General features: G+C 44.1%; 1 protein-coding gene and 1 long non-coding RNA gene across 2 annotated transcripts in view; both read right to left on the bottom strand.

Annotated features, from left to right (window-relative positions):
* The window catches only part of LOC137096249 (uncharacterized), a 10,458-nt gene extending 7,938 nt beyond the window's left edge, over positions 1-2,520 (bottom strand). The window contains exon 1 of the long non-coding RNA XR_010909375.1: positions 2,485-2,520. This is a non-coding gene — a long non-coding RNA (uncharacterized lncRNA). The remainder of the gene's footprint in view (positions 1-2,484) is intronic.
* A 39,923-nt stretch (positions 2,521-42,443) lies between these two features.
* Positions 42,444-110,612, bottom strand: LOC132765865 (deleted in malignant brain tumors 1 protein-like). The gene is made up of 14 exons (XM_067463257.1): positions 110,273-110,612; positions 95,855-96,196; positions 93,946-94,251; positions 82,165-82,479; positions 80,373-80,678; positions 78,288-78,596; positions 76,332-76,637; positions 74,394-74,696; positions 67,260-67,565; positions 54,017-54,319; positions 51,993-52,298; positions 48,723-49,028; positions 45,008-45,310; positions 42,444-43,401 (listed from the first exon to the last, which is right to left on the bottom strand). The coding sequence occupies exons 1-14, from the start codon at positions 110,610-110,612 to the stop codon at positions 43,247-43,249; spliced, it is 4,206 nt and encodes a 1,401-aa protein (XP_067319358.1). The 3' UTR covers positions 42,444-43,246.
* Positions 110,613-141,644: the final 31,032 nt, after the last annotated feature.

Raw genomic sequence — 141,644 nt, 5'->3', positions numbered from 1 at the left:
TATGGCAATGTAGATGGGGCCTGAGATAAATTTCCCGACAATGCAGAATGCAAGACATGAAAGTTGATCTGTCTATTAGTGTTGGGGAATCTGAGCTGCTAGGCTCAAACATAACTCTAGTACTATGAGTAAACTTCATAACCAGCAGAGACTTATGTATGGTGAGCAGGGATAGCCTTCTAATCATCAGGATGGCTGAGGATTAAAGTGAAGTTGGTTAAGATGGTCCACCCCAGGAGACTGATGGATCCGGAGGGATTCCTGAGGAATCTTAGGGTTTTTCCTCCCATGGAACCTGGCGATCCTGTCGACGCCTTGGTGGATCTCTACAACAGGGAGATAACCAGGGCAATAGATATGATCGCTCCCGAACGCCCCATGGTCTTGTTGTGGCTCCAGTCCTTCCTGGAGGGTCGATCCCTGATGGTGAAGCTGGGAGATGCCTGCTCGGACCCCTGGCCTTTGACCTGTGGGGTCCCGCAAGGCTCTATTCTGTCTCCCATGCTTTTTAACATCTACATGAAACCACTGGGAGAGGTCATCCGGAGTTTTGGAGTTAGGTGCCATCTCTATGCAGATGACACACAACTCTATTACTCATTTCCACCTAATTCCAAGGAGGGCCCTCGAGTGCTGGACAAGTGCCTGGCCACTGTGGCTATCTAGATGAGGATGAACAAGCTGAAGATCAATCCCGACAAGACAGAGGTCCTCCTGGTCGATCGTAAACCGGATCGGGGTATAGGGTGGCAACCTGTGCTGGACGGGGTTACACTCCCCCTGAAGCACAGGTCCGCAGTCTGGGAATCCTCTTGGATTCATAACTTACGCTTGAGGCTCAGGCATCGGCGGTGTCCGGGAGGGCTTTTGCACAACTGAGACTCGTGCGCCAACTGTGACCGTACTTCGCAAAGGCTGATCTGGCCAGGATGGTCCATGCCTTGGTCACCTCTAGATTGGATTACTGTAATGCGCTCTATGTGGGGCTGCCCTTGAAAACGGCTCGGAAATTTCAGCTGGTCCAACGGGCGGCGGCCAGGATGTTAACTGGTGCTCCTTACAGAGAGAGGTCAACCCTCCTTTTTAAGGAGCTCCATTGGCTGCCGTTCATCTTCCAGGCCCAATTCAAGGTGCAGGTGCTTACCTACAAAGCCCTAACTGGTTTGGGACCTGCCTACCTGCGTGACCGCATCTCCGTTTATGAACCCATGTGTTCTCTTCGCTCATCCGGAGAGGCTCTGCTTGCGATCCCTCCTGCGTCGCAAGCACGTTTGATGGGGACGAGAGACAGGGCCTTTCCTGTGGTAGCCCCCCAACTTTGGAACACCCTCCCCAAAGACATCAGACAAGACCCTACATTGGCAGTCTTTAGGAAGAGTTTGGAGACCTGGCTGTTCCAATGTGCCTTTCCAGAATAGGAAACTCCAGCAATATGTCCCAGAAGCACTTTATCAGAGTTTTAAGATGGTCTGCACATTGCACTTACCCTAAAACCCTACATCCACCTGTCACACCCAGCACTTTTTAATCTGTACCCATTATATTTGGCCCGGCCCTAGTTTTATTGTGTTATGTTGTATTGTTTTTATTGTTTACTGCTATTATTTTAATGTTTGATTTGCTTTAAGTTCTGTGTTTTGTTATGCTGTTGTTTTATTGAGGCCTTGGCCTGTGTAAGCTGCATCGAGTCCTTCAGGAGATGCTAGCGGGGTACAAATAAAGATAATAATAATAATAATAATAATAATAATAATAATAATAATAATAATGTTCAGAAGATTTATTAAAGTAAAAAGAAATACATTCTTGATGGAAAAGTCTTGGAGCTCACTGACTTGCTAAATCTCATCTTCTAAAGAAGGTCAAAGGTAAAAAAAAAGTCCATACAGCTACATTTTGCCTACAGAGAGGCAAACTGCATCCTCACAGAGAGAAAGAAAAACAGAAGTAACAATGGTGGAGACCGCATGGCCTTCCGAGGGCCATTTAAACTTAGAAGGAAGTTCCCTCACAGAATCCCATGGCTACATCATCAAAGGGGAGGAGACAGTGGCTAGCAGTAAAAACAAAAGACAAAGCCCTTTAGGAAACATGCAGGCGAATGTGAGGGAAAGGATTCCCTGAGCTTGGTCCTACTCATTGAGGACTGGAAACATGATGGCACCAAGGCTTGTGCAGTCCAGGGATGAAACCCAACAATTAGAAAATATGAAATGGATAAACTGTAGGAACTGTACCCAATTAAAGATTGGGCGGCATAAGTTAAGGCACCGTCAGTCCTTGGAGTAAGAGAATGGAGCGGAGGAAACATGCCTTCCTCCGGATGGAAGTAAATGACCCAGATGGACAGGCAGAAGCAATTTAGCTTTTGGACTGTAATCCATTTCTATTCTGTTATTTTACTTTAGTAGGACAGAAGAGATGAATAACAAAAATATTTCATACTCCTGGTTTCAGATACAAATTTTAATGATAATGACTTACCTGTGCATATGACACCGGCCATATAAAAACCCGGATATACATCGAAATCATACTCCTCCCTTGGTCTTCCTTCACATTCACTGAGGGAGGTCTCTGTCCCATCACAGTGAAAACCATCAGGCCAGAAGGGAGCCGTTATTTCTCCATAAATTGGATAGTGTGGGGCAGGCAGGGCAGTTCCACAGCCAAGGTACCTGCACACCACCCTGGCTTCTTTATCACCCAAGTCTCTGGAATTTACCATTCTCCATTGGCCTTCGTGGAGGAGCTCAACTTTCCCAGCACAGCGATTATGGCCATCAGCTAATCTCAACACTGAGAAGGATGCAGAACAACAGTCATTATCAGGTTTTCGGGTGCAGGTAGGAACAAAAAGAATATTTACAAGAATTCAAAAAATAATTAAAAACCACGTTTGTTGACTATCCTGACAGTATTTTCAGTGCAAAAATACTATTTTTCTATGGAAAAGGCAGATTTCTATGCAGAAATAATATTTTCTGAGAACAATGTTAGGTGTACATTTATGGAGAACAAGTTCTGAGCTGTGAATAATCTTTGGAAGTAGGGAGAGACCAGTCAAAACTAATTTTGCCTTCAATTAAAGCACCCCCGACAGATGGCCACCCAGTGAGTCCTGCAAAACAGCCAGAGAAGGGGACTCCACTATGTTCCTCCACTTACTAACTTCAGCTCTTAAGAAAGAAGTGAGTGAAAATGTTTATCTGTAGAAGATGCCACAGAGTGTGGGGGAAGCTCCTTCTTTGGAGGCCTTTGAACAGATTCTGGATGGCCATGCTTTGTGCTTTTCCTGCATGGCAAGAGCTTGGACTAGATGACCCACGTGGTCTGCTCTGACTCTATCATTCAAAGTTATATTCCCTCAGTACCTTCTCAAAATGCACCCTTTCACCTTCAATTAGCATACTTTGTTCTCATTTCTACTGGGACAAGGGAGATGGGAGAGAATCAACCTCATCATGGATGGTCAGGAAAGGACCCTTTCCAAAATGTGAACATGGCTATCATGCCATCTCTTTGCTTACTCTTCTCCAGGCTAAGCATACCCAGCTCCTTCAGTGGCTCCTCATAGGGCTTGGTTTCCAGATATTAAACATTTTGGCTGTGCTTCTCTGGCCCTACTCTAGCTTATCAACATCATGCCTGAACTGTAATAAACTATTGGAAATTCCATAACCTATTGGAAATAACTGCACCATAACTGAACCATAACCTCATTGAAAATGTAAAAATGATGTCACATCCATTTGGCAAATGTGAATCTCCATGAACATGTGGAGACCACCTTTTGAAAACCACTAGTCAAGAAAAGCATCACCTTGTTAGAAGTCAACTGTTTGAACAAGTGATATTCCTAAGCATTCTTGTAATGGCACACAGGTAACTCAGCTGTTAAACTAAAGAACCACGTCTTTAAACTGCCAAGGATAAATACATGCCATATTTGGTTAGCAGAGGATGGTGGCTTCTTTGAAGTAGAATTTGCAATTGTCCAAAAGGTATACACTCCCTTAAAACCTCTTAGTAAAAATATGCACTCAAGAGACAAAACAAAATAGTTTTCTTTAAAAATAACACCTCAGGTTTACTAACAACGTTTTGTATATATTCAGCATACTAGTCCATAGTCCAATGTCTTCAGCATATAGATATAATCCAAACTGTATAACTGTGCTCACTGAAGTTTGAAAAGAGACAATCAGCACCCGCCTCCATTGAGGTCTAAAAGCATATTGTATAACAAACATGGAGTCTGAAGCCCCTTCCAAACCAAAGAGGTACAGTCAAACTGGCAAACCAAAATGTACATACAGTACAGGTTAACAATTATACACATTTACAAACAAACATCCTCAGAGGTTGTGAGGTCTGTTGGAAACTAGGAAAATTGGGTCTATATATCTGTGGAAAGTCCAGGGTGGGAGAAAGAATTCTTGTCTGTTGGAGCTAGATGGGAATGTTTCAACTGGCCACCTTGATTTGATGGCCTGACACTTTTTATGTGTGGCTTGTTACTGCCTGGGGGAATCCTTTGTTGAGGGTTGATTAGCTGTCCCTTACTGTTTCCTGTCTGGAGTTCCCCTATGTTTGAGTGTTATTCTCTATTTGCTGTTATAATTTTTTTTTTTTAATACTGGTAGCCAAATTTTGTTTTATGTTTTCTTCCTTTCTGTTGAAATTGACCAAGGCACCCCCACCCTCCAAACACACAACCTCAAAAGGCCTCAAGCAGAGGTGCCAACACACTGATACCTCAGCCACCAAAACAACCACAAAGCCTTAAAAAAACTACCTACCTTACAAACAAGAAATAACCACTCGGTTCTCTAGCACACTTCAAAAGGTCAGGTTTTTCCCAAGCACAGATTACCTCCGGCTTCCTCTTCAGCCTCTGGGTCTCTGCTACCGCTGTCCCTTCTCTGAAAGCTCAGATGATCTAGCTGATGCATGTGACTGAAAAATGGTAATTTAGAGGGTTGTTCTAATTCAGAATAATTTACTAATCGGGTAAAAGGGTGTATCTACTTCGCTTAGAACACAGGAAGTATTGTAGTACGAGTGCCTGGCCTCTGTGTCGATCTGGATGAGGAAGAACAAGCTGAAGATCAATCCCGACAGGACAGAGGTCCTCCTGGTCGATCGCAAACCTGACCGGGGTATAGGGTGGCTACCTGTGTTGGACGGGGTTACACTTCCCCTGAAGTCACAGGTCCGCAGTTTGGGAGTCCTCTTGGATTCATCACTTACACTTGAGGCTCAGGCATTGGCGGTGTCCGGGAGGGCTTTAGCACAATTGAGACTTGTGCACCAGCTGCGACCGTACCTCGCGAAGGCTGATCTGGCCGGGGTGGTCCATGCCTTGGTCACCTCTAGATTGGACTACTGTAATGCGCTCTACGTGGGGCTGCCCTTGAAAACGGCTCGGAAATTCCAACTGGTCCAACGGGCAGCAGCCAGGATGCTAACTGGGGCCCCTTACAGAGAGAGGTCAACCCTCCTGTTTAAGGAGCTCCACTGGCTGCCGTTTATTTTCTGAGCCCAATTTAAGGTGCAGGTGCTTACCTACAAAGCCCTAAACGGTTTGGGACCATCCTACCTGCGTGACCGCCTCTCCGTTTATGAACCCACGCGCTCTCTTCGTTCATCTGGAGAGGCCCTGCTCGTGATTCCACCTGCGTCGCAGGCGCATTTGGTGGTGACACGAGACAGGGCCTTTTCCGTGGTGGCCCCCCGATTCTGGAATATCCTCCCCAAAGATCTTAGACAGGCCACTACACTGGCAGTCTTTAGAAAGAACTTGAAGACCTGGCTGTTCCAATGTGCCTTTCCAGAATAGGAATCTCCAATAACAAGTCCCAGAAGCACTTTATTAGAACTAAGATTGTTGCACACCGCACACTGCACTTACCCTATAATCCTTACATATCACTTGTCACATCAGCACATTTAACCTTGTATCCATTACTCTGGCCTGGCCCAGTTTTATAGTGTCTTGATGTATTGTTTATTGCTTGTTGTTTAATGTGCTTTAACTGTTTTTAATTTGCTTTAGGTGTTGTATTGTTATGCTGTGTTTTGAGGACTTGGCCTTTGTAAGCCGCATCGAGTCCTTCGGGAGATGCTAGCGGGTTACAAATAAAGATAATAATAATAATAATAATAATAATAATAATAATAATACAGCCTGAACTTGAGGCTGATAGGTTCACTCATGGTTTAGAGAGAATTGTGGGATTTCCTGTGAGATTTCCAGGGGCACAAACTGATGAAAATTCAAGTAAGGGAAATGATGGTTTTCTCTGGAGCACATCTGACAGAGAAAGTATAAGGCTCCAAGGTCAGACAGGAGCCAAAAACTGCAATATTAGATAAGGAGTTGGTTGAAGAGTTAAGTGATACGGAAGGCTCCTGAGAAAAACACCTGGACCTATGGAGGTCAACAAAGGCCTTTGTTTACAGATTAGAACAGAAAATAGACAGCTCCAGAGTGTCTACGTGGGAAAGTTGAAGAGAGAATTTGTGGGAAATGAAATGATTTTATGGCTGCTTATTAATTAGCAAGTTGTTTTTCATAAGAATTAGTTCAGGCAATGTCCCCAAGAGCGGCAGAGACCCCCGCCTTCAAATTGGTCCGAACCGCAGCGGAGAGTTCCGCAGTTCCTGAGAGCCAAGTTTGGGAATAACTGATGAAATGTGCCCCAGCCGGCAGCTCAAAACTAGGACTGCACTCAGCCTTCTATTACTTTCCCCTAATCCTTACTTTGTAAGAAATCCTTAATAAAGATACTTGAGTTTTGCAACTTTAAAACTTTTCTGCTTGATACTTTGTGTCCTTTCCTTGCCTGAACCTTCTCTTTACATGAAATAAACCCTTTCTAGGCTCCGGAGCGCTGTGAGCCTGCCGGGGATGCCTTTCCGGCGTCCCTGGGACGCCGTATCTGCATCCGTCAAAACCGCGGATACCAAAACCGCCATTTTGGATCCCCGTATCCGCGAGAATTACAAAATGGCAGATCAGCTCCGTTTTAATTTTATATTTTTCTATAATCAATTCTAAGCCTAACTGCTATCTCGCTTTTCTCATTTTGGATCCCTACGCCCGGGAAATAATTGTTTTATTTCAAAGAATAAATTTTGACAGAAATCAGCTGATTGCCAAACTCCGCTGGCTCTGCACAAGCAGTCCATTTCTCTTCGTTGCCGTTCGTTCCTGCCTAGCCCCGCTGCCGGGGACTTGCTGCGAATGCCTCCAGGAGACCTTGGGAAGGAGGCCAGGCAGGAGACCCAGTCCTTGGGAGGGAGTTATGGTTCCCCAAGGACCGAACGATGGATCTTGTTGTAAATCAACTCAACGCCCATCTGCTGACTCCTATCGGGAGAAAAGACTCTCGGCGGCTTGATTTGGACTGCAAGCCACCTCCGTCTCCACGAACTTTCCCCAGGAACATGGGATTTCAAGTTCTTTTAATTAAAAAATCAACTATTTTAATAAAATTAATCAAGATGTGGGGTGGGAATGGGCTTTTCTTTTATGAACTTTGTATAAGAAAATAATGCATGATATGTCGTCTGTTTCCCGCCTTTCCCTTTGACTTTTGCCCCATAAAGAAGTGACCAAGGACTGTTGCAATGCTTGAGGGAGAATCCCTGCCTCTCTTGAAACTTCCTTTTAATTGACTCATCTGCATGGACAATAGCCATTTGAGATTTCCTTTTTCTCGGTCTCTGAGTTGGTCTGGCGGGATAAGGAAGTCTATTTGGATACGGACATTATGATTGATTTACAAAGGGCAGGGTTGATCCCCCTCGAGGTCCCCTGCCCTGATCCTGTTTGTTTCCCTCACCAAAACCCATCAAGGACAGGAAAGCCTTTGTTTTTGAAGATCGCATCTTGCCAGCCAAAACAAAGCCTCACATTCCAGCTGGCTGGCTATCTGTAATCCCATCATTTCCCCCCATTGTTCACGGTCGTCCCACCTTCTCTCTTCTGATTCATCCATCCTCGGAAGCGAGAGAAGCGCGCTGATTGGTCCTCCAGAGGCGGAGGAGCTTGCTGATTCGCCCAGAGCAGGGCGGGCCGCCAAGCCTCCTCCCAGCTGTTCGGGCTGTCAACCAATCAGCACGAAGCCGGGCGGGAAATTCAAAAGGTTTTGCTCTGTTTTCCCTATAAATATGCTTGTAAATTCTTTAGCGGTATGCTTGTAGAGGAAATATCCCTACACTTGCATCCAATTGCAGCTGAATCGCAAATAAAATACCTCGGTCGCTGAACTTCTTCCGCTTTGGTGAGGATTTATTATTTTTAATATTTTTATCACTGAAATTGGCTTCGCTGGCCTCACCAAGGTTCCAGGACTCGCTTTGGTGCGGTCTTCAGGGATCTCCTCGGCTGGGGAGACCCTCCTAAAAGCAGCTCGATATCAGCAACATGGTACAAGAGAGAAGGTAGGCCTGAGTTCTCTGGTTCTTGTTTCAAGACAAGGCTTGGTTATGCATTCAAGTGTCCTGGAAGCTTTCTATGTTCTTGTTTTCTATTATTGCTCAAGGTTTACTAAATATACCTTTGCTTGTGGACTTGTGCTATACTTGTGACTTTCTGGCTATTCCTGGACTATATTACCTTAGGATTCACATGAGACACTTGGATTACTGCCTGGCTATCATGAATTGCTGACCTTTTCTTGGATTATATGTCTTCTATCCATCTTCCTGATTTTTCTTATATTTTATTTGTTATTACAATAAACTGTTCACTTGTATTTTGGACTCTTGTGTGGTGCTGTGGTCATAGGCGTTTCAAGGCCTGGGGTGCAACAGAAAGCAGGTTTACAGCATTTAGGCCAAAATGGAAGGGGGAAAAAAATAGAAAGAATGGGAAATAATACTGACATCCTGGTATCTATGGAGAATCATTGAAGTTTTTTGATGGCCTCCTCTTGGGAATACTTTAATTGGCCCTTCCCACACTGGCATTTTCACATTACATATGACCTCATCATAAATTCCTGCGTTTTGGTGAATCTATGGGCTGCCGGAGAGATGTGTGGAAAAGCAGTCACTCCATGCATCACATCACACAAATTTGCTTACTTCTCATCCCATGGGGGGAAGCGTCGCCATCCAACTTGCCCTCATTGCTGTGAAGGCAACACAGGAAGACTCCCGTGTTGCCACCAAGACAGTGTGCGCTGCTTCCTCTCTTCTTTCAGTGTGGAACCTGGCCAGAAGTGCCTGTGTGCCATCTAATGGGCTCCATACTGAAAGTGGAGGGGAAGCAGCATATGGAGGACAAATAGGCTCATCTGATGAGGTGGATAGTCTTACACTGGACTTAATTCATCTATTCATTAAATCATTCATTGATTGAATTGATACCCTACCTTTCTCCTGAGATCAAACCAAAGGTCGCTTCAAATGATGCAACACAAGATTCAGACAGAGAAGAGTATTTTGTAAAAAGTCTTTTTGAAGGTACATTTGAGAGGGAGAGTGGAAGAATGTGTGTCTTTACCTGACCTTTCTATGGTTACTCCTTCATGACAATTACCTGCACATTCCACACCGGCATCATTCCTGTGGTCACAGGTGAGATTGAGGCTCTTCTCTTGAGGACATTCCTTCAAAAAGTTCTCTTTCCCTGTGCAGTTCACTTGATCCATCCAAATGGGACCAGACCCTTGGCCAAATCTCGCTCCAGTGGCTGCTCCTAGAGGGTCACCACAGCCTACTTCCTGGCACACCACACGGGCATCCTCTAAATCCCAGCCATTGTCACACACAGTTCCCCAACTCTTGTTATGGAACACCTCCACTCGACCAGAGCATGGAGTCGGACCATCGACCAACCTTACCTCTGATTAGGGAGAGATAAAATAATATTAATATTTATTATTCGCCTCTCCTTTCAGCTCAAGGCAGGGCACAACACAGTTAAATACCTCTATAAAATCATAAATTAAAACAGTTAAAATGAAACCATAAAAACATATATTAAAACATGCACATATTGAAACACCTGACACAAAAGTTAAAACACAGTGAACATAGAATGTGATTTAAAAGTCATAGTTAAAATTGATTGGGTAGGCAGGCTGGAAGAGATAGGTCTTCAGTTGTGTTTTCAAGTCCAACAGCTGATTTAGAACAGTCTAACTTAAATGCGTCAGGGTTTTATAAATAGGAAAACAACTGCCTATACTATCACTGCACAAGCTCATAATATTGCTGTTTCTTTTAGATAGATTATGCACTTAAATTGCAACCTCATTGTGTAAAACCTGGTGTGCAAATACAGGCCTAATAGACATGCAATCACACACCTACTGAAGGGTTAAGTAGATGGCAGCTATACTATCCATGCTGGCTGATCCAACTGAATTTGAGAAAAGCTGCTTATATGGTTGTACCCTGGATAAATCACTCAGGAAAACCCAAACACCACACCGGGATTTGGGTTTTCCCCGGAGTTCTGGCAGTGGTTCTCATGCAGAATTGGCTATGGATTTCCCTACATCCATTGCATGCTTTCTGGGTTCATGTGACCTGGGGACATGGTATGACTGCCCCTTTGTCCCTGTCAGTGTCACCTGCAAGAGCAATAGGGTGACCGATCACAGAAGATCTTTGGGGAAGAGAGAGGGTGGCCTTTCCCCTCTCTTCTCTCCCAGTCACATGACACAAAAAGAGAAAGAGGGACTGCCAAGCAACAGGTAGGTTCCCTATAGCTGGAGGATAGATATTTTTGTGTTAGAAGGGATTCCAGGGACCATTTAGTCCAACACCACTAAAGTACTCTAGAAAGATGGTCACCTTGCTGTTGAAAACCAGACCTCAAAATGATGAAACGTATAGTCCTCAACCTCATGGAGAGTAACTAGGGAGCTCACGTGGTCATCATTCCTAGTTTCAGAGTTCTGCCCATTAAGTCCCCTGGGATGTTGCATAAACACACCTCAGGGGATGATGACACCTTAGTTCACATAATCCCCTCACAAAGTCCTGGGAAGACACATGGGACATACATGGGTGGCTTTCAAAATAGTGCCTGGGTGTTTTCTTGTTATGACCTGATTTATTTGTGGGAATATTTGCTCATATCTGTTTAGCTAGCTGGTGCTCATTGTATTAACTGGAGCTGAAATACCAAAACCCTTATCAGTCCATTATCCCTTGCCCCAATACATTCCTTTCGGCTCGCACTTCTCTCCTGGGAGGATGACTAAATGGACACAAATTTTAAAATAATCCAATGAGTTTATTAAATTTCCCACCATGCCTGGGACCCAGGTCTCCCAGAGTCCTAGCCCAAGACTCAAACCACTATGCCACACTTCTTTCTGTTATCTTCCCCTAATCCCTTCTCTTTGGAACACAGATGCAGGTCAACAGCATCTGGAAGGGTGTAGTTGGAAACCTCAGTCACTGAAAAAAATGTCTTCAAGCTAATCATGGTTGATAAACTTACCTGAACACACAACGGAAGCCGTTTCCCCACTATCACAGTTATATCTCCCCACAGGACTTGCCAGGCACTGATGCAGAGAAGATTCTGTCCCTTTGCAATGGACGTCATCCAACCAAATGGGGCTGGTTCCACTCTCATTCCATGTTCTGCTTTGATCCATCCTGGCAGTTCCACATCCCATCTCTTGGCATACCACTGTGGCTTCCTCAACGCCCCATCCATCTCCACAAATCATGCCCCATTCACCATGATGGAGCAATTCTACTCTTCCGCTGCAATTATTTAGGCCGTCTGTCAGTCGGATCTCTGTTTGGTGCATGGGATCAGAGCCCAAGAGCTGCCCTATGTAAAGCATATGAGAGAAAGGATAAGCAGATGGAGTAGGCAGCTTTTAGCCCTCTCTACTTCTTGCATAACAAAGCCCTAGTAGTTGCCATTAATCTACTTGCGATTTTCAGGCATACACAAACACTTCCATTTCAAAACCTGAATAACCATGGACAAGAGCAAAAACAAAGGCGAACTATCTGGCCGACTCAGGCAAAGGCTCCTCTAGCTCAGCCAATATTGTTTTCTTTAAATATCTGCCATGGTTCTTTTGGCATGGTGGCTTCATTTGACAAAGCTAACAATGCTCATGACAAAAAAAATATCCTTGCACAAACTGTTCTGTCGTGCGCTGGGCCTGTAAAGAATTTCCTTTAGAACAGGACGTGCAACTTTTGCCCAGCGGGACCCAAAGAGAAGTTCTGAGAGGTTTTCCACCACAAATGATCTTTAGATGGCTTGTGAAGTATAACAAAGTCCTTTATTAATGAACAATCAAACAGAAACTTTTCTTGTCTTCAATAAAGTTAACCAAATGCTTCCAGGCTTTTATGCAACTGCTGGCTTCCTAATCTTGCCCACGAAAGACAGGCAACTGTCTTGAATAACTTCTTCTTTACTTTAAAGGAAAATCCCTTTTTAATTTCTCCCAGGCTGACTGTAATCTAACTCTTACTGATGTGGGCTTTGCTACCGGGTCGAACTGCATCTCGAAGCACCGAGTGGACCTTAGATATTCTCCAGCTGTGGTTCTTTGGTCTTCCAAACTGTTACCCTCCGAAATTCTTCAAAGCTTTAGGGCTGTTTCCCTGGCAATCTTTAGAATCTTTGGAGACTTTTAAGACTGTTCTCCCCCGGAAAGTCTTAAGGGTTGAAGCTTTTGTACAGGGGAAGCTTGCACACGTCCTGTACATTAGTTTTCCTTGATGAGACTAACTAAACAAAATGGCTCCCTTCCCAATTGCCCTGAGCAAGGGGCGGGACCAAAACTTAACGATGATGGACCTGTGGCCTATCCTATAACTGCAAACTTTAACAGGAGGAAAATGAAGTTGGAGCTCCTGGTACAGCCGTACCAGAACACACTCTCTGTTTTATGTCAATCCAGTATCCCCTTTCTTCCTCATTTTTCCATCCCAAGGGTTCTCAAACTTTTATTTATTTCAAATATTTGTACCCCGCCCTTTTTCAGCTATGGAGCTCTTTTAGAATCAAATGTTTTCTAGAAATGTTTATATGTTATAGTATATTTGGTATGCTACTTGTACTATATTGCATGCCCGGCCCTTCTATAGCCTGGTCACACCCACTGTACTACTTTGATGAGCATGATTTTGATTGGTTTCCAACATTGCTGTTTTATATTGGTATGTTTTGTTTGAATTGTGTTCTTATTTTATTGTTTATTTTATTGTGTTCTTGTTTTAATTATGTTTGGTTTTATTGATTTTTGTATTTGTGTCTTGTGGGCATTTTATTCCATATGTAAGCCATCCCGAGTATAATGTATATTAGCCATGGGCCAAGCCTGTGACAGATGGATGGAGAGTGTGTGAATTAATTCACACAGTGCAAAAGAAAAGGAAAGGAAAGGAAAGAAAGAAAGAACAATACAATATTCCAAATGAAGAACAATTTTAACCAACATAAAATTATCAGTATTTCTGTGAAAGACTCCAGGGGCCACCCAGTTTAACCCTTTCAGCCATGCAGGAAAAACATAATCAAAGCACTCCAACAGATGCTCACCCAGCCTTTGTAATAATACTACTAATACTACTAATACTACTAATACTACTACCAATAGCAAAACCCCCAGACTCCATTAAGTCCAAACCCTTATGCCATGCAGGAAAACCAAACACAATAAAAGCATCCCCTAAGTGGAGGGAGTGAAATAGGGTTTGGAAGCAAACAGAGCAGAGGGAGAGGGTTTGGGTGGCAAGGAAAAGAACCTGGACAGCCAGGGATAAGAGAAGGGTCTGCGCCCTGGAAGGACACTTCTGCCACTGTTGTTTGTGACAGCTCAAAAGTTTAATTTCCTTGCATTTCTCAGGAGGAAAAAGGAGGAGGCAGGAAGCTGCAGGTCACTATGCATGACCCCCACTATCACTCAGGGAGCTATAAGTGCTCAATGGAGCACAGTTTGAGAACCCCTGCTCTAGCTGAAAGGCTTTCTTTTTTTATCTGCATCAGCATTGGGAGGGTCGTCCAAGAAGGCTGGAGAAATACAGACTTTCAGGATTAGTTTGAAGAGGAATGTCTGCAATATACAATAAACTGTGCCATGGGTCTTGACTGGGAAATAATGAGATCCGATTGCAGCTGATCCTACTGTACCAAATGAACTGGACTACAACAGATAAGGTAAACAAGCAGCTGCATTCTGAATCCTTTCCTGCGTGCGGAGGAACAGCAAAAGAGGGAGAAAGGGGGGGAAAGAGATAAGCCTACTTCTCTATCTTAACCCAAGCATGTGAAAAAAAGCATAGATTTGGCCTCCCAATTAGAAAGGCTAAGATAAATGAAGATCATCGTTAGAAATCATCCCTCTATGCATTCAGGAAGAAGCGTTGCAGTAGTCCCTAGAAGATTCAAAATGTTTTTATTTACTTATGGAAGGCTTCACTGGCCCAACATTAAACTAGAAAATAATGTCTAGTCAAAACTTAAAGGTATGCCAAAATACACTGAACTACTCATCATTTTTGAGGTGTGAGAACCTATCTCTTTAATTTCCATCTTATTCTGCCCTGGGTATCCCATTTTCTCTTAAACGAGTCATGCCCAGGAACACATCAACTTCCTTGACCTTGCTTGTCACTCCAAAAGCTGTAGTCACCAAGTTCAGCTTTGGGAAAACTCCTGACTGGGAAGACCTTTCCTTTAAGGGGGGAGTCCCCTGAATAATAGCCCTCTACCACTGTGTTTACTGAGGGAAGGATGGAAGAAGAGCATGCCAATATACTTCATGAATTGTGAGGTCCAGAATTGGACACAGTCTTATTCTCGATGAGGTCGGAAGGAACAGAATAGAGTGGGACTTGTTCTTCCCTCAACGAGTCCAAATGTCTATACATAATATTACACTGAATGCCATGAGTGTCTAACCTTTAGAGCAATCGTTCTCAACCTGTGGGTTTCTGGGCGTACAACTCTCAGAAACCCCAGCCAGTTTACCAGCTGTTAGGATTTCTGGGAGCTGAAGGCCAAAACATCTGGGGACCCACAGGTTGAGAACCACTGATCTAGAAGTTCGTGTCTCTAGTTCATCTTCCAATTACAATGACATTTGGATTTCTGAAACATGCTCTATGTGGGGCTGTTTTGAAGGAGGTTTGGGAATGTCACCCAGCCCACAGATCACGTCCTCCCTTTTCTGCCTCTTCAGTGCCCTTCCTGGGTTTGGATGTACCAATATTTCTTCAGAAAAGATTGAGAAAGAAGTGATCACTTATCATTTGGGCTGTGAGGAGGAAGCAAGTGACCTCACTGATACAGTTCCTAAGCAATGCAGAAATGTGGAAGACATGAAAACCTTCACACTGATAGGAAGATTGTGACCTTTAAAATATATCATGGCCAGGAACATATCTATTTCCTTGGCTACATTTGTATGTGAAGTGTGGCCTTGCTTCTCATACTAAAAACTGTAGCCACCAAGTTCAGCTATCTGGGAAAGCTCCTCACCAGGAACACTTTTTCTATAAGAGGAGAGTCACTTGAAAGAGTAACCCTCAACTGCAGTCTTTGCTGAGGGAAGGACTGGAGAAGAGCATGCCAGGTTGGGTGTCCTGCTTGAAAACCACCCAACATTGTAGAACATTGTTGGCCACCACTAGCCTTTTAGAAAGGTAATGTGTGCCAGGAGAATGGAGAAGTGGGCATTCTTTCTTCAAGGAACTGTCATTTAGAGCAATAGATACAGAACAAACATGAAGGTATTAATGGCTTGGTGCAGAGATTGCCCAGTTGGGGCTACTTGAGGTAGACAGCAATCAAAGCTGTGGGGGCGCAGGGCTTTGAAGTCTATAAGCCAGGCATAGGTCTCTGAAAGCCAAACCAGAATATAGAAAGAGTGAATTTGCTTCTTGGAAAAAATATATTTTGTTTGAGATGAAGATCTGGGGTCAAGAGTTATAGATGACCCCAAGAGTTATAGATGGGAAATATATTTGATGTAACTACAGAAAGAGAGACAGCATGATCATGATAAAATGATAAAAACACAACCTAAATTAAAATTGTAGAACCGTCTTTGTAGATATTAATCATAAATAATTTAAGAAAATTTTAAATGTGAAATAATATGCTTGAAAATTCAGTTTAATTTCCATTGAAGAATAATTGGAAAAGAATATATGAAGACCAAGAGACAGTGTGAGAAGACAGAAGAAGATACAATTAGGGTATAATGAAGAGCAACACAAGTAAGTAAGTAAGCTTGGACCACAGCAGGTGTGGTGTGGTATTTGCTTCTCCTTTTGGTTTTGCTTTTGCTTTTGGTTCTCATTCCTTTGGCAGAAGACGATGACATGCTTTTTGGGCCTTAAAGACCTGAAGACCTGGTGGTTGTTTTTGTGGCTGCTGCTGAAAGAATTTAAGATCCATAATGATCAACTGCCCTGGGTATATCTTGTAAACTCTGAGCCATGGCTTTCTTGATTGAATCAATCCGTCTGTAGTGCAATCTCCCTCTTCCTTTGAAGTGGCAGAGAGAAGGTTTGAGGAAAAGAGACAAAAGAGAGATCCTGAGAGCTGAAAAGCACGGCCTTTATTCTCGGTTGGCACCAACCGGATATGGACCCTCCTGGTAAGCCAGGAAAGAAAGGTACAGAACAAAGGAAAGGCTTGGTTTATATACCTTTTGTAATAATTATTCATGCATCATATAGACATCACAATGTGCGTCACAAAATTCTACTTTTACATTGACTTCAATAGCATATTTTCAAACTCAACACCTTGTCAATCCTCATTAGCATTCTATCTAGAGAGTGGCTATTAATGAACACCAGCACCAGGATGTCTTCCGGACCTGATAGAGTGTCTTCATCCATCCTAAGATAATGTCTTTCTGAAACCTCTTAATGAACACTTCATTAGTCAATCCTACGATAAGGTGCCTGGTACCGCACCTTATCGGCCTCTTGAAATGCCAGGCCTCAAGACATTCCTTTCCTAGATGCTGGCGTTGCAGCTTTTAAGAAGTCAAGTGAAATGGCCATGTATACATGTTGTTGTTCATTCGTTCAGTCGTCTCCGACTCTTCGCGACCTCATGGACCAGCCCACGCCAGAGCTCCCTGTCGGCCGTTACCACCCCCAGCTCTCTCAAGGTCAGTCCAGTCACTTCAAGGATGCCATCCATCCATCTTGCCCTTGGTCGGCCCCTCTTCCTTTTGCCTTCCACTTTCCCCAGCATAATTGTCTTCTCTAGGCTTTCCTGTCTCCTCATGATGTGGCCAAAGTACTTCAGCTTTGTCTCTAGTATCTTTCCCTCCAGTGAGCAGTCGGGCTTTATTTCCTGGAGGATGGACTGGTTGGATCTTCTCGCAGTCCAAGGCACTCTCAGAACTTTCCTCCAACACCACAGTTCAAAAGCATCGATCTTCCTTCGCTCAGCCTTCCCTAAGGTCCAGCTCTCACATCCGTAGGTCACTACAGGGAATACCATGGCTTTGACTAGGCGGATCTTTGTTGCCAGTCTGATGTCTCTACTCTTTACTATTTTATCGAGATTGGACATTGCTCTCCTCCCAAGAAGTAAGCGTCTCCTGATTTCCTGGCCACAGTCTGCATCTGCAGTAATCTTTGCACCTAGAAATACAAAGTCTGTCACGGCCTCCACGGTTTCTCCCTCTATTTCCCAGTTGTCAATCATTCTTGTTGCCATAATCTTGGTTTTTTTGACGTTTAGCTGCAACCCGGCTTTTGCGCTTTCTTCTTTCACCTTGATTAGAAGGTTCCTCAGCTCCTTCTCGCTTTCGGCCATCAGAGTGGTGTCATCTGCATATCTGAGGTTGTTAATGTTTCTTCCAGCAATTTTCACCCCAGCTTTGCATTCATCCAGCCCCGCACATCGCATGATGTGTTCTGCATACAAGTTAAAGAGGTTGGGTGAGAGGATGCAGCCTTGCCGTACGCCTTTCCCAATCTTGAACCAGTCTGTTGTTCCGTGGTCAGTTCTGACTGTTGCTACTTGGTCCTTGTACAGATTCCTCAGGAGAGAGACAAGGTGGCTTGGTATGCCCATCCCACCAAGAACTTGCCACAATTTATTATGATCCACACAGTCAAAGGCTTTAGAATAGTCAATGAAGCAGAAGTAGATGTTTTTCTGAAACTCCCTGCTTTTCTCCATTATCCAGCGGATATTGGCAATTTGGTCTCTCGTTCCTCTACCTTTTCTAAACCCAGCCTGAACATCTGGCAACTCTTGCTCCATGTATTGCTGGAGTCTTCCTTGCAGGATCTTGAGCATTACCTTACTGGCATGAGAAATAAGGGCCACTGTACGGAAGTTGGAGCAGTCTTTCGCATTTCCCTTTTTTGGTATGGGGATATAAGTTGATTTTTTCCAGTCTGATGGCCATTCTTGTGTTTTCCATATTTGCTGGCAAATGGCATGCATCACCTTGACAGCATCATCTTTTAAGATTTTAAACAGTTCAGCTGGGATCCCGTCGTCTCCTGCTGCCTTGTTGTTAGCAATGCTTCTTAAGGCCCATTCCACCTCACTCCTCAGGATGTCTGGTTCTAATTCATTCACCACACCGTCAAAGCTATCCTCGATATTGTTATCCTTCCTATACAGATCTTCTGTATAGTCTCGCCACCTTCTCTTGATCTCTTCAGCTTCTGTTAGGTCCCTGCCATCTTTGTTTCTTATCATACCAATTTTTGCCTGAAATTTACCTCCAATGTTTCTAATTTTCTGGAAGAGGTCTCTTGTCCTTCCTATTCTGTTGTCTTCTTCCACTTCCATGCATTGCTTATTTAAAAATAGTTCCTTATCTCTTCTGGCTAACCTCTGGAATTGCGCATTTAACTGGGCATATCTCCCCTTTTCACTGTTTCCTTTTGCTTTCCTCCTTTCTTGGGCTACTTCCAGTGTCTCAGCAGACAACCAATTTGCCTTCTTGGTTTTCTTTTTCTTTGGGACGTACTTTGTTGCCGCCTCCTGAACAATGTCTCGGACTTCTGTCCATAGTTCTTCTGGGACTCTGTTTACTAAATCTAGTCCTTCAAATCTGTTCTTCACTTCCACTGTATATTCACTAGGAATGTTAGTGAGATCATATCTAACTGGTCTGTGTATTATCCCTGATCTCTTTAGTTTTATTCTAAATTGGGCAATAAGAAGTTCGTGATCTGAGCTACAGTCAGCCCCAGGTCTTGTTTTCACCGACTGGATGGATGTCCGCCACCTTTGGCTGCAAAGGATGTAGTCAATCTGATTTCGGTGTTGACTGTCTGGAGAGGTCCATGTGTAAAGCCGTCTTTTAGGTTGTTGGAAGAGAGTATTCGTTATACACAGCGAGTTTTCCTGGCAAAATTCTATCAGCCTGCGTCCCGCTTCATTTTGTTCTCCCAGACCATGCTTGCCTGTGATTCCAGTTGTCATTTGACTTCCCACCTTGGCATTCCAGTCTCCTGTAATGAAAATAATGTCTCTTTTTGGTGTATTATCCAGTAGGTCCTGCAGATCCCCATAGAACTGATCTACTTCTGCTTCTTCAGCAGCTGTGGTTGGGGCGTATATTTGGATCACTGTGATGTTGAAAGGCTTTCCTTGCACTCGAATTGAGATCATTCTGTCATTTTTTGGGTTGTATCCAAGCACCGCTTTAGCGAATTTCTTATTAATTATGAAGGCTACTCCATTTCTTCGATGTTCCTCTTGTCCGCAGTAGTAGATCTGGTGGTCATCTGATGTGAAGTGGCCCATTCCAGTCCATTTCAGTTCGCTGACCCCCAGAATGTCTATCTTTAGTCTTGACATCTCACCAATAACAACATCCAATTTGCCCTGGCTCATAGATCTTACATTCCAGGTTCCTATGGTGTGTTGATCTTTAGAGCATCGGATTCGTCGTTCACCTCCAGTACCGTCGGCCGCTAGCCTTCCTTTCGGCTTTGAGCTAGCTGCGTCATCACATCTGGGGCTAGTTGAACTTATCCTCTGCTCCTCCCCAGTAGCATTTTGGCCATCTTCCGACCTGGGAGTCCCATCTTCCAATGGCATACCGACATATCTCTGGTTGTACTGGTCCATTTAGTTTGTATACATACATTTCTCTTATATATTTTCTAACTCCTATTTCTAATATGGTTACATCAAATATATTTTCCAATATGTGTATTATGTATTTTCATCAAGCCTTCATCACCTTCACTACTCTGCACTTTACTACCAAATATTGCCATATTTTCCAATGAGTCACACTGGTCCAGGATATGTAATAAATGTAATCCTTGCAATTTAGTCCTCTTGGGGTCTAAGACCAATTTATTACTCTAAGGCAGACCTGTACAACCTGCAGTCCTGCAACCGTTTTGGCCTCCAACTCCCAGAATTCCTGGTCATTGAACATGCTAGCTAGAATTTCTGGCTGGTGGGGGGGGGGGGGAGGGGGCGTCGCTTGTGCAGGTCTGCTCTAAGACCTATTTATTGATGATTTTAGCAGCCTGTGTCTTGTTTCTGTAAGTTGCTTAGCTAATAACTGACAATCCTGTCAGCAAGCTTCCAGTGAACCCTGGCCAAGAAGGGATCCATCACAGGTGGCCATATTTGTACCCTCTGGATTCAGGGATGAGTGCCAGCACAGCTAAAGGAGTTTTTGTCATATATCTGATACAACAGGTTGCATTTTTTAATTTTGTTTTAGTTGTTAAGGTACAATCTGTTTTTATATGCTGGTTTGTCAATTTTTGTTATTATGGGTGTATTGTTATTGTGTTCAAGCATTGAATGTTTGCCTTTTATGGTTGGAATCTGTTCTGAGTCCCTCTGGGGAGATAGGGTGGAATATAAATAAAGTTTTGTTATTATATTTTATTGTTCTTTTGTAACACTTCACTCTCTGCTTCCTTCCCCACTTTGTCCACCATTTCCTCTTACCATACTCCTTTAGGAGGTGCACTTCCTCAAAATGAGGCATTGTGAAGAAGGTGACCCCAAGTCTTCCCCTGCCACCACCACAAAGAGACAGTTTGGGCAGGAGCTTGGGTAGAATTGCAGCTCTTCCTGTTTCCGCCTTTTGGCTAAAGATTATGAGACTCTTCTAGTGCTATCTTTGTCCCCTTCCATCACAAGAGAAGGTCAAAATAATTATTGGTTTTATTTATTTTCCTACCTTGCTCCTGATACAGGGACTTAAGAGATTAAGTGAAACTAAGGAACAAATGTATATGTATCTCCCAGAGGGAATCTGGAGCATGTGAAGCTGATGAAGTCAATCAACCCACCTGAACATATAACCCCTGCGGTTTCTTCATGGCTGCAGTGGTGTTCTCCCCATGGACTTGCTGGGCACTCACTGAGGGCGGATTCTGTCCCTCCACATCTGACATCATTGAGGCCAATGGGGACACTTCCATTTCCAAACTGTGCTTCATGTGTGGCAGAGACTGCAGATCCACAGCCCAGCTGGCGGCAGACAACCATGGCCTCCTCAATGCCCCAACTGTCGTCACAAACAGATGTCCACTGACCAGAAAGGAAGACTTCAACCCTTCCACTGCAGAAATTTGGACCTTCCTCCAGTTTGATCTCCATGTGGTCTGACGCTGCAATACTTGAGCCCATCACTACACATACAGGAAACAGAATGGCACAAAAATGCTTTAGCAGATGGCATCAGAACAATTTCTTCCCTGGGTTATCCTTTTTAAAAAGGCAGAAACACAGACAGGCACATTTTGTCACATGTGATGGTCTTGTAGAAAAGCAAACAAATATTGGAAGAATATACATGAGATAACACAGAAAATATTGAAGACAAGACTCCAGGTGAAACCAGAGTATTTTTTTATTGGGAATAACAGACATAAAAAGGGATAAAAATGAAGACATTTTGTTTAATTATTTTGCTACTGTAGCAGGAATAACATATGCAAAAATTTTTTGGAAGGCCACAGAAATCCCAACAAGAGAAAGAATATTATGAACATGGACAACTGAACACATAATCTGGAGAACTACCAAGGTGCCCTGAAAAAGGAAACATATTTAAAGAATATTTGATACAAGAAGAAATGAACATGTTAATTTGAACTCACAAAATAGTTTTATACTAAAAAGGTATTATATATACACATATAAGTTTAAGTGAGAGTGGACGCAAGGAAGAAGAAAGAAAAAGAAGAAGAAAAACCTTTACAACAAAATTATTGGAAGTCAAGAAACCTCTCTTTTTCTTTCCCTTTTTTGTCTTTTTTTAATTTCACACCCTTCTCCTCTCTATATTTTTATATATTTCAATCAAGGACACTTAATGGGCTTTTAATTTTTTTCAATAACTCAATCTTCTTGTCTTTCCTCTGACCTCAGTCTTCCCTATCTGGTGTTTTATTTTGATTTATCATGTAAAATAGATAATAATAAAGATTATAAAATTGCTTTTAAAAAAAGGCAGAAATATTGGTTTGCTCGAAATGCAGTTGCTGGATCTCATCAAGTTCCAATTAGTCCTGTCTGGTATGGAATGCTTTTGCTTTAACAATGTGTTTATTAAAAATTCAGTGTTTCTAATCACCCAAGTTCTGCATGAAAAACAATGGTGATGACAATATTCTGTGTGGCTCCTTTAAGAGTTGAGAGGAAAAGGAGCCTCGGACGGGGGGCGGGGGGGGGGGGGGCGGCGGGGGTGGGGAAAGTTATGGCTATGGCTGTGTGTGTGTGTGTGGGGGGGGGAGGTCCTATCCTAAAGCAAAACTGTACATTCAAGCAATTCAAAGTTTCAAAACAGCTTATGAAAACCTTTTTAAACTCCAACCCACACAGAGCATATAACAATGATGCCTCGCACACTGCCGGGGGGGGGGGGGGGGGTCACCAAAAACAGATTAGTTAATTTTGGGGTCCTTTTGGCACAATCTCATTCCTTAAACACGCCTCTCACACACACTTTCATCCAATGTTCCCATCCAAGTTTCTGTCTCCTCCCCAAGCGCTTCTTCTAAGTCTGAATTAAAATCAAAAGTCACAAAACACTTGTGTGTACTTATCTATCTTCTCTTCTTCTGGAGGAGGAGAAGTGGCTTTCCAGAGCATCTCTCGATCTCCGAAAGACCCGTCGCAAACTAGCCTCCAGCGGGAGCAAACCTTGCGAGCACGTCCCTGATGTCATGAGACTCCGCCTCTCGTCCCGCACCTTTCTCCGCCTCTTTCTCCGTGCCAGAGTGGTTTTTCCTTTGCTAGGGCAGCATTGCCAGCGTACTCTCTCAGTTGGCAGAATTCAACTGAGAGAGAACGCTGGCAATGCTGCCCTAGCAAAGGAAAAACCAGTGGTTTTCTTCTCTAGCACGGAGAAAGGGGCGGAGAAAGGGGTGGAGAGAGAGGCGCATTCTCATGACGTCAAGGACGTGCTCGCAAGGTTTGCTCCCGCTGGAGGCTAGTTTGCGGCGGCTCAAAGGTTCTTTCTTAGCCAAACTCTGCAGCCGGCATAACCAGATCCACCTTCCACATCTCAGGAACACAAAATCTCTCATACTCACGTCCTCCTTGCATCTTCTTCTTCCTTCTGGAGGCTTCTCTTGAGTGTTTGTAGTGATCCAAGCAGCCTTCATGCCCCGGTGGGTGGGGGAGGGGGGCAGGCCACCGATGAGTGTCCAGGCAGTGGGTGGTTGTTTTGGGGGTCTGACTGCTTACTCCGGGCAGGCTCCTCTTGGCCTGCCCCTCAAAGTAGGCTGGCACAAACCCCAAAGACCCCTTTAGCTCCTCCTGCACCACACTCCCAGGTTTCAACACCAAAAATGTAGGGGCATGGCCTCAAACCAGCACTCCAGATGAACTTTGCACAAGCTCAGGATTCCCCTTCAAGGTCTGGACAGGACAGATGGATTCTCCTCTTATCTACTTCTAAACTGATTTTCCCAACAGTCAGCTGCTAATTTTTTAAACACCTTTAATCACACTTCCAGCCAGTCCCAATTCCCTCTTAGACTCAACACATCCCCCCCCCCCCATTCATAATCTACAATACACTAATTCCAACACAGGATTTCAAAACTGTTCTTGATGGCTGAGATCATAAGTAATTTGAGGCAAGTCACAATTACTTTTCCTGCTTGGTGATACTTTCCACATAATTTCCAAATAATTTCCACATTTTCAGCGGATTCTCACAGGATATTTTCTGAGAAAATAGTATTGAGTTTTGTATCAAAGGGATTCTGGGTATTCAATTGTAAAAAGTTAGGCAAGATGTTTAAGAAACCCTTCTTGAAGACTCAAGAAGAATTAAATCAACAATATAAGAAAATAGCATGGTTTCAATACCGACAACAGAGAGAATATTATAACAAAGATAAAACAGTAGGCTTTGTAGATAAAGAATCCATAGGGGACAGACTCATATCAACTGAAAAGAAGATAAGTACCAAAATAGATAAGAAACCTCTGGAACGGAGACTGAACAAGTCAAAGAAAGTATGGTAAAATGGGCAAAAAATATTGACAGAACAATCATATTGGAAAAATGGGAGAAGATCTGGAAGCAAAAAATGAAATACACATATTCATATAACATGAAGGAAAATTGGTATAAAACAATGTACCAGTGCTACACAACACTGAAACATTATCCAAATACTACAAACATGCGAATAATAAATGCTGGAAATGTGAAAAACAAGAGGAGACATTTTACTACATGTGGTGGTCTTGCAAAAGAACAAAGGCGTACTGGAAAGCCACAAAGGAAGAAATTCAGAAAATTCTTCATACAAAAATACAATTCAAACCAGAACATTATTTTACTGGGAATATTTTTTCAAATGTCTTTGTCTCCATACTTGTAACCACTCTGTTTCATTTATTTTCATTCCCAAATCTTCTTCCCAGACCTCCTTGAGGGTGTTATTCTTTATTTTTCCTTGTTCCAACCTACGCTTTCAATTTTACTCCACATATTTCCTAATTGCTTCTATGGAACTGGCTTTTGTTTAGTTCATCAGGGTTGTTTAGGTTCGGTTCGGACAAACCTAAAGTTCAGAAAAACCTACCCAATTTGGACTTTTGAACCAATTTCGAATCATGCAGGAATAGTGGGAGGAGCAATTCCGAGTTTGAACCACTTACCCATTGTTCAGAATTATTTTCGGATGTCTCCCACAGTTATTTTGATTTTCAGAACCATTAAGCAACTTCGGCAAAGCCTAAACAAACGGTTTTTAAATCTTGCGGTTTATTTTTATTATTTACAGCATTTATATTCTGCTCTTCTCACCCCGCAGGGGACTCAGGGCAGATTACAGTGTACACTAGGCTTGGGTAACCACAGAAAAATTGGTTTCTAATCTCGTTTCGTTTTTAGGGGGCCCTTGCGTTTCGTTTTTTAAAGAATTCTGAAATTTTCCTTTAAAAAAGTTCGAAATATACGAAATTTCGTAAAATTATGAATCGATTCGTTAATGGCGGACGCGATTGCGCAATATGCTAAAAAACCCTCCAAATGGGACAGGGGGAACCTCTGATATTTCCCTCTCCCTCTGTTGTTGACTTTTGGTGTGATAATTTATTTTTTATCACTGATAAAACAAACAACTATAAAACTTGCACCAGACATACGGAAATAATTACGAAACAATTTCTAAACAAATTCGAAACAATTTTGAAGCAATTACGAAACAATTACGAAACAATACGAAATAAATTGGAAAAATTGTTTCGATTTTTAATTGCTCCTCACAGTAGTCCTGCATGGCTCAATATTGGATCGTAAGCTAATTTAAATACGAATTAATAACGAATTACGAAATTAACGGACTAAACCGCCCAAGCCTAGTGTACACATATATGGCAAACATTCAATGCCAATTTTTGACATACAACATATACAGACATACACAGAGGCTATTTAACTTTTTCTGGCCGCCAGGGAGCTGTCGCTTTCATTGTCCATCTGCGACACTGATGAAGTACTTCCACATTCCCTGCATGCCTTTTTCCTGGAGTGCTTTGCTGGAGTCTTTTTTATGGCCTCATAAAATAGTTAATTTAGCCTCCCCACACTTTAAGGTGGTACCTAATTTTCCTACTTGACAGATGCAACTGTCTTTGGGTTGCAAAGGTCAACAACAGGCTACACAATTGGTTGGAAACCCACTCCAACCCGGGCTGGATTCGAACTCATGATCTTTTGGTCATGAGTTCCCTTCCCTGGTGGCCAGTGGTGATGCAGAGAGGGACGAGGTGGGCGTGGCTAAGCACAGCTCTTCTTGAAGGCCACACTCCCAGTGGTAGAGATTGCAAAAAGTCCTGTAGTTTAACAGCGGGACTTTTTGCAATCTCTACCACTGGGGACGTGGCCTTCAAGAAGAGCTGTGCTTAGCCACGCGCACCTCGTCCCTCTCTGCATCACCACTGGCCACCAGGGAAGGGAATCCGCGAGATTTTAAAACTGTTCGTTTAGGTTTTGCCAAAGTTACTTGCTTAATGGTTCTGAAAATCAAAACAACCATGGGAGACATCCAAACATCACAGAATAATTCCACACTGCCTTGCTGCTCATTAGCCAAGATGGTTGAGCAGCAGTCTTTGTCTAAATATAAAATAAAGTGAATCTACAAAGGTGTCTAAAGAGAAGGCAGAACCATTAAGCAACCTTTCCCTGAAATATAAACCCTTTCCCTGCAATAAAGATAGCATGTGTCCACCACAAAAGGGGAGCTCCATGGCTCTCCACACACACACACAGTTTATGCTACACAAAGTTTCTGCAGTAGAAACTTTCCAACTAAATCTGGCTACCAGTATTTAAAAAAAACCTCCAAAATCAGCACAGTAAATAAAGAGCAACACTGAAAAAACAGGGGAATTCCAGACAGGAAACAATCAGGGCCAGCTAACACCTCCCAACAAAGGATTCCCCAGGCAGGAAGAAGCCAGGCTTTGAAGCTGTGAGGCCATTCAATGTTAATTAAGGTGAACAATTGCAACATCCACACTTGCCTCCGCCAGACAAGAGTTCTTTCTCCCACCCTGGTCATTCCAGAGATATATAGTCCTCACTTGCCTAGATTCCAGCAGACTTCACAACCTCTGACTGCCGGAGAGTGAGAGAAAGAGGCTCTCGCACCCACGTTCATACAAAGAAACAGTGCAAAGATCGAGAGAAGATAAAGGTTGCTATTCTTCCATGCAAGTCAATGGTGGTAAGATAGCCCACTGGCAGGGCTCCTGCCTTGGAAACAAAAGCCTCCCGGTTCATCCCCGTCAGGGACAAAAACGTCAAAATCAGCTGGAAAAGCAGGGGAGGGGCACCTGCCATTAATGAAGCAATTCGGAAATTTCTGATATTTCCGATCTTTTTTCTAGAAAATTTCAGAAATCATTTCAAAATCGAATCGCCAACGCCCCCTACATCCGAAACAAGTTTTGAACCATTTTTTTTGGATCAAACACGCCTATGGTTCATTATAGAACTCTTCAAAGAGCTTCATTTTCCCCATAGATTTACATATTTTACCCATTTTATTTTTTAGTCATATTTATTATACTTTCTATTTTCTTTTATTGTGTGTGTGGATTAGGCTAACATCTTTGAATTCCTATTGCTAAATTCAAAAAATTCCCTGCTTAAATAAATTAAATTTTCTTGTACTTTGTCTATTTCCATTTTATCCAATTTATCTTTTTTATCCCTCAACCTTTCATGAATTTGTATATCTCTCTTTACTTCATATTCTTTTTTCAACTTCTTTATCCTTTTCCTTCTTGCCTTATTTTGAGATTGATTGTCTCTTTTATACATAACTCTTTCACCACCACTTTCCTTTGTATCCCATAGCACTCCCTTTCATTGAATCCCCAAATTTCTTCCCATTCCATTTTCATTCTATCCACAATCTCTTTATAATTCAAAATCTCCTCCAAATATTACATATTGTTGAATAGGAACCAATTGACATATTTAGTAACAAAGACTCATGGCAAACAAATGAAAACAACAGTCTGACTTTGTTCAATGAATACATATCAAAGAAAAAAGGAAACATGATAATTTAGTATAAATCACCCAGAGAAAACTTGTACCACATCGACAATGACCTAGGAGGAGGAGCATATGCAGAGAACAAACTAAGAGGACAATTGATAAAACACAATAAATATGACTGGAATTACATATTTTAACCTCCTCTATTCTTCCCTCTTTTTATACCCTCCCCCCTTGTACCGTAGCCCATTACCTCTTTTTCCCACCGCCCTTTTAACCGTATATTCCGGTGTATAAGACGACTTGGTGTATAAGACGATCCCCCCCCCCCCAAATTTGTGATATACTCGCCATATAAGACTACCCCTCTTCCAACGCACACCCAATAAAAATAAAAATAAATCAATGTATTGTCGAAGGCTTTCATGGCTGGAATCACTCAGTTCTTGTGGGTTTTTTCGGGCTATATGGCCATGTTCCAGAGGCATTTCTCCTGACGTTTCGCCTGCATCTATGGCAAGCATCCTCAGAGGTGAGGTCTGCTGGAGCTGGGAAAAAAGGGGGTTTATATATCTGTGGAATGACCAGGGTGAGACAAAGGGCTTTTGTAAGTTGGGCTAGGTGTGGATCTTTCAACTGACCACCTTGATTAGCATACAATGGGCTGACTGTGCCTGGAGCAAACTCTTCTTGAAAGGTGATTAGATGTCTGCCTGTTTTTCTCTCTGCTGTTTTTGCTGTTGCAATTTTAGAATTTTTTTAATACTGGTAGCCAGATTTTGTTCATTTTCATGGTTTCTTCCTTTCTGTTGAAATTGTCCCCATGTTTGTGGATTTCAATGGCTACTCTGTGTAGTCTGACATGGTGGTTGTGAGAGTGGTCCAGCATTTTTGTGTTCTCAAATAATATGCTGTGTCCAGGTTGGTTCATCAGGTGCTCTGCTATGGCTGATTTCTCTGGTTGAAGGAGTCTGCAGTGCCTTTCATGTTCTTGGATTCTTGTTTGGGCGCTGCGTTTGGTGGTCCCTATGTAGACTTGTCCACAGCTGCATGGTATACGGGAGACTCCTGCAGAGGTGAGAGGATCCCTCTTGTCCTTTGCTGAGCGTAGCATTTGTTGGATTTTCTTGGTGGGTTTGTAGATTGTTTGTATGTTGTGTTTCCTCATCAGCTTCCCTATGCGGTCAGTGGTTCCCTTGATGTATGGCAGGAACACTTTTCCTCTGGGTGGATCTTTGTCTTGACTCTTGTGGCTTGTTCTTGGTTGTCTTTCAGCTCTTCTGATGTCTGAGGTGGAGTCTCCATTGGCCTGGAGAGCCCAGTTGAGGTGGTTCAGTTCATCTTGGAGGAGGTGGGGTTCGCAGATTCTTTTTGCACGGTCTGCCAAGGCTTTAATGGTGCTTCTTTTTTGTCACCCTGGTCATTCCACAGATATATAAACCCCCTTTTTTCCCAGCTCCAGCAGACCTCACCTCTGAGGAAGCTGGCCATAGATGCAGGCGAAACGTCAGGAGAAATGCTTCTAGAACATGGCCATATAGCCCGAAAAAACCCACAAGAACTGAGAAAAATAAATCAGATTTTATTTCAATATGGTAATTTTAATTCAAATGCTTATGACATGTAGGTTCTTAGCATATATGTTCTTATAAACATAAGGCTGCTTGTCATCAAACATGCAAACATAAAACAGTGAAAGTGGATTAAACTTTTCCTAATTCCCTCTAAAACCGAAAGGAAGAATAAGACAATAAACCCATGGGAGCTGCCATGCTGCTTGTTTTCTAAGCTGTCAACCACACTGGAAGTGATGATGATAGGAGGGGAAGATAACAAACAATAGATAGAGAGCAAGTGCTGGGCAAGTCCCTGGTGAGTTACCAACGCCCATCAGAATTGCAAGCTATGGTATTTTTACAGGCTTTGCTGATGTGGCAGTTTCCCTTTAAAAGCCTTCAAAATCTTCCTGTTTGTCATTTGGTATCATAAGTACATCAATGACATCTTGTGATACATTTGTAAGGCAGTCACCGTATGGATCAAATTCCGTATCAGATGGTGTGGTCTCAGCTTCAGCTTCCTTCTCATCTTGCCACAAGTAGAATCATAGAATCAAAGAGTTGGAAGAGACCTCATGGGCCATCCAGTCCAACCCCCTGCCAAGAAGCAGGAATATTGCATTCAAATCACCCCTGACAAATGGCCATCCAGCCTCTGTTTAAAAGCTTCCAATGAAGGAGCCCCCACCACACTCCGGGGCAGAGAGTTCCACTGCTGAACGGCTCTCACAGTCAGGAAGTTCTTCCTAATGTTCAGATGGAATCTCCTCTCTTGTAGTTTGAAGCCATTGTTCCGCGTCCTAGTCTCCAAGGAAGCAGAAAACAAGCTTGCTCCCTCCTCCCTGTGGCTTCCTCTCACATATTTATACATGGCTATCATATCTCCTCTCAGCCTTCTCTTCTTCAGGCTAAACATGCCCAGTTCCCTAAGCCGCTCCTCATAGGGCTTGTTCTCCAGACCCTTGATCATTTTAGTCGCCCTCCTCTGGACACATTCCAGCTTGTCAATATCTCTCTTGAATTGTGGCGCCCAGAATTGGACACAATACTCCAGGTGTGGTCTAACCAAAGCAGAATAGAGGGGTAGCATTACTTCCTTAGATCTAGACACTATGCTCCTCTTGATGCAGGCCAAAATCCCATTGGCTTTTTTTGCCGCCACGTCACATTGTTGGCTCATGTTTAACTTGTTGTCCACGAGGACTCCAAGATCTTTTTCACACGTACTGCTCTCGAACCAGGCGTCACCCATTCTGTATCTTTGCATTTCGTTTTTTCTGCCAAAGTGGAGTATCTTGCATTTGTCACTGTTGAACTTCATTTTGTTAGTTTTGGCCCATCTCTCTAATCTGTCAAGATCGTTTTGAATTCTGCTCCTGTCCTCTGGACTATTGGCTATCCCTCCCAATTTGGTGTCGTCTGCAAACTTGATGATCCTGCCTTCTAGCCCTTCATCTAAGTCATTAATAAAGATGTTGAACAGGACCGGGCCCAGGACGGAACCCTGCGGCACTCCACTTGTCACTTCTTTCCAAGATGAAGAGGAAGCATTAGTGAGCACTCTCTGTGTTCGTCCACTTAACCAATTACAGATCCACCTCACCGTAGTTTTGCCTAGCCCACATTGGACTAGTTTCCTTGCCAGAAGGTCATGGGGGACCTTGTCGAAGGCCTTACTGAAATCCAGGTACACTACATCCACGGCATTCCCCGCATCTACCCAGCTTGTAGCTCTATCGAAGAAAGAGATCAGATTAGTCTGACATGACTTGTTTTTGATAAATCCATGTTGACTATTAGCGATGACTGCATTTGTTTCTAAGTGTTTGCAGACCACTTCCTTAACAATCTTTTCCAGGATCTTGCCCGGTATCGATGTGAGGCTGACCGGACGGTAGTTGTTTGGGTCATCCTTTTTTCCCTTCTTGAAGATTGGGACCACATTGGCCCTCCTCCAATCTGCTGGAACTTCTCCCGTTCTCCAAGAACTCTCAAAGATGGTTGCCAATGGTTCCGAAATGACTTCCGCTAGTTCCTTCAATACTCTGGGGTGTAGTTGATCTGGCCCTGGGGACTTGAACTCATTAAGAGCGGCCAGGTATTCCTGAACGACTTCTTTCCCAATTTGGGGTTGGATGTCCTCCAAACCCTCATCCACTCCATCTTGCTGAGGTTGAAGACTCTCTTTTTGTGAGAAGACTGAGGCAAAGAAGGCATTAAGTAGTTCTGCCTTTTCCCTATCCCCTGTCAGCATTGCCCCATCTTCTCCTCGAAGAGGTCCTATCGCCTCCTTGTTTTTCCTTTTTCTACTGACATAAGAATAGAAGCCCTTTTTATTGTTTTTAATGTCCCTGGCAAGTCTGAGCTCGTTTTTTGCTTTAGCCTTGCGGACCTTTTCCCTACAGGTGTTGGCTATTTGTTTGAATTCTTCTTTGGTGATTTCTCCCTTTTTCCACTTCTTGTGCATGTCTCTTTTGTGTCTTAGCACAGTTAGAAGTTCTTTGGACATCCATTCTGGCTTCTTTGCACTTGTCCTATTTTTTCTCTTTGTTGGCACAGTTTGCAATTGCGCCTTGAGTATTTCACTCTTGAGAAATTCCCATCCATCCGTAACTCCCTTGTCTTTTAGTATCTGTGTCCACGGAATGCTGCTCAGCGTTTCCTTCATTTTTTGGAAATCAGCTCTCCTAAAGTCCAAAATGCGGGTTTGACTTGTCTTAGTTTCAGCCTTCCTTTGTACCTCAAATTGCAGGAGCACATGGTCACTTGCCCCTAAGGATCCTACCACTTCGACCGCATCGATCAGGTCCTCCGCATTTGTTAAGATGAGATCGAGAGTAGTCAATCCCCTTGTTGCTTCTTCTACCTTCTGGACCATGAAATTGTCTGCAAGGCAAGCGAGGAATTTGTTGGACCTTGTACTCTTGGCCGAGTTTGTTTTCCAGCAAATATCGGGATAGTTGAAATCGCCCATGACTACTACATCTCTTCTCTGTGCCTGTTTGGTCAACTGTTGGCAGAAGACTTCATCAAGTTCTTCCTCCTGGCTTGGGGGTCTGTAGTAGACGCCTACAACGACATCTTTTTGAGTCCCAGTTCCCTTGATTCTTATCCAGATGATTTCAAGCTGGTTTCCCAGATTGCTGTCTTGAATCTCTTCTGTAGCATAAGAGTTTTTGACATATAAGGCTACTCCGCCTCCTCTCCCCTTTGTTCGGTTTCTGTGAAAGAGGTTATACCCCTCGATATCTACATTCCAGCGATAGGAGTCATCCCACCAGGTTTCAGTGATCCCTATGATATCATATTTGTGGTGTTGTGCTAAAAGTTGGAGTTCGTCTTGTTTATTTCCCATGCTCTGTGCATTAGTGTAAAGACATGTGAGCCCCTGAGATCTTCCCCTGAGCTGTTTAATTGGGATTATTGTGCTTTGGGTACTTGGTCCTTGTTGTGTTTGTGCAGCCCTCCGTTTAGCCTTCTGGCGATTCCCAGATATTGTGGGTAAAGTAGTGTTCGCAAGGCTGTTGTCCCCCTCCCCCGGTGGACCTAGTTTAAAGTGCGTCTAATGAGGTTTGCGAGTCTGTGAGCAAAAAGGTGTTTTCCTACTTGTGTGAGATGCACCCCATCCCTTGCCAGTAGGCCATCCTCCTGGAAAAGCAGGCCATGGTCGAGGAAGCCAAAGCGTTCCTCCTGACACCATTTTCTAAGCCAGTCATCCTCCATACCATCTAATGAATTGGATATGCCACACTTCTTGAAAGACTTATTGTTTCTGCATCAATACAAGAAAGGAGATTCCATCTGAACATTAGGAAGAACTTCCTGACTGTGAGAGTTTTCAGCAGTGGAACTCTCAGCCCAGCCCTCCCTGTCTCCAAGACTTTACCTTACCTAGAGAGAGCCCAGGGCCGGGTCCAATGCCATAGAATCATAGAGTTGGAAGAGACCTCATGGGCAATCCAGTCCAACCCCATTCTGCAAAGAAGCAGGAAAACTGCATTCAAAGCACCCCTCGACAGATGGCCATTCAGACAAGAAGGAGCCTCTACCACACTCCCTCCGGGGCAGAGAGTTCCACTGCTGAACAGCTCTCACAGTCAGAAAGTTCTTCCTAATGTTCAGGTGGAATCTCCTTTCTTGTGGTTTGAAGCCATTGTCCCATTGCATCCTAGTCTCCAGGGCAGCAGAAAACAAGCTTGCTCCCTCCACCCTATGAGTTTCTCTCACATATTTATACATGGCTATCATGTCTCCCCCCAGCCTTCTCTTCTTCAGGTTAAACATGCCCAGCTCTTTAAGCCACTCTAAACGTCCCTGATTAAGTTACCTCTCAGCACCAATTCTGAGGTTCTTTCCCTTGAGACGTATGCTTCATGTTCAGATCAACCTGAACGACATTGGGAAGTCTCAAGCACCTTCAAACCAGTTCTTTTGGCACCAGAGGAAGACTTTGTGTCTTCAAACACAGGCCATTTGGACTGGGGTTGTGGATTGCTCCAGCATTCATAGCCATTGAGAAAGAGGGACCTGGAAAAGCTTCTCAGCTGCAAAACTCCTTGGACGCAAGTCAACCAGAGACTGTAATGTATGTTTTCCTTCACCCCTTTGAAACTTCCAGCTTATTGCCTTAAAGAGATAACTCTTTGTGAACAATAAAACCTATTTTGAGTTATCTATAGTGTTTGGGTCTTTGAGAGTTCCAGTTTCCTAAAGGAGGGCAAGAAGCAATCCCCTGGGGAAAGATGTCATGTCCATGCCTCTTTCACTAAGAGCTATAACCCCCAGGCATGATGGTACAAAATTACACAGCAACTTTTTGATGAGCATACGTCAACAACTCTGTGACAAGTCAGCAAACCATCTAGATATTTACCAACAAGCTGTAAACAAGCTTAGACCATGTGTAGCAACTTCTACATATAAAAACTTTCAATCCATAATGTATGGTTAATTTGACAGTGAATGCAGGGCAGACAAAAGAGATCTGGCAAATAAAACAAGGGAACCTCATAAAAATCCATCTGGAAAAAATATGGAGAACGCAACTGAATGTAGGACAAAATTTAAAAGTCTACGCAAAGATAGGAAAGGCGAACACACAAAATCCAAGTGGCAAGAACTGGACCAGACACTCACAGAACAGAAGGAAGATACATTTTGGGAACTTGTCACCAGAGGAACACAAGGAATAAGATACACATCAAAAGCCTCAATTGCTGCATCTATATGGATTAAGTATCTTTTGCTCCAAGACAAGTACATTGGAAATCACACGGCCGGACAAAGACAATGACTTCTCTGCTTCATCTGAGTGGGAAGCAGTCTCTAGCAAAGAAGTAAAATCTTTAAGTGCATCCTTGAAACCCAAGAAAGCACCTGGAGAAGATATGCTTCCTCCAGAACTCTTCAAGTAACATGTTGAATGGTGAAGCCCCTTCCTTGCTAACCTCTTGACCAGCATAACCAGCACAGGACTAATACCACGTGGGTGGAAAGTGAGCATTATAGTTCCAATCTATAAGAAAGGTGAGAGAAACAAACCACAAAACTATTGCCCAATCAGCCTACTTAACATCGCCTCAAAGCTATATGCTCAACACCTGCTATATAAACTGACAGACTGGCTACAAGCAAAACAATTCATATGTGAAGAACAAGCTGGTTTCTGAAATGGATATAGCACCATAGACCAATGCTTCACATTAAACCACGTCATAAGGAAATCTTTCTTCTTCTTTTTTTTGGAAAATATATCATAATAAAATTATTTATATATACAAAAGAAACCCTTTTTGAATAAGGAGAACATCCCTAATCCAAATAGTCAGAATTATCATCAGACTAACAGTGTCATTTATTATTAGTAGTATTCTTAGGAAAATCACCTTCAAGGCGTCCGTTCTGGCCAGTCAGAAAACACCATTGTAGGCCCCTTTTACACTGTCATATAATCCAGTTTCTGCATCCCAATTATCTGTTTTGAGCTGGATTATATGGCAGTCAAGGCTCATATAATCCAGTAAAGAGCAGGTGATTTGGATTTTATTTATTTATTTACTTACTATATTTCTATACCGCCATTCTCAGCCCAGGGGCGACTCATGGCTGTTTACAGAACGGCACAATTCGATGCCCATAACAATATAAAATAGCTAAAACATTTAAACATTGATAAAAATTCACTACATAATAACATCAACTCAAAAACTGCATTATACGTCAGTGTAGATCCAGGCTTAGAAAGAGGAGGAAGATTAAGGAAAAGAAGGAGATTCAGTTAGTCTCATGAGAAAGTTCCTGAGAATGCAAGGGGGGTAGATACGTGTCTCCCATTTCCACCCTGTCATTACACCACTACTGGTCTCAATCCATTTCAACCTGTGCTACTCACCAAGGAAGACGATGCCGAGAGAGAGCCACATGCTGAAAGGCCATTCAGGTCTTTGTTCAGCAGTCCAAGCTTTATGTCTCCGTAAGTGGAGCTCTCAGCTGAGGCTGCAGCTTTGGAAATACAGTGCTGCTCAGGAACACTCCTCTGCCCTCCTATCCTTTATCAGTTCTTTTGCTCTGACAAAGAACACATCATGTGCCACCCTATAGACCACATCCCATTTTAAGCTGGAGCTAAAAAGCAAACTAGATGAACAGACAAGATGCCAAAGTCATCTTCTATAGCACTGTATTGATTCAACCACGAGCAACTTTTAAGCAACTTTTAATGTGGATAATATCAGTGATTTTAATGTTTGTATATATTTATTGAATATTTGCCATATATATGCTGAGCTCCGCTCTGAGTCCCCTGCGGGGTGAGAAGGGTGGAATATAAATGTTTTCAATAAATAATAAATATCTCTTCAGTGTTGACTGGAGGATCCATGCTTTATTGTAGTCTAAACACAACCATTGGAATAGTGGTTTGTTTGGTCCCATTGATGAATATATGGGATCCCCTCAAACGTACTAGTCATATATCTGATGGATGCTTACCCATCTTTGCAAACAACCAAAGTAGTTGCAACTTGCCTTACAGCTAAACCTTATAGCTAAACCTGCAGAGAACACCTTTGCAAAATATCACTTTTAGTCATTGCACTGTCCTGAGCCTTTTGTTTGGCCAGTTCTCTTCTAGGTGCAAAGATTACTGCAGATGCAGACTGTGGCCAGGAAATCAGAAGACGCTTACTTCTTGGGAGGAGAGCAATGTCCAGTCTCGATAAAATAGTGAAGAGTAGAGACATCACACTGGCAACAAAGATCCATTGCCTAGTCAAAGCCATGGTATTCCCTGTAGTAACCTACGGATGTGAGAGCTGGACCTTAGGGAAGGCTGAGCGAAGGAAGATCGATGCTTTTGAGCTGTGGTGCTGGAGGAAAGTGCTGAGAGTGCCTTGGACCGCGAGAAGATCCAACCAGTCCATCCTCCAGGAAATAAAGCCCGACTGCTCACTGGAGGGAAAGATACTAGAGACAAAGTTGAAGTACTTTGGCCACATCATGAGGAGACGGGAAAGCCTAGAGAAGACAATTATGCTGGGGAAAGTGGAAGGCAAAAGGAAGAGGATCCGAACAAGGGCAAGATGGATGGATGGCATCCTTGAAGTGACTGGACTGACCTTGAGGGAACTGGGGGTGGTAACGGCCGACAGGGAGCTCTGGCGTGGGCTGGTCCATGAGGTCACGAAGAGTCGGAGACGACTGAACGAATGAACAACAACAACAACTCTCTCTCATTCACAATTCTTGAATTTTGGTGCTACTATGAAGGCATTGTTATTGTTGTCTCATAACACATCCATGTAACATTGCCAGATGTCAAGGCCTGGCCCTAGGTCTCCAATTTTCATGGTTCAGCTCAACGTGGGAGGCCAGGGTGCAAATTCTCTAGTTTTGGAGGAAGAAACTGTTGTATCTTAATATACAGTTCATCCAGGAGAGCAACAGTTTGCTACAATTTACAATGCTTCTACATGGAACACTTTGAAAAACAAGCCCTGGAAGCAGCAACCAAAAAGTCCACTATATGGTTCAGACACATGGATGACTCTTTCACCATTTGGAGCCATGGAGGAGAAGAACTAAACAGGTTCCTGGACCATCTCAACAGCATCCACCCAAACATCCAATTCACCATGGAAAAAAGAAAATGAAGGAAAAGTGCCTTTTCTAGATGTCCTAGTCATCCGCAAACCAGATCAACAATTGGGTCACACTGTCTACAGAAAACCCACACACACACAGATAGATATCTACATAAAAACTCCAACCATCACCCAAGTCAACAAAGAAGCACCATCAAAGCCTTGGCAGACCATGCAAAAAGAATCTGCGAACCCCACCTCCTCCAAGATGAACTGAACCACCTCAACTGGGCTCTACTGGTCAATGGAGACTCCACCTCAAACATCAGAAGAGCTGCAAGACAACCAAGAACAAGCCACGAGAGTCAAGACAAAGACCCACCCAGAGGGAAAGTGTTCTTGCCAGACATCAAGGGAACCATTGATCACAGAGGGAAGCTGATGAGGAAACACAACATACAAACTATCTACAGATCCCCCAAGAAAATCCAACAAATGCTACGTTCAGCAAAGGACAAGAGGGATCCTCTCGCTTCTGCAGGAGTTTACCGTATACTGTGCAGCTGTGGACAAGTCTACAGAGGGACCACCAAACTCAGCAGCATTGCCCAGACACGGATCAAAGTTCATGAAAAGCACTGCAGACTCCTTCAACCAGAGAAGTCAGCCATAGAAGAGCACCTGATGAACCAACCTGGACACAACATATTATTGGAGAACACAGAAATGCTGGACCACTCCAACAACCACCATGTCAGACTACACACAGAAGCCACTGAAATCCACAAGCATGTGGACAATTTCAACAGAAAGGAGGAAACCATGAAAATGAACAAAATCTGGCTACCAGTATTAAAAAAAACCCTCTAAAATTACAACAGCAAAGAAACAGAGAGGAAACAATCAGGGACAGTTAATCACCTCTCAACAAAAGATTCCCCCAGGCACTAACAAGCTACACCAAAAAACTGCCCGGCCATTAAATGCTAATCAAGGTGGTCAGTTAAAACATTCACACCTAGCTCCAACAGACAAGAGTTCTTTGTCCTACCCTGGACATTTCACAGATATATAAACCCAATTTTCCTAGTTCCAACAGACCTCACAACCTCTGAGGATGCTTGCCACAGATGCAGGTGAAATGTCAGGAGAGAATGCCTCTATAACATGACCATACAGCCCGGAAAAAAACCTACAACAATCCAGTGATTCTGGCCATGAAAGCCTTCGACAATACAATGCTTCATAGATTTCTTGCTGGAACTGGCAAAGATTCACTTTGTGGGTCTGAGGTCTCCGTATCAAAAGTGTCCAGATCTTCAATGCTATGTAATACAGTTTGAATCTGTATTATATGGTCCATGTATAGAATCACAGAATCATAGAGTTGGAAGAGACTGCATGGACCAACTCGTCCAACTCCCTGCCATGCCAATCACAATCAAAGTATCTTTGACAGATGGCCATCCAGCCTCTGTTTAAAAGCCTTGAAGGAAGGAGCTCCCATTGGACTCAGAAGCAGTTCCACTGCTGAACAATTCTTCTTACAGTCAGGAAATTCTTCCTAATGTTCTGGTGGAATCTCATTTCCTACAGTTTGAATCCATTGCTCCAGAAGCAGCAGAAAGCCAGCGTGTCCCCTGCTCAATGTGACATCTCTTTAAATATTTAGACATGACTATTCTATCTCCTTTCAGTCTCTTTTGCTTCCAGCTAAACTTACAGAAACAGAATGGAGTGGGATTCCTTCTTCCCTGAATGAGTTCAAATCTCTATCCGTTATACTGCACTGAAGTAGTTTATGCCTCATGATTGTATAACCTTTAGAGGTCCAAGTCTCCAGCTCATCTTCCAATTGCAACGACCTTTGGATTACTGAATCATGCTCTATCTTGGGCAGCTTTTCCAGAATATTTGAGAATGTCACCTGGTCCAGAGACCCCCTCCTCCTTGTGATGCCCCTGCCATGCCCTTCCTAGGTTTGGCGGTACCAATCTTTCTTCAAAAATGTTTTTGAAGGAAGTGCTCATTTATCATCTGGGCTGTGGGCAGGAAGCAAGTGGGCTCACTGATACCGTTCCTAAGCAATGGCAGAGATGTGGGAGATATGAGAATATGCACACTGATAGGAAGATGGCGATCATTTAATAATGCTGTTGTTGCAAAATAAGACCAGAGAGTAAACCAGTCTCACAAGAAGAGTGAAAAAGCTGAAGGAAGGCAGTGGGAAAAAACCCAGCCTGGATTATCTTGAGAAGAGTTTGAAAGTTTGGAAAAGAAGTTAGAGCAGCAGCATCTTACTCAGCTAATTATATACAAGGAAAATGAATGGAGGAAACACTGAAAAATGCATGATGGAAAAATGTAAGTCAAAATGATGAAAAAGTGAAAAATCAAAAGCACTTTGTTTCTGAGCAGTCTCTCAGCGATCTCTCAGTCCTCTTGGGAAGGAGCTCAGAATTGCACTGGAAAGAAAGCTGAGTTTGTTGCACCATCAGTGAACATTGAAGGACTGATGATTCACAGAGGAACCCCAATGGATCTTCTCTCTTTGGGTGGTTCTACATAGGCATGACAATAGAGTTTGAAGCCTTTTCTTTGCTGGGGTGCCTACATTACAAACATCAATCTAAGCCTTTGAGTGTTTTCTTTTCTAAATGCAGAGTTCATCATCATCATCGTCATCATCATATTTAATTACTTTTTAATCGCCCTCCATCCGAGAATGCTCGTGTAAGTCTTGACCCAAGACAGATAGGCTTCCCTTGACTTAGTGAAGGCCTGGTTGTCTGATCTAACTTCTTATTTCTGGTGTTCTCCTGTCAATAAAAGGGAGGGCAAAGAAGAGAATGACTCTGCTCTTGGAGGAGTTAATCAACTGACTACCTGAAGCCTGGTGGCTGCTCCCAGGTAGAGAACCCCTTCCCTAAGCGGCTGGGATGGCTCCTCTCTTGGTCTCCCTCTTCTGCGAAGTTCCCATTTTCATATTCCACCAGAGCTTTTATGCATCAACTGTGCTTGGCTTTTGAACAATGTGTCATGCTATTTGTTGGTTGATATGGCTTTTAAAGTGAATTTTAAATAGTTTAACTCTACTGATAATTTAATATTTTCTAAAATATAACATTGTGAGAATGAGTGTCTGAATTGGAAAAATAACATTCTACAGTGATCCAGAATGTCTTTGTATCAAATATAAGTGTTTGGTCTAAAAGAAGCCAAAGACCAGAAGAATGGGTACAAAATGGAGAAAAGCCGCAATGCATGTTGGTGTGGAGGTTCTGGCAGCCAAAAGCAAAGAGGAATATCTGAACCATGAAGTGAACTTTGCCAACTTGATGGATGAAGAAGATCAAGGATTGGTGCAGTCAAAGGAGTAGAGCCCTTTGTCATGATGGATTGAGCATGGACTGAGTTGGAGGGGGACATGAGAGATTGTCCCTTCAACATGATTGATGAAGCATGGACTAAGTTAAGAACTAAGTTGGGTACTAAGCTGGAGCCCCCAGTGGTGCCGTGGGTTAAACTGCTGAGCTGCTGAACTTGCTTACTGAAAGGTCACAGATTTGAATCTGAGCTCACGCAGTTAGCCCCAGCTTCTGCCAACCTAGCAGTTTGAAAAAAATGCAAATGTGAGTAAATCAATTGGCACCGCTCCAGCAGGAAGGTAACAGCACTCCATGCAGTCAGGCTTGCCACATGACCTTGGAGGTGTCTACTGATAACGCCGGCTCTTCAGCCTAGAAATGGAGATGAGCACCCCCCCCCCCCCCAGAGGCTGACACGACTGGACTTAATGTCAGGGGAAAACCTTTACCTTTACCTGGCAACCAAAAGTGAAGAATATCTGAACCATGAAATAAACTTTACCAACTTGATGGATGAAGAAGATCAAGGACTGGTACAGTCAAAGGAGTATAGCCCTTTGTCATGATGGATTGAACATGGACTGAGTTGGAGGGGAACATGAGAGATTGTCTCTTCAACATGACTGATCAAGAATGGACTAAACTGAGGAATATCGAAGGAATAACTCCTTGATACCAGAGAACCAGAACCAAGACATGAAAGGAACTATGAGATTACATGAAAAGGAACATTATGTTTATTGTCATAGAAGCCATAGACTAAAATTGCTCCTAAATAATATGAAAGGAGAACTTCTTCTGAGATGGCCTTGGTTGTAAAATGAAGCACCACATCAGTGTCCCATCACTTCTGCAAAGGAAACCGATCAGTCCTTTGAGAGAAGATTGGTGACTGTGAGTGAATGTTTGTGAGTGTGGATCCCGTTGATGCCAAGACAATGTATACTTTTAAATGCTGAATAAAAGTTACATGCATAGTGTTTAAACCCAGATCTGGTGTCACTGGTATATTCTTCAGAGCTATAGTCTCAAGTGTACAGATTATGCAGTCTCCCCTCTTCTACAAAGAAAGGACACAAACTGCATATTTGTGACAACTTTCATAACACACTCACACATGTCACTAGATTAATGGGGCTCATTAATTGGGGTTTTCAAAGTGCTCCTGAGTGGGAAATGTAGAAGTAGGCATAAAGAACCCAGATCCACACAGGTAATTAAGATTCGTTAAATGGTTTATTGATATAAAATGTTCAATTCAGGAACATTAAAGAAATAAGAGTAATGTGAATTTCAGGGATTACAGGAGTTGTTTTCATTGTGTGCCTTTAAGAAATTTCTAATTTATGGTTAGGGTCAGGTGAACCCATCATGGAGTTTCCTTCTGGGGCAGAGAATTGGGGATTCATCCGAAGCACCCAGTGGGTGTCCATGGCCAAATGAAGCCCCGGTCATGGTCTCCTCCTCCTCCTCCTCCTCCTCCTCCTCCTCCTTCTTATTTGTTGTCCACATCTCGTGGCTTCCAGTGGTGTAGAGCACAATTAAAGCATTGTATTATAAAATACATGCCATAAAATACCAATATTAAAAAATATCATAAAATACATAGTACAAAGCATAGTACAAGGATTAAAATACAACACTAGTAGAATCTACATGTAACATTCATAATATGAATGGACTGGGTAGGCCTGCCAATAGACAGCACAAATTAAGCCCAAAAGAGTATATTAAAAAGCTCATCGGAATATCTGGAATAAGCCAGAATATCCATTGCAGCCAATCAGAGTATATTGTAAGTAGTAAGTAAGTTATTAAGTAATCCCATACAGAGCTCAAAATGATCCCTTTGTTCTAGCTCTAGTATAACTCTTCTATTTTCCTACTCTGCAAATCTGACTCTGACTTCTCCATAAATAGCAAATGCATATTAATTAGTAATAAGAAATTGACAGCAGTGGAATGAGGGCACAGGGTGTTTCACTCCCACCACGTCAATCACCAACATGCTTAGAAAAATGTAAGATTTATTTAATTGATTAACATTTTGGAAGAAGGAAGCTTCCCTAAATTCCTATGAAAGTAAATATGTAATAAACAAGACATGTATCTTTTTTTTTCAAAAATAGCATATAGACATAGAATGATATATGGTATTAACTGTATATACTGATAGATTACTCTAGACTCTAACTGCACATGGCATTCCTTCTGCCTCTGGCTCCACCGTACTGGCAAGCAGACCTTGGTCCCTGGAACTGGCCGGTGAAGAGGGCTGCTCAAGGCTGCTGCTCTCTCCTCCTCTTCCTCCTCCTCCTCCTGATGGTCTTCCTCCTTCTCCTGCATCCAGCCTCAGCCACAATCCCCACCAAGGCAAGGAAGACCAAGGCAGCCACTCCCAGGTGAATGCTGATCTCAAGGGAGGAATCAACAGCTGTAATAACGACAATGACAACAAAGATGGAAGGACAATTCAGGTGTTGGCTGCAACATGAAATTGTTATTAACTGATCCCAGTGTCCTTGATTCAACTGCTACTCTCACCCAAAATAAACTGATGAAATCAATTGCTGAAATGGAAATGATGTACAAAGCTGTGAAACATTTAACTGACTTATTACAAGTGATCTTTTTTAGCTGGGACCCCAGTTAGATTTAATTCCAATTGTACAGTTTGGAATTATCTAGGCCCACACAGGAGTTTGGGAAGCAATTTGTTTTCCTTCTGTGGTCTTTCATTGGATCTAGTATTGCAAGAAGTAGATACTCACTTGGCTCTATAATAGTAATAACTGGAAATCTACATTAACAGCTTATTTAAGGAGATGCTACTGGTTGCCTCAAAGTAAGTACCAAGACAAGGAGTTCTGCTCTAGTTGAAGAGCAAAATATTGTACATGACGTACTCTATTGCCAGCTTTAACAAAACCCCAGAAAGAGATTCTCGGGACAAATGCTACCCTTTCTCTTGTTACTACATAAATATCTTATAGTCTGGCAAAACTATCATGCTTAGAAAAAAGCTGAGAGTGATGAAGCCATGATGAAAATACCTGATACACATATTGGAAAATATATATTAGATGTAGCCATATTAGAAATAGGAATTAGAAAATATATAGGATGTATGTATGCATGAACTTCACTTCACTTGACTTCTTAAAAGCTGCAAATTAAGATGCCACAAAGAGGCTAGAGAGAGGCCAGAAAGAGGTCTATAGAAAGGAATGTCTCAGGCATCCGGCAAATATCATGACTGGTACCAAGCAGAGCTTATTGTAAGATTAATGAGCCTGGCTATCAATAGGTTTCTTCAGAACTATCTCAAGATGGATATCTTGCTATCAGTAGCCCGGTAGACATTCTGGTGCTATGATGTATAGGATGGTCCTCCTAATGAGCAAACCTTCTCGCTACCATTTCAAGAAGGTATATCGATTAGGGCCAAATAGATATAGCATTACTAGCATAGCCTTTCAGCATAATGAGCAAACCTTCTCGCTGCCATTTCAAGAAGGTATATCGATTAGGGCCAAATAGATATAGCATTACTAGCATAGCCTTTCAGCATAATGAGCAAACCTTCTCGCTGCCATTTCAAGAAGGTATATCGATTAGGGCCAAATAGATATAGCATTACTAGCATAGCCTTTCAGGCTCTTCTCTCTCTCTCCATGATTTTTTTCAGAGATAAAGGAAATACATTCCACATTTTGAATGTATAAAGCTTTTGCAGTTGGCTGACTAGAATGACAATAATTAGGAGTGGATTTGAGTGGATTATCACCTTTGGCGAAACAATACAAGATTTTGATGGTCTGTTGAAGAAGCTATTGAATATTTCTGACATTAAGAGTGGATTACAATCTTTCTGAATATTTCCAGAGAAATTCAGTCATCCAGATTGCACTCCAAACTTTTTATTAATCAGAACAGCTGATTGCAATACAAAAGAAAGACTCTCATCCTGATCACGCTGGTTTTGAGAAGAGAGGAACCCGATGCAGGCTTTGGTAAGGCAAACTGGGAAAGGCATGTACCTGAACACTCCACGCTGGCATCCTGGCTGTGGTTGCAACGCTGCTCTCCCCAGCCTCCCTTCTGGCACTCCCTCAGGAATTCTTCTTCTCCTGTACAGTTGATGCTCTTCAGCCAAATGGGGCCTGATCCTTGGCCATAGTGTGCTCCACCCAATGCTTTGGAGGCATTGCCACAGCCCAGCTGGCTGCAGACCACTTGGGCATCTTGTAAATCCCAGCCAGCATCACAAACGGTCCCCCATGCATCATTGTGAAAGACTTCAACCCGCCCAGAGCAGGGACTTGTGCCATTCAAACGGAGATCTTTAGGAGAAAAAAGAGAAACTTGGTACGAGATGAATGTTGATAATAGAGTTATAAGCAAAAGTTTTGTTGTTAGAATTCACTAGACCAGTGGTTCTCAACCTGGGGTCCCCAGATGTTTTTGTCCTTCAACTCCCAGAAATCCTTACAGCTGGTAAACTGGTTGGGATTTCTGGGAGTTGTAGGCCAAAAACATCTGGGGACCCCAGGTTGAGAACCACTGCACTAGACAATAAACACTGAATCCATTAATTTTACCTATATGTTGATTCATCATTCAACCAATGAATGGATCTACTCTAGCTGGGAATAACCAGCAGGATACCAGTCATTGTGATGACTTTGAATCAAATTGGTAAAATAAAAGAATTTAGTATGAGGATGCCTTGGTCTCAGACATTTCCACTCTAACTTAGCTTCTTGTTTTTTCTGTATGGGATAATTGGAACTGAGGTCTGCTCTCAACCAAACCTGGTACACATATCTATCATGACCAACTTAAAATAATTGTGGGGTTTGAGGACAATGACAGAGGATGATGATGATGAGAGTTATGGCCTACCCACATCTGGAGTGGCATGTTAATCCCAGACACTCATAATGGATCTGAACTAATCTTGGTAAACACTCTCATCATGACCATCTGAAAACACTGGTGGGGCTTAAGGGGGTTGATAAAGGATGATGGAAGTTATAATCCATATGTAAATCTAGACCAAACCTGGTACAAGGACCCTCTGTTATTCCATTTACAATAATGATAGGATTTGGCAAGGGGGGGGGGGGCAAGAAAGAGGATGATGGAAGCTGGAGTTCACCTAAATCCAGAGAACTGTGTAATGCTGGTTCCAACCCAAACAGATCTGGCTGATGGGATTTCCAGAAAGAAAGATCTCAGATGGGTGGGATTTGCACCCACCCAGACCTAAGGATGATGGGAATTCCACCTGGCCAGATCTGATCCTGGTGGGATTTGCGGCCAGCCAGTTCAATCTCTTATGTGAGTTTCAGATTCACCAGGATTGAGGCTCATAGAAATTGGAACCCATCAGATATACCCTTTTAAAAAGGTCCCATTATACAGGCATACATTTTCTAATGAGGCCATTAATAAAACCATAAAGCTAACCATGATTTTTTTTCTCATGAATCGCATTTGAGAATACATATGCTGGCAATGCCAGGTACACCTAAGCTAATCTGTCTATACACATATTAAAAGTGAAAATATATGTGTGTGTATGTGGCTGGGGTGTCCACTTCCACAGACAGACTCCCACTTCCACAAATAGCTATAACCCACAGTGCTGAGGAGTCACCAAAAGAACTCCCTCCAATGACATTTCAGGCTATAGTGAGAGTCATGAACATGTAGCCCAACCCTGCCAATGTCTTCCCCAAATACTAAGGCCCATCACCCAAGGAATGCTTTCATTCAGGGACAATTTCATCCTAGATTTTATGTGTTTTCTCCACCACAGGTAGGCATCGCAGGGTTCCTTTCTTTCTCCATTGGTGTGGAATTTACATGATCCCACTCACTGCCTCTTCCTTAATCCTTAACCACAGTTATAAGGGAAGGGGAAATACCAGATGAGGAGACACAAATAAACAAAGATAATGGGTGACAAGCTGAAAATGTGCTTTTAAAATACAAACGGGATGGCTTTGATCCTGAAGTGGTCAAGAATAGTACCATTAGCAAAGAAATCGCATTGCAATGTGCTTTGTTTATAGGAAACGCTAGAGGATGGAAAGACAAATAAAAATGGACTTTTATGTACGATCAAGTGTTGTTAGACATTACAGGAATTACGACTCAGCAAATAGCAAGAATGAACAAACAAAAGGACATTACAAATAGATGGGAGGTCTACTTCAACTGGGTGAAAAATGGAGGAGCCAACGATCACATCAAAGAAAAAATACGAAGACTTTCTCAGTGGATGAATCTGCAAGATTAGTAGAAATATACTGTGGTTGAGAAGGGAGGGAGAGGGAGGGAGGGGGAAATATAGGAAGAGTTGGAAGGTAAATGTTAAAGAAAAGGAAGTATCATTGTCATGATTATAAAATTCAATTAAAAATACAATGAAAAACCCCCACATTTTCCTACTCTTTTCAACTCTGTGTGCATAACAAACAGAGCAGAACTGAGCAGCAACTAAGCATACTAGAGTTTGGAGGATTGACTCCACATGATCAAAGTTGTAGTTCACCCTGCATCAACTCAGAGCACTGCGACCCCCGTTGACAATGGACCTGGACCACATTTGGAACACTCAGAACCAAAGAAAAATACTGGAGAGGTTTGTGGGAGGGGGATTCACCTTGATTTATAGCTGTTGTAGGTACTGGGATGTATAGTTCACCTGCAATCAAAGAGACTCTGAACCCCACCAATGATGGCCTTGCACCTGATTTTGCACACAGAACCCCAATGACCAACAAAAAATGCAGGAGGGCTTTGGAGAAAATTCACCTTGATTTCTAGGAATTACAGTTCCCCTACATCCAGAGAGCACTGCGAATGCAAACAAAAATGGATCTGCACCAAATTTGGCATTTGTCCAATATGCCCCAATTTGAATAATGTTGGATTTGTGGTGGAATAGGTCTTAACATTTATTAGTTGTAGATACTGGGATTTATAGTTCACTTGCAATCAAAAGCACTCCAAACTCCACCGATGATGGACCTGGACCTAACTTGGCGCACAGAACCCCCATGACCAACTGAATGTATTGGGGGGATTTGATGGGACTGACCCACCATGGTGGGAGTTGTAATTCATCCTGCAGCTGGAGAGCATACTGAACCCCACTGATGATGCGTCTAGAGCACATTTACCCAACGTGACAAACTCTAAATATTGATAGAATTTCAGAGGGTTAACCTAGCATGATGCGAGTTGCAGTAGACCCACAACCTTATGTATTTTGTAAAATTAAAAAATGCCTTCTTCTAATAACCCAGGCAATGCCAGGTACCCAAGCTAGTATTTAATATAGAAGAGTCATACACATCTACATAATTTATTTGGGTACATCCAATGTTTGTGTTGCTTTCTTTTTATTTTCTGGTTCCTAGAAATATTTTAATTTCAGTTGAAATTAGTGTAGAAACAGTATTTTCCCCTTAGTTATAACCTTTTGGAGGCTAACAGTAAGTTATAGCAATAATGCTGAGGACTTGGCATTTAAAACATCAGTGGGGATTTGGAAGAATGGAATATAAAGAAGGAACTCATTGTCCTCTTCACTGCCTTACATTTTTTATAAGGAAGCACTATTCGCAAACCACCACAGCACTTGCACATTTCACCACAATTTCTTCCCCAAGTTTTTACTCTTTTGAGGGAAGTGTGGAAATTTCCTGAATTATCAACATGTCTTTAGTTTGCATGGGTTACCTGAGCACACAACACTGGCATCTTCTTCATGACGACACTCGTATAATGTGTGCATTTTGTAAAAACAGTTGTACAGAGAAACCTCTGTCCCATTGCATTGGACTTCATTTATCAAGATGGGATCTTTTCCTTTTCCAAAGTGGGCTTCTTCAGGAGCTGACACAGCTTCTCCACAGCCGAGTTCTCTGCACACGACTTGAGCATCTCTCAGGTCCCATCCATCATCGCACACTGTTCCCCAGGTCCCATTGCGGAACCCTTCGACTCTCCCAGAGCAATGGTCTGGACCATTCACCAATCTAGTTTCTATTGATGTTGGAAGAATGAAAAATGCTTTATTGATCTATAGTTCACTTCCTCGTTTTCTCCATCATATCTTCCTAGTCATGGGGCCATTCATAGTAAGTGTAGGAATTTAGCTGGCTATTGTGGAATCAATATAGAAAGAAGGCTTTGTTGTGCAGGTTATCCTATCTCTTAGTAATACTCATTAGTTGTCACTGACTAATTCCAATAGTCCACACCTACATACTGCAGCTGGCAAATGAATGGGTCAGGATACACAGTTTGGAAAACTCTGGTCAAAATATTTCATTGTCGAAGGGCATTAATACATAAGTATATTCCTATTGTTATTTTATACAATACCCCCAACAATTTATAGTTTTTTAAGGGCATCAGAATAAAAATATAATTTTATGTCTTTTTCTGATCAATTTCCAAACTACCACAATTGCAGTGAATAAAGATACCAAGAATGGACCAGTGGCAGCGACTCCCCACAAAGACTATATTGTTTCAACAATTTAATAAAATATATCCTTTCATTTCAACTTTCTATATTCCTTGTACATTTTAATATTATTTCTCTCCCCATGTGTGTATATAGTATATGGAACTCATGTCAAAATATAACTGTAGCTTGTCTTCATCCTGGTGAGAGGTTACTCTGTCCTGGTTCATTCAGTTTAGCTTAAACGCTCGCCAGGCGTGGATCCTCTTACCTGCGATCCTAACTCTAAATTCTACTAAACTATCATGACATTACTTGTTCAGCACTTAAGCCATGAAGGACAGAATGCATCCTCCAATGTTCCATTGCTGGCCCTGGAGCTAAAATCTATTTATTTATTTATTTATTAAACTTGTACCCCTCTCTTCTCACCCCCAAAGCGGGACTCAGGGCGGCCCTTTTTGAAACAAATGTGTCTGGTGGAGCTTCAATAAATGTTTATGTATTATATCATGCACACTTTGAGAACCCCTGTTTTAGAGGATATGAAAGGCATTTCCACCATATTTTGAGTCTTTTTTTTCTAATCTACACTCCATAGAACAATGTCTTGCTGCAACCTCCAACAGGCATTGACTATTTTGACTGAATGTGATGTATCATTTTATACATGAATTCAGAAAGAGATTTGCAAAGAATGAAGGACAGAATGCACGTGGTGCCTACCTCATTTTCTTTGTCCAATGTATTACCACATAGGCCTCAATACCCTACAACTGTGTTTCTCAACCTGTAGGTCCCCAGGTTTATCAGCTGTTATGATTTCTGGAAGTTGAAGGCCAAAACATCTGGGGAGTGACAGGCTGAGAACCACTGCCCTAAAGGCATCATATCCCATCTGGGAAACTAAGCAGTGCAGCAATGTTTGACCCTCAGACAGAAGACAGTTAATGAATATCATGTGCTGTGGGCTATATTGCCATAAAATATAGTGTGTGGAAATTAAATAGATTTGATATGAATGAAATGGTATGAAAAAAGTATGATTGGGGCCTAATTGGGCTGAAGGCACAATTGTAACATTTTGAGGCCTGGAAAACAACTACACTGCTGAACTGTAATTAAAAGTTGCTGATAAGAACCATGATAATAATTAACTGTTGAGATTGCTGACTTGATTAAATCTTGGAACACAATATGTTTACATATTCAAAGACAATGCTCTTTTATCAAAGAGCCAGATGGAGCCATTCTCCACCAAAGTGAGCTTCTCATGAGACTGCCAATGCTTCTCTGCAATCAAATTCCTTGCACACAATTTGAGCATTTTTCAAATCCCAACTTTCATGGCTGATGTGAGCCCTCAGTGAGGGGGAGAGGATGGAATACAAAACAAAGTAAGAAAGTAAGTAAATACATGGTTAACCATGTCTGGTTACAGGAACTTCAACCCTCTCAAAACAACACTTTGGACCAATTATTTATTTATTTGCCATATTTATACCCCGCCTTTCTCTACCACAGTGGGGGACTCAAGGCAGCTTACAATGGCACATACACAGTGGCTTAAAACAACACATTCACCTAAAATTAGTTTAAAATTACAACATATTAGATGTGATTAAAATGCATTCAAAGTTAAAAACACACCATCCAAATTTCAAGGTCTAAGGCCATTTCAAGGTCAAATTGCACATAATTCTATATTTGGAATACTGCATTGCCCTAATTTTTGAAAGCCTGTTCCCAGAGCCAGGTTTTGACTTTATTCCTGAAGGCTAGTAGGGAGGGGGATTATCTGATGTTGTTAGGGAGGGAGTTCCACAACCGAGGGACCACCACTGAGAAGGCCTTGTCTCTCATCCCCACCAGCCATACTTGTGAGGCAGGTGGGACCAAGAGCAGGGCCTCCCAGATGATCTTAGTCTCCAAGCTGGTTCATAGGGGAAGATACATTTGAACAGAGAGCCTGAGCCAGAACTGTTTAGGGCTTTATACACTAAGGTTAGCACTTTGAATGGCGCTCAGTAGTGGAGTTGTATGCTCCCTGAATGCCGCTCCAGTAAGCAACCTGGCTGCCACTCACTGGACCAGTTGGAGCTTCCAAGCAGTTTTCAGAGGCAATCCCATATAGAGCATGTTGCAGTAACCTATACAGGATGTAACCAGAGTGTCGACCACTGTGGCCAAAGTCAGACTTCCCAAGGTACAGGCGCAGCTGGTGCACAAGTTTTAATTGTGCAAAAGCTCCCCTCACCACCACTGAAACCTGGGATCCCAGGTTTCAGTGATGGCTCCAAGATCACTCCCAAACTGTGAACCTGTGCCTTCAGGGGGAGTGTAACCCCATCCAGCACAGGCTGTGACCCTAAGCCTTGTTCAGTCTTTTGACTGACCAGGAGGACGTCTGTCTTGTCTGGATTCAATATTCATTCACATGGAAAAAGAAGATAAGGACTCATCCTATCCATGTTCGCTTTGAGGATACATTAACCCCATGCAGTCTTCGGTAAGTATAACTTGTGAGAGGCATGTACCTGAACACTCCACGCTGGCATCCTGGCTGTGGCTGCAACTGTGTTCTCCCCAGCTCCCCTTCTGGCACTCCTTCAGGAATTCTTCTTCTCCTGTACAGTTGATGCTCTCCAGCCAAATGGGGCCTGATCCTTGGCCATAGTGTGCTCCGCCCAATGCTTTGGAGGCATTGCCACAGCCCAGCTGGCTGCAGACCACTTGGGCATCTTGTAAATCCCAGCCAGTGTCACAAACGGTCCCCCATGTGTCATTGTGAAAGACTTCAACCCTCCCTGAGCAGGGACTTGTGCCATTCATTAAACGGAGATCTTAAAAAAAATAGTAAATGATTTTTTATATATATATAGAGAGAGAGGGAGAGAGAATCTAGATTTATTCCAGTTGGGAGTAACTAGCAGGAATTCTTGCCATTGTTCTTGCCACTTTGGATCCAACTGGTAAAATAGAATTTAGTATGATTATTATTACTGGATCCTCTGTACTAGAAAGAATAATTGGACTGGATGTCTGCATGGCAGCTAAAAGTCCCAGGTTTTGTCCTATGCATATCATAGGTATTTCCTTTGCTTTGGGCATGCTCAAAAGCAGTTATTTCATGGCACAACCCATAACAAGAACTCAGGCATAAAAGAGATTGTGTAAAATTATTCTCTCTTTGTGACAACTTGCTCACCACTGAGTGGAATCACAACACTGGCAATTAAAAACACCTATGTGTAAATATGATCCCAAGCTGTCTACAATTGTATTTCAGGTGAGAACAGGCTTATACTCTCACAGTGAAGTACCCAATAAATATGTTAAGAAAGTGAAAAAGGACGTGTAAATCATCTCTACCTAATTTAGTTGGATATACCGCCATGAGTCGCCTTCAGGCTGAAATGGGTGGGATAGAAATAATGTAAATAAATAATAAATACATTTGTGAAGACATGTTATGCACGTGTGTCTAGACTTACTTACTCAATGCTATGTCTTACTTTAAGCCATAAGAGTAGAGCAACCAATAAGCAAATAAATGCAGATTTAGATCAAAACTGCAGAATGAATGATTAATCTTAAATTACGTTAATAGTACAAACATAAGAAAATCTTGGTTGAGATTCTACATGGTAGATAACATACAACTAAGGTTAAGGTCCATTTACAGATCATGGTTATTAATAGTATGTAAATTGGTTTTTCTTCCTCTTAGCTATAAAATCCTTTTCCTTATTTATTTATTTATTTATTTATATCATTTCTACCCCGCCCATATCAGCCCAAGGGCGACTCAGGGCGGCAAACAGCCGGCACAATTTAATGCCATATATAAAATACATACATCAATAAAAATAAAACATCACATTATATCTAAAACATCAAAACAATGAACAATAATTTTTTTAAAACTATGTTGTCATATTCAGTCCTCATCTGTTCCGTTGTCTTAGCCATTCCTAGGTCGTTTTCCAATTCAGGTTTATCTGATTAAGCTGAGGCTCCAAAAGCTTGCTCAAAGAGCCATGTTTTCAGTTTTTTTCGAAAGCTTAGGAGGGAAGGGGCTGATCTGATATCCTTGGGCAGGAAGTTCCACAGCCTAGGGGCCACCACAGAGAAGGCCCTGTCTCTTGTGCCCACCAGACATGCTTGTGAAGCAGGCAGGATCGAGAGCAGGGCCTCCTCTAACAATCTCAAATCCCTAGTGGGTTCATAGGGGGAGATGCGTTCGGATAGAAAGGCTTGGCCAGAACCGTTATAAGGCTCATAAAGCTTTATTACAGTAATGCTAAAGATTGGACATGTACTGTATTGAAGAAGTGGAGATGTGGGAGAAAGGTCTATAAGGTCAAGAGGGAAGACATTCCCCTCTTTGCTGCTTTACAAAGCAAGCACCATACGTAGTCTTTCCTAGCACTAGGCATTTCCACTGGGATTTCTTTTTTGAATATCCAGTTTTTAAGATGGGTTAATTTTAGATTCATCTGCTATAAAATGTAAAAGTCCAGAGTGAATAATCAATCTTACTTTAATTTTCAACAATTACCTGAGCACACAACACCAGCCAATTCACGTGAGTGACATGGATATCTTAAATCAAACATACATTGGTTAAGGGCAACTTCTGTTCCCAAACATTTAGGTGCATAAGGGAAGTCTCTGTAATCCTCTCCATTCCCAAAGAGCGATCCTCCTGGGGCTGACAGGGCAGCTCCACAGCTAAGTTCTCTGCACACGACTTGAGCAGCACGCAGGTCCCACCTGACATCACACACCGACACCCATTTCAGATAGTCATACACTTCAACTCTGCCAGAGCAACGGTTTGTGCCATTCACCAATCTGGTTCCTGTTGGTTTTGGAAGAACAAAAGGTGCTTTAATTGATTTGAAGGCCAATTCCATGATTTCTCTTACATACTTTCCTGGTTATAGGACCTCTCTTAGTGAGACATAAGCTGGCCATTGTGAAATCAATGCAAAAGTGTCACAAAGGCCTGCAGCAGAACTCCTATCTCCCAGGAATACTCATTTGTTGGACACTCCCCATTCATAACCAATAATACACATGTTCATTTGGAGACCTCTCCCTCCCATTTGTAGAGTTCTGTCTTTGGTCTTTCAGTGAACTGAGGGAAACTGAGTTACAGCTTAGAGTGGGACTGGATTCTAGAATTGAGGTTCGCAGAGGAATCTCTGTTCTCCTTCAACTTCCTTTCCATTTCCATAGGCAAGATTCTCCAATGATAACAACCAGCTTGGAATATAAGATAATAATCATAATAAAAAACCCTCCAGCTAGATAGAACTGAACTGCTTCCTGCTTCTTGGCCGGAGTTGGAGTGGACGCTCGCAAGGATTCTATGATTCTATGAACTGATAAACACAGCTGAGCAAAACCTAAGCAGAAAGTATCATAGTACCATAGAGTTGGAAGAGACCTCACGGGCCATCCAGTCCAACCCCATCCTACCAAGAAGCAGGAAAATTGCATTCAAATCATCCCTGACAGATGGCCATCCAGAGTTAAGATCTTGAGTTTATGGTTGGATTTAATGGGGAAATCAGCCTCAAGGAAGAGCCAGAGGCAAATCACCCACTGGGCAAAGCTTCCAGGTACTTTCAGGGAGAACTTGCTATATAAGCCTCAGGGGGCCATGTGCTTAGAGAGAGGAGCACAAGGTATGCGGGGAGGGGAGGGGAGGGTGTCCTAGGCTGGGTAGGCAGAAGGCCCGGGCTCCCAACTTCCAAAAACAACCCAGACCCCCAGGAAGTGCTGGAGCCATGAGTAGCCAGAGACCATCGGGTTGGGGAAATTCTATTTCTTGAAACCTCTGGGTCGACATTATTCAGTAGAGAACAGTAGAGAACAACACTCAAAACCAGGGGAATTCTAGACAGGAAAAAATCTGGGCCAGCTAATAATCTCCCAATGAATGATTCCCCCAGGCAATAAGAAGCCAGACCTTGAAGCTGCAAAGCCAATAAATGTTAATCAAGGTGGCCAATTACCACCTGCCTCAAACAGTCAAGAATTCTTTCTCCCACCCCAGACATTCCATAGACATATAAATCCCACTTGCCTAGTTTATGACAGACCTCACAACCTCTGAGGGTGCCAGCTGTATATGCAGGTGAAACGTCAGGAGAGAATGCTTCTGGAACATGGCCACACAGCCAAGAAAATTCACAGCAACCCAATGATTCAGTTTGTTTTCCAACTTGTAACTACTCTAGTAATTATATCCTTTCCATGCCAATTTTTTGCTGGGAAGGAAAGGTTCCTTTTAAAACTTTACATTTCTTTCATTCTTGTTTTATGAACCTTTTCCTAAGTGTGCATGTGCAGAGGGGATCTTCCCTTCCATAATAATCTCCCCACTGGATCACTGAAATCAATGGGAGGGGGCAACTATTTCGTATGGACTTCCCTTACAATTGTAAACAGTGGCATTGTCCAATAGGTGGTTGAAGGTCAACATGGCCTTTCACAAATGTCTTAAGAGAGGGGATGTCACCTCAGAAGGGAAGAATAAGCAGGAGGTCTTGCCTTAAATTAAATAGTTATTCTCTTTTCCTGCTTCCATCATAATATTATTAATTCAAAAAGAAAAACAAATAGTTTACTCAAACACCTTCTCTTTGCTCCTCTGGATATCTTTCTCCTCTGAAAACATCTGGCTGAATCCTGTTCATGGAGGTTTGGTGTTTCAGAAAAGGTCCCCAAGTGACAAAAAGTCCTTCAGTGTTGACTCTGCGTGCTTGTCATCTTTATTTCTCTGAATGACTTTGCCCCCACCCCTTCCCCTATGATGACTTATTGGGAACCTTTACATTTTTTATGGCAGCCCGAACATGAGACCTAAATAGCCTAAAGCCACCAGATACCCTTTTCATTTTTTATGGCTCAGCAGTGTCCATCCTGGTTGGTACTTGAATGGGAGACTATCAACAATTGCCAGATATATTTCACTGGAAAAAATAGGCAATTTGTCCTCTTTGCCTTAGAGAGACCTATATGACATTCAGGAGGTGGCCATAAATTGAGAGGCGACTGGAAGGCACAAGTACAAACCAAGTGTTTTCTATGTGTCATTTGTTCAGAAGGAGTTTGCCATTTCTTTCCTTTAAGACTTAAAAGTTTTGCTTCCACCTGGTCACCAAGCTGGTATTTGAACCCTGGTCTCCTCCTGTCCTAGTCTGACTATCCAACCAGTTCACCAACCATTACCTGAACACTTAACTGCTCTTCCATTACTGCAGCTTTCCTGTTCGAAATTTGTCAGGTCACATTCAGAAAGTTCATTTGCTGTCCATTTACAGGAGTCTATAGATGGCCTCTTGTTACTGCCTAGAGAGTAAAATGGAAGTATATTTGGGTCCCATGAGATCGCTCTACAGCCCATTTCCCTGCAGACAACATGGTTTTCATACACATGCCAGTTTTTATCACATATGGATATGGCTTTCCATTGCTGCTTGTGGAGCACCTCGACTGTCCCAGAACAGCGGCTTGAACCGTTGGCCAGCCTGATCCAACCTGAAAAAGGAAAAGCCAATATTATTTCTCCCCCTCCCAGTTTCTTTCTGATGTCCCTTTCCCTTTCAGGCAGAGAATTATTTCTCACACAGGGACATTCAGGAGATGAGGGTAGTGTCCCTTGCTAAAGCCGTACAGCAGCAGTTCATGGATCAAACACAAGCTGTGGCATATGGTAAGCTGAGGGGTAAATGTAGTAACAGGGATTCATGCCACCAATAATAATAATAAGAAAAGTGATATCTAGATCTGCATCCTCCCAGGACACCCCAATGTTCTTCTCAAGCATCATGTATCATTTATTCTCAGCTGGTTTTCCCTCCTTCCCTCAGCTGGCTTCCCCCTGCCTTTCCCATCTCTAATGCAGACAAGTGGGACACTGTCTTATGTATCACATCTAATTTATCTTATGGGGGAAATGAGAGAAGCCCCACAGGATTGCAAGACATCTAGGCATCCCCTGGGCAATGTCTTCATAGACAGCTGGTTCTCTCACTCCAGAAGTGACCAGAAGTGACTTGCAGCATGCAAACAAGCAAGCAAAACAACCAACAGACCTTTTCAGGACCAACCATGACAATAATCTCAATCAACATTGAAGGCATGTCAGCTGCCAAAGAACAATCACTCTCAAAGGACATCTAATAACTACCAAGCTTGCAAACTTTGGGTTTTGTTTATTTGTTTGTTAAAAAAATGCAATACGACGGTTTGGTTTGCTCCTGACACGATAAAAAAAATAATTTATCTTATGTAGATGGTAAGCTGCTATGTGTGCCTTTGTGGTTGAAGAGCGGGCTAAAAACTCTCTAAATAAACAAAAAAAAATAGAAAATTTAGACAGGTCATTTTCAGGTGAGGATGCTCAACTGGCAACTGGGAAAGCTCATGGAAACTAGCAGATGTTTCTAGGCTAGAAGTGAGCATTTTCTGAACAGCAATGGTTTCCAGAAAATTAGATGGTTTTCTGGGAAAATTGTGCACCTTTTGTAGAAAGGTTGTGTAGTTCCCTTTCTTTGTAGATTATTATTATTATTATTATTTATTATTAACTTTATTTGTACCTCGCTACCATCTCCCCAAGGGACTCGGTGCGGCTTACATGAGGCCAAGCCCAAACACAACAATACAAGCAATAAAACAACAATACAAGCAATTAAAAACATAAAAAATAAAATAAACAACATTATCAAAAAACAACAACACATAATTAAAAACAGAGAGGAGGCCTAATGTAAAGTTAAAATTGGAGATATGCTGGGACACGGACGGAAAATGATACTGGTGTTTATGGAAGGGCATACGAGCAGACTTAAAAAATGTAAAGTGCTTTGGAGGACAAAGTGCTATGGGAACATTATTCCGGGAAGGCACACTGGAACAGCCATGTCTTCAAGTTCCTCCTGAAGACTGCCAAGGTTGGAGCCTGTCTGATGTCTTTAGGGAGTGAGTTCCAGAGTCAAGGGGCCACCACCGAAAAGGCCCTCTCTCTCGCCCCCACCAATCGCGCCTGCGATGCTGGTGGGATTGAGAGCAGGACCTCGCCCGATGATCGAAGAGATTGTGTGGGTTTGTATACAGAGATGCGGTCACGCAGGTAGGCGGGTCCCAAACCGTTCAGGGCTTTGTAGGTAAGAACCTGCACCTTGAATTGGGTCCGGGAGATGAAAGGCAGCCAGTGGAGCTCCTTAAACAGGAGGGATGACCTCTCTCTGTAAGGAGCCCCGGTTAACAACCTGGCTGCCTCTCGTTGGATCATCTGAAATTTCCGGGCTGTTTTCAAGGGCAGCCCCATTTAAAGTGCATTGCAGTAATCCAGTCTAAAGATGACTAAGGCGTGGACCACCTTGGCCAGATCCACCTTCCTGAGGTACGGTCACAGTTGGTGCACGGGTCTTAATTGTGCGAAGGCCCTCCCGGCCATCACCAATGCCTGAGCCTCAAATGTAAGTGAAGAATCCAGGAGGACCCCAGACTGTGGACCCGTGACTTCAGGGGGAGTGCAACCCGTCTAGCACAGGTTGCTACCCTATACCCTGGTCTGGTTTACGATCGACCAGGAGGACCTCTGTCTTGTCGGGATTAATCTTCAGCTTGTTCGTCCTCATCCAGACAGGCACAGTGGTCAGGCACTCGTCTAGCACACGAGGGGCTTCCTTGGAGTTAGATGGAAAAGAGTTGTAGAGTTCTGTGTCATCTGCCCAGCGGTTTCATGCAGATGTTAAAAAGCATTGGAGACAAAATGGAGCCTTGCGGGACGCCACAGGTCAAAGGCCAGGGGTCCGAGCAAGCGTCTCCCAGCTTCACCATCTGGGATCGACCCTCCAGGAAGGACCGGAGCCACAACAGAGCCGTGCCTCCAAGGCCCATCCCACAGAGGCGTCCCAGAAGGATACCATGTTCGATGGTATTGAAAGCCGCTGAGATGTCCAAGAGAACCAACAGGGTCACACTCCCCCTGTCCAGCTCTCTGCGGAGATCATCCACCAAGGCGACCAAAGCCGTCTCGGTGCCATGGCCAGGCCTGAAGCCAGACTGTGACTGTTTCAGGTAATTGATGTCATCAAGGAAGCCCTGGAGCTGAGCAGCAACCACCCGCTCCAACACCTTGCCCAGAAAAGGGAAGTTTGAGATTGGTCTATAGTTATTTAAGATTGTGGAATCAAGGGAAGTCTTTTTCAGGAGTGGTTTAACCACCGCCTGTTTTATACCTGATGGAAAAATTCTTTGCTCTAACAATGTGTTGATGATTAACATAAACCAATCAATCAGACCATTCTTGGCCGATTTAATTAGCCAAGACGGGCAAGGGTCCAGAGCCAATGTGGTGGCTCTCACTGCCCCAAGGGCCACCTCCACGTCCTCAGAACGAACAAGCCGGAAGGAATCCCAAACCGGACAAGCAGATGCCTCGGTCACCTCTCTTGGAACTGCGAACAAACTGGAGTCCAGCTCAAGACGTATCTGAGCAACTTTGTCTGCAAAGTGCTGCACAAATTCGCAGCACCGAGTTCTCGGGTCATCGAATGTCTCCTCCACCTCAGGAGGGTGAAGAAGTTCTCCAACGACCCGAAACAACTCCGAAGATCTATTAGATGGAGACGCTATACGGGCAGTCATGAAGGTCGCAGAATAGGCCCTAAGTGAGGCCATAGCCCGTGCTTGGTCAGATACATCCTGAGATTTCCTCCATTTGCACTCTAGCCTCCTTCTCGTGCGCTTCATCACTGCCAACTCCCCAGTAAACCAAGGAGACGGTGTGTCTCTGCGCAATGATAGGGGGCATTTGGGAGCAATCCAGTCTATCACCCTGGCCATCTCACTATTATAGCAGTCAACCAGGGTGTCAACATGATCGCCAGGCTCCACGGCAGGAAGAGCCCCAAGATTCCTCAGGAATCCTTCCGGATTCATCAGTCTCCTGGGGCGGATCATCTTAGTTGATCCTCCATCCCTGCAAAGGTTTGAGTGCGCAGTGAGTCTAACGCTAACCAGATGATGATCAGACCATGACAATGGAAAGATGTTTTGCTCTTCCACTCTGACCAATCCGCCGTCCGCCACAAAAACAAGTCGAGTGTATGTCCAGCCTGATGAGTGGGTCCGGATATAACTTGTGATAGCCCCATGGTCGTCATGGCAACCATGGAATCCTGAGCTGCCCCTGTTTGCTTTACACCTACAAAATTCACATCAACAGGATCACTTTTCTGGGGACCTACACACTACATTGCACAAAAGGGACCCTGTCAATCCTGAAAGTAAACAGGTCTTGGTAGTAGGCGACTCCTTCCTTAGGGGAACGGAAGCCATCATTTCGACCAGATGGGATGGCTCAAGAAATATGCTGCCTACTGGGGGCAAAAATACACCATATCACTCAGAGGCTCACCACGCTCCTCAAGCCCCATCACTGTGCTCCCCTCATGTTGATTCATGTAGGAACCAATGATACTGCTAGGCATACTTTTCAAAAGATCATAAATGATTTTCGAGCTCTTGGAAAAAAGCTAAAACAATCTAATGTACAGGTGGTCTTTTCATCCCTCCTCCCAGTTGTAAGACACGGTCCTACAAGGGCTAGGAAAATAGTACAGGTCAATGACTGGCTTAGAAAATGGTGTCAGGAGGAACGCTTTGGCTTCCTCGACCATGGCCTGCTTTTCCAGGACGATGGCCTAACTGGCAAGGGATGGGGTACATCTCACACAAGTAGGAAAACACCTTTTTGCTCACAGACTCGCAAATCTCATTAGGCGCACTTTAAACTAGGTCCACCGGGGGAGGGGGACAACAGCCTTGCGAACACTACTTTACCCACAATGTCAGGGAATCGCCAGAAGCCTAAACGGAGGGCTGCGCAAACACAACGAGGACCAAGTACCAAAAGAACTATAATCCCAATTAAACAGCTCAGGGGAAAATCTCAGGGGCTCACATGTCTTTACACTAATGCACAGAGCATGGGAAATAAACAAGATGAACTCCAACTTTTAGTACAACACCACAAATATGATATCATAGGCATCACTGAAACCTGGTGTGATGATTCCTATCGCTGGAATGTAGACATCGAGGGCTATAACCTCTTTCACAGAAACCGAACAAAGGGAAGAGGAGGCAGAGTAGCCTTATATGTCAAAAACTCTTATGCTGCAGAAGAGATTCAAGACAGCAATCCGGGAAACCAGCTTGAAAGCATCTGGATAAGAATCAAGGGAACTGGGACTCAAAAAGATCTCGTTGTAGGCGTCTACTACAGACCTCCAAGCCAGGAGGAAGAACTAGATGAAGTCTTCTGCCAACAGTTGACCAAACAGGCACAGAGAAGAGATGTAGTAGTCATGGGCGATTTCAACTATCCGGATATTTGCTGGAAAACAAACTCGGCCAAGAGTACAAGGTCCAACAAATTCCTCACTTGCCTTGCAGACAATTTCATGGTCCAGAAGGTAGAAGAGGCAACAAGGGGGTTGGCTACTCTTCATAGAATCATAGAATCACAGAGTTGGAAGAGACCTCATGGGCCATCCAGTCCAACCCCCTGCCAAGAAGCAGGAATATTGCATTCAAATCACCCCTGACAAATGGCCATCCAGCCTCTGCTTAAAAGCTTCCAAAGAAGGAGCCTCCACCACACTCCGGGGCAGAGAGTTCCACTGCTAAACGGCTCTCACAGTCAGGAAGTTCTTCCTCATGTTCAGATGGAATCTCCTCTCTTGTAGTTTGAAGCCATTGTTCCATTGCATCCTAGTCTCCAAGGAAGCAGAAAACAAGCTTGTTCCCTCCTCCCTGTGGCTTCCTCTCACATATTTACATGGCTATCATATCTCCTCTCAGCCTTCTCTTCTTCAGGCTAAACATGCCCAGTTCCCTAAGCCGCTCCTCATAGGGCTTGTTCTCCAGACCCTTGATCATTTTAGTCGCCCTCCTCTGGACACATTCCAGCTTGTCAATATCTCTCTTGAATTGTGGTGCCCAGAAATGGACACAATATTCCAGATGTGGTCTAACCAAAGCAGAATAGAGGGGTAGCATTACTTCCTTAGATCTAGACACTATGCTCCTATTGATGCAGGCCAAAATCCCATTGGCTTTTTTTGCCGCCACATCACATTGTTGGCTCATGTTTAACTTGTTGTCCACGAGGACTCCAAGATCTTTTTCACACGTACTGCTCTCGAGCCAGGCATCACCCATTCTGTATCTTTGCATTTCATTTTTCCTGCCAAAGTGGAGTATCTTGCATTTGTCACTGTTGAACTTCATTTTGTTAGTTTTGGCCCATCTCTCTAATCTGTCAAGATCGTTTTGAATTCTGCTCCTGTCCTCTGGACTATTGGCTATCCCTCTCAATTTGGTGTCGTCTGCAAACTTGATGATCATGCCTTCTAGCCCTTCATCTAAGTCATTAATAAAGATGTTAAACAGGACCGGGCCCAGGACGGAACCCTGCGGCACTCCACTTGTCACTTCTTTCCAAGATGAAGAGGAAGCATTAGTGAGCACTCTCTGTGTTCGTCCACTTAACCAATTACAGATCCACCTCACCGTAGTTTTGCCTAGCCCACATTGGACTAGTTTCCTTGCCAGAAGGTCATGGGGGACCTTGTCGAAGGCCTTACTGAAATCCAGGTACACTACATCCACGGCATTCCCCGCATCTACCCAGCTTGTAGCTCTATCGAAGAAAGAGATCAGATTAGTCTGGCATGACTTGTTTTTGATAAATCCATGTTGACTATTAGCGATGACTGCATTTGTTTCTAAGTGTTTGCAGACCGCTTCCTTAACAATCTTTTCCAGAATCTTGCCCGGTATCGACGTGAGGCTGACTGGACGGTAGTTGTTTGGGTCATCCTTTTTTCCCTTCTTGAAGATTGGGACCACATTGGCCCTCCTCCAATCTGCTGGAACTTCTCCCGTTCTCCAAGAACTCTCATCCTAACAAATGCGGAGGACCTAATCGATGCGGTTGAAGTGGTATGATCCTTAGGGGCAAGTGACCATGTGCTCCTGCAATTTGAGGTACAAAGGAAGGCTGAAACGAAGACAAGTCAAATCCGCATTTTGGACTTTAGAAGAGCCGATTTCCAAAAAATGAAGGAAATGCTGAGCAGCATTTCATGGACACAGATACTAAAAGATAAGAGAGTTACGGATGGATGGGAATTTCTCAAGAGTGAAATACTCAAGGCACAATTGCAAACTGTGTCAACAAAAAGAAAAAATAGGACAAGTGCAAAGAAGCCAGAATGGATGTACAAAGAACTTCTAACTGTGCTAAGACACAAAAGAGACATGCACAAGAAGTGGAAAAAGGGAGAAATAACCAAAGAAGAATTCAAACAAATAGCCAACACCTGTAGGGAAAAGGTCCACAAGGCTAAAGCACAAAACGAGCTCAGGCTTGCCAGGGACATTAAAAACAATAAAAAGGGCTTCTTTTCTTATGTCAGTAGAAAAAGGAAACACAAGGAGGCGATAGGGCCTCTTTGAGGAGAAGATGGGGCAATGCTGACAGGGGGTAGGGAAAAGGTACAACTACTTAATGCCTTCTTTGCCTCGGTCTTCTCACAAAAAGAGAGTCTTCAACCTCAGCAAGATGGAGTGGATGAGGGATTAGAGGACATCCAACCCCAAATTGGAAAACAAGTCGTCCAGGAATACCTGGCCACTCTAAATGAGTTCAAGTCCCCAGGGCCAGATCAACTACACCCAAGAGTACTGAAGGAACTAGCGGAAGTCAATTCGGAACCATTGGCAATCATCTTTGAGAGTTCTTGGAGAACAGGAGAAGTTCCAGCAAATTGGAGGAGAGCCAATGTGGTCCCAATCTTCAAGAAGGGAAAAAAGGATGACCCAAACAATTACCATCCGGTCAGCCTCACGTCGATACCAGGCAAGATTCTGGAAAAGATTGTTAAGGAAGTGGTCTGCAAACACTTAGAAACAAATGTGGTCATCGCTAATAGTCAACATGGATTTATCAAAAACAAGTCATGCCAGACTAATCTGATCTCTTTTTTCGATAGAGCTACAAGCTGGGTAGATGCAGGGAATGCCGTGGATGTAGCGTACCTGGATTTCAGTAAGGCCTTCGACAAGGTCCCCCATGACCTGCTGGCAAGGAAACTAGTCCAAAGTGGGCTAGGCAAAACTACGGTGAGGTGGATCTGGAATTGGTTAAATGGACGAACCCAGAGGGTGATTCTCACCAAGACTTCCTCTTCATCCTGGAAAGAAGTGACGAGTGGAGTGCCGCAGGGTTCCGTCCTGGGCCCGGTCCTGTTCAACATCTTTATTAATGACTTAGATGAAGGGCTAGAAGGCATGATCATCAAGTTTGCAGATGACACCAAATTGGGAGGGATAGCCAATACTCCAGAGGACAGGAGCAGGATTCAAAACGATCTTGACAGATTAGAGAGATGGGCCAAAACTAACAAAACGAAGTTTAACAGTGACAAATGCAAGATACTCCACTTTGGCAGGAAAAACGAAATGCAAAGATACAAAATGGGGGACAATGCCTGGCTTGAGAGCAGTAAGTGTGAAAAAGATCTTGGAGTCCTCATGGACAACAAGTTAAACATGAGCCAACAATGTGATGTGGCAGCAAAAAAAGCCAATGGGATTTTGGCCTGCATCAATAGGCACATAGTGTCTAGATCTAGGGAAGTCATGCCACCCCTCTATTCCGCTTTGGTTAGACCACACCTGGAATATTGTGTCCAATTCTGGGCACCACAATTCAAGAGAGATATTGACAAGCTGGAATGTGTCCAGAGGAGGGCAACTAAAATGATCAAGGGTCTGGAGAACAAGCCCTATGAGGAGCAGGTTAAGGAGGTGGGCATGTTTAGCCTGAAGAACAGAAGGCTGAGAGGAGATATGATAGCCATGTATAAATATGTGGGAGGAAGCCACAGGGAGGAGGGAGCAAGCTTGTTTTCTGCTTCCTTGGAGACTAGGATGCAATGGAACAATGGCTTCAAACTACAAGAGAGGAGATTCCATCTGAACATGAGGAAGAACTTCCTGACTGTGAGAGCCGTTCAGCAGTGGAACTCTCTGCCCCGGAGTGTGGTGGAGGCTCCTTCTTTGGAAGCTTTTAAGCAGAGGCTGGATGGCCATTTGTCAGGGGTGATTTGAATGCAATATTCCTGCTTCTTGGCAGTGGGTTGGACTGGATGGCCCATGAGGTCTCTTCCAACTCTGTGATTCTATGATTCTATGATATTCTAGATTATATGGCTGTGTGGAAGGGCCCCTAAATGTTCCTGTAACCAATCTGACTGCCATATTTTGAAGTAACTGGAGTTTCCGAACTTGGCACAGAGGGAGCCCAATGTGCAATGCCTTGAAGAAATCAGTATTAAACTTATCAGCCAAGATAAAGGCAATTCCTTTAAAGAGGTGATTAATTTTCTTACTCAAGGTCTCCAATTGGTGAGAAAGAAGAGTGAACGATCTCCCCAAGAGGTCACACAGATGGGACAATTCATTTTTAAAAGGAAAGTTGCTGAATGCCTGAAAGCTGTAGGAAGAAAAACTTACTTATTGTTCCTGATATCTACCTGGATATAAAAATATGGAGGTTTATCATTCTTCATATCTGGCTGAAGATAAGAATCATTTATACAGATTAACATTTTGAGTGGCTTGGTCTTTAAATGGTTGTAAACAATCATGTATTGAAATAGTCATGCCAGGTGTTGCCATGTGTTTTGTGTCCTTGAAGGTATTGCAGAGGTCTTACTCTTTTACTGAAATGGGAAATAAAAAAGAACTATGCTTTCCTACCTGATGGTATCTGAATTACTAAGAATAACCCTGAACTCTACAACAGAATTAAAAGGCAAGTGGTGGAGGCTCCTTCTTTGGAGGCTTTTAAGCAGAGGCTGCATGGCCATCTCTCAGGAGTGCTTTGAATGTGATTTTCCTGCTTCTTGGCAGAAAGGGCTTGTACTGGATGGACCACAAGGCCTCTTCCGACTCTATGATTCTATGATTCTATGTTTAAGTGAGAGCACCTCCAAAATTGTGGGTGTGGTGATCAGGTCCTATGATGTCATTTCCTGAGTGGGCAGATTTGGCATCTAGGTTGGCAGGGTCCCATCTCCCTCTCTGTGTTGTGTGTCCTCTCAGTAGTTAAGAAAACATTTCAGATTGGGAAGCTGATTGAAGGTGTGTAAATCTCTGCCACTAAGAGCCCTTGAGAAAATAGTATTATTGTCCCGAATAGTTTAGAAGAATTGATTATCAAAGTGGTCCCAGTTGGCAGCTATAAGTGACCATCAATGCAGTTCTGCAATTCTGTAATAGATTAGTCCCAAGTCTTGTCTTGTTGATACTTTTTTTAAAAAACCAAAACATATGATGAGTACTCTAGTGGATCAGGAGTTATAATTCTATTAGTTTGACATTCCTGTCTTCTGGAACTGAACATATGCAATTGTATCAGGAAGCATGTTTATAAGTGGAGGATTTGGTTGTTTGCTTAGGGTGGAGACTAGAGGCATGTGGGTCTGGAAATGTGGCCAGTGCTTATTCATAGCTACCAAGATCTGTTTCTCGACACTTAACTTCAGGTATCTGAGGAAGTAGACCTTCGTCTACACAAGCTTCTGACACCTACTTCTTTCTTAGAGTCAATTTCCAAAGTGCTGCAAAACCCCTTGGCACTCTGCCTCTGTCGTTGTCTCTTTTCACGCCCTCTTCTCCTGCATCCTTTGCTAGGAACCTACCTGTGCACTCCACGCTGGCATCCTGGCTGTGGTTGCAGTGGTGCTCTCCCCATGGGCTTCGGGGACACTCCCTCAGGGATGCCTCTTTCCCCGTACAGTTCAGTCCCTCCAGCCAGATGGGACCAGATCCTTGGCCATGATGAGCTCCTCTGAATGCTTTGAGGGCATTGCCACAGCCCAGCTCTTTGCATACAACCTGAGCATCATATATGTCCCAGCTGGTATCACACACGGTTCCCCACTCTTGGTTATGCAAGAGCTCTACCCGCCCAGAGCAGGGATTTGGGCCATTCACCAGGCGAGCCTCTGATGGGAGAAAATAAAAGAATGTTGAAATGTACCCATATAATTAGATCCAGCAGTTGAAACACAGCTTTTGTACCAAGCGGAGAAATCAATAAAAATGTTCTGTGGAAACTTTCCGGGGGGAGACAGCTTGTTCTGCTTTCAGGAGAAATCAGATATGTTAAATCTTTATATTTTAATTCTAATTCTGAATTGCATTTTAAAATTAATATTATGTTTCTCTGACTGCCCCTACACAAGGAACAAAGAGCACCAGTCAAATGCTAGAATGTCTGCTTCTTCATTATTGTCTCTCCCAAAAGGTTTAGCACATCTATAGGGATAACATAGGTCACAGAGGAAGAGGAGAAATACTTCTGGTCTGAGAGTCTTATTTCCACTTTTGAGTATTGCACAGACTGAATTATGTAACTGTACATGGCTACTTCCTCACCAATGCACTCTTGTCTCGGGCCAAAAAAGGCACCTATGCATTTCCACCTGGCAATCAGAATAAGAGCTTTATTCTCACTTCTTCATGAGGAGGAAATCAGGATGAGGGACTTCCAGTCCATAGACATCTACTGAGACTTGTGATCAGGTCTCAACTCCAGGCTGTTTTTCCACACACGAATGAGTATTTCTGCATAAATATAGTAATTTCTGCATAGAAAATGCTGTTTTTGCCACATGTGAAATTTTTGCCAACGAAATCTGCCCAAATTCTTAGTATCAGATTGATACTAAAAAAACATTTTTCTACAATATTTCAAATAAGTATACGCATTTATTTGCATACATTATTTAAAGTGCTACAGTCAAACTCTCTGAGGGAATATATTTCAGTGTTAAAAGGCAGCAAGTTATCATCTTGAAAGACCCTAAGATGGCAGTGCTGAAGCCAAACTAGACTTTAGGAGGGTCAACTCCAAGGAGAGATGACCCTTAGTTCCCACCAAAGAGGGAACGCTACCTTGGCAAGCCTTCAGAGAAGCCTGATTCCAGCAATTTTATTTAATATTAATAATTGAAATGAGACCCTTGCCAAAGCGAAGAAGGGGCATCGAGGTGTTTATTAGCGATTCAGCTGAGATCGGATGCAAGTGGGAATCATTCCACCACAAGCATACTGCTACAGAATTTTACAGGCATTTTATAGAGAAAATACAAAGGAAAACAGTTCAAATCCCCCGCCCACCCTCTGCCTCTGGAGGGCCAATCAGCAGGCTTTCCTTGCTTCTAAGGATGGGCGAATCAGAAGCAGGCAAGGCGGGACAACTGCGGACAATGGGGGAAATGATGGGATTACAGATTTGCTGGCTGTGATGATTGTCTTTGTTTCTTGCCGGCAAGATACAATCTCTGTAAACAAAGACTTTCCTGTCCATTATGAGTTTCGGTTGAGAATGACAACAGGGTGGGCAGCAGACCTCAGGGGGTCAACGCTGCCCCTTGTAAATCAATCACAAATGTCCGGTATCTCAAATGGCTATTTTGTCCATGCCTTATGAGTCAATCAAAAATGAGTTCCGAGGGAGGCAGGGGGTCTCCCTCAGGCATTTCCATATTTCCTGGTCACTTTTAGTAGGGCAAAAGTCAAGGGGGAAAGGGGGAAACAAACTACATTTCATACAATAATTTTTTATACAAAGTTCATATAAAATTTCCCTTCCCACCCCACATCTTTATTATTTTATTACAATATTGATTTATTAAAAGAACTGGAAATCCCATGCCCCTGGGGAAGGTTTGTGGAAACGGAGATGGCTTGCAATCCAAGTCAGGCAGCAAAGAGTTATTTCTCATGGTAGAAGTCAGCGGATGGGCGCTGAGTTGATAGATAACATGATCCATCACTTGGTCCTTGGGGGAACTACAACTCTCACAAAGGGCAGAAGTCCCAAGATCCAGCCATTTCCCAAAAGCCTCGTGGGGTCCTTGTTGTTGTCAGTGTCTTGGCAATGTGACCAAGACTTAATTATTTATTTATTTATTTATTTATTTATTACTTGCACTTATTAACCGCCGCTCTCAGCCCTAGGGCGATTCGTGGCGGTGTACAACAACATAGAAAAAGACAATTTACAATAAATCAAGACAGTAACCAACATTCTACTACTACAAACATCTACTTATACTAAAAATCCGCTTCGTCATATCATGGGGACATAATCATTCTCATAGTCGTAGTCCATTCCGGTCGTCATTTCCAATAACATAGCACTCAGTTGAAGGCCATCTCGAAAAGCCATGTTTTCAGGCCCTTACGAAAGGCCAAAAGGGAGGGCGCCTGTCTAACTTCAGCAGGGAGGGAGTTCCACAGCCGGGGGGCCACCACCGAGAAGGCCCGCTCTCTCGTCCCCACCAGACGTGCCTGTGAGGCAGGCGGGATCGAGAGAAGGGCCTCCCCAGATGATCTCAAGGTCCTCGTGGGCTCGTAGGCCGAGATGCGGTCTGCAAGGTATTTTGGGCCGGAACCGTTTAGGGCTTTGTAGGATAACACCAGCACCTTAAATTGGGCCCGGTAGCAAATCGGCAGCCAGTGGAGCTGGGACAGCAGGGGCGTTGTATGCTCCCTGCGCCCTGCTCCTGTTAACAACATGGCTGCCGCGCGCTGGACTAGCTGGAGCTTCCGGGCTGTCTTCAAGGGCAGCCCCACGTAGAGAGCGTTGCAGTAATCCAGGCGGGATGTGACCAAAGCGTGTACCACCGTGGCCAAGTCAGACTTCCCAAGATACGGGCGCAGCTGGCGCACGAGCCTAAGCTGTGCAAATGCTCCCCTGGTCACCGCTGAAACCTGGGGATCCAGGCTCAGCGACGAATCCAGGGTCACACCCAAGCTGCGAACCTGCACCTTCAAGGGGAGTGCGACCCCGTCCAGCACAGGCTGTAACCCTATACCCTGCTCGGCCTTGCGACTGACCAGGAGTACCTCTGTCTTGTCTGGATTTAATTTCAGTTTGTTCGCCCTCATCCAGACCATTACAGCGGCCAGGCACTGGTTCAGGACTTCGACAGCCTCCTTAGTAGCAGGTGGGAAGGAGTGACAGAGTTGGACATCATCTGCGTACAGATGACACCGCACCCCGAAACTCCGGATGATCTCACCCAGCGGCTTCATGTAGATGTTAAACAGCATGGGGGACAGGATAGAACCCTGAGGAACCCCACAGGTCAAAGGCTGTGGTGTTGAACAGGAGTCCCCCAATAACACCTTCTGGGTACGACCCTCCAGAAATGACCGGAGCCACTGCAAAGCAGTGCCCCCGAGACCCATCTCTGCAAGGCGCCCCAGAAGAATACCGTGGTCGACGGTATCGAAGGCCGCTGAGAGGTCCAGGAGCACCAACAGGGACACACTCCCCCTGTCTAGCTCCCGGCGCAGATCATCCACTAAGGCGACCAAGACCGTCTCGGTACCATGTCCCGGTCTGAAACCAGACTGTGCCGAATCCAGATAATCCGTGTCTCTCAAGAATACCTGGAGTTGTGAGGCCACCACGCTTTCCATGACTTTGCCCAAGAAGGGAAGATTGGAAACGGGCCGAAAGTTGTCGAATTTGGTGGGGTCCAATGATGGTTTCTTCAACAGCGGCTTTATAATAGCCTGTTTTAGGCTCGCTGGAATCTTGCCTTCCCGAAGGGAGGCATTAACCACCACCGTTACCCACTCGGCCAATCCCCCTCTGGCCTCCTTCAGAAGCCAGGATGGGCAGGGTTCTAGGATGGACGTGGTGGGCCTCATTCCTCCAAGTATCTTGTCCACATCCTCAGGCTTCACAAACTGAAAAGAATCCATCAAAATAGGACAAGCAGGTGCTTGTGTCACATCCACAGAGACTGCATTTAATGTGGTGTCCAGCCCAGAGTGGATCAAAGCGACTTTGTCTGCAAAGAACTGAGCAAATGCTTCACAGAGCGTGGCCGAATTGTCAGGGCTCCCACCTGAGGTAGGGGGAGTTAAAAGGCCTCTGACAATCCGAAACAGCTCCGCCGGACGGTTTTTTGCAGACGCAATAGTAGCCGCAAAGAAAGATTTCTTTGCGGCTTTTATTGCCGCAGCATATGCCCTTAGAAAGGACACAAACTGTGCTCGATTTGGCTCGCTTGGGTCCGAGCGCCACACGCTCTCTAGTTCCCTCTTCCTTCGCTTCATCGCTGCCAGCTCCTCAGTAAACCAAGGAGCTGGTTTAGCTCGGTTACTTGAGAGGGGACGTTCCGGAGCGATCCTGTCAATAGCCCTGGTCATCTCCCCATTCCAGAGAGCGACCAAGGCCTCGACATGGTCACCTACCGAGGTGGCGGGAAAATCCCCAAGAGCCGTCAGGAATCCATTCGGATCCATAAGCCTCCTGGGGCGGACCATCTTAATGGGTCCTCCACCTTTGCGGAGGTTAGGGGGCGCAGTGAGCCTAAATCTGATCAGGAAGTGGTCGGTCCATGGCAACGGAGAGATAGACAACTCCTCCACACCGCCACCCTGCTCCCATCCCTGGCAGAAGACCAAGTCCAATGTGTGTCCAGCGCAGTGGGTGGGGCCAGTTATTCGTTGGGACAGCCCCATGGTTGCCATGGCAGACATGAAGTCCTGAGCCGCTCCTGTGAGGGTCGCCTCGGCATGGATGTTGAAGTCCCCCAGCACAAGAAGCCGTTGGGACTCCACCGCCAGGCTCGAGACCACCCCCGCTAGCTCAGGTAGGGAGACTGTAGTGCAGCGAGGTGGACGGTACACTAACAGAATCCCTATTCTGTCCTGGTCACCCACCCTCAGGTGGACGCATTCAAAATTTGTGGTCTGCGGGATGGGACTCCTGGTCAGATGGATGGAATCTCTATAGACTACTGCGACCCCGCCTCCCCGTCCTCCGGCTCTTGGTTGGTGTTGCATGGAGAACCCTGGAGGGCAAAGCTGGGAGAGTTTTACGCCCCCAGCTTCATCCAACCAGGTCTCCGTGATGCACGCCAGATCTGCCCGCTCCTCCAGGATTAGATCCTGGATACAGGTCGTTTTTCCGTTGACAGATCTGGCGTTCAACAACACCACCTTCAAGCCAGAGGGCCCGCTCACCTGGTTACACCAATTTACCTTAGGAGACCGGTTGGGGGTTGTTAATATGGATAAGCGATCCGAATTAGGCCAAATTTGAGGTCTCCTTTTTCCGCATCTCCTCCTTCCCACCACGACCTCTATGGGGGCCCCTCGGCTAGTGGGGCCCCCTTGTTGTGTAGTCTGGTGCCTTTGCCCTTTGCAGAACTATAAGTCACTATCCATTATTTGGGGGGGGGGGGTGCTCGACATCAGTGCTATGGCTGATAAGTTTAAGATTGGGCTTCTTCAAGGCATTGCACACTGGGCTCCCTCTGTGCCAAGTTGGAAACTCCAGTTACTTCAAAATATGGCAGCCAGATTGGAATGGCAGTCAGCTTGTTGGAATGGTTTGTTGCAATAATAAATGCTTCACCGGGCCAGTGGTAAGACCTCTATTAAAGAAGACTTCCCTGGACCCGACTATATGTAACAACTACAGACCAATTTCCAACCTTCCTTTTCTGGGCAAGGTCCTGGAGTGGGTGGTTGCCTTGCAGCATCAGGGATTCCTCAATGACAATGATTTTCTGAATCGTTCGCAGTCTGGCTTCAGGCCTGGGCACAGTACCTTGGTGGATGACCTCCGCAGGGAACTGGACAGGGGGAGTGTGACCCTGCTTGTTCTCTAACCCTATCCCTTAGTCATCTGTCATCCAATATAAACATATCTAGATGCCTACATTTCTGTTGGAATTTAACTCCACACTGCCCAAGTCTACAGTCCTCAATAAGGAACAGTTAGCTTTAGAAGAGGCTGAGGGAATGCCACTCCCCCCCCCCTCGCCTCGACTCCTGAATGTCACTTGGACATTCTATTTGCTCTCTCTCTCTCTTTGTGCTCTCATCCTGATTAGTGATGTAAAACAAATACTTTTCAGGTTGCATGCCTTTGTTTAAAACCTCTGTGTCTTCTACCTTTGCAAGAGGACCTCTCTCTGCTTTGTGTGTTTGAAGAGATGTAGTGTTTGGAGCTCTTCCTCTTGTTTAAGCCTCTGAAGAGATGGAGTTCGAGAAAAATTCAGACCCAATTCTTTTCTATCAAAAAATGTAGTTCTTGTATTTTTAAACAAACCTTTTTGAAACTTTAAAGATTGAACTCTGCATCTTCAGTCCCCTCAGGGAGATAGGGCGGAATATAAATAAAGTCTTATTCTTATTGCCTTTGCCTCCTAAGCTCAGCCTTCTTTTACAGCCACACTTCCCCTTCTGCTTGATGTGAGCTGACTGCTCAGTGAAGTATCCTGTTTATGTTTTTGAATGCTCTGCCCTTTTGGGGAGTTTTTCCTAACCATTTCCAGATCATTCCTCACGAAGATGGCATCCAAACTATCTTTTGCCTGACACTCCAAATATACAAGGTCCACCTGATCCATTGGTTTCCCCTTCTTTTGCTCTTTCAGGTCATACCAAGCCCCTATACCTTATTTTACACACACACACACACACACACACACACACACACCTACCTCTTACATTCTTACAATCTAATCCCACCCTTCCTGTTTCTTTGTGGACACTTCACCCCGGCCCTCTCTCTTTTCACTATTTCTAAAAAGTATTCTGAGGCCAAACGGAGCCCAGAGAAGTCACGTGGATGAAGGTCTTCTAGTTAGTTTGCAACTTTCCTGTGCAGTGCCTGAAAACAGTCCTCAATAAAGGGAAATTATAAAAGGAAAAGTTTAAAACCCGCAGGACATTATGTTGCTACAGTAGTAAGTGTGTGTGAACTTTCCTGGTCACAGGGCCCCCTGACTCATTACCTGAGCAAATCACACCAGCAGCTTCTCCAGATCCACAGGGTCCCCAATCCCTTACATCACAGAGTATAATAGAATCCCCTTTCATGATGCAAGAATTATAGGTTAATTTGATGGGATTATATTTTCTTCCAAAGTGGGATCCTCTCGCGGTTGATAAGGCTGGTCCACAGTTTAATGTCCTACAAATAAATTCAGCCGTCCCCAGATGCCAGTCATCATGACAAATGGTATTCCACTGCTGCTCCCCGAACATTTCCAGTCTCCCAGAACATGGATTTAAACCGTTGACCAATCTGATCTGACCTGAAATGATGGAAAAGAAAGCTTGTTATTTTCCAACTTCATTCACTCTCCGTAGGAGAAGGCTTTTCACACTGAGGCTGCCCCAAGCGTTTGAGTGGTCATTTTAAGAACATAGAGCCACCCCATATATTCTTGTTCCTTTACTTTGAGATATTAATGTAATGGAAAGCACCCCTCCCAATAGGAAGCATTTAAAAGATAAAGCACAGCACAGCAGGATAGCTTACTCACGCACAGCAAGAGGAAACAGTGTGACTGGAGAAATCCTGAGCTTAAAACCAATGAGCAGCAGAGCTTACCTTGAAGTGTGAAAAACAGTTTATTGCAACATAAAAAACTACATTTTATAGAGAGGAAAAAATGGGGTCTAGACCAGGGGTCCTCAAACTCTTTGAACAGGGGGCCAGTTCACTGTCCCTCAGACTGTTGGAGGGCCGAACTATAGTTTATACGGGAATATTGTGAAACATTTGTTTTATATATTGTAAAACATTTATTTGTAATTACAAATAAATGAAATTTTGACTTCAAGCATGTCGTGGCATGGGTAACAGGTTTACTATAGCAGCAGGAATCCATGAATATGTTTACTGATTAGCCTATCGGCCAAACTCCCATGACCTCTTGTCATGGGAGTTTGGCTGATAGTTTGTGGCAGCCACACAAAGTTTCTGGATGAGCAGAGGCGGCCCTAGGTAATTTTCAAAGGTAAGCAAACAGTATTTTGGCATGCGCCCCCCCCCCCCAACCAATCACAGGAAGGCCCCGATCTGCTTGGCTGCCTTCTCGCTCCCATTCAGATCCAGCACACACAGCATCCACACCTCCACCTCCCTCTTCCTTCCCAGCCCTCGAGCAGGAGAACAGCAGCATCCAGGCTGCTATTGGTTCAGCCGCCCCTTCAAGGGTCGGATAAATGCCCCCAGGGGGCCGGATCCAGCCCCCGGGCCATAGTTTGAGGACCCCTGGTCTAGACTGTCAAAATAGAAACTTGATTTAATCTCTATTTCCATCTGAACTTAAACCAAAAGGAAATTCTCAAAACTACATTCTGTATTCAGCTCTCTCACACGAAGACTTAAAAGAGAACACACTGACTGTGAGGTCTTGGTGGCTGAACACAAAAGGCATGCAACCTGAAACACATCAGTCTACGTCATCAATGAGGACGAGAATAGAGTGAAAAGAAAGACCGAGACAACAGGTTTTCAGGGCGGATAATGGGGAAGGTCTTCCCTTGCCTAATCCGGATTGCTACTTGATTTCTTGGGTGCACATGTTCATGTTTGTGTCAGTTTGATACTATAAAACCCATGATCCAAAGACAATCAAACATGGCACTTTTATTGTCTTGTCTTGTCTTGAAAGTAGGGATCAATGCTTAGTTAAACTCTAGAATTTCAGTCTCCTCCGTTTCTAGTCTCTGAATTGGGAAATAAAAAGGACTAGAGATATTAAGATGTATGGATTGTCTAATCTGTTGATCTTAATACATTTCATTCATTCGGGGATACAGTACATCAACAATTTCCTTTCTTTGTGAGAAAGTGTCCCGCCTACTAACTATAAAGCCTGATGCTCTGAATTTTGCTTTGGTTCTACCTGTTCTGGTTACCTGCTATTCTAGAAACTCACCTGAGCACTTTACACTCACATCCTGGCTGTGGTTGCAGCTGTGCTTTCCCCAAGGGCTTTTGGGACAGGCAGCCAGAGATTTTTCTTCTCCCGTACAGTTCACATTCTCCAGCCAAATCAGACTAGACCCTTGGCCATTGCGAACTCCCCCAAATGCTGTTGAGGCATCTCCACAATTCAATTCCCGGCACACAACTTGAGCATCACGGGCATCCCAGCCACTATCACACACAGTCCCCCACTGCTGGTTGTGTAACACCTCAAGATGCCCGGAGCAGCGATTGGGACCATTTACTAGGCGGAGCTCTGATGGGACAAATGAGTTAATTGTACAATAAGTTGTAAAATTCATTTTGAACTGTCTCAAGAACGCTTGTCAGCCTCGGGCTAAGGATATAACAAAAAATAGACAATAGCTCTCAACTGCCCCACTGCAGCCGCCTCAATGGACTTTCTGAAGACCCTTCTTTGTTTACCTGGAAAACCCTGTTTCTGCGCTTCCAGGAGCAAAGGCCACATGATAAAGTGACAAAAAAGCATATGGAACTCCATTCTGAAGGGGAAATCTATGTAAATCGAGAAATCCTCTCTTAAAGGATGATGGCGGGGAGACAACACGGAGGAGTTGACTCTTAATGAAGAAGTATTTATTTTTCAGCCTGCAAATGGCGGATAGTTTAGTTCAAGCTCAAAGGACTGCCATGTGTCCTCTCTGGGGTTGTAGCCTTTCAATCTGCAGATCGAGTTGCTTATAAAGTCTGCCTTTTTCACTATTGGCCCACTTTCACTTATTACATCTCTATTGGCTCACAGTAGAAAGCAAAGTGAACAACTGGAGTAGACATAAGGTCTCAAGTGGTAAGCGCCTGCCAAACACTGGTCTTGTCTTCTAGTTTCGTTCATGAGAAATTGGGAGGGGGAGAGTTCAAGAAGAAGGAAAAAACAATTGAAATGTCAAACTGCATTGTAATGTACAGATTAAGTTTTGAAAGGTTTAGAAATAGTGTTTTACAAGCAGCATTGGATATTCCAGTGGCATTAACATTAACATGTGTGATGGCGCGAGTGGTGCCAACTATGTATAGAACTGTTAGTTGTAAGACTTAAACTGTTGTATCATGCTTAATCCTGCCCCTTTTACCCTGCTTATGTATAGTTGCATAGATTAGTTACTTATAGCTGTCAATCAGTACTGTTTGGCTCCACTTCTTCCTGCAGGAGGGGAGTGCTTCCTTTCTTTTCATTCTACCATCAGAGTTTGTACCATATGGACGTGAGTAAGAGACTTGACTCTAAAAGACCCTGATTTAAATTACCTCTCAGCACCAGTTCTGAGGTTTTTTACTCTTGAGACTTGTGCTTCATGTTCAGACCAACCTGAATGACGTTGGAAGTCTCAAGCACCTTCAAGCCGGTTCTTTTGGCACCAGAGGAAGATCCTGAGTCTTCAAACATAGGCCATCTGAACTGGGGTTGTGGTTTGCTCCGTCATTCACAGCCATTGAGGAAAGAGGAAACTTGGAAAGGCTTCTCAGCTTCAAACGCCTTGGACCCAGGACTAACTGAGACTGTAACGTATATTTTCCTTCACCCCTCTGAAGTTTCCAGCTCATTGCTTTAAAGAAATAACTCTTTGTGATCAATAAAACTTATTTTGAATTATTTACAGCGTTTTGGGTTTTTGAGAGTTCCAGTTTCCTATAGGAAGGCAAGAAGCAATCCCCCGGGGAGAGATGCCACGTCCATGCCCCCTTCATTAAGAAAAATAGCCCCCAGGCGCGACGGCACAACATGCAAAAGGAATATGATCAATGTGTTGTTGAAGGATTTCATGGCTGGAATCACTGGGTTCCCGTGAGTTTTCTGGGCTGAGTGGCCATGTTCCAGAAGCATCCAAGCCTGCCTGCAGTTGGAGGGAATATGTGGTATTATTGAATATATATTCTCATACATTACCTGAGCACACAACTGCATCACTTTTTCTATTGTAGCAGTATTCCTCATCAATATAGGCACAGTCACTGAGAACATCTTCTGTTTCTTTACAATTGAAAGAGAATGGCCAGGCAGGACTGTTTGTTCTTCCAAAGTAATCTCCCCAATGAACTGATATGACATCTCCACACTCAAGTTCCTTGCACAAAACCTGAGCTTGATTCAGATCCCATTGAAAGCCACACAGGACCCCCCACTCTTGGTTGTGGAATACTTCAATTTCCCCAGAACATCGACTGAATCCATTCACCAATCTGAACTTTCTTGGATCTGAAATAGGCAGAACTCCTGTTACTTCTTCTCACCATTTCTTCACCAAAGATACAACATGGATGATCACATGGGGAGGGCAGTTTAGAAATATTGCCAGAATGTGTGACTCTATAGCAGGCAAACTTTGGCCCTCCAGGTGTTTTGGATTTCAACTCCCATCATTCCTAAAAGCAGGGAAGCTGACGGGGATTTCTGGGAGTGAAGTCCAAAACATCTGGAGGGCCAAAGTTATGCCATGCCTGATATAGAGTCACTCTCTGGATGGATCTGAAATTACAATATATATGCTTACTGACAAAACTTTGACTTGCATGTTTTGACTGTCTCCTCATTGGTTTAATCCTGGGGAAGTTTCACTGCTTTCTACCTCCCAATGTTGGGCTTTAAATACCTTCAGTGAGCAGGAAGATCCTGAGATACAGAATCATAAACTCATAGAGTTGAAAGATATTGCATGGGGCATCTAGTCCTACCCCCGACATACAGGAAAAGGAATATCAGATGGCTACCCAGCCTCTGTTTAAAAGCTTCCAGAGGGGGAGTTTGCACTACACTCCAAAGTGGTGAGTTCCACTGTTGAACAAGGGTCCTTCCACACAGTCATACAACCCAGCATGTCTGGGCAGAAAATCCCACAATATCTGCTTTGAACTAGTTATCTGAGTCCACACTGCCATATATTCCAGTTCAAAGCTGATAATGTGGGATTTTATTCAGCTTTGTGGAAGGGGCCCAACTCTTAAGGCCAGAAAGTTTTTCCTGGTGGTCAGGTGGAATCTCCTTTCCTGTAATTTGAACCCATTGCTCCTAGTCTTCATCTACAGGGCAGCAGAAAACAAACCTGTTCCCTCTTCCTTATGGCATCCTTTCACATATCTCCTGTCTCCTCTCACCCATTTCTTTAAGCTGCTCCACATGGTCTCCAGACCTTTAATCACTTTATTTACCTCCTCTGGACATGTTCCAGCTTGGCAATCTCTCTCTCAAACTGTGGTGACCAAAACTGAACACACCATGACTACAGGCAGTGCCCAAGTTATGAACAAGATTGGTTCTGTAGGTTTGTTTTTAAGCTGAATTTGTATTCAAGTCAGAATAGCTACATTTTTGAGTCTAGCTCCAGGTGTGTGTGTGTGCATGCGTGTGTTTGTGTATGTTTCTCTTCAGATAGCATAGGGGAAGGGTTAACACACGTTGTTGTGTTTGTTCTGCTGTCTGTGCCCCTGTTCAGAAGATTCAGAAGATTTGCCTCACTTTCTGTCCCCGTGAAAATTGGATTTTGAATGTGTTGAATAGCCCTGGGCCTAGGACAGAACCCCGCGGCATCCCATTGCTTACTTTTCCTGGTATTGATGTCAAGCTTACTGGATGGTAATTGTTTGGGTCCTATTTCTTCCCTTCTTGAAAACAGGGACAACATTTGCTGTCCTGAATGGAGAGTGAGTAACTGGAAAAACTATACCCCCAAAACCAGCAAAACCAAACATTTCTGTAATTTATGTGACTCATTTAAAAATATGATAATGTTTAGTAAAATGGAAGAAAGTAGAAAAAGAAGGAGACCATGACAGATGGCCTTATTCAAATCAAGGAAATTGTGGACTTGAATTTAAAAAACAGGAGCAGGACAATTAATGTCCAAGGTCTTGGAGGTCTCTCATTCATGAGGTTGTCATAAGTCAAAAACAACATGATCACAACATGATAACAAGAATAGCAACTTGGCAACTTGCCTCTATACTGATTTAATATCTTATAGTGATGCAATCCTACCTGCACATTCCACACTTGCGTCTCTGCTGTGGTCACAGCTGTGTTCTCCCCACTGTCCTTTGGGGCATTGCCTTAAAGAGTCTTCTTTCCCAGTGCAGTTCATTCCCTCTAGCCAGATGGGACCAGTCCCTCCTCCAAAACGTGCTCCACCAGATGCCCTCAAGGCCTCTCCACAGCCCAGTTCCCTGCACACAACTTGGGCATCCTGTAGATCCCAGCCAGCATCACAAATCGCCCCCCACGTTTCATTGTGGAACACCTCGACCCTTCCAGAACAGTTACTGGAGCCATTCACAAGGTGAAGCTCTGATGAAACAAAAGAGTTACAGCATCAAACTAATTTTTCAGTCCTAGGGAATTTCTTGGGGTTCTCATAATAAAGATTGGGAATGCTGTGAAGGTATTTATGAGGGGTAGGAAGGGAAAAATCAGATATACAGATATGTATGACACCAGTGGGTTGTATGGGGAAGTAGCATGGGTAATGCAAAAGACGAGTTAAATTCAAATTCAAAACACATGGGAAATCCATCATCTTTTTAATAATAATAATAATAATAATAATAATAATAATAATAATTTTATTATTATTATTATTTCTTACCCGCCTCTCCTTGTGGCTCGAGGTGGGTTACAGAATAATTTAAACACAGAAACATTGCAAAAATACCACAAATACACATATTAAAATGTATTTCCATAAAATACATATTAAAATACACAAAACAGAGGGCAAAGGACACACGGTTAAAACTGACTGGTACATAATGCAGTTCAATGCATTTAAACTGGATTTTGAGTCTAAAATGACTAGATAATGCAGTTTCATTCTATGGCAATGTAGATGGGGCCTGAGATAAATTTCCTGACAACGCAGAATGCAAGATGTGAAAAGTGTGAAAAGTGATCTGTCTGTTAGTGTTGGGGAATCTGTTAGGCTCAAAAATAACCCTCAGTTAGGGTAATTCCACCAAAATGTAGCAGAGTACCATGAGTAAACTCCATAACCAGCAGAGACTTATGTATATCGAGCAGGGATAGCCTTCTAATCATCAGGATGGCTGAGGATTAAAGTTAAGGTTCAAAAGATTTATTAAAATAAAAAGAAATACATTCTTGATGGAAAAGTCTTGGAGCTCACTAACTTGCTAAATCTCATCTTCTAAAGAAGGTAAAAGGTAAAAAAAAAGTCCATGCAGCGAAATTTTGCCTACAAAGAGGCAAATGCATCCTCACAGGGAGAAAGAAAAGCAGAAGTAACAATGGTGGAGACCGCATGGCCTTCCCAGGGCCATTCAAACTTAGAAGGAAGTTTCCTCACAGAACTGAATGGCTACATCATCAAAGGGGAGGAGACAGTGGCTAGCAGTGAAGACAAAAGACAAAGCCCTTTAGGAGACATGCAGAGGAATGTGAGGGAAAGGAATCCCTGAGCTTGGTCCTACTCGTTGAGGACTGAAAACATGATGGCACCAAGGCTTGTGCAGTCCAGGGATGAAACCCATCAATTAGACAATATGAAATGGATAAACTGTAGGAACTGTACCTAATTAAAGATTGGGAAGCATAAATTAAGGCACCTTCAGTCCTTGGAGTAAGAGAATGGAGCGAAAAAACTATGCCTTCCTCAGGATGGAAATGAATGACCCAGATGGACAGGCAGAAACAATTTAGCTTTTGGACTCTTATCCATTTCTATTCTGTTATTTCACTTTAGTAGTACAGAAGAGATGAATAACAAAATATTTCATGCTCCTGGTTTCAGATACAAATTTTCATGACAATGACTTACCTGTGCATGTGACACCAGCCATATAAAATACCCGAACGCGATAGAAATAATACTCCCGCCTTGGTCTTCTTTCACATTGACTGAGGGAGGTCTCTGACCCATTACACTGAAAACCATCCAGCCAGAAGGGAGCAGTTATTTCTCCATAAATTGGATAGTGTGGGGCACGCAGGGCAGTTCCACAGCCAAGGTACCTGCACACCACCCTGGCTTCTTTATCACCCAAGCCTCGGTAATCCACCATTCTCCATTGGCCCTCGTGGAGGAGCTCGACTTTCCCAGCACAGTGATTATGGCCATCAGCTAATCTCAACACTGAGAAGGATGCAGAACAACAGTCATTATCAGGTTTTCAGGTGCGAATAGGAACAAAAAGAATATTTACAACCATTCCAAAAATAATTAAAAACCATGTTTGTTGACTATCCTGACAGAATTTTCAGTGCAAAAATACTATTTTCTATGGAAAAGGCAGATTTCTGTACATAAATAATATTTTCTGAGAAAAATGTTAGGTGTACTTTTATCGAGAACAAGTTCTGAGCTGTGAATAATCTTTGGAAGTAGGGAGAGACCAGAAGGGTCATCGACTGAAAACCCATTCTGCCTTCAGTTAAAGCACCCCTGACAGATGGCCACCCAGCGACTCCTGAAAAACAGCCAGCGAAGGAGACTCCACTATGTTCCTCCACTTACTAACTTGAGTGAAAAGGTTTATCTGTAAAAGATGCCACAGAGTGTGGGGGAAGCTCCTTCTTTGGAGGCCTTTGAACAGAGGCTGGATGGCCATGCTTTGTGCTTTTCCTGCATGGCAGGAGCTTGGACTAGATGTCCCATTTATTTATTTATTTACATCACTTATATCCTGCCCATATCAGCCCACAGGCTACTCAGGGCGGTCTACATATCGGCACAATTCGATGCCATCAATACAATACAACAGCAAAAACAATTAAGTGCATTTAGACAAAAAAGAGCTATATCCTCTCATTCCAATCCTCATCCGTTTCATCGTCTGGTCCGTTCCTGGGTCATTCTCCATCTCAAGCTTGACTATCTATTCCAGGGTTCCGAAGGCTTGCTCAAAGAGCCAGGTTTTTACTTTCTTCTGAAAAGTCAGGAGGGAGGGGGCTGATCTAATATCCCTAGGCAGGGAGTTCCACAGCCGAGGGGCCACCACAGAGAAGGCCCTGTCCCTCGTCCCCGCCAAGCGTGCTTGCGAAGCAGGTGGGATCGAGAGCAGGGCCTCTTCAGATGATCTTAACTTCCTGGAGGGTTCGTAGGAAGAGATGCGTTCAGATAGGTAGGCCGGGCCAGAACCGTTTAGGGCTTTATAGGCTAAAGCCAGCACTTTGAATTGTGCCCGGTAGCAAACTGGCAGCCAGTGGAGCTGATGCAGCAGAGGAGTTATATGCTCCCTGAGCCCCGCTCCTGTTAGCAACCTGGCTGCCGCACGCTGGACCATTTGAAGCTTCCGGGCTGTCTTCAAAGGCAACCCCACGTAGAGCGCGTTGCAATAATCTATGCGGGATGTCACCAGAGCGTGGACTACCGTGGCCAAGTCAGACTTCCGAAGGTACGGGCGCAGCTGGTGCACAAGTTTTAGTTGTGCAAATGCTCCCCTGGACACCGCCGAAACCTGGGGTTCCAGGCTCAGCGATGAATCCAGGATCACACCCAAGCTGCAAACCTGCGTCTTCAGGGGGAGTGTAACCCCGTCTAACACAGGCTGTAACCCTATGCCCTGTTCGGCCTTTCGACTGACCAGGAGTACCTCTGTCTTGTCTGGATTCAGTTTCCATTTGTTAGCCCTCATCCAGTCCTATACAGCGGCAAAGCACCGGTTCAGGACCTGAACAGCCTCCTTAGTAGTAGGTGGGAAGGAGTAACAGAGTTGGACATCATCTGCGTACAGATAATACCGCACCCCGAAACTCCGGATGATCTCCCCCAGCGGCTTCATGTAGATGTTAAACAACATGGGGGACAGTATGGAACCCTGTGGGACCCCACAAGACAATGGTTGTGAGGTCGAGCAGTTGTCCCCCAGCAACATCTTCTGGGTACGATCCTCTAGAAAGGACCTGAGCCATTGCAAAACAGTGCCACCAAGGCCCATTCCCGCGAGGCGTCCCAGAAGGATACCGTGGTCGACAGTATCGAAGGCCGCTGAGAGGTCCCGCAGAACCAACAGGGACACACTCCCCCTGTCTAGCTCCCGGCGAAGATCATCCTCTAAGGCGACCAAGGCTGTCTCGGTACCATGTCCCGGCCTAAAGCCAGACTGTGCCGGATCCAGATAATCTGTGCCTACCAAGAATACCTGGAGTTGTGAGGCCACCACACGTTCCAGGACTTTGCCCAAAAAGAGGAGATTGGAAACAGGCCAATAGTTGATGAATTGAGTGGGGTCCAGTGATGGTGTTTTCTTTTTTTTATATAATAATTTTTATTGATTTTGTGTTACATCAAACAGAACAGGGGGCAAGTAGAGGGTGTGATGGGATGGGGGGGGGTGATGAGTGGGGAGAGGGAGGGGCTGGCAAGAGAGGGGTAAGGAAAAAGGAGAGAAAAGAAAAACGCAAAAAAAACCCCATCACCATTTCAGTCCGTGGTTGACCTCCCAGGGTCTTCCAAGAGTCTTTACCTTTCGGTAATGTCCAAAAAATTGTCTCTTCCTTTTCCTTGATGCTGACAATTTTCCTCCATTGCCATCTATATCCAGTTTATATAAAGGTCAGGTCTATTATAACTGGTATTTCTTTGGTTTTAATAAATTCCTTAAAGCCTGTCCAGTCCGTTTTTTTTGTTGTTTCATTAATTCTTTGTGACAGATTGTCCATTTGTATAATGTCAAAGGCTTTCATGATCCAGTCTTCTTGTGTTGGTACTTCTTTTAGTTTCCACCTCTTTGCCAGAGTTATTCTGGCGGCTGTGCATAGTAAGAATAAAAATTTTTCTTGATTTTTATTCATTTTAGTTTCTTTTAGTATCCCTAACAAGTATGTCTCTGGTGTCTGGGGGAAGTTTATCTTCAATATTTTCTGAGTTGCCTGGTGTATTTTCTTCCAGGGTTTTTAAAGTTTTTCGCAGGCCCACCATTGGTGAAAGTATGTACCTACTTTTTTTCCGCATTTCCAGCATTTATCTGAACTATTTTTTTTTAATTTTGCTAATTTCTCTGGCGTGTAGTGCCATCGAAAGAACATTTTGTACCAGTTTTCCTTGAGATCACTGGCTATAGTGTATTTAATTTTCCTGGTCCAAATTTCTTCCCACTGATTCATCATAATGCTGTGTCCTAAGTCTTTCGCCCATTTTATTTGACATTCTTTGACTTGTTCCTCTTCTGTGTTCCATATTAATAATTGTTTGTATAGTATTCTTATTAATTTTTTGCTTTTTTCCATTACAATGTCCCATGTCCCCCTTTCCTGCTCAAAGCCTAATTTCTCAACCTTCCTGAAGCCCTCCCTAATTTGAAAGTATGCTAACCACGTTATTTCCTCATTTATCTTTTTAAGTTCTTCATGAGATTTTAGTATTATTTTTCCTTCTTCATTTCTCCTTAATAGTTGATGGTAAGTTGGCCAATTTTCTTCTCCCAATTCTCTTTTATGTTTTCCTTCAACCAGCGAAATCCAAAGAGGGGTATGTCTAAAAAATCTAGTTTTATATTTTTCCCATGTTTTGATGAGGGCAGCCCTGATAAAATGATCACTGAAGCCTTTTTCTATTTTTCTTCGGTTGTGCCACAGATAACTGTGCCACCCCGCTCTTAAATCGTGACCTTCCAGTGCTAAGATATGATTATTTTTAAGTGTTGCCCATTCTTTGATTGCCGCTAAATTACAAGCCTCATAGTAAATTTTAAGGTCGGGCATTCCCAGACCCCCTCTTTTCTTTTCATCTGTTAGAATTTTCATACTAATTCTTGGCTTCTTGTTCACCCAGATAAATTTTATTAAATCTGAGTTCCATCTTTTAAACAAAAAGTTATTTTTGATAACCGGGATGGTTTGGAATAAAAATAGGAGTTGTGGTAAAATTACCATTTTAGCTATTGCGATCCGGCCTAGGAAAGATATGTTTTGATTCTTCCATTTTTCCATATCTTTTTGTATTTTCTTCCATAAAGTTTCGTAATTGTTTTTAACTAATGCTCCGTTACTCTTAGTGATATTTATTCCTAAGTATTTTACTTTAGTGACAATTTGAATCTCTGCTATTTTTTGTAGTGAGTCTTTATCATTTTCATCCAGATTTTTAACTAATAATTTTGTTTTTTGCTTATTTAATTTAAATCCTGCCAGGGAGCCGAATTCTTCTATCTTTTTTAACCAAACCTTTATACTGTTTACTGGATCTTCTATGAAACATACCACATCATCTGCATAGGTTTTTAGCTTATATTGTTGTCTTAGAATTTTTAATCCTTTTAGGTTTGTATCTTCGTTTATGTTTCTTACTAATGTTTCCATGACTAAAATAAAGAGTAATGGTGATAGAGGGCACCCTTGTCGTGTGCCCTGGGAGATTTTTATTGGTTTTTTGGTTTCTTGCCCATTAATTATCAGGGAGGCCTCTTGATTTTTGTATATTGCGTCAATTACATTTTGGAAATGATATCCCATATCTAATTCTTTAATTAGTAATTTCAGATAGTCCCAATTTACCTTGTCGAAGGCCTTTTCGGCATCGACAAAGAGCAGAGCTAGTTTTTTTTCATTGTGTTTTTCGTAATACTCAATTATGTTAATTATTGTTCTGGTGTTGTCTTTAATTTGTCTGCCCGGTAGAAACCCTGATTGTTCTTTAGATATCCAATCTTTTAGGAAATCTTTTAATCTTTCAGCCATGATTATTGTGAATATTTTGTAGTCGTTATTTAAAAGGGAAATTGGGCGATAATTTTTAATTTCTGTTGTTTCGGTTCCTTCTTTATGTATTAACGTTATATTCGCTTTTTCCCAGGATTTGGGGACTGTTCCTTTTTCTAATATGGTATTCACAATCTCTTGGAATAAGGGGCTTATTTCGTTTTTGAATGTTTTATAGAATATGGCAGTAAAGCCGTCTGGCCCTGGTGCCTTGTTAATTTTGAGATTTTTAATGGCTGCATCAATTTCATGCATTGAAATAGTTCCGTTTAGTATTCCTCTTTGTTTGTCTGTTAGCTTTCCGATATTTAAGTCACACAGATACTTTGTTATTTTCTCCTTCCTAACTTCTGTTCTTTTGTATAGATTTCTGTAAAACTTGATAAATTCATTAGCAATGTTACTGTCCTCTGGGTATATTTTGTCCCCGACCTGTATCTTAGTTATCAAGTGTTTTTGTTTTTGCTTTTTAATTTTATTTGCCAACCATTTACCGGCTTTGTTTGCGTTTTGAAAATAATTTGCCCTTGCTGGTGTTTTCAACAGCGGTTTTATTACAGCTTGTTTTAAGCTCGCTGGAATATTGCCTTCCCGAAGGGATGCATTAACCACCACCTTCACCCACTCGGCCAATCCCCCTCTGGCCTCCTTTAGAAGCCAGGATGGGCAGGGGTCTAGGATGCATGTGGTTGCCCTCATTCCTCCAAGTATCTTGTCCACATCCTCGGGTTTCACCAATTGAAATGAATCCATCAAAATTGAACAAGCAGGTGCTCGTGTTACATCCTCAGAGACCGCCGTTAACATGGTGTCCAGGACAGAACGGATGAAAGCGACTTTGTCCGCAAAGAACCGAGCAAACGCTTCACAGCGGGCCATCGGGTTGTCAGGGTTCCCATCTGGAATGGTGGGGTTTAATAGGCCTCTGACAACTCGAAACAACTCAGCCGGATGGTTCTTTGCGGATGCAATATTGGCCGCAAAGAAAGATTTTGTTGCAGCCTTTATTGCTGCGGTATATGCCCTTAGAAGGGCAACAAACCGTGTTCGATTTGGCTTGCTCGGGTCCGAATGCCACACGCGCTCTAGTCTCCTCTTCCTTCGCTTCATCGCTGCCAGCTCCTCGTTGAACCAAGGAGCTGGTTTAGCTCGGCTACTTGAGAGGGGACATTCCGGAGCAATCGTGTCTATTGCCCTAGTCATCTCCTCGTTCCAGAGGGACACCAGGGCATCAACAGGATCACCAACCGAGGTGGTGGGAAAATCCCCAAGAGCCGTCAGGAATCCATCTGGATCCATAAGTCTCCTAGGGCGGACCTTCTTAATGGGTCCTCCACCCCTGCAGAGGTTATGGGGTGCAGTGAGTCTAAACCTGATCAGGTGATGGTTGGTCCATGGCAACGGAGTAATAGATAACTCCTCAATACCACCACTGTCCTCCCATCCCTGGCAGAAAACCAAATCCAAGGTGTGTCCTGCACTGTGAGTAGGGCCAGATACCATTTGGGACAGCCCCATGGTTGCCATGGAAGACATGAAGTCCTGAGCCGCTCCTGATAGGGTGGCCTCGGCATGGATGTTGAAGTCCCCCAGCACAATAAGCCGTTGAGACTCCAACGCCAGGCTCGAGACCAACCCAGCTAGCTCAGATAGCGAGACTGTAGAGCAGCGAGGTGGACAGTACGCTAACAGAATCCCTATTCTGTCCCGGTCACCTACCCTCAGGTGAACACATTCAAAAATGGTTGACTGTGGGATGGGGCACCTGGTCAGGGAGATGGAATCCCTATAGACCACCGCAACCCCGCCTCCCCGTCCTCCAGGTCTCGGCTGGTGTTGTACGGAAAAACCTGGTGGGCACAGCTGGGTTAGATTCACTCCTCCAGTCTCATCCAACCAGGTCTCCGTAATGCACGCCAGGTCTGCCCGTTCCTCCAAGATTAAGTCCTGGATGAAAGTTGTTTTACCATTGACAGACCTGGCATTCAACAGCACCACCTTTAACCCGGAGGGAACGCCATCCTTGGTACCCAAACTTACCTTATCAGGAAACCGCTTCAGTTTTACTCATACATTCTCTCGTTCCCTAGGCCGAATTAAAGGTCTCCCTTTCCCGCATCTCCTCTTCCTCCCCCTTATTACTTCAATGCCCCCCCCCAGCTAGTAGCACTCCCCCCTCCCTTCGAGAGTCTGCTCTGACTCTATCATTCAAAGTTATATTCCCTCAATACCTTCTCAAAATGCACCCTTTCATCTTCAATTAGCATATTTTGTTCTGATTTCTGCTGGGACAAGGGAGATGGGAGAGAATCAACCTCATCACGGATGGTCAGGAAAGGCACCTTTCAAAAATGTGAACATGTCATATCTCTTTGCCTACTCTTCTCCAGGCTAAACATACCCAGCTCCTTCAGTGACTCCTCATAGGGCTTGGCTTCCAGATGTTAAAAACTTTGGCTGTGCTTCTCTGGCCCTACTCTAGCTTGTCCATTTCATGCCTGAACTATGATAAACTATTTGACATTCTATACTCTATTGGAAATAACAGCACCATAACTGAACCATAACCTTATTGAAAAGGTAAAAATGATGTCACATCAATTTGGCAAATGTGAATCTCCACGAACATGTGGAGACCACCTTTTGAAAACCATTAGTCAAGAAAAGCATGACCTTGTTAGAAGACAACTCTTTGAACAAGAGATATTCATAAGCATTCTTGTAGTGGCACACAGGTAACTCAGCTGATAAACTGAAGAACCATGTTTTTAAACTGCCAAGGATAAATACATGCCACTACAAAAATATATTTGGTTAGAATTTGTACTTGTAATTGCCCAAAAGATATACACTCCCCTGAAACCTCTTAGTAAAAATATGCACTCAAGAGACAAAACAAAGTAGTCTTCTTTAAAAGAAATATCTCAGGTTTACTAATAAACTTCTTGTATATATTCAGCATACTAGTCCATAGGCCAATGTCTTTAAGCATATAGATATAATCCAAAACGACAAAGGGCACCCACCTCCATTGAAGTCTAAAAGCATACTGTATAACAAACATGGAGTCCTGTGTCTGAAGCCCTTCCCAAACCAAAGAGGTACAGTCAAACTAGCAAACCAAAATGTACATACAGTACAGGTTAACAATTATACACATTTACAAACAAACATTCTCAGAGGTTGTGAGGTCTGTTGGAAACTAGGAAAATTGGGTCTATATATCTGTGGAAAGTCCAGGGTGGGAGAAAGAACTCTTGCCTGTTGGAGCTAGGTGGGAATGTTTCAACTGGCCACCTTGATTAGCATTTGATGGCCTGACAGTTTTTAGATGTGGCTTGTTACTGCCTGGGGGAATCCTTTGTTGAGGGTTGATTAGCTGTCCCTTACTGTTCCCCTATGTTTGAGTGTTATTCTCCATTTGCTGTTATAATTTTATTTTTTTTAATACTGGTAGCCAAATTTTGTTCATTTTCATGTTTTCTGTTGAAATTGGCCAAGGCACCCCCACCCTCCAAACACACAACCTCAAAAGGCCTCAAGCAGAGGTACCAACACACTGATACCTCAGCCACCAAAACAACCACAAAGCTTTAAAAAAAACTACCTACCTTACAAACAAAAAATAACCACTCGGTTCTCTAGCACACTTCAAAAGGTCAGTTTTTTCCCAAGCACAGGCCACCTCCTGCTTCCTCTTCAGCCTCTGGGTCTCTGCTACCGCCGCCCCTTCCCTAAAAGCTCATGATCTAGCTCAGGGGTCCCCAAACTTTTTAAACGGGGGGCCGGATTACTGTCCCCCAGACCGTTGGAGGGCCGGACTATAGTTTTTTTAAAAAAACAATGACCAAATTCCTATGCACGCTGCACATGTCTTATTTTGCTACTGTTACGAATCGTAATGTAAATATCTGATATGCAGGATGTATTTTTATTGTTACAATCTGAACATAAAGCATAGTTTTAGCATTTCTGAAGATAAAATAGTTCCAATTAAAATGAGGAAAGCATTCTATTTTCTGTCTTTTTGAAAGTGGTTTTTGGAATATGTAAGCAAGAGCCCCCTTTCAGGGGGAGAAGGGCAGGGTATAAATATAGGAAATAAATCTATATAAATAAAAATGTAATGTTCGTTTGTGGGATTAACAGAACTCAAAAACCACTGGACACCTAACAACCCAATGTATGTCCTTCACTCAAAAAAAATGATTTTGTCATTTGGGAGTTGTAGTTGCTGGGATTTATAGTTTACCTATAATCAAAGACCATTCTGAACCCCATCAACGATGGAATTGAACCAAACTTGACCCAGAGTTCTCCCATAACCAACAGAAAATACTGGAAGGGTTTGGTGGGCAGTGTCCTTTGGTTTTAGAGTTGTAGTTCACCTACATCCAGAGATCACTGTGGACTCAAACAATGATGGATCTGGACCAAACTTGGCACTGATACTCAGTATGCCCAAATGTGAACACTGGTGGCGTTTGGGGGTTGTATTTGCTGGGAGTTATGTTTACCTATAATCAACTGTGGAGCATGGTGGCCCCTCCTGCACGATCTCAACGCCCCCCCCCCTCCAAGCAGCAGCAGCAGCCGAAGGCAAGGGGGACGGGGAGCCAGGCGCACGCAGCGTGAGAGGGAGGGGTAGGAAGGGAGGGGGAGGAGGAGGCACACGCGGGACCCAGGCTTACCCTCTTTCTCTTCCTTCCCTGGCATTGTCCTGGCTGTCAGTCAGGAGGGAAACGGGACAGGGAAGGAAGAGAAAGAGGGTAAGAGAGAGGGAGAGAAGAAGGGGAGGGGAGGAAACATCTGGCTTCCGCAGCCTGGGTCCCGTCTGTGCCGCCGTCGCCGCGCATGCCTTCTCCTCCCCTTCCCTTCCTACCCCCTCCCTCTCACGCTGCGTGCGCCTGGCTCCCTGCCTCCCTCGCCTTCGGCTCTTCCGCGGGAGAGCAGAGAGTGCTTCTCCCTCCACAGGGTTCTCCGGAGGGAGAAGCCTGTGGCGGGAGAAGCGCAGCAGAGCAGATGCCCTTGCTCTGGAACAGAAGATCGCTGACGGCGAGGAAGGTGTCCGTGAATGGTGAAGGCGCCGCCAGGTGGGCGTGGCCAAGCGATGCTTGCTTCCCACCCGGCGCCGCCTCCAACATTCGCAGACACCTTCCTCGCCATCATGGATCTTCTGTTGCAGAGCAATGGCGTCTGCTCTGCCGCTCCAGGACAGGCCGCGTGGGCCGGAAAAAGGCCCTTGGCGGGCCGCATGTGGCCCACGGGCCGTAGTTTGGGGGCCCCTGATCTAGCTGATGCATGTGACTGGAAATTTGTAATTTAGAGGGTTGTTCTAATTCAGAATAATTTACTACTCGGGGAGAAGGGTGTGTCTACTTCGCTTAGAACACAGGAAGTGTTGTAGTACAGCTTGATGGGTTCACTGATGGTTTAGAGAGAATTGTGGGATTTTCTGTGAGATTTCCTGGGGCACAAAGTGATGAAAATTCAAGTAAGAGAAATGATGGTTTTCTCTGGAGCACATCTGACAGAGAAAGTACAAGGCTCCAAGGTCAGACAGAGGAGCCCAAAATTGCAACATTAATAAGGAGTTGGTTGAAGAGTTAAGAGATACGGAAGGCTCCTGAGAAAAACACCTGGAGCTATGGAGGTCAACAAAAGCCTTTGTTTACAGATTAGAGCAGAAAATACACAGCCCCAGTCAGAGTGTCTACGTGGGAAAGTTGAAGAGAGAATTTGTGGGAAACGAAATGATTTCATGGCTGCTTATTAATTAGCAAGTTGTTTTTCATAAGAGTTAGTTCAGGCAACATAGTACAAGAAAGAAGCTAGGCCTGAGTTCTCTGATTCTTGTTTCAAGTCAAGGTTTGGTTATGCATTCAAGTGTCCTGGAAGCTTTCTATGTTCTTGTTTTCTATTATTGCTCAAGGTTTGCTAAATATACCTTTGCTTGTGGACTTATGCTATACTTGTGAGTTTCTGGCTATTCCAGGACTATATTACCTTAGGATTCACATGAGATATTTGCATTACTGGTTATCATCAATTGTTGACCTTTTCTTGGATTATATGTCTTCAATCCTCCTGATTTTTCATATATTTTATTTGTTTTTACAATAAACAGTTTGCTTGTACTTTGGACTCTTGTGTGGTGCTGTGGTCATAGTTGTTTCGAGGCCTGGGGTGCAACAGAAATCGATTTTGCAGCATTTAGGCCAAAATGGAAGGGGGGGGGGGGATTAGAAGGAATGGGAAAGAATACTGACATCCTGGTATCTATGGGGAATCATTGAAATTTTTGATTGCCACCTCTTTGGAATACTTTAACTGGCCATTCCCACACTGGCATTTCCACATTACATATGACCTCATCATAAAGACCTGCATTTTGGTGAATTTATGAGCTGCAGGAGAGATGTGTGGAAAAGCAGTCACATCATGCATCACATCACGCAAATTTGCTTACTTCACATCCCATGGGGGGAAGCGTCGCCATCCAACTTGCCCTCATTGCTGTGAAGGCAACACAGGAAGACTCCTGTGCGCCACTTCCTCTCTTCTTTCAGTGTGGAGCCTGGCCAGAAGTGCCTGTGTGTCATCTAATGGGCTCCATACTGAAAGTGGAGGGGAAGCAGCATATGGAGGACAAATAGACTCATCTGATGAGGTGGATAGTCTTACACTGGACTTAATTCAACTATTCATTAAATCATTCATTGATTGAATTGCTACCCTGACTTTCTCCTGAGATCAAACCAAAGGTCCCTTCAAATGATGTTAACACAAGATTCAGACAGAGAACAGCATTTTGTCTTTTTAAAGGTACATTTAAGAGGGAGAGTGGAAGAATATGTGTCTTCACCTGACCTTTCTATGGTTACTCTTTCCTGACGATTACCTGCACATTCCACACCGGCGTCATTCCTGTGGTCACAGGTGAGATTGAGGCTCTTCTCTTGGGGACATTCCTTCAAAATGTTCTCTTCCCCTGTGCAGTTCACTTGATCCATCCAAATGGGACCAGACCCTTGGCCAAATCTCACTCCAGTGGCTGTTACTAGAGGTTCTCCACAGCCTACTTCCTGGCACACCACACGGGCATCCTCTAAATCCCAGCCATTGTCACACACGGTTCCCCAACTCTTGTTATGGAACACCTCCACTCGGCCAGAGCATGGAGTCGGACCATCGACCAACCTTACCTCTGATTAGGGAGAGATAAAATAATATTAATATTTATTATTCACCTCTCCTTTCAGCTCAAGGCAGGGCACAACACAGTGAAATACCTCTATAAAATCATAAATTAAAACATAGTTAAAATGCATCCATAAAAGCATATATTAAAACATACACATATTGAAACACCTGACACAAAAGTTAAAACACAGTGAACATAGAATGTGATTTAAAAGTGATAGTTAAAATTGACTGGGTAGGCAGGCTGGAAGAGATAGGTCTTCGGTTGTGTTTTCAAGTCCGACGGCTCATTTAGAACAGTCTAACTTAAATGCATCAGGGTTTTATAAATAGGAAAACAACTGCCTATACAATCACTGTACAAGCTCATAATACTGTTGTTTCTTTTAGATAGATTATGCACTTAGATTGTAACCTCATTGTGTAAAACCTGGTGTACAAATACAGGTCTAATAGACATGCAATCACACACCTACTGAAAGGTTAAGTAGATGGCAGCTATACTATCCATGCTGGCTGATCCAACTGAATTTGAGAAAAGCTGCTTATATGGTTGTACTCTGGATAAATCACTCAGGAAAACCCAAACACCACACCGGGATTCGGACTTTCCCCTGATTTCTGACAGTAGTTCTCATGCAGAATTGGCTATGGATTCCCCTACATCCATTGCATGCTTTCTGGGTTCATGTGACCTGGGGACTTGGGATGGCTGTCCCCTCTGTCCCTGTCAGTGTCGGCTGCAAGAGCAATAGGGTGACCGATCACAGAGGATCTTTGGGGAAGAGAGAGGGTGGCCTTTCCCTTCTCTCTTCTCTCAGTCACATGGCACAGAAGGAGGAAGAGGAACTGCCAAGCAACAGATAAGTTCCCTATAGCTGGAGGATAGATATTTTTGTGTTAGAAGGGATTCCAAGGGCCATTTAGTCCAACAACACTAAAGTACTCTAGAAAGATGGTCATCTTGCTGTTGAAAAGCAGACCCCAAAATGATAAAACGTATAATCCTCGGCCCCATGGAGAGTAATTAGAGAGCCCACATGGACATAATCCCTAGTTTCAGAGTTATTTCCATTAACCCTCCTGGGATGTTGCATAGACACACCTCAGGGGATGACGACACCTTAGTTAACACAATCCCCTCACAAAGCCCTGGGAAGACACCTGGGACATACATGGGAGGCTTTCGAAAGAGCTTCTGGGTGTTTTCTTGATATGATCTGATTTATTTATGGGAATATTTGCTCATATCTGTTTAGCTGGCTGGTACCCATTGTATTAACTGGAGCTGAAATACCAAAACCCAATATCAGTCCATTATCCCTTGCCCCAAAACATTCCTTTCTGCTTGCACTTCTCTCCTGGGAGGATGAATAAATGGACACAAATTTTAAAATAATCCAATGAGTTTATTACATTTCCCACCATGGCTGGGACCCAGGTCTCCCAGAGTCCTAGCCCAAGACTCAAACCACTATGGCACACTTCTTTCCTGGATTTTTCCCCTAATCCCTTCTCTTTGGAACACAGCTGCAGGTCAACAGCCAGTTGGAAACCTCAGTTATTGAAAAAAATGCATTCAAGCTAATCATGGTTGATAAACTTACCCGAACACACAACAGAAGCCGTTTTTCCACTATCACAGTCATATCTCCCCAAAGGACTTGCCAAGCACTGATGCAGAGAAGATTCTGTCCCTCTGCAATGGACGTCATCCAACCAAATGGGGCCGGTTCCAGTCCCATTCCATGTTCTGCTTTGATCCATCCTGGCACTTCCACATCCCATCTCTTGGCATACCACTTTGGCTTCCTCAACGCCCCATCCATCTCCACAAATCATGCCCCATTCACCATGATGGAGCAATTCTACTCTTCCGCTGCAATTATTTAGGCCGTCTGCCAGTCGGATCTCTGTTTGGTGCATGGGATCAGAGCCCAAGAGCTGCCCTATGTAAAGCATGTGAGAGAAAGGGTAAACAGATGGAGTAGGCAGCTTTTTGCCATCTCTATTTCTTGCATAACAAAGCCCTAGGAAACTCATGGAGTTGCCATTGATCTGCATGCGACTTGCAGGCACACACAAAAACTACCATTTCAAAACCTGAATAACCATGGACAAGAGCAAGAACAAAGGTGAACTATCTAGCTCAGCCAGTATTGTTTTCTTTAAATATCTGCCATGGTTCCTTTGGCATAGTGGCTTCATTTGACAAAGCTAACAATGCTCATGACAAAGAAAATCCTTGCACAAACTCTGTTTCATGCCAATCCGGTATCCCCTTTCTTTCTCCATCCCAGGGGTTCTCAAACTTTTATTTCAAATATTTGTATCCCACCCTTTTTCAGCTATGGAGCTCTTTTAGAATCAAATGTTTCTAGTAGAGCCCCAGGAGCCCCCAGTGGCGCAGTGGGTTAAACCCCTGTGCCGGCAGAACTGAAAATAGAGATAAAAATCCTAAAATCAAAAGGTGCTACACGTCAGAATGACCAGTGAAAATACTGAGTGCTGCAGGAGCTGCTGCCAGGCCACAGGTCGCAGGTTCGAATCCGGGGAGAAGCGGATGAGCTCCCTCTATCAACTCCAGCTCCTCATGCAGTGACATGAGAGAAGCCTCCCACGAGGATGATAAAAAACATCAAATCATCCGGGCGTCCCCTGGGAAACGTCTTTGCAGACGGCCAATTCTCTCACAACAGAAGCGACTTGCAGTATCTCAAGTCGTTCCTCACACACACACACACACACACACACACACAAAAGTGGAGCCCTAAGAAATGTTTATATTTTATAGTATATTTAGTATGCTACTTGTACTATTGCATGCCCGGCCCTTCTATAGCCTGGTCATACCCAGTGTACTACTTTCCTGAGCATGATTTTGATTGGTTTCCAACGTTGCTGCTTTATATTGATATGTTTTGTTTTAATTGTGTTCTTATCTTATTGTTTATTTTATTGTGTTCTTATTTTAATTATGTTCAATTTTATTGATGTTTTGTATTTGCGTCTTGTGGGCATTGTATTCCATATGTAAGCCATCCTGAGTATAATGTATATTAGGTATGGGCCAAGCCTGTGACAGATGGATGGAGAGTGTGTGAACTAATTAACACAGTGCAAAAGAAAAGGAAAGAAAGGAAGGAAGGAAGAACAATATTCCAAATGAAGAACAATTTTTAACCAACATAAAATTATCAGTATTTCTGTGAAAGACCCCAGGGGCCATCCAGTTTAACCCTTTCTGCCATGCAGGAAAAACACAATCAAAGCACTCCAACAGATGCCCACTCAGCCTTTGTAATAATAATACTAATATTATTTATTTATTTACTTACTTTGCTTATATACTGCTGTATCTCAAGCCCGAAGGCAACTCACAGCGGTTCACAAACAGTAAAAACAGTAGAAACAGCAGTGGTTCCATACAACATATAACAATTGACTTAACACATTATCCATAAATTACCAATAAGCAATTACAATGCACAATTATTACAAAAAACAACCGTACCCAATCTTCTCATCATCCAAGCGTAGTCCAGGTTCATCGTCCATTGTTCCATTCCTATGTTCCATTACCAGATTGCACTAAATTACTCAAACGCCTGCACAAACATCCAGGTCTTCACCTTTTTGCGGAATACCATTAGAGATGGTGCTAGTCTAATGTCCGTAGGAAGGGCGTTCCACAGCTGAGGAGCCACCACCGAGAAGGCCCTATCTCTCGTCCCCGCCAGCCGAGCTTGAGAAGCAGGCGGGATCGAGAGCAGAGTCTCCCCGGAAGATCTCAAAGTCCTGGTGGGTTCATAGGCAGAGATGCGGTCAGATAGGTAGCTTGGGCCGGAACCGTTTAGGGCTTTAAAGGCCAACGCCAGCACTTTGAATTCAGCCCGGTAGCAGATCGGTAGCCAGTGGAGTTGGCGCAACAGGGGGGTTGTATGCTCCCTGCGCTCCGCTCCTGTTAAAATCATGGCTGCCGAGCGTTGGACTAGTTGGAGCTTCCGAGCTGTCTTCAAAGGCAACCCCACGTAGAGAGCATTGCAGTAGTCTAAACGGGATGTAACCAGTAGGCCTGGGTAACAACGCAAAAATTTGTTTCTAAAATCGATTCGTTTTTTGGGGTTTTTTGCGTTTCGATATTTAAAATAATTACAAAATTTTCCTTTTTAAAAGTTCGGTATTTACGAAATTTCATTATTATTAATGAATCAATTCGTTAAAATGGCGGACGCGGTTGTGCAACATGAAAATATTAGTTTTAAATAATAGTTTTAATAATAATAGTTTTTAATAATAGTTTTAGTCCGCCCCCTCTCTATCCCTCCCTCCCTCTCCCTCCCTCCCACCCACGCGGTCGCCTCCGTCTCGCACACGCAGCGCGCGCACAGCCAGAGATAGAGGCGGCACACATACAGAGGGAGAGAGAAGAATCGGGTGGTTGCTCCGCTGCTGTTGCTGCGCCTCCTCCTGCGTTTCCTTTTCCCGGCGGGGGAGGTGATCGGGGGGGTCAGCGGCCTTGCCGCTGCTGCTGCCCGGGGGTCTTTCTCTTTCCCAGGGCGGCGGATGCCAGGGCCCCGCCGAGTGGGCACGCCGGACCACCCCTGCGCCGGGCATGTGTGGGTGTGCATGCCCAGGTGAGCCGGGAAAAGGGGGAAGAAGGGGGCGGGGGGAGCCAGGGGAGCGAGGGGAGGAAGCCAGGCCGGGAAGGGAGCTTGCTCGCTCAGTCTCTCTCTCTCGCCTGCCTTCCCTTCTCCTTGCCCCTGCTCGGGCCCCTTTGCAGCCAGGAGCTGAAATAAAAACGAAACAATTACAAAACAATTACAAAATAGCTTTAAAAATTCGTTTTTTAAAAAAAATTGCTCCAGACTGATTTGTTATCGTTTTGTAATTCAAAAATTAACGAATTTTTTAACGAATTACGAATTAACGAAATGAATTGCCCAGCCCTAGTAACCAGAGCGTGGACTACCGTGGCCAAGTCAGACTTCCCAAAGTACGGGCGCAGCTGGCGCACAAGCTTTAGCTGTGAAAATGCTCCCCTGGTCACCGTCGAAACCTGGGGTTCCAGGCTCAGCGATGAGTCCAGGGTCACACCCAAACTGCGAACCTGCGTCTTCAGGGGGAGTGCGGCCCCATCCAACACAGGCTGTAACCCTATGCCCTGTTCGGCCTTGCGACTGACCAGGAGTACCTCTGTTTTGTCTGGATTCAATTTCAATTTGTTCGCCCTCATCCAGACCGACCCTCCAGGAATGACCGGAGCCACTGCAAAACAGTACCTCCAAGACCCATCCCTGAAAGGCGTCCCAGAAGGATACCGTGGTCGACGGTATCGAAGGCCGCTGAGAGGTCCAGCAGCACCAACAGGGACACACTCCCCCTAATTACTAATACTACTACCAATAGTAAAAACCCCAGAGTCCATTCAGTCCTAACCCTTCTGCCACGCAGGAAAAGAAAACACAATAAAAGCACACCCTAAGTGGTGAGAGTCAAATAGGGTTTTGGAAGCAAGGAAAGCAGAGGGAGAGGGTTTGGGTGGCAAGGAAAAGAATCTGGACAGCCAGGGATAAGAGAAGGGTCTGTGCCCTGGAAGGACACTGCTGCCGCTGCTGTTTCCGGCAGCTCAAAACTTTAATTTCCCTGCATTTCTCAGGAGGAGGAAAGAGGAGGAGGCAGGAAGCTGCAGGTCACCATGCATGGCCTTCACTATCACTCATGGAGCCATAAGAGCTCAACAGAGCACAGTTTGAGAACCCCTGCTCTAGTTGAAAGGTTTTCTTTTTTTTTTTAATCTGCATCAGCATTGGGAGGATGGCTTAAGAAGGCTGGAGAAATACAGACTTTCAGGATTAGTTTGAAGAGGAATGTCTGCAATATACAATAAACTGCAATGGGTCTAGACTGGGAAAATAATGAGATCCTATTGCAGCTGCTCCTACTGTACCAAATGAACTGGACGACAACAGATAAGGTAAACAAGCAACTGCATTCTGAATCCTTTCCTGAGTGTGGAGGAACAGAAAAAGAGGGAGAAAGGGGGGAAAGAGGTAAAACTGCTTCTCTATCTTAACCCCAACATGTGAAAAAAACATAGATCTGGCCTCCAAATTAAAAAGGCTAAGACAAATGAAAGTTATCATTAGAAATCATCCCTCTATGCACTCAGGAAGAAGCACTGAAGTAGTCTCTAGAACAGGGGTCCTCAAACTAAGGCCCGGGGGCCGGATGTGGCCCTCCAAGGTCATTTTCCCGGCCCTCGCTCAGGGTCAACCTAAGTCTGAAATGACTTGAAAGCACACAACATCATCCAAAAGCAGGCCCACACTTCCCATTGAAATACTAATAAGTTTATATATTTTTAAAATTGTTTTTCATTTTAATTATTGTATTGTTTTCAAGTGTTTTTTGCACGACAAATAAGATATGTGCAGTGTGCATAGGAATTCATTCAGGTTTTATTCAAATTATAATCCGGCCCTCCAACAGTTTGAGGGACTGTGACCTGGCCCTCTGTTTAAAACGTTTGAGGACCCCTGCTCTAGGAGATTCAAAATGTTTTTATTTACTTATGGAAATCTTCACTGGCGAATAATGTTGTAAAGGTATGCCAAAATACACTGACCTACTCATCTTTTTTGAGGTGCGAGAACCTATCTCTTTAATTTTCATCTTATTCTGCCTTGGGTATCACATTTTCTCTTAAACGAGTCATGCCCAGGAACACATCGACTTCCTTGACATTGCTTGTCACTCCAAAAGCTGTAGTCACCAAGTTCCGTTTTGGGAAAGCTCCTGATTGGGAAGACTTTTCCTTTCAGGGGAGAGTACCTTGAATAATAGCCCTCTACCACTGTGTTTATTGAGGGAAGGACGGAAGAAGGGCATGCCAATATACTTCATGAATTGAGAGGTCCAGAAATGGGCACAGTTTTATTCCTGATGAGGTCGGAAGGAACAGAATAGAGTGGGACTTGTTCTTCCCTCAACGAGTCCAAATGTCTATACATAATATTACACTGAAGTAGTATATGACCCATGAGTGTCTAACCTTTAGAGCAGTGGTTCTCAACCTGTGGGTTCCCAGGTGTTTTGGCCTACAACTCCCAGAAATCCCAGCCAGTTTACCAGCTGTTGGGATATCTAAGAGTCTCAACCCACAGGTTGAGAACCACTGCTTTAGAGGTACACGTCTCTAGATCATCTTCCAATTGTAATGATATTTGGATTATTGAAACATGCTTTTCGTGAGGCTGCTTTTCAAGAAGGTTTGGGAATGTCACCCAGCCCAGAGACAACTTCCTCCCTTTGAATACCACTGCAATGCCCTTCCAGGGTTTGGATGTACCAATATTTCTCCAGAACAGATTGAGAAAGAAGTGATCACTTATCATCTGAGCTGTGAAGAGGAAGTAAGTGAGCTCACTGATACAGTTCCTAAGAAATGGCAGAGATGTGGAAGATATGAGAACATTCGCACTGATAGGAAGATTGTAATCTTTAAAAGATATCATGGCCAGGAACATATCTATTTCCTTGGCTAAAGTACATTCGTATGTGAGGTCTATGCAGTTTGACTGTCCTTGCTTTGCACACTAAAAACTGTAATCACCAAATTCAGCCATCTGGGAAAGCTGCTCACCGGGAACACTTTTCCTTTAAGAGGAGAATCCCTTGAAATTGCAACCTTCGACCACAGTCTTTGCTGAGGGAAGGACTGAAGAAGACCATGCCAGGTTGGGTGGCCCTGCTTGAAAACCATCAATCATTGTAGAAACATGCTCACTTTTGTTGTTGGCCACCACTAGCTTTTTGAAAAGTTAATGTGTGCCAGGAGAATGGAGAAGTGGGCATTCTTTCTTCCGGGGAACTGTCATTTAGAGAAATAGATACAGAACAAACATGAGGGTATTAATGGCTTGGTGCAGAGATTGCCCAGTTGGGGCTACTTGAGGTAGACAGCGATCAAAGCTGTGGGGACGCAGGGCTTTGAAGTCTCTAAGCCAGGCATAGGTTTATGAAAGCCCAACCAGAATATAGAAAGAGTGAATTTGCTTCTTGGAAAAATATATTTAGTTTGAGATGAAGATCTGGGGTCAAGAGTTATAGATGACCCCAAGAGTTATAGGTGGGAAATATGTTTGATGTAACTACAGAAAGAGAGTGTCAAGATCCGCTGGATCTTAGAAAGGAAACTCGCACTCACAAGTAGGTACTCGGATTTGGAGTTTATTTCAGTCCATACAGAGCAAAAACAAAGCGAGAACTGAAGTTTCCCGCCCAGAAGCCCCAGATCTCCCCTCCTGGCTTTGCCTCCTCCTTCTCCCCCTTCCTTATCACAGTTTAGTCTAAGATCCCTTTTCCCACAGCTTCAAAGCCAAAACCTATGCCCAGATGTCCTGCCATAAACCCATCCATCATGACTGCCCCCTCTGGTGTCAGGAAGAAGGCTTCGTGGAATCTCAAACATGAAGGCACATCCTGACATATCTCCCCCCCCTCGGAAGATGGCCCCCATCTGAAAAAGAAAGAAAGACAGGGTGAGACACAGAATTCAAGGCTTGGGCTTCAGAGGAAAAGCAGAGTGGAACCTCTTTACAAGGCGAGGGGCCTTGACGTGTTCCTGTAACACCCATTCGGGATGGATGGCCTTAGAGGACCACTGGACCAAATAATAAAGTTTTCCTCGAGTCTTCTTCGAATCTAGAATGTCCTTGATCTCAAAGTGAGTGTGAGCCCCCACCATGATGGGGACCGGTTGAGAGTCAGCCTCCGACCACTTTGGGGTAGCAGTTGCGGCCTTGAGTAAGCTCACGTGGAACACCGGGTGGACCCTCTTCCACGTGTGGGGCAATTCCAGTCGGACCGCGACAGGGTTGACCACGGCCTGAACGGGAAAGGGTCCAATGAACAAAGCTGACAATTTACGTGAAGGCTGAGTGGATCTCAGATATTTGGTGGACAGGTAGACCAGGTCACCTACTTTAAACTGGGGCTGAGGTGACCTCTTCTTGTCAGCAAACTTTTTGTAATCCATTTTGGCCCTGTCTAGAGTCTCTTTGATCATTGGCCAAGCCGCTGCGATGGACTCACCCCATTTATTAGGGGTCTCTCCTGGGCCGGGGGCCGTTAAGCCAGGGAAGGGAGGAAAATCTCTACCCCCCACGATTTTAAAGGGCGAAGCACCTGTGGATGCATGTTCGCTATTGTTATAGCTATACTCGGCGAAGTCCAAAAGGGTAGCCCAATTGTCCTGTTGATAGGTGGAATAGCACCTTAGGAACTGTTGCAATGTCTTTTGGACCCTCTCGGTGGCACCATCAGTCTCAGGGTGGAAGGCCGTGCTGAGTGCCCGCTCAGTCCCCAGCATGGATAAAAAGGACTTCCAGAATTTGGAGGTGAACTGTGTGCCTCTGTCACTTATAATCCTGCTGGGGCAACCATGTAACCGGAATACATGGTGGAGAAACAACTTAGCCAATTCAGGGGCTGAGGGGAGTCGTTTTAAGGCCACAAAGTGGGCTTGTTTAGAAAACAAATCAATCACAGTCCATATGGTATTGTAACCCTGGCTATCAGGCAGCTCCACTACAAAGTCCATGGCAATCTCTGACCAGGGTTGTGAGGGGTTGGCTACTGGTTGTAACAACCCCGTGGGCTTTCCCACTTTTTGTTTGTTCTTGGCACATGTTGGGCATTCTTGGGTGTAGTCTTTTATATCTCTGCGCATATGGGGCCACCAGAATTGGCGGGCTAAGAGTTTGAGAGTCTTAGTGAACCCAAAATGACCTGCCAGCAGCGAATCATGGCCCCTTTTCATAATGTCCTTTCGCATGGAGGCCGGTACGTAATATTTGGACCCATAAGTCCACAGTTCCCCCCTCTGGGTTAGTTCCTCTTTGTGGTTTTGCAGCCACTCATCCTTTTCAGCTGCCTCTTTTAACCCCTGTAGCACCTCGGCTGGCTGGCTGGGAGGCGATGGCTTGTCCCGGAGACTGGCCCGCGTCTGCACTATTAGGCCCAACTGTTGTTTGTCAAAGAGCGTGCCTGACTCGGTGGGGGATGAATAGTCTGCCTCAGGCATACGCGAGAGTGCGTCAGCGACTTGGTTTGTCCTTCCTGGGACGAACTTAAGGCGAAAATTGAATCGCTGGAACAACTGGACCCATCTGAGATGTTTGGCGTTAAGTCTCTGCGGGGTCTGCAGGGCCTGTAAGTTTTTGTGGTCCGTCCACACCTCAAAAGGGGTCTGGGTGCCCTCAAGGAAATGTCGCCAGTGAGCCAGGGCCGCCCGCACTGCGAAAGACTCTTTTTCCCAGACATGCCAACGTTTTTCAGTCTCAGAGAATTTTTTTGATAGGTAAGCGCATGGCTTAAGCCGGCCCGACTCGTCGGCTTGTAACAACACTGCCCCGTAGGTTGCCTCTGAGGCATCACATTGCACTACAAAAGGCTTGGAGGGCTGGACATGCGTTAAGACGGGCTGGCTTGTGAATTTTGCTTTTAGGACCTCAAAAGCCCTTTGGCACTCAGGGGTCCATTCCAGCCTTGCCCCTGGGGTCCTTGCCTTTTTAGTTTCTCCCTTCCCCTTTGTTTTCAATAACTCGGTAAGGGGCAGCGCCACCTCAGCAAAGTCCTTGATGAACTGGCGGTAAAAGTTTGCAAACCCCAGAAACCCCTGCAGCTGTTTTCGGGTACGAGGAGGTTCCCACGCTAGCACATCCTGTATCTTAGCTGGGTCCATGGCTAGCCCCTTTGTGGATATTCGGAACCCCAAATAAGTGAGTTCGGTGCTGTGGAACTCACACTTTGAAAGCTTAGCATAAAGCTGGTTTTCTCTTAGGATTTGGAGCACCTTTTGTGTGGTTTTTATATGCTGGTCTATGGAGTCTGAATATATCAACAGGTCATCAAGATAGATCAGCAGGCCATCATATAACATCTCTCGGAAGATGTCGTTTATGAATTGTTGGAACACCTTTGGAGCTCCTTTTAGGCCAAAAGGCATTACGGCCCATTGATACTGCCCATAACAGGTGTTGAAGGCCGTTTTCCAGCAGTCTTCCTCACCCTCAGGCGGTAAAAAGCCTCTCTAATGTCCAATTTTGTGAAGATCTTGGCTTTGCCCAATTGGCCCAAAATCTCTGACATGAGTGGGAGGGGGTACTGGTTGGTGGTGCATATGGCATTCAGGCCCCTATAATCTACACACAGCCTTAGCGTCCCGTCAGTCTTAGGTCTAAAGAGTACTGGGGCTGCCACCGGTGACGTGGAAGGTACTATGAACCCCCTTTCCAGGTTTTTGTCCAAGAATTCCCTTAAGGCTTTTCTCTCTGGCTCCGACATAGCATAAAGCTTTGGGCTGGGCAGCTTAACGTTCGGCTCAAATTCTAATGCACAATCCGTCTTCCTATGCGGGGGCAACTGATCACATTCTGTCTCGCTGAAAACGTCTGCCCACTCCCGATAAGCCTCTGGGATGTCGGCTTCTAAGGCCTCCGGAGATGCCTCTGCCTGTGCTCCCCGTAGCTGCATGGGGGGAGGGGGATCCTGTGGCCGGCTGTGTCCCTCCGGCTTGTACTCCCCATCTGCAAAGGAGAGCACCCCCTCCGCCCAGTTAATTTGAGGGTTCTGCCATCTCAGCCATGGGATCCCCAATATGACTGGCTGATGGGCCATGGGAGATATCACAAACTGCAAGGTCTCTTTGTGAGTTCCCATTTCTAGATGAAGGTAGTCTGTTTTTTCCCTTACGGGGCCCCCATGTGCTGCTGTCCCATCCAGTTGGGAGAAAACCACGGGGGTCCTTAATGCCAGGGGCCTGACTCCCAGTTTGGCGGCCAGGGAGGGGGTGATTAGGCACCTGGTGCACCCGCAGTCCAGCATTGCCACAGTTTTTACTTTTAGTCCCGTGTTGGGGTTGGTCAGGGCCACAGTCATTTTAAGCACGTCATAATTTAACTTTTTCAACTCACCGCCTGTCGCCTTCACGATCTCCCCGCCGGCGGTCCTTACGGGAGATCTTGTCCGTTTCCCGCCGAGTAGAAGTCTCGGTCTGCGCCCTCCGGCTCCGTCTCCTCCTCCGCGGGGAGCTGGTACGGGGCCAGGGCGGTTTCCACGGCCGTGGAGGCTTTCCCCTTTACCGGTTTGGATCCTGGTGCTGGCTTCGGGGGAGGGGGCGTCTTGTCCGGCCTGGGAGCGTTGGGAGGAGTGCGTCCTCTCGGGCATTCTGCTGCTCTATGCCCTTCTTGGCCGCACGCGAAGCAGGGGCCCCTCCTCCCTCTCCTCTCTCGGCTAGCCGACCTTCCTCTGGGCGAGGGGCGTCGCGGCCCCCCCGCGGGCCCGCTGCGGGGTGTCGAGTTCGGCCTCTCTCTCTCGCCCTACGCGGCATCTGCTCCTGGTCGCACTCGACTCTCCCGGCCAACACAATCCATTCTTCGAGCGTGGGCGGGTTACTCCGGTGTAAAGACCACTCCAACACATCGGGGCGCAAGCCCGCTCGGAAGTATTCGAGCTTGGTGGCATCCGACCAGTCTCTAATCCGGCCCGCGATGGCTTTGAATTCCAGGGCATATTCAGAAACAGTCTTATTGCCCTGAGTTATCCTCTTGAGCTGACCCTTTGCCTTCTCTTCTGCCAAAGGGTCCTGGAATCTCTCCCGCAGCGCCCTCAGGAAGTCGTCCAACCTCCTCAACTCCGGCGCCCGGGTGTCGTACATTTGCATGAGCCAATCGGCCGCTGCTTCCTTCAAGTTGGCCCCCACTGCGTGGATCATGGCCCCCTCTGAGGGGAAGGAATCCCCGTAGTCTTCCATATAATGCCTCACGTTTGTGATGAAATAGGAGAGCTGCTTGGGGTCCCCGTTGAACTTCACACGTAGCTCTCCTCTTCCAGGGCCCCCTTGGAGATGGCTTCTCCCTCCCCATCCTGATGTGAATGTGGAGGTCCCGGGCGGGGGTTGCGAGGGTTCCCCTTCCGTGGCAAACGCCACTCTCCCCGAGGGCCGGTATCCCCGTCCCATACCTTGCGAGAGGGAGCGTCGCGTCTCTCTCTCCTCCAGCGTGGCTCTCCAAGATGCTGCCACCTCTCTTCTCATTTCCTCCAGTTGGAATGAGAAAGTCTGTAACATCCTCTCCATCGCGTCCACCTTTTCCCCAAGGTGCTGCGCGGGAGGGCCCTGGGCGCCGCCGAGGGGCGAGGGTTCTGTGTGGGGCTCCCTCGGCCCCAACATGGGCAACTTGCGCCGCACAGTTATGTCCTTTTGCGGAGGCCTCTGCGTGGATGTCAGGGGGGCTCCCCAGGTCCCAGACGCCGCCGCGGGGATCCCTCCTCCCCCTTCCAGGTCTCCGGCTTGGGGAACTCCCTCGTCCCCGAACTCCTCGTCTTCCAGCCCCGGAGAGGGGGAAAGGCCGATGCTCTCTCCAGCTCCCATCGGGATTTCCTCTTCCTGGTACATGCTCCTGTCCCGGATAGCTTGAGTCCTCACGGGTGGAACAAGAAGTTGTGAGTTCTCGCTTTATGTCAAGATCCGCTGGATCTTAGAAAGGAAACTCGCACTCACAAGTAGGTACTCGGATTTGGAGTTTATTTCAGTCCATACAGAGCAAAAACAAAGCGAGAACTGAAGTTTCCCGCCCAGAAGCCCCAGATCTCCCCTCCTGGCTTTGCCTCCTCCTTCTCCCCCTTCCTTATCACAGTTTAGTCTAAGATCCCTTTTCCCACAGCTTCAAAGCCAAAACCTATGCCCAGATGTCCTGCCATAAACCCATCCATCATGACTGCCCCCTCTGGTGTCAGGAAGAAGGCTTCGTGGAATCTCAAACATGAAGGCACATCCTGACAGAGAGACAGCAGGATCATGATAAAATGATAAAAATACAATCTAAATGAAAATTGTAGAAACGTCTTTGTAGACATTAATAATAAATAATTCAAGAAAAGTTTAAATGTGAAATAATCTGCTGGAAAATTCAGTTTAATTTCCATTGAAGAATAATTGGAAAAGAATATATGAAGACCAGGAGACAGTATGAGAAGACAGAAGAAGATACAATTAGGGTATAACAGTCAGTCAGTCAGTAGCCTATATTTCGGTCAACAAACCATCGGCTAAGTCAAGTGAAAGTAGAATGATAAAATACAACAATTAACAATTAATAACATCACATTTGGCTTATAATTAATAAAAACAAGTATCACCATTTGCTATCAGATGAATGACTGAATTAGGGTATAACACAATTAAGCAATTAAGTTTGGACCACAGCGAGTGGGGTGTGGTATCCGCTTCTCCTTTTGCTTTTGCTTCTCACTCCTTTGGCAGAAGATGATGCCATGCTTTTTGGGCCTTAAAGATCTGAAGACCTAGTGGATGTTTTTGCTGCTGAAAGAATTTAAGATCCAATGTGATACTTGCAATTTAGTCCTCTTGGTGTCTAAGACCAATTTATTACCTGTACAACCTGCAGCCCTGCAACCAGGCATGTAGCCCGGGGGGGGGGGGGGCTCGAGGGGCTTCAGCACCCCCCCCCCCGAAATTCTCATGGTGGTTCGCGAAAAGGCCTTACTGGAGCATTATTTAAACTGTTATGTTTATTCATATCATGATCTGATCACCATACTCAATATATCCCATATGCATGGGGGTATTGGGGTAACGATACAAAAGGTTTGCTAGGGTAGACCCTCTTTCACTCAGACTCAGCCCCCCCCGAAACCCAGCCCCCCCCCTGAAAAAAGCTCAGCCCCCCCCCCCCCAATCGAAATCCTGGCTACTGGAAAATTAGTTGGAAAAAAGATAGCAATGAAGACATGGTGGTCGTTTTTGTGGCTGCTGCTAAAAGAATTTAAGATCCATAGTGATCAACTGCCCTGGGTATATCTTGTAAACTCTGAGCCATGGCTTTCTTGATTGAATCAATCCGTCTGTAGTGCAGTCTCCCCCTTCCTTCACTACTCTGCCCTTTACTACCAAATATTGCCATATTTTCCAATGAGTCACACTGTTCCAGGATATGTAATAAATGTGATCCTTGCAATTTAGTCCTCTTGTGGTCTAAGACCAATTTATTACTCTAAGGCAGACCTGTACAGCCTGCAGCCCTGCAACCGTTTTGGCCTCCAACTCCCAGAATTCCTGGTCATCAAACATGCTAGCTAGATTTTCTGGCTGGGGGGGGGGGGCGCCGCTTGTGCAGGTCTGCTCTAAGACCTATTTGTTGATTATTTTAGCAGCCTGTGTCTTGTTTCTGTAAGTTGCTTAGCTAATAACTAACAATCCTGTCAACAATCTTCAAGTGAACCCTGCCCAAGGAGGAATCTGTCACAGGTGGCCATATTTGTACCCTCTGGATTCAGGGATGAGTGCCAGCACAGCTAAAGGAGTTGTTGTCATATATCTGATACAACAGGTTGCATTTTTATTTTGTTTTAGTTGTTAAGGTACAATTTGTTTTTCTATGTTGGGTTGTCAATTTTTGTTATTATGGGTGTATTGTTGTTGTGTTCAGGCATTGAATGTTTGCCTTTTATGTTTGGATTCTTCCCTGAGTCCCTCTGGGAAGATAAGGTGGAATATAAATGAAGTTTTATTTTATATTATTATTGTTCTTTTGTAACTCTTCACTCTCTGAAGCAGAAGAATCTGCTTCCTTCCCCACTGTGTCCATCATCTCCCCTTGCAATACTACTTTAAGAGGTGCAATTCCTCAAAATGAGGCATTGTGAAGAAGGTGACCCCAAGTCTTCCCCTGCCACCACCACAAAGAGAGAGTTTGGGCAGGAGCTTGGGTAGAACTGCAGCTCTTCCCGATTCCCCATTTTGGCTAAAGATTATGAGACTCTTCTAGTGCTATCATTGTCCCTTTCCATCAGAAGAGTAGGTCAAAATATTTTTTATTTTTATCCTTACCTTTCTCCTGATATAGAGACTCAAGAGATTAAGTGAACCTAAGGAACATATGTATATGTATCTCCCAGAGGGAATCTGGAGCATGTGAAGCTGATGAAGTCAATCAACCCACCTGAACATATAACCCCAGCGGTTTCTTCATGGCTGCAGTCATGTTCTCCCCATGGACTTGCTGGGCACTCACTGAGGAAGGATTCTGTCCCTCCACATCTGACATCATCAAGGCCAATGGGGACCCATCCATTTCCAAACTGTGCTTCATGTGTGGCGGAGACTGCAGATCCACAGCCCAGCTGGCGGCAGACAACCATGGCCTCCTCAATGCCCCAACTGTCGTCACAAACAGATGTCCACTGACCAGAAAGGAAGACTTCAACCCTTCCACTGCAGAGATCTGGACCTCCCGCCAGCCTGATCTCCATGTGGTCTGAGTCTGCAATACTTGAGCCCATCACTACACATAGAGGAAACAGAATGGCGAAATGATTTAGCAGATGGCATCAGAACAATTTCTTTCCTGGGTTATCCTTTTTAAAAAGGCAGAAACACAGACAGGCACATTTTATTGGAAGAACAAATATTGGAACAAATATTGGAAGAATATACATGAGATAACACAGAAAATATTGAAGAAAAGACTCCAGGTGAAACCAGAGTATTTTTAATTGGGAATAACAGACTTAAAATGGGATAAAAACAAATACATTTTATTTAATTATTTGCTAATGCAGCAAATATAATATATGCAAAAGTTTCTGTCTCCTCCCCAAGCGCTTCTTCTAAGTCTGAATTAAAGTCAAAAGTCACGAAAACACTTGTGTGTACTTATCTATCTTCTCTTCTTCTGGAGGGGGAGAAGTGGCTTTCCAGAGCATCTCTCGATTTCCCAGAGGTTCTTTCTTAGCCAAACTCTGCAGCCAGCATTACCAGATCCTCCTTCCACATCTTAGGAACACAAAATCTCTCATACTCACGTCCTCCTTGCATCTTCTTCTTCCTTCTGGAGGCTTCTCTTGAGTGTTTGTAGTGATCCAAGCAGCCTGCATGCCCCGGGGGGAGGGGGGTCAGGCCACCGATGAGTGTCCAGGCGGCGGATGCTTGTTTGGGGGTCTGACTGCTCACTCCGGGCAGTCTCCTCTCAGCGTGCCCCTCAAAAGAAGCCAGCACAGGCCCCAAAGACCCCTTTAGCTCCTCCAGCACCACTCTCCTGGGTTTCGGCACCAAAAATGAACTGGCACAGGCTCAAACCAGCACTCCAGACAAACTCTGCACAAGCTCAGGAGTCCCCTTAAAGGTCCGGGGAGGACAGATGGATTCTCCCCTTATCTATTTCCAGACTCATTTTCCCAACAGTCAGCAACTAACTTTTCAAACACCTTGACTCAAACTTCCAGCCAGTCCCAATTTCCTCTTAGACCCAACACATGCCTCCTCACTCCCTGAGCATAATCTACAGCTCCCCTGGCGGCCAGAAAAAGTTAAATAGCCTCTGTCTATGTCTGTATATGTTGTATGTCAAAAATTGGCATTGAATGTTTGCCATATATGTGTACACTGTAATCCACCCTGAGTCCCCTGCGGGGTGAGAAGGGCGGAATATAAAAGCTGTAAATAAATAAATAAATACAATGCACTAATTCTAGCACAGGATTTCAAACCATTCTTGATGATAATAAGATCATAAGTAATTTGAGGCAAGTCTCTATTACTTTTCTGGCTTGGTGATACTTTTACGAGAAATTATTTCCACATTTTCAGAGGGTTCTCACAAAGTGTTTTTGTGAAATGATATCAAGTTTTGTACCAAAGGGATTCTGGAGTGGTAAAAAAATAGTAAAAAAAAAATAGGCAAGGTGTTTAAGAAACCTTTCTTGAAGACTCAACAAGAATTAAATCAACAATATAAGGCAATATCCTGGTTTCAACATCAACAACTGAGAGAGTATTATAACAAAGATAAAACAGTACATATTGTAGACTAATATCAACTGAAAAGAAGACAATTACTAAACTGTATATAAGAAACTTCTGGAATTGAATGCAAAGACCGAACAAGTCCAAGAATGTATGGTAAAATGGGCCCAAAATATTGGCAGAACAATAATGATGGAGGAATGGGAGAAGATCTGAAACCAAAAATTAAAATACACATAGTCATATGACATGAAAGAAAATTGGTATAAAATGCTGTACCAGTGGTACACAACACCACAAACATTAGCAAAATACTACAAACATGTGAATAATAAATGCCGGAAAGGTGTGTCAAACAAGAGGAGACATTTTACCACATGTGGTAGTCTTGCAAAGGCGTCCTGGAAAGCCACCCAGGAAGAAATTCAGAAAATTCTTGATACGAAAATACAATTTAAATCAGAACATTTTAATTAGGAATATTTTTTCAGATGTCTTTGTCTCCATAATTGTAACCACTCCATTGCATTTATTTTCATCCCTAAATCTTTTTCCCAGATCTCCTTGAGAGTGTAATTCTTTATTTTTCCTTCATTTATTATAATTATTATCTTATATACTTTACTAGTTATTTCTTTCCAATTTTATCTTCCTCTATATCCCTTCCATTTTGTGTTATTTATTAAAATTGATTAAGCTTATTTCCATGTTTATTATTTTTTACCCATTTTATTTTATTTATTTATTTTTATTTATTTGGTATGCTTGTATACCGCTAATATCTCAGCCTGTGCGGCGACTCATTGCGGTTTACAACATGTTAAAAATATACAATTCACTTAAGCATATAAAATTAAAATTAGGAATACAAACAAAAAACATACACAGTATTGGGCCACCAATACAGATCGGGACATCTCATAGTTAAAATCATCATCCAATTCGTTATCTTGATTGCTAATCCATGGTCAGGTAAAACATCACATCAAAGATCAATTGAAGGCTTGCTCAAATATCCAGGTTTTTAGTTTTTTCCTAAATACCATTAGCGAGGTGGCTGATCTTAATTCAGTAGGGAGGGCATTCCAAAGCCGGGGGGCCACCACAGAAAAGGCCCTATCTCTCGTTCCCACGAGCCGCACCTGTGAAGCAGGTGGGATAGAGAGAAGGGCTTCTCCTGAAGATCTAAGGGTCCTGGTGGGCTGATAGGCCGAGATACGTTCGGATAGGTATGTAGGGCCAGAACCGTTTAGGGCTTTAAAGGTCAAAACCAGCACTTTGAATTGGGCTCGGTAGCTAATCGGTAGCCAGTGAAGCTGGTACAGCAGAGGAGTTGTATGCTCCCTGCGCCCAGCCCCTGTTAGTACCATGGCTGCCGCCCGTTGGACTAGTTGGAGCTTCCGGGCCGTCTTCAAAGGCAACCCCACGTAGAGAGCGTTGCAGTAGTCAAGACGGGATGTAACCAGAGCGTGGACTACCGTGGCCAAGTCAGACTTCCCAAGGTACGGTCGCAGTTGGCGCACGAGTCTTAACTGTGCGAATGCTCCCCTGGTCACCGCCGAAACCTGGGGCTCCAGGCTCAGCGATGAGTCCAGGATCACACCCAAACTGCGAACCTGTGTCTTCAGGGGGAGTGCGACCCCGTCTAACACAGGCTGTAACCCTATACCCTGTTCGGCCTTGCGACTGACCAGGAGCACCTCTGTCTTGTCTGGATTCAATTTCAATTTGTTCGCCCCCATCCAGACCGTCACAGCGGCCAAGCACCGGTTCAGGACTTCGACAGCCTCCTTAGTAGCGGGTGGGAAGGAGTGACAGAGTTGGACATCATCTGCGTACAGATGACACCGCACCCCGAAACTCCGGATGATCTCACCCAGCGGCTTCATGTAGATGTTAAACAGCATGGGGGACAGTATTGAACCCTGAGGAACCCCACAAGACAAAGGTTGTGGGGTAGAGCAGGAGTCCCCCAGTGACACCTTCTGAGACCGTCCCTCGAGGAATGACCGGAGCCACTGCAGAGCAGTACCTCCGAGACCCATTCCCGCGAGGCGTCCTAGAAGGATACCGTGGTCGACGGTATCGAAGGCCGCTGAGAGGTCGAGTAGCACCAACAGGGACACACTCCCCCTGTCGAGCTCCCGACGGAGATCATCCACTAAGGCGACCAAGGCTGTCTCGGTACCATGTCCCGGCCTAAAGCCAGACTGTGCCGGATCTAGATAATCCGTGTCTACCAAGAATGCCTGGAGTTGTGAGGCCACCACACGTTCCATGACTTTGCCCAAAAAGGGAAGATTGGAAACAGGCCGATAGTTTACCAATTGAGTGGGGTCCAGTGATGGCTTCTTCAACAGCGGTTTTATCACAGCTTGCTTTAAGCTGGCTGGAAAAATGCCTTCCCGAAGGGAGGCATTAACCACCACCTTAACCCACTCGGCCAATCCCCCTCTGGCCTCCTTTAGAAGCCAGGATGGGCAGGGGTCTAGGATGCATGTGGTAGCTCTCATTCCTCCAAGCACCTTGTCCACATCCTCAGTTTGAACCAATTGAAATGAATCCATCAAAATCGGACAAGCAGATGCTCGTGTTACATCCTCAGAGACTGCCGTTAATGCGGCGTCCAGTCCAGAGCGGATCAAAGCGACTTTGTCTGCGAAGAACCGAGCAAAAGCTTCACAGCGAGCAGCCGAGTCATCAGGGCACCCATCCTGAGTGGTGGGTTTTAAAAGGCCTCTGACAACTCGGAACAGTTCAGCCGGACGGTTCTTCGCAGACGCAATAGTGGCCGCGAAGAAGGTTTTCTTGGCGGCTCTTATTGCCGCGGCATATGACCTTAAAAAGGCCACAAACCGTGTTCGGTTTGGCTCGCTCGGATCCGAACGCCACACACTCTCTAGTTCCCTCTTCTTTCGCTTCAACACCGCCAGCTCCTCAGTAAACCAAGGGGCCGGTTTAGATCGGCTACTTGAGAGGGGACGTTCTGGAGCGATCGTGTCTATTGCCCTGGTCATCTCCCCATTCCAGAGAGCGACTAGGGCATCAACAGGATCGCCAACCGCGGTGGCGGGAAACTCCCCAAGAGCCATCAGGAATCCTTCCGGATCCATAAGCCTCCTGGGGCGGACCAATTTAATAGGTCCTCCACCTCTGCGGAGGTTAGGGGGCGCAGTGAGTCTAAAGCTGACCAGGAAGTGGTCGGACCATGGCAACGGAGAGATGGACAACTCCTCAACACCGCCACCTTCCTCCCATCCCTGACAGAAAACCAAGTCCAATGTATGTCCAGCAATGTGGGTGGGGCCAGATACTTGTTGGGACAGACCCATGGTCGCCATGGTAGACATGAAGTCCTGAGCCGCTCCCGTTAGGGCAGCCTCAGCATGGACATTGAAGTCCCCCAGCACAAGCAGCCGCTGGGACTCCAATGCCAGGTCCGAGACTACCCCCGCTAGCTCAGGTAGGGAGACTGTAGTGCAGCGAGGTGGACGGTACACTAACAGAATCCCTAATCTGTCCCGGTCACCCACCCTCAGGTGGACGCATTCAAAATTTGTTGACTGCGGGATGGGGGTCCTGGTCAGAAGAATAGAGTCTCTATAGACTACTGCAACCCCGCCTCCCCGCCCTCCGGATCTCGGTTGGTGCTGCACAGAGAACCCGGGTGGGCAAAGCTGGGCCAGATTTACACCTCCAGCTTCGTCCAGCCAGGTCTCTGTGATGCACGCCAGATCTGCCCGCTCATCCAGGATTAAATCTTGGATGACAGTTGTTTTGCCGTTGACAGATCTGGCGTTCAACAGCACCACTTTCAATCCCGAGGGACCGCCATCCTGGTTACACCTACTTACCATATCAGGAGACCGATTTGGGATTACTAAGGTTGTTCCCCGTTCCCTAGGCCGAATTAAAGGTCTCCTTTTCCCGTATCTCCCCTTCCCCACCACGACTTCTATGGGGGCTCCTCGGTTAACGGAAGCCTCTCCCTCCTCCATGACGCAATTAGTGCTTATACTACTAAACCAGGGATCGTTATGGTTTACATACCATGTTATAATTGCATTTTGCCATAGCTTATCCTTCCAAGTGTTCTTCAGTCCCGTTAAGCTATATTCGAGATCCCTCGCGCTATTCCATATATCCTTACCCACATATACAATTAGCAGCCAAGTCAACAGCTGCCAAGGAGCAGATGGAAGCATGGGTGGTAGATGTTACACACAGTTAGAGCAGGGATTAAGCTGTTAAATTACGGATGGAGTTTTGACACAGTACAATAGAACAACAATATAAATGCGATGGCTTAATAACCCAAGGTGTTAACTAAAATGCGTCATGGAGGCCTGCATCAGTACTAGCTATACAATCAAGATTAAAGTGCAGTAGCTGGCTAAGTGCACCGAAAAGTCGTTTAAAGTGCTAGTGGCATAAAGTGCAAGATCAACAATTAGTAAAGTGCACAAGGTAACCAACTGGTCATGGAATTGAATTAATTAGCAATTAATAAAACAGAGGATGGTCCACACAATCAAGATCAACACAGACGGAATTAAAAGCAATGATCAACACAGTCTATCTAAGATTCTATCTGAAATTGGAAGCAGCGAGATGCCAAAATGCCAAAATGCTGGGGCCAAGAGATGGTCAACACAGTTTCCCGGAAATTGATGGTTAGCAAGTGAGATGATGGAAATCACATGCGATGGCGGCAGTTTTCAATAAGGTGGTGGAAAGATAGTCGTAGCCAGCGGCTAGAGTTGGTTCTGTTTTCTAATTGTCCTGCAGGGTAAGACACTTCCAGGCCTGCTAAAGGTCGTATACTTGGATGTTGAAAGGGCTGACCAAATCCTGGACGAGCAGTCCAGCCTCAAGATGGCGGTAACGCGTTGGAGAGCGGTGAGGCCAGCGCGTTGGAAAGCTAGCCAAAAGCCAGCCCTCAAAATGGCGCGTTGGAAAGCTGATCGAGGAATAGGGAGGGAGCAAAAATTATAAGCTGCCCGAGAGCCAGAGCGATGGAGGTCAGGACGATGGAAGCCCGAAAACCCAGGGGGCCAGTCAACCAGAGCAGCAACGCTCCCCCTCAGCTCCGGACAGTCCTCCTCCCCGCAGCCGCGGAGAAACAACAGTAGCGGCACCACAGCCCGTCGAGCCGCCGATGGAAAGCCGCCAAGGCCGAAAAACAGAGGCCGCAAAGGCCGCAAAGCAGTCGGCAAAGGCCGCAAGGGCCGTACCGCAGTCAGCAGCCGGCTCCGGATAATCCTCAGCCGGCTCCGGAATAGTCCTCCTCCCCGCAGCCGCAGGGAACAGCAGTAGCGGCAAAACGGCTCGGCAAGCCGTCAGCAGGAGGCCGCAAGGGCCAAAGCGGAGGCCGCGAGGTCGCAAAGCGGAGCAGGCCACGGGACCATGGGGCCACGGAGACACCTACCGCAGTCAGCGGTACTAGCCGGCAGCCCAGCGCGTCCTTGGTCCGGCGCGCCCTGGAGTCCGGGGCCGACGCAGCGGAGTGTGTCCCCGAGCGGGCACGGAGGGCTGGCACTCGCCCCTCGCCCGAGCAGTCTCAAATCCGCCGGAACGCCGGGACAGGTGAGCAGGAGACGGTGTGCGGTCAAGGGGAGTGAGGGGTAAGGAGGGAGCAAGTTTGTACGCCGCGAGCTGCAATGGCGGCTGGCCACTCTACCTCCTTCTTCAGTTCTCTCCGGTTCTGCCTCTGTCAGCGCTCCTTCAGTTGTTTTTCCAAGGCCACCTTCGTGACCCTGGATCGACAACTACAGGAGCGGTTTTTTGTGACCCAGGCGGCCGAATTTGGGTGGTAAACTTCTTTTCTTCTGCAGGAGCTAAAGTTCGTTACTCCTACCACGCCGCCATCTTACCGGAAGATCTACCTTCATAGAAATGCTGCATATCCAGAAGCTTGGCTGTTTTTTCAAAAGGCTAATTTATTCATCTTTGTTTAGACTTCTCTTCCATGGGAGCCGTAGGCTTCTGGTCACATCCCTCTTTCTCCACCCTGCACCTCCACCTCTATATATACATGTCTGGCCCCTCCTCAGCTGGAGAGACATTACCCATGTTTTAACCATTGTTCTAATTGTATCCGCTATTAACTTTCTCCTGTATTTCTTCCATACTTTTAATACATTACTCAACATTGGGTTACTCATTTCCCTAATTTCTTTTCTCATGAACTCTTTAAAAGAAATCCCAGATTTCTTCCTCCACTCTCTTTTTCCAAATCTATTTTAGCCATTCGACACCCTTCTTTTTATCATTCCTCCTGTATCCAGTCTCAGTCTGTTTGCTTCATAATATTTTTAAGTGCAAATCCTCTTTCTTTTTGCAATCTGTACCATAACTGTTTGTTTAAACTGTTTCTTTCACTACCATTACAATATATTTTTATCATTTGTTGCCATCTATTTAGCTCTTCTGCTAATGCTTCTGAAGTGGCAGCATTCTAAATATGAAATTTATCCTCAGAAGTATTTTCATTTTTACTAATGCTATCTTTCTAAACCAAGATAAATGTATATTTTCATATGCTACTACATTTACCTCTTCCATTTCTTTTAAGTCCTTTGTTATAATTACTACCAGGTATTTTAATTTGTTCTTAATTCTAATTCCCTATTACTCTGTTCTATAAAGTCTTTTTCTTCTTTTTTGTATAATTAAATAACATCATTATATTCCAGATTATTTGTAAACCCGTTGTTTTCCCAAATATCTCTAAATGATCCTTTATTCAATCAATTTTACCTACCATATTTTCAACAAATAACAATATATCATCAGCAAATAAGCTTACCTTCTGGTTTTCCTTTATTCCTACTGCTTCCAAGTTCTTATCTTTCCTATTGGCATTTGCAAATAATTCTATCACCATGGCAAACAAAATTGGTGATAGAAGGCAACCTTGTCTTGTTTCCCTTGTCACTTTTATTTCTTTCCCAGTCATTAATCATTACTGAGAGTGCCTTGGACTGCGAGAAGATCCAACCAGTCCATCCTCCAGAAAATAAAGCCCGGCTGCTCACTGGAAGGAAGGATACTAGAGACAAAGTTGAAGTACTTTGGCCACATCATGAGGAGACAGCAAAGCCTAGAGAAGACAATTATGCTGGGGAAAGTGGAAGGCAAAAGGAAGAGGGGCCGACCAAGGGCAAGATGGATGAATGGCATCCTTGAAGTGACTGGACTGACCTTGAAGGAGCTGGGGGTGGTGACGGCCAACAGGGAGCTCTGGCGTGGGCTGGTCCATGAGGTCACGAAGAGTCGGAGAAGACTGAACGAATGAACAACAATAAAATCATTACTACCGCTGAATTTCTTGAATAGTATTGCTCTAATAATCCTTTTATTCTACCTCCCATTCCAAATTTGTTTATAATCTCCCTTATTGTTCATTCCATACAATCAAAAGCTTTAAATATATCTAATGATAATATACCTGCTTTTTATTTTTCTCTCTTGAATCACAAAGATTTTATTTAATACTCTCCTTATTAAATTTGACACTTGTCTTCCTTTTACAAACACACACTTATCAAATATATATATATATATTTACACACACACACACACACACACACACTTGTGGATGCATGTGTTCAGTCTATTGGCTATTATAGCAGATAGATTCTTTGTGTCCTGATTAACTTATGATATGGGCCTATATGATTCTGGGTCTGTTAGATCTTTGTCAGGTTTATTTATTTATTTATTTATTTCACAGTTTTGTATACCGAGCTTCTCAACCTCAGCCCGGTTTACAGCCATAAAAACATATACATTCATTAAAATATCATATATCACAAATTACAAAACAACTTTAAAAACACTAAATATAAAACTACAGTGGTCAGTCGTCCTAATAAGATGGATCTATATCCACTTCCATCCAGAGTCCTATGGTGTTGTCTCATTCCTCGAAGGCCTGACTCCACAGCTACGTCTTCACCCGTTTCCTAAATGTTAGGATGGATGGGGCGGTTCTGGCCTCCAGAGGGAGGCCAGGTTTTGGTATTAGTATTATTAATTACTTCCTCCATGATTCTGATATCTTCTCTCCTTTTATTATTCCATTCTAAAATTCTAATCATTTTGGAATCAATACTTTTATTATATTCTGTTCCCGGTCCATCTAGACCTGGAGCTTTCCCAGCTTTTAAATTCTTAATAACGTCCTCTATTTCTGTCTTCTTAATAGGTTGTTCCAATAGATCTTTATCTTTCACCTTCAGCCTATTTTTACAATTTTCTTCCACATATTTCCTAATTGCTTCTATGGATCTGATTTTTGTTTGGATAGTTCATTATAAAACTTTTCAAAGACCGTCCATTTTTTTCATAGATATACGTATTTTACCCATTTTATCTTTTATCATATTTATTATACTTTCCATTTTCTTTTTTCTTTTGTGTGGACTAGAGTAGCATCTTTGAATTCTTATTGCTAAATTCAAAAATTTCTCTCCATAAATATATGTTAAATTTTCTTGTACTTTGTCTATTTACATTTTATCCAATTTCTCTTTTATAACTGTCAACCTTACATAAATTTGTATATCTCTCTTTATTGCTTATTCTTTTTTCAACTCCTCTGTCTCTTTTTCTAAGTTCCCTTTCTTCTCTTCCTGCCTTTTAAAATATTGATTGTCTCTTTTATACATAACTCTCTCACCACCACTTTCATTGTATCCCATAGCACTCCTTTTGATATTTCCCTTTCTTTAAATCCCCAAATTTCTTGTCATTCCGTTTTTATTCTATCCAATATCTCTTTATAATTCAAAACCCCTTCAAATATTACATATTGTTGAATATGGACAAACCGACCTATTTAGTAACAAAGACTCAAGGCAAACAAATGAAAACAACAGACTGGATTTGGTTCAAAGAATACATATCAAAGAAAAAAGGAAACATCATAATTTAGTATAAATCACTCAGAGAAAAATTGTACCACATCGACAAGGAGAAGGAGCATGTTCAGGGAAACAAACTAAGGGGACAATTGATAAAACACAATGGAGATGATTGAAAATACATATTTTAACCCCCTCTATTCTTCCCTCTTTTTCATACCCTCCCCCTTTATACCTTAGCCCATTCTCTCTTTTCCCCTTCTTTATCTACTCTGTGTTTTCCCCACATTTTAGTCTTTATTATTTCCAATCATCCATTAGAAACTGCAGTTGACTAGATAAAAAGCAAACAGGGATGGAAATAAACTCCTGGAATCTGTCCAGCTGGGAAAACAAAGAGGCAGATAGGGAATTCTTTGGTACTCTACAGAAATTTGACATAATCTGTCTGCAAGAGACCTGGACACAGGAACTCAACTCCTCATTCCTACATGGCTATAAAGCATTTACTCAACCAGTGCTAAAGAAATTTAAAAAGGCAGAGGATGTGGGGGTTTGGTGTCCTTTATCTCAATAGAATTAGCTGGAGAATCCCAAGTAGTGGACTTTGGCCTGCAAAATAATTACCCTTTTCCAGTGCAAATCAATACAGATACAGGGAAGATTTTTTCTGTATAAACATTTATTTCCCCCTACCAAGGGACCAATGGTGACTCCCAAAATATGGAAAGACCTACCATTTTTGCTTGAACAGATAAACTTGAACGATCCCAAGGCATCGATTCTTCTATGTGTGGCCTTCAACGCCCAGATTGGAGATGCCTCAGAAGGCCTCTTGCAACGCACAGGTTTAGATTTGTCTGATTTTTTACAATATTCATACCTCTATGGACAACACATATAATCTGCAGGGTATAAACCTTTTAGAATTTATATAACTGAACAGCTTATATACTTTGCACATGAATCCAAAGGACATATCCAGAGGTTATTATGCATATCTGAGCAAACGAGGTGGCAATGTCACTGATCACATAATGGTATCACAAGGGCTGTTCCCTCAAGTAATTACCTTTGATATTCTGGAATGCACAGAAAGTGACCATTTCTCATTAGTAGTGTCCTTAGGTCCACTTCTTGAAAAGGCAGAATTAACCAGAACAGAAAATTTAACAGGAGAATTGTTGGGAGAAAGGAGGCTGAAGTGGTCAATTGATCTAAGTAGTACTATCAAAGAGAAATTGCACAGCAACTTTTTGATGAGCATACGTCAACAACTTTGCAACAAGCCAGCAAACCATCTAGATATTTACCAACAAACTGTAAACAAGCTTAGACCATGCATAACAACTTCTACGTATAAAAATTTGCAATCCACAATATATGGTTGATTTGACATGGAACGCAGGGCTGCCAAAAGAGATCTGGCAAATAAAATAAGAGAATCTCATATAAAATCCATCTGGAAAAAATATGGAGAACGCAACTGAATGTAGGGCAAAATATAAAAGTCTACTCAAAGATAAGAAAAACGAACACACAAAATCCAAGTGGCAGGGTAATCACAGAATGGAAGGAAGATCAATTTTGGGAACTTGTCACCAGAGGAACACAAGGAAAAAGATATACATCCAAAGCCTCAATCACTCCATCTACATGGATTCAGCCCCAAGACAAGTACATTGGAAATCGCAGGGCCAGACAAAGACAATGACTTCTCTGCTTCATCTGAGTGGGAAGCAGTCTCTAGCAAAGAAGTAAAATCTTTAAGTTGATCCCCAAAACCTAAGAAAGCACCTGGAGAAGATATGCTTCCTCCAGAACTCTTCAAGTAACATGCTGAATGGTGAAGCCCCTTCCTTGCTAACCTCTTGACCAGCATAAACATCACAGAACTAATGCCACATTGATGGAAAATGAGCATTATGGTTCCAGTCTATAAGAAAGATGAGAGAAACAAACCACAAAACTATTGTCCAATCAGCCTACTCAATATCGCCTCAAAACTATATGCTCAACGCCTGATATATAAAACTGACAGACTGGCTACAAGTAAAACAATTCATATATGAAGAACAGGCTGGTTTCTGAAATGAATATAGCACCATAGACCAATGCTTCATATTCAATCACATCATAAGGAAAACTTCATTCTTCTTCTTTTTTTGGAAAATAGACCTTAATAAAATTATTTATATATAAAAAATATACTCTTTTTGAATAAGGAGAACATCCCTAATCCAAATGGTCAGAATTATCATCGGACAAACTGTGTCATTTATTATTAGTAGTATTCTTAGGAAAATCACCTTCAGGGCGTCAGTTCTGACCAGTCAGAAAGTACCATTGTAGGCCCCATCTACACTGCCACATAATCCAGTTTCTGAATCCCAATTATCTGTTTTGAGCTGGATTATATGGCCGTCAAGGCTCATATAATCCAGTAAAGAGCAGATGATTTGGATTTTATTTATTTGTTTATTTATTTACTATATTTCTATACCGCCATTCTCAGCCCGGGGGCGACTCATGGCGGTTTACAGAATGGCTCAATTTGATGCCCATAACAATATAAAAATAGCTAAAACATTTAAACATAGATAAAAAATCACTACATAATAACATCAATTCAAAAACTGTATTATATGTCAGTGTAGATCCAGGCTTAGAGAGAGGAGGAAGATTAAGAAAAGAAGGAGATTCATTTAGTCCCATGAGAAAGTTCCTGAGAATGCAAGGGGGGAAATACGTGTCTCTTTCCACCCTGTCATTACACCACCACTGGTCCCACTCCATTTCAACCTGTGCTACTCACCAAGGAAGGCGATGCCGAGAGAGAGCCACATGCTGAAAGGCCACTCAGCTCTTTGCTCAGCAGTCCAAGCTTTATGTCTCCGCAAGTGGAGCTCTCAGTTGAGGCTGCAGCTTCAGAAATACAGTGCTGTTCAAGAACACTCCTCCACCCTCCTATCCTTTATCTCTTTGCTCTGACAGAGAACACATCATGTGTCACGCTATAGACCACATCCCATTTTAAGCTGGAGTCAAAAAGCAAACTAGATGAATTGAACAGATGCCCAAGTCCTCATCTATAGCACTGTATTGATTCAACCTGGAGGACCTCTTCAGTGCTGATTGGAGGAGCCATCCTTTATTGTAGTCTAAACACAACCAATGGGATAGTGTTTTGTTTGGTCTCTTTGCAGAAGAATGTATGGGATCCCCTCCAGAGTCCTAATTAAATGCTGATGAATGTTTGTCCATCATGACAAACAGCTGAAGTAGTTGCAACTTGCTTTATGGCTAAATCTGCAGAGAACAATTTTTGTCATTGAACTGTCCTGAGCCTTTTGTTCGGCCATGTTCTTTCTCTCTCATTCACAATTCTTCTCATTACACATTCATGCAACGTTGCCAGATGTCAAGGCCTGTCCTTAGGTCTCCAATGTTCATAGTTTAGCTCAACGTGGGAGGCCAGGGTGCAGATTCTCTAGTTTTGGAGGACTCACCTCTAGTCTGGAAGAAACTGTTGTATCTTAATTTGCAGTTCACCCAGGAGAGCAATGGTTTGCTACAATTGGCAATGCTTCATAGATTGCTTGCTGCAATTGGCAAACATTCACTTTGTGGGCTTGAGGTTTATGTATCAACAGTGTCCAGATCTATAATACTATGTAATGCAGTTTGTATTATATGGTTCATTTATAGAATCATTGAGTTGGAAGAGACTATATAGTCCAACCCCCTGCCATGCAGGAAAAGCACGATCTAAGTACTCCTGATAGATGTTCATCCAATAGGGCTGGGCAACCACGGAAAAATTTGTTTCTAAAATCAATTCGTTTTTTGGGGGTTTTTGCGTTTCGATTTTTAAAAGAATTCCGACATTTTTCTTTTAAAAAGTTCGATATTTACGAAATTTTGTAAATTACAAAACAATACGAAACAATACGAAACAATAACGAATCGATTCATTAATGGCGGACGCGACCGCGCAAAACGCTAAAAAACCTCCAAATGGGACAGGGGGAACTTCTGAAGCTTCCCTCTCCCTCTGTTGTTGACTGTTGGTGTGATATTTATATTTTTTTTCACTGATTAAACAAACAACAACTATAAAACTTGCCCCAGACATGCGGAAATAATAACGAAACGATTTCAAAACGATAACAAAACGAATACAAAACGAATTCGAAACAATTACGAAACGAATTGAAAAATGCTCCTGAATGGTTCGTTATCGCTTCGTTATAAAAAAAATAACGAATTTTTAACAAATTACGAAATTACGAAACGAAACCACCCAGCCCTATCATCCAACCTCTGCTTAAAAGCTTCCAAAGAAGAAGCTTCCACCAGAATTGGAGACAGAGAGGTCCACTACGGAACAATTCTTACAGTCAGAAACTTCTTCCTAATGTTCTGGTGGAATCACATTTTGAATCCATTGTTCCATTTCATCTTTGTCTCTGAAGAAGCAGAAAGCCAACTCGTCCCTTGCTCAATGTGACATCCCTTTAAATATTTACACATGGCTATGTGTAAATATTTTAGCCTCTTTTGCTTCAAACATACCCAACTCCCTCAGCTGCTCCGCGTTGGACTTGGCCTCCAGATCTTCTCCCATTTGGGTCATCCTTCTCTGGATACCTTCCAACTTGCCAATATCCTTCCTGAATTGTGGGGCCCAGGATAGGACACAGTGTTATTTTCAATGTGGTTGGACAGGAGCAGAATAGATTGGGACTTGTTCTTCCCTCAGTGAGTTCTAATCTCTAGCCTTTATACTATACTGAAGTAGAATATGCCTCACGATTGTCTAACCTTTAGAGCAGTGGTTCTCAACTTGGGGTCCCCAGATGTTTTTGGCCTACAACTTCCAGAAATCCCAGCCAGTTTACCAGCTGTTAGGATTTGTGGGAGTTGAAGGCCAAAAACATCTGGGGACCCCAGGTTGAGAACCACTGCTTTAGAGGTACAAGTCTCCAGCTCATCTTCCAATTGCAATGGCATTTGGATTACTGAAACATGTTCTACCTGGGGCTGCTTTTCCAGAATGTTTGGGAATGTCACCCATCCAGAGACCCCCTCCTCCCTGTGATGCCACTGCCATGCCTGTCCTAGATTTGGAGGTACCAATCTTTCTTCAGAATATTTTTGAAAAGGAAATGCTCATTTATCATCTGGGTTGTGGTCAGGAAGCAAGTGGACTCACTGATACAGTTCCTAAGCAATGGCAGAGATGTGGGAGATATGAGAATATGCACACTGAAAGGAAGATTGTGATTTTTTTTAAAAAAAAATGCTGTTATTGTGAAATAAGGCCAGAGAGTAAAACAGTCTCACGAGAAGAGGGAAATAGCTGAAAAAAGGCAGTGGAAAAAAAAACCCAGCCTGGAATATCTTGAGAAGAATTTGAAAGTTTGGAAAAGAGCAGCAGCATATTTTTTTTAGTTTATTATATAGAAGGAAAATGAATGGAGGAAAAATCATGAAAAGTGCAATGATGAAAAAATGTAAGTCAGAATGATGAGAAAGTGAAAAATCGAAAGCAATCTTTGAACCGTCTCTCAGCCCTCTTTGGAAGGACCTCAGAGTTGTACTGGAAAGAAAGCCCTGAGTTTGTTGCTCCATCAGTGAACATTGAAGGACTGGTGACTCTTAGATGAGAGTGTTGTACCGCAGTGTTCTAGCAGCATTTTCTCCTGACGTTTCACTTGCATCTATGGCTGGCAAACTAAGCTGAACACAGAATATTATTTGAGAACACATAACTTGTGGACCACTCTCACACCTACTATACAGAGAAGCCATTGAAATCCACAAACACATGGGCAATTTTGATTTTTTTAAAAAATTCAACAGAAAAGAAAAAAACATTAAAATGAAAAATTTCATTGCCAGTATTGAAAGACACTAAAGACAGTAATACCACCCAGACACAGGAAGTCTCCATACAGTAATCAATCAAGGGCTTACCCAGACAGAGGATGCCTCTAGGCAGCAAACAGTTCAAAGGGAACAAAAGCCAGGCTATTTTTATGCAGATGCCCTTCTCACATGCTAATGAGTGGATCCCACTCAGCACATAAAAATCTAGCTTGAAAATTGCATCCTTTGCACTTGTTTTAACACACAATGATTCTTTCATCCTACCCTGGACATTCCACAGGTATTTATAAAGCACTTGCTTGACTACCATCAGACCCTTCAAAGATGCCAGCTACAGATACAGGCTAAATGTTAGGGGAAAATGCTGCTACAACACGGCCATACAGCCCAGAATCCACGCAACACTCCAGTAATTCCACCCATAAAAGCCTTTGACAGTAATTTTTTAGAGGAAATCCAATGACTCTTTTGTCAGAGTCAGACGATGCCCAGCGGAAGGAATGCTAGATCAGTAGACACTGAGTTGCAAAATAAGGACTCTGCAGGCTTTGAGTTACAAAAGAAAACTAAGTTTACTAAGCACATACAACAGACACGAGCTACAATTCAGGAACTAGTCAAAACGAAAGTCTCTTCACATCTGCTTATCTTCTCTCTTGCTGAGACTGGCTACTCCCTTCTGTTCCCAGCTAGAGCAAACCTTATCTTACTTTTCTCAAGGTCACATAATCACAGCCTCATAGAATAAACATTCTGCACAGCATTTCTAATTCACAGTGGCATCCATATTTGCAATATATGGAAGCACATTTAAAACACATACATAACTAAAGTAATCCTCTCATCTTTTCTCTTTGGGTGATGCTTCATAGGCATTACAATCCAGTTTGAAGCCTTTTCCATGTTGGGGTGTCTACATAACAAACATCAATCTAAGCTCTTGAGTGATTTTCTTTTCTAAATGAAGAGTTACATCTTGAAAATTTATCAGAGATTCTGCCTAAAGATTAGGATGAAGTTCTCTACTGGAAATTATGTTCAAGAGTGGAATAAACCACCTTAGACGTCAGGGAACAATCCTTCTTTTCTTTTTTCTTTTCTTTTTGCAAATTCTATCCTTTATTGATGTCAAAGTTATTTGCAATGAAGATGCACCAGTGGATATAAGAACACGAGGTAAAAGTAAATCAAGGAAATGGAAGTCCTCATTATTTCCTCCCTCGCCATGAGGTATGCAGGAGGCTTGGGCAATCCATGGTTCTAAATGGTTCTAAAGTACTTACAAAACTAAAGTTCTGGTTGTGAAAATTTCAGAACTCTAACAAAACTCTCAAAATTTCATAATAAATGGCAGTTTCTAATTGGTTCTGTCATTAAAATCACCAAAAATGAAATAATAATTAAATTTTGAAAGTTTTGTTAAGAGTTCTGAAATTTTCACCACCAGAACTTTAGTTTTGTAAGTACTTTAGAACCATTTAGAACCATGGATTGCCCAAGCCTAGTATGCAGCAAACTAGTTAAGGCAAATCCACACAGTAACCAATGAACCTCTGGATCCTTCTAGGGGACAATCCTTCTTGAGAGGTTTCAAACAGAGGTTGGGTGGGTGTCTTTCAGGAGTGCTTTAGTTGTATATTCCTGGATAGCTCCATGGCTGTAGGATTCTATGATCACTGCTGGTGGTTCACTGGTGGTGAGAGACGTTCCTGGTCCCTGCTACCTGCCAAGCGAGCTGCAGGATTGTTTCAAGGTTTCATTCTATACATCCCTTGCCTTGTTTCATCCACATTGTAATGTTTAAGATCCTGATCTTTCTACCAGTTTGCATGTCCTCATATCTCCCGCATCTCTCACATCTTATGAAATGTCTCAGTGCTTCCTGCCAAACAGCCCAGATCTTTTCTTCTGCAGACTCTGCTCTGAGGAATCTTCAATCAGCATGCTATGATGAGATAAGTCATGCTACCCAGGAGGGTTGGAATATTCACCAAAGAACCAGGGATATGTTGTGCTAACAGAAGGAGAAAAGGCATAGCAAAATCTCCAGCTCATCTAATCTGATCTCTTTCTTCGATAGAGTTACCAGCTGGGTAGATGCAGGGAATGCCGTGGATGTAGTGTACCTGGATTTCAGTAAGGCCTTCGACAAGGTCCCCCATGACCTTCTGGCAAGGAAACTAGTCCAATGTGGGCTAGGCAAAACTACGGCGAGGTGGATCTGTAATTGGTTAAATGGATGAACCCAGAGGGTGCTCACCAATGCTTCCTCTTCACCCTGGAAAGAAGTGATGAGTGGAGTGCCACAGGGTTCCATCCTGGGCCCGGTCCTGTTCAACATCTTTATTAATGACTTAGATGAAGGCTAGAAGGCAGGATCATCAAGTTTGCAGATGACCCCAAATTGGGAGGGAGAGCCAATACTCCAGAGGACAGGAGCAGGATTCAAAACCATCTTGACAGATTAGAGAGATGAATGGCCAAAAGTAACAAAATGAAGTTCAACAGGGACAAATGCACGAGACTCCACTTAGGCAGAAAAAACAAAATGCAAAGATACAGAATGGGGGACGATGATGCCTGGCTCGAGAGCAGTACATGTGAAAAAGATCTTGGAGTTCTTGTGGACAACAAGTTAAACATGAGCCAACAATGTGACGTGGCAGCAAAAAAAGCCAATGGGATTTTGCCCTGCATTAATAGGAGCATAGTGTCTAGATCTAGGGAAGTCATGCTCCCCATGCTCTATTCTGCCTTGGTTAGACCACACCTGGAATATTGTGTCCAATTCTGGGCACCACAATTAAAGAGATATTGACAAGCTGGAATGTGTCCAGAGGAGGGTGACTAAAATGATCAAGGGTCTGGAGAACAAGCCCTATGAGGAGCGGCTTAAGGAGCTGGGCATGTTTAGCCTGAGGAAGAGAAGGCTGAGAGGAGATATGATAGCCATGTATAAATATGTGAGAGGAAGCCACAGGGAGGAGCAGGGAGCAAGCTTGTTTTCTGCTGCCCTGGAGACTAGGATGCGGAACAATGGCTTCAAACTACAAGAGAGGAGATTTCATCTGAACATGAGGAAGAACTTCCTGACTGTGAGAGCTGTTCAGCAGTAGAACTCTCTGCCCCGGAGCCTGGTGGAGGCTCCTTCTTTGGAAGCTTTTAAACAGAGGCTGGGTGGCCATCTGTCAGGGGTGATTTGAATGCAATATTCGTGCTTCTTGGCAGGGGATTAGACTGCATGGCCCATGAGGTCTCTTCCAACTCTTTGATTCTATGATTCTATGATTCATCTTCCAATTTCAGTGACATTTGGATTCCTGAAACATGCTCTACCTGGGGCTGCTTTTGAAGACTTTTTGGGAATGTCACCTGGTCCAGAGACCCCCTCCTCCCTGCCATGCCTGTCCTGTGTTTGGAGGTACCAATCTTTTCTGCAAAAATGTTTTTGAAAAGGACGTGCTCATTTATCATCTGGGCTGTAGACAGGAAGCAAGTGGGCTCACTGATAGAGAGAAAAGTTCCTAAGCTGTTCTGGTACAGCCGCACCAGGAGCTCCGGCTTATCTTGCTATTTGTTGATTACTGAATGTATTTTAAAGTTCTATGCGTTTGCAGTTAGATGGCTTTCCTTAGTTTGCATTTATTGGATCTATGACCTGTCAATTATCGTTAGGTTCCCTGGTCCCGCCCCCTTTTTTGGGTTTTGGAGAGAATAGGAGCCATTTTGGGTCAGTCCACACAGAGAAGCCTTTCATACAGGACATAAAACCAAGAGCTCCTGTAGAAAGCTTCATCTTCTACAGCTTGGCCGGGGAGAAAAGGCCCCATAGCTTGGCCAGGGAAATATATAGCCCCATAGCTTGGCCATGGGAGACACAGTCTCAACACAGCTCCTTTGCTGAGGATTTTACAGCCTTACAGCTCCTTTGCTGAGGGAATCCGGTCCCACAGCACTTCAGCCAGCCATCGCGGAAACCTGAACACTCTGCTTGGTAAGGGTCACTCGCAGCAGCCAGAAGCAGTTGGTACTGGGTGTAGGGGCTCCACGCCAACAGAGGCAAAGACAGACCGCCCAGATAAGAGGTTAAGGATTTCCCCATTAGTTAAAATACAGTTAGGAAGATAGTGCCTGTCCCCTGTGGACAAGATTGAGAGAGCCAATAGACTATTAAGAAAGCCTTGAAGTACCTGTTTGATTTCAATAATAAAGAACTTTGTTGAACCTTTAAGCAAACTAAAGACTCTGTTTAAGGAAATCCAAAGGCCTTTAATCTGAGGCAGCCCCGGCGTCCCGTTGGGCACACAGAATTTATGTCCTGTCTACAGTCTTTTGTACAGGCCCAGCGTGCAACAGCACATAAGCCATGGCAGAAATGTGGGAGATATGAGAATATGCACACTGATAGGAAGATTGTGATCTTTAAAAATTGCTGTTATTATGAAATAATACCAGAGAATAAAACAGTTTCACTAAAAGAAGGAAATGGCTGAAGGAAGGCAGTGAAAAAAAAAAAACCCAGCCTGGATTATCTTGAGAAGAGTTTGAATGTTTGGAAAAGAAATTACAGCAGCAGCATCTTTCTCAGATAATTATATAGAAGAAAATGAGTGGAGGAAACATCATGAAAAGTACGATGATGAAAAAATGTAGCCCAGAATGATGTGAAAGTGAAACATTAAAAGCAACTTTTCACAGTCTCTCAGCAATCTCTCATCCCTCTTGGGAAGGAGCTCAGAATTGTATTGGAAAGAAAGCTGAGTTTGTTGCACCATCAGTGAACATTGAAGGACTGATTATTCATAGAGGAACTCCAATGGATCTTCTCTCTTTGGGCAGTTCTACCTAGGCATTACAATGCAGTTTGAAATCTTCTCGATGTTGAGGTGTCTACATAACAAAGATCAATCTAAAGTTCTTGAGTGTTTTTCTTTGCTAAATACAGAGTGATGTTTTGAGAATTCATTAGAGATTCTGCCTAAAGATTAGGAAGAACTTCTTGACTGGAAATGATGCTCAAGAGTACAATAAACCACCTTAGAGTTTAGGGGACTCTCTTTTTTGGGAGATTTCTAAACAGAGGTCAGATGGGTGTCTTCCGGGAGTGCTTTAGTTATGTATTCCTGGATAGCCCCATGGCTATAGGATTCTATGATCATTGCTGGTGGTTCACTGGTGGTGAGAGAGGTTCCTGGCTGCTGCTGCTGCCTGCCAAGTGAGCTGCAAGATTGTTTCATGGTTTCATTCTGTACATCTCTTGCCTTGCTTCTTCCACATTGAGGTTTTTAAGATCCTGATCTTAAAAGGATTCTACCAGCTTGCATGTCCTCATATCTCCCTCATCTCTCACATCTTATGAAATCTATCAGTGCCTCCTGCTAAACAGCCCAGATTCTTTCTTTTGCAGACTCTGCTCTGCTTCAATCAGCACGCTATTATGAAATAGATATGAGTAAGTCATATCTATCTCATCATTAGCACGCTTTTATGAGATAGATATGAGTAAGCCATATCTATCTCATAATCGGCACGCTATTATGAGATAGATATGAGTAAGTCATGCTACCCAGAAGGGTGGAATATTCATCAAAGAACAAGGGATATATTGTGCTAACAGAAGGAGAAAAGGTATAGCCCTTGCAACACTGTTCACTGCAATTGTGTATTATAATGTGTATTATGGTCACACATTATACAACGTATGTTTCATGGTGCATGAGTACCCAGTCATTGACATATAGAATCATAGAATCAAAGAGTTGGAAGAGACCTCATGGGCCATCCAGTCCAACCCCCTGCCAAGAAGCAGGAATATTGCATTCAAATCACAAATGGCCATCCAGCCTCTGCTTAAAAGCTTCCAAAGAAGGAGCCTCCACCACACTCCGGGGCAGAGAGTTCCACTGCTGAACGGCTCTCACAGTCTGGAAGTTCTTCCTAGTGTTCAGATGGAATCTCCTCTCTTGTAGTTTGAAGCCATTGTTCTTTGTCCTATTTTCCATGGAAGCAGTAAACAAGCTGGCTCCCTCCTCCCTGTGGCTTCCTCTCACATATTTATACATGGCTATCATATCTCCTCTCAGCCTTCTCTTCTTCAGGCTAAACATGCCCAGCTCCTTAAGCCGCTCCTCATAGGGCTTGTTCTCCAGACCCTTGATCATTTTAGTCGCCCTCCTCTAGACACATTCCAGCTTGTCAATATCTCTCTTGAATTGTGGTGCCCAGAATTGGACACAATATTCCAGGTGTGGTCTAACCAAAGCGGAATAGAGGGAAAGCATTACTTCCTTAGATCTAGACACTATGCTCCTATTGATGCAGGCCAAAATCCCATTGGCTTTTTTTGCCGCCAGATCACATTGTTGGCTCATGTTTAACTTGTTGTCCACGAGGACTCCAAGATCCTTTCCACACGTACTGCTCTCGAGCCAGGCGTCACCCATTCTGTATCTTTGCATTTCGTTTTTTCTGCCAAAGTGGAGTATCTTGCATTTGTCACTGTTGAACTTCATTTTGTTAGTTTTGGCCCATCTCTCTAATCTGTCAATATCTGTCTAATATGTTGCATAATGTTCACACTCTGTGTGGGGGTTGAATTTGCTGGTGCAGTCTATCTCTGAATTTGCTGGTGCAGTCTATCTCCACTTGTAGATATTTATACTACACTGAGAGGTTGGGGATGGAACAGGGACAGCTCAACTCATTACGCAAAGTAAGCATTTACAGTATAGTTGATTTTGCCCAGGGACGCTCTTGAGGCGCTCTTGGGGGAAAATAGACCTTGACATATGCGAGTTGTAGTTACTGGGATGTATAGTTCACCTACAATCAAAGAGCATTCTGAACTCCACCAATGATGGAATGGAACCAAATACGGCACACAGAACTCCCACGACAAACAGAATATATATATCAGTGATTGATTTGGGGGGGGGGGGCAAAATATTGTTTGCTTACCGTTGAAAATTACCTAGGGCCACCTCTGGGATGGAAACTCCTGAAGTGTCAAGTGCTTGGAGCTTGATTACAGCCAATCACATGCTACTGTCTAGGCTTCCAGTTCCTGGATTCAATATCATAATAATGCAAAGGTTTTTCCAAATGCCATTCAAATGTATGTTGCCATCTACCTTCATTTTCACTTCTACTGGATAGTCAATATTGTTGGTATCACTCAAGCAGAAAACAAGCTGGAATGTGTCCAGAGGAGGGCGACTAAAATGATCAAGGGTCTGGAGAACAAGCCCTATGAGGAGCGGCTTAAGGAGCTGGGCATGTTTAGCCTGAAGAAGAGAAGGCTGAGAGGAGATATGATAGTCATGTATAAATAAGTGAGAGGAAGCCACAGGGAGGAGGAGAGAGCAAGCTTGTTTACTGCTTCCATGGAAAATAGGACAAAGAACAATGGCTTCAAACTACAAGAGAGGAGATTCCATCTGAACATGGGGAAGAACTTCCTGAGTGTGAGAGCCGTTCAGCAGTGGAACTCTCTACCCCGGAGTGTGGTGGAGGCTCCTTCTTTGGAAGCTTTGAAACAGAGGCTGGATGGCCAAACCAGTGTCTGAACCCAAGGGGCAGCTGGGCTTTCCACAGAAGTTGAGGAAGCAGGAACCCATTTTGTTTCCTTCTGCTTCAGGGTAAGCTTTGTTTGAATTTAACAGCTTTCAGGGCTGCTTTCTTTGAGAGGCGGGGCTTCCTGAGTTTAAAAAATAACTGCTGAGAGGCGGGGCTTCCTGGTTATCCTATATAAACCAGTGTCTGAACCCAAGGGGCAGCTGGGCTTTCCACAGAAGTTGAGGAAGCAGGAACCCATTTTGTTTCCTTCTGCTTCAGGGTAAGCTTTGTTTGAATTTAACAGCTTTCAGGGCTGCTTTCTTTGAGAGGCGGGGCTTCCTGAGTTTAAAAAATAACTGCTGAGAGGCGGGGCTTCCTGGTTATCCTATATAAACCAGTGTCTGAACCCAAGGGGCAGCTGGGCTTTCCACAGAAGTTGAGGAAGCAGGAACCCATTTTGTTTCCTTCTGCTTCAGGGTAAGCTTTGTTTGAATTTAACAGCTTTCAGGGCTGCTTTCTTTGAGAGGCGGGGCTTCCTGAGTTTAAAAAATAACTGCTGAGAGGCGGGGCTTCCTGGTTATCCTATATAAACCAGTGTCTGAACCCAAGGGGCAGCTGGGCTTTCCACAGAAGTTGAGGAAGCAGGAACCCATTTTGTTTCCTTCTGCTTCAGGGTAAGCTTTGTTTGAATTTAACAGCTTTCAGGGCTGCTTTCTTTGAGAGGCGGGGCTTCCTGAGTTTAAAAAATAACTGCTGAGAGGCGGGGCTTCCTGGTTATCCTATATAAACCAGTGTCTGAACCCAAGGGGCAGCTGGGCTTTCCACAGAAGTTGAGGAAGCAGGAACCCATTTTGTTTCCTTCTGCTTCAGGGTAAGCTTTGTTTGAATTTAACAGCTTTCAGGGCTGCTTTCTTTGAGAGGCGGGGCTTCCTGAGTTTAAAAAATAACTGCTGAGAGGCGGGGCTTCCTGGTTATCCTATATAAACCAGTGTCTGAACCCAAGGGGCAGCTGGGCTTTCCACAGAAGTTGAGGAAGCAGGAACCCATTTTGTTTCCTTCTGCTTCAGGGTAAGCTTTGTTTGAATTTAACAGCTTTCAGGGCTGCTTTCTTTGAGAGGCGGGGCTTCCTGAGTTTAAAAAATAACTGCTGAGAGGCGGGGCTTCCTGGTTATCCTATATAAACCAGTGTCTGAACCCAAGGGGCAGCTGGGCTTTCCACAGAAGTTGAGGAAGCAGGAACCCATTTTGTTTCCTTCTGCTTCAGGGTAAGCTTTGTTTGAATTTAACAGCTTTCAGGGCTGCTTTCTTTGAGAGGCGGGGCTTCCTGAGTTTAAAAAATAACTGCTGAGAGGCGGGGCTTCCTGGTTATCCTATATAAACCAGTGTCTGAACCCAAGGGGCAGCTCACGGCGTGCGCGAACTCGTACACTCAGTAACCTATACTTTCACCCCTGCATACAGACAACAACATCAAACACACACCAAGAGCATTAGCAACCTCCAGATGGAACAAACACGAAAACTTCCCATCTCATGCACTAGCTGTGGCATGTTCAGCTTTTTCACACTACAATTACTCAATTACATCTGCCCCAAGTGTACACAGATCACTCGCATGGAACACAGGATACGACAACTCGAGGACCGTATTAAGACCCTTAAGGACATTCAGGAACTTGAGCTCTTCTTAGATACCACACACCATACTGGCCTAGACACGCAGCCCATATCACACCAACATTACGGGGAGGCTCAACAGAACAGCACCTCAGATGTGGACAACCCTCAGGCTTGGAGAAATGTCACCCTTAGAAGGACACATAGGACCCAGAAGCCTCCTCAGAATACCTCTGCTCAGCTGCAGTTACACAATAGATTCCAAATTCTCACCTGACCAAGAAACACAACATATTGGGGAAGACCAGAATGGCTTAGATACTGATCAGTGGCTCATCCTTGATCAGTGTGTGGGGGACAGCCCTGACTGGGACAACACTTCACAACATTCACACTTGCACAATCCTGCAGGTGTACCATCCCCAACCATAGACCAGGAGCAACAGGAACACATACAGGAGAACCATAGGCTCTCGGACGAATCTCAATGGATTGTCCTTGACGAATGCACCGGGGATGTCGAGGAGGAGGACAACACTTTTCACCTACACAATTCACACCAACAGGATCACTTTTCTGGAGACCTACACACTACATTGCACAAAAGGGGCGCTGTCATTCCTGAAAGTAAACAGGTCTTGGTAGTAGGCGACTCCCTCCTTAGAGGAACGGAAGCTGTCATTTCCAGACCAGATGGGATGGCTCGAGAAATATGCTGCCTACCGGGGGCAAAAATACACCATATCACTCAGAGGCTCACCAGGCTCCTCAAGCCCTATCACCTTCCTCCCCTCATGTTGATTCATGTAGGAACCAATGATACTGCAAGGCATACGTTTCAAAAGATCACAAATGATTTTCGAGCTCTAGGAGCAATGCTAAAAGAATGTAATGTACAGGTGGTCTTTTCATCCCTCCTCCCTGTTGTAAGACACGGACCCACAAGAGCCCGAAAAATAGTACAGGTCAATGACTGGCTTAGAAAATGGTGTCAGGAGGAACGCTTTGGCTTCCTCGACCATGGCCTGCTATTCCAGGAGGATGGCCTACTGGCAAGGGATGGGGTGCATCTCACACAAGTAGGAAAACACTTTTTTGCTCACAGACTCGCAAACCTCATTAGACGCACTTTAAACTAGGTCCACCGGGGGAGGGGGACAACAGCCTTGCGAACACTACTTTACCCATAATGTCTGGGAATCGCCAGAAGGCTAAACGGAGGGCTGCACAAACACAACAAGGACCACATACCAAAAGCACAATAATACCAATTAAACAGCTCAAGGGAAGATCCCAGGGGCTCACATGTCTTTACACTAATGCACAGAGCATGGGAAATAAACAAGACGAACTCCAACTTCTAGCACAACACCACAAATATGATATCATAGCCATCACTGAAACCTGGTGGGATGACTCCTATCGCTGGAATGTAGATATCGAGGGGTATAACCTCTTTCACAGAAACCGAACAAAGGGGAGAGGAGGCGGAGTAGCCTTATATGTCAAAAACTCTTATGCTGCACAAGAAATTCAAGACAGCAATCTGGGAAACCAGCTTGAAATCATCTGGATAAGAATCAAGGGAACTGGGACTCAAAAAGATGTCGTTGTAGGCGTCTACTACAGACCCCCAAGCCAGGAGGAAGATCTTGATGAAGTCTTCTGCCAACAGTTGACCAAACAGGCACAGAAAAGAGATGTAGTAGTCATGGGCGATTTCAACTATCCCGATATTTGCTGGAAAACAAACTCGGCCAAGAGTACAAGGTCCAACAAATTCCTCGCTTGCCTTGCAGACAATTTCATGGTCCAGAAGGTAGAAGAGGCAACAAGGGGATTGGCTACTCTTGATCTCATCCTAACAAATGCGGAGGACCTGATCGATGCGGTCGAAGTGGTAGGATCCTTAGGGGCAAGTGACCATGTGCTCCTGCAATTTGAGGTACAAAGGAAGGCCGAAACTAAGACAAGTCAAACCCGCATTTTGGACTTTAGGAGAGCTGATTTCCAAAAAATGAAGGAAACGCTGAGCAGCATTCAGTGGACACAGATACTAAAAGACAAGGGAGCTACGGATGGATGGGAATTTCTCAAGAGTGAAATACTCAAGGCGCAATTGCAAACCGTGCCAACAAAGAGAAAAAATAGGACAAGTGCAAAGAAGCCAGAATGGATGTCCAAAGAACTTCTAACTGTGCTAAGACACAAAAGAGACATGCACAAGAAGTGGAAAAAGGGAGAAATCACCAAAGAAGAATTCAAACAAATAGCCAACACCTGTAGGGAAAAGGTCCGCAAGGCTAAAGCAAAAAACGAGCTCAGACTTGCCAGGGACATTAAAAACAATAAAAAGGGCTTCTATTCTTATGTCAGTAGAAAAAGGAAAAACAAGGAGGCGATAGGACCTCTTCGAGGAGAAGATGGGGCAATGCTGACAGGGGATAGGGAAAAGGCAGAACTACTTAATGCCTTCTTTGCCTCGGTCTTCTCACAAAAAGAGAGTCTTCAACCTCAGCAAGATGGAGTGGATGAGGGATTGGAGGACATCCAACCCCAAATTGGGAAAGAAGTCGTCCAGGAATACCTGGCCGCTCTTAATGAGTTCAAGTCCCCAGGGCCAGATCAACTACACCCCAGAGTATTGAAGGAACTAGCGGAAGTCATTTCGGAACCATTGGCAACCATCTTTGAGAGTTCTTGGAGAACGGGAGAAGTTCCAGCAGATTGGAGGAGGGCCAATGTGGTCCCAATCTTCAAGAAGGGAAAAAAGGACGACCCAAACAACTACCGTCCGGTCAGCCTCACGTCGATACCGGGCAAGATTCTGGAAAAGATTGTTAAGGAAGTGGTCTGCAAACACTTAGAAACAAATGCAGTCATCGCTAATAGTCAACATGGATTTATCAAAAACAAGTCATGTCAGACTAATCTGATCTCTTTCTTCGATAGAGCTACAAGCTGGGTAGATGCGGGGAATGCCGTGGACGTAGCGTACCTGGATTTCAGTAAGGCCTTCGACAAGGTCCCCCATGACCTTCTGGCAAGGAAACTAGTCCAATGTGGGCTAGGCAAAACTACGGTGAGGTGGATCTGTAATTGGTTAAGTGGACGAACACAGAGGGTGCTCACTAGTGCTTCCTCTTCGTCTTGGAGGGAAGTGACGAGCGGAGTGCCGCAGGGCTCCGTCCTGGGCCCGGTCCTGTTCAACATCTTTATTAATGACTTAGATGAAGGGCTAGAAGGCATGATCATCAAGTTTGCAGACGACACCAAATTGGGAGGGATAGCCAATAGTCCAGAGGACAGGAGCAGAATTCAAAACGATCTTGACAGATTAGAGAGATGGGCCAAAACTAACAAAATGAAGTTCAACAGTGACAAATGCAAGATACTCCACTTTGGCAGGAAAAATGAAATGCAAAGATACAGAATGGGGGACGCCTGGCTCGAGAGCAGTACGTGTGAAAAAGATCTTGGAGTCCTCGTGGACAACAAGTTAAACATGAGCCAACAATGTGATGTGGCGGCAAAAAAAGCCAATGGGATTTTGGCCTGCATCAATAGAAGCATAGTGTCTAGATCTAAGGAAGTAATGCTACCCCTCTATTCTGCTTTGGTTAGACCACATCTGGAATATTGTGTCCAATTCTGGGCACCACAATTCAAGAGAGATGTTGACAAGCTGGAAAGTGTCCAGAGGAGGGCGACTAAAATGATCAAGGGTCTGGAGAACAAGCCCTATGAGGAGCGGCTTAGGGAACTGGGCATGTTTAGCCTGAAGAAGAGAAGGCTGAGAGGGGATATGATAGCCATGTATAAATATGTGAGAGGAAGCCACAGGGAGGAGGGAGCAAGCTTGTTTTCTGCTTCCTTGGAGACTAGGACACGGAACAATGGCTTCAAACTACAAGAGAGGAGATTCCATCTGAACATTAGGAAGAACTTCCTGACTGTGAGAGCCGTTCAGCAGTGGAACTCTCTGCCCCGGAGTGTGGTGGAGGCTCCTTCTTTGGAAGCTTTTAAGCAGAGGCTGGATGGCCATTTGTCAGGGGTGATTTGAATGCAATATTCCTGCTTCTTGGCAGGGGGTTGGACTGGATGGCCCATGAGGTCTCTTCCAACTCTATGATTCTATGATTCTATCTGTCAGGGGTGATTTGAATTTAATATTCCTGCTTCTTGGCAGGGGGTTGGACTGGATGGCCCATGAGGTCTCTTCCAACTCTTTGATTCTATGATTCTACACCACCCGAAGCCATGAGGAGATGTGAGCAACAAATAAGGAGGAGGATGAGTAGGAGAAGGAGGAGGAGGAGGAGAAGGAGGAGGAGGAGACTGTGGCTAGGGCTCCTTTTGGCCATGGAAACCCCCCGGGTGCTCTTGGCAAATCCCTAATTCTCTGCCTCAAAAGGAAACTCCACTACGGGTTCTCCTGAACGTTACCATAAATTAGAAATCTCTTAAAGGCACACAATGAAAGCAACTCCTATAATCACTGAAATTCACATTACTCTTAGTTCTTTAATGTTCCTGGCTTTCACATGTTATATCAATAAATCATTTAATGAATCTTAATTACCTGCATGGATCTGGGTTCTTTTACATTACCCACTTAGGAGCAGTTTAAAAACCCTAATGAATGAGCCCCATTAACATAGTGGTGCTCAGTTCATGTGTGTGAGTGTGTTATGAAAGTTGTCACAAATACACAGTTTGTGTTTTTTCTTTGTAGAAGAGGGGAGACTGCATAATCTGTACACTTGAGACTATAGCTCTGAAGAATATACCAGTGACACCAGATCTGGGTTTAAACACTATGCATGTAACTTTTATTCAGCATTTGAAATCACACTTTGTCTTGGCACCAAGTGGATCCACACTCACAAACATTCACTCACACTCACCAATCTTCTCACAAAGGACTGATCAGTTTCCTTTGCAGAAGTGATGGGACACTGATGCGGTGCTTCATTTGACAACCAAGGCCATCTCAGAAGAAGCTCTCCTTTCATATCATTTAGGAGCAATTTTAGTCTTTGGCTTCTATGACAATAAACATAATGTTCCTTTTCATGTAATCTCACAGTTCCTTTCATGTCTTGGTTCTGGTATTCTGGTATCAGGGAGTTATTCCTTCGTTATTCCTCAACTTAGTCCATGCTTGATCAGTCATGTTGAAGAGACAATCTCTCATGCTCCCCTCCAACTCAGTCCATGCTCAATCCATTATGACAAAGGGCTATCACTCCTTTGACTGTTCCAGTCCTTGATCTTCTTCATCCATCAAGCTGGTAAATTTCGCTTCATGGTTCAGATATTCCTCGCTTTTTGTTGCCAGGTAAAGATAAAGGTAAAAGTTTTCCCCTGACATTAAGTCCCCTGACATTGTGTCTGCCTCTGGGGGGGGGGGGGGGGTTGCTCATCTCCATTTCTAGGCTGAAGAGCTGGCGTTGTCAGCAGACACCTCCAAGGTCATATGGCAAGCATGACTGCATGGAGCACTGTTACCTTCCTGCTGGAGCAGTACCTATTGATCTACTCACATTTGCATGTTTTAGAACTGCTAGGTTGGCAGAAGCTGGGGCTAACAGCGTGAGCCCAGATTCAAATCTGTGACCTTTCAGTAAGCAAGTTCAG

The sequence above is a fragment of the Anolis sagrei genome, chromosome 2 (assembly GCF_037176765.1).
Source record: "Anolis sagrei isolate rAnoSag1 chromosome 2, rAnoSag1.mat, whole genome shotgun sequence".
In the NCBI taxonomy this organism is placed as follows: domain Eukaryota; kingdom Metazoa; phylum Chordata; class Lepidosauria; order Squamata; family Dactyloidae; genus Anolis; species Anolis sagrei.
The sequence above is the reverse complement of the archived record's forward strand: the minus strand, read 5'-3'. Positions and strand labels throughout refer to the sequence as shown.

Coding starts and splice junctions, on each gene's coding strand:
- LOC132765865 (XM_067463257.1), bottom strand. CDS start 110,612: ATGGGCTCAAGTATTGCAGACTCAGACCACATGGAGATCAGGCTGGCG. Junction 82,480..93,945: donor CGCCGGTGTGGAATGTGCAG/GTAATCGTCAGG, acceptor CATCCTTCTCAG/TGTTGAGATTAGCTGATGGC. Junction 43,402..45,007: donor TGCCAGCGTGGAGTGTTCAG/GTACATGCCTTT, acceptor TCGTTATTACAG/CTGTTGATTCCTCCCTTGAG.